Source organism: Mustela putorius, unplaced genomic scaffold, assembly GCF_011764305.1.
Source record: "Mustela putorius furo isolate JIRA1106 unplaced genomic scaffold, ASM1176430v1.1 tig00000743_pilon_pilon_pilon, whole genome shotgun sequence".
In the NCBI taxonomy this organism is placed as follows: Eukaryota; Metazoa; Chordata; class Mammalia; order Carnivora; family Mustelidae; genus Mustela; species Mustela putorius.
The window spans coordinates 4,952,284-5,056,232 of record NW_025421464.1 but is presented as its reverse complement, the minus strand read 5'-3'; the positions used below and the strand labels follow the sequence as shown (position 1 = coordinate 5,056,232).

Sequence of the window (103,949 nt, the reverse complement as noted above, 5' to 3'; positions counted from 1 at the left end):
AATAAATAAGTAAATAAATCTTAAAAAAAATAATAAAATAAAAAAATTAAAAGGTGGCCTAGTTTTCTAGTTTGCTGTTTTTGGTATACTGGGCTAGTACCAGGCAAGTCTGCCACACAAATCTTCCCCAAAAGTTGTTGGAATCGTGGGACCTTAGTCCCAGATTTTTCTTGCTCAGTAGACTCCTCACTTTCTGATTTGGAAGATTAGTTCAGTATTGGTGATAGTCATGCTGTTGAAAACTGGGCTCAGTGCTCCAGAGCTGAAATGTAACACAAAGATAGTGCTTTGGGGTAAAGAGGAAAGACAGTTTTATTACTTCCAGGCAAAAGAGGCTGCAGCAGGCTAATGCCTTCAAAACCGCAGACCCGCTCTGGGTAAAAGGCCGAGTGGTTTTAAGGAAAACAACAGGGTCGGGCGGTTTGGATAGGAATCTGTTAGTACTGCCAGTCCTATTGGTTATGTCTTCAAAGTGGTTTGATGATTAGCCCTGGCAATGGCCATCTGCGTCTCATTCCTAAGTATACTTTGAGGTAAGCAAGATGTCAACATCGACGCAGAGTTCCCGGAACAAAGGATTCGACAGAAAAACAAGTGAAGGGAAAAGAAAAGCTTTAAGAATCAGTAAGAGAGGGGGAAAATTGTTCAGTTTAAAGTCAGTCTTGGGAGTGCCTGGGTGGCTTGGTGGTTTGAGCCTCTGCCTTTGGCTGGGATTGTGATCTCAGGGGCCTGGGATCCAGCCCCGCATCAGGCTCTCTGCTCAGCGGGGGGCCGGCGTCCCCCCCCCCCCACCCCTGCCTCTCTGCCTACTTGTGATCTCTTTCTCTCTGTCAAACAGATAAATAAAATCTTAAAAAAAAAAAAAAGTCTTGCTGAAGCATTAGTGTGTCTATCTTAATTTCTTTTTTTTTTTTTTAAGATTTTATTTATTTATTTATTTGACAGAGATCACAAGTAGGCAGAGAGGCAGGCAGAGAGAGAGGAAGGGAAGCAGGCTCCCCGCCGAGCAGAGAGCCCGATGCGGGACTCGATTCCAGGACCCTGAGATCATGACCCGAGCCGAAGGCAGCAGCTTAACCCACTGAACCACCCAGGCGCCCCTCCATCTTAATTTCTACCCATCTTTATGTTTCTATAGCGGCTTCAATCACGGTAACAATTTAGGCAGGGGCAGTGGAATTTGGGAGGCTAGGACCAACGCAGGATGAGAATGATTTTTTCTATAATAAAATAATACTAAAGGGCAACCGTGGATGGAGTTAACGAGGACTGGCCGGTAAGGCTCCCTGGACTGATATTTTTAAATGGGAAAAAAACAATGGGTTCTTCTGCCAGGGCATCATCAATAGTACCAGGTAATACTTTGTGGTCCATTTCATCCTTAAAGCAATCACGTGAGGAAAGCACTATTCTTCTTCTCAGAGGATCAGAGAAGACAAGTAATTTGCACAAAGTCCCGCAGGGAGGGGCAGAGCCAAGCACTCTTAACCCAACCCACCACAGCGTCACTCCCCTTAGGCGGGGTTAGTGCGCAAATCTTCGCACTCACAGACTCAAAGTTCCTCTCGCCACAAACACCCGCAACTTCCGGGAGATTGCCCAGAACCGTAGCGCGCTTGCGCCGCCCCGCCCCCTGACGTCTCCATTCCGTCCCTCCCCTTTTGGAACGCGGAGCTGCTGAGCGGGCTGGCGGCCATTTTGTGAAGCGGCGAAAGAGGTGGTGGCTGCAGTGGGCTCCGGGAAGCCGTTCGGGCTGGGGCTGTCGGCCGCGGGGCGGAGGCACTCGCGCGGGGGGTAACTCGGGTCTGGGTTCGGGTGCCGCGCAGCTCTCCCCGGTAAGACTCCTGCAGCCCGGAACGGGCGGGGCTGTGCGGGGCTCGAGCCGCCCCTTGGTGGCCCGGGGCGGGGCCTTCGGAGGCCTCCGAGCCCGCAGCAGCGAGCGCCCCACACAAAAGGGTCGCGGCTTGGCTGCCGGGGTGGGGAAGGGCCTGGGGACCCGCTTGCGCCTTTGAAGCCTGAGAGGATGCAGGAAGGACGCAGGAGAGGATGAGCCTGCATACCGAAGTGGGGACGAGGCCATAGGGAGGACGCCCCCGTGGTCTGAGAGGGAGGAGGCCACAGTTGGGTGTCCCAGCGGCCTGCGAATTAACGGGGATTGCAGTAAAAGCACACCTACATCCCGAATGAGCGAGATTTTCTTTGCTTCCCAAAAGGGACAGGGATTCAAACTGCATCTCTGTGCCCAGTAGTGAGGAGATTAAACGTAGTGAGGACACTCCCTCGATCTGAGGTGGAAGGAAGGCTCCCGTGGCCTAACAGGAAAAGGGAACTCGAGTCTAGACACACCTGTGGGGAAGAAGCTGCAGTCGGTACACTCCTCTGAGTCTAGCAAGGAAATCTTAGAGCTGGTCGCCGTCGTGGCCTGGACGGGGTTGCAGGGAAATGCTCCCAGGGCTCAGCGTTGGGCGGGGCTTGCCCTTGAGGGTGTCGGCGATTTAAGAAGCCGGCCTCTGTAGCGAGAAAGTGGGGGTGAGTACGCCTCCCAGACCTCTAAGAATTGTAGTAAGATGCCAGGCCCTTGAACCCCAAGCAGGGAAGGGCCTGCAAAGAGCACCACCTTTAACATAACCCTTGGGAGAGAGCCTCCAGCACTGGAAGAGGAGCAGGCCCAATAGGAGGTGGAGGAGGGTGCTTTCGTTGAGTGAATTGAGTTTCTTTAGTGGAGGCTGGAGGTTTTAGCTGGCAGCCACGTGAAATAGGTGGGTGGGGCTTTGAGAATCTACAGGTTAGTGTCGGGGATGGACACCAGTGCAGGACGCTTAGCTGCCAGGTTGTAAATGCATGGATTTCATGTTTGCCAGTAATGTGTACTCTATAGTGAAACATCTCAACGGCTTCGGTGAAGGTAACTTTGCGTTATTCAGAACAAAACATGCTGGGAGTTTTGTACCCTGACTTGCAGGCTTCGTAGGAGAGGTTTCTGGACTCTGAAACTGTCCTTGACTCCTCAATTTCCAGAGATGATTTAATGTAAATTGTGACAGTTGTCAGGAACTGTTCTGTACTATCCAGCCAGTATAATCTGAGAAGAAAATGTAATTGCAACTGAGAGATTGTTGAAAGAGGAACTTACAGCTGGAGTATTCTTCGAGCTCTTGCTTGAATGGTTTAAAATCGAGTAGTTTTTGTTAAATGCAGTATTAGTAAAATGAATTGCATTGGACTTTGTTACATAGTTTATATTGTTAATGTATTTCAGAGCATTTGCAGTTCAGAAATGTCCTACAAGCGAGGACATACGGGCTGATTTTGTTTGTTTTGTTTTATAGAAATGTAAAGTAAGACTGGTTGTAATCATTTTTGAGCTTTGGTGGTTTTGGCCAGATAGTGGGAAGTAATTGTGTTCAGGCATTTTCCAAGAATATTAAAAAGTTGGGAAGAACTGTTACAGGTGGTTAAAATAATTTTATGGTAATTTTTTAAGGAAATGAAATGTTTGGCGTGTTTATATAAGGGTTGAGGATGTGCTCAGTATTATTCCTGGAAGATTTTTTGACGAAACAGGGAATGCATTTTATATCATCTTTATATGCTCAATTAAATATTTTGTTTATGGGTTGTAATGCATAATTTGTGTTTTTCTTAAGTTCATATCTGTTAGGTGAAAATGTGAAGCTTTAGAAACCATTTTGGTTGTTCCTTGGAACCTATTATGTGCTAATATCAGCTTATTTCTGGCTTCTTTCACTTTCTTGTGACATGCCAAATGTTTTTATGATTGCATATTGAGAGTTTGGGGGTTGTTGGTACAATTTTTAGATGTGAAACTTGATTTTGTGGACCAGTGTGTTACAGGTGCTGGAAATCCAGTGACCATGTTCATAACGTGTTTATTCCATTTTGTAGAGAGCTACTCCATCTTTTGGTTTAGATGAATATTTTCTTATGCAGATATTGTAGAAAGAATTTCTAAGTGTCAGTAATTGCACAAAAGATGCTCTTAGATACCTCTCCCTAAAATCTAGGGACTGTTTTCCATTCTTACATCTCCTGTCCCTGCCACAAATGCTTAATAAATGTTCGTGGTATAAATGAATGTTGTTAAATGTTTAGAATTAAGCGGAAAAATAACCTCATCTGATTTATAGTTTATCAGATTTTACTACCACCACTCATAAACCTTCTGGTTTGCAACGAGTTTATTTCATTAAGTTTCTGGCCACCTTTTAAGTTTTAAGACCCAACAGTGAGGGTAAATGTGCTTGGCTAGGTTAGAAGTGATACTGTTGCTTTTAAGTCAAGACAGTGAACATATTTGTTGGCATTTGTGGGGAGGGTTTGAAAAATAACTTAATATTATAGTCTTTTTGGCAGGAGGAATATATGTATCTTATTCAGCAATGTCTTTCGGCTTGCCACTTTTGAGAACTTTCTGGAGCTTAATGGGGAAGTGGAATAACAAGCTGTCTAAAGGATTCATGTCCCTCTGTGTCAGAAGCATTGTTTCATTAAGAATGATCCCAGAATCTGAAATGTGATTCATTTGGGGATGGGGACAAAACCATGTGGATGAAGTTGTGGTTTTTTTCCATAATGTGATTATGCGGCTTATAGCTTTGTGCCCATTATAATTGGTTCTCTGTTGCTCATCTCTGAGGGTGAACATTTGAGGGGTGCTGGTTTTCTATTTTGAATCTAAAGAACTTAGCTCTGCTGTACCCTGGTTACTTTTGATTAAAGACTGACGACTGAACAGAGTTAAAATTCACTTTTTGATGTTTATCACCAGATGAAGAGTGAAACAGTTAAGTTGAACTGGTTTGTGCTTTGGCTTTCTGATAAAAGAGGATTGTTGTCGGACATTTTACTCTGAAATTCCAAGTGATTGAAATGACTAGTAAATAAGAATATATGTCGTGTCATGATAATATGCAAAATGTTCGTAGCAGATATTTATAATTTGTTCATGTATGTGGTATTTCTAAAGCTGAAGCAAAGCCATTATGTTAGGACTAATTCCTAACGAAGTGGAAAAGTATACTAGAGCAATCTTCTTTTAGATCTTCTGATACGGGGTGGGGAGGGAGACAAGATGGCGGAGAACTAGGAGGAGGCGCCTTTTCAACCTGTACCCTAAAGTGAGCTAGATCTTCTGATATATATCAGCGAATTCAGTGGCAAATCAGGCCCATTTTCTCCTTTGTACCTTTATACTTTATAAATAGGTAAAACGTGTGTTAGATGTTTTGTTGCATACAATTGGTTGTCTTATCCTTCTAACTAAAATTCACCAAGTCTTAGGTGGTTGGAGTGGAATTTTCATTTTGGGATCCTGCATTCTGTTGCTAGCTGACACTTAGAACACAGGAATGAGTAGTTCCTGGAGAACAGTGGTGCCTCTATTAAATATTGTGCTCTTTACAAAGGGGGGGGGGTGAGAACAAAAGTACTTCTTCAGTCTCGGTTTCTATTTACGTTGTCCATATCAAGGAAGAAGCGTAACACCAAGAGTTGTGAAGTTTTAGCTTCAAGCCTGAAGTTTCTGGGTACTTTTCTTTGGTATGGGTTGATGTGGGCCTTCCCCTTTGCTTAAATAGATAAGATTCATGAATTTACTTCTAGATTGATTTTTTTAAAAGATTTTATTTATTTATTTGACAGAGATCACAAGTAGGCAGAGAGAGAGAGAGAGAGAGGAGGAGCAGGCTCCCTGCTGAGTAGAGAGCCCGATGCGGGACTCGATCCCAGAACCCTGAGATCATGACCCGAGCCAAAGGCAGCAGCTTAACCCACTGAGCCACCCAGGCGCCCTAGATTGATTTTTTTTTTAAAGATATTATTTATTTGACAGAGAAAGATCACAAGCAGGCGTGGAAGCGGGGGTAGCAGGCTCACCGTCAAGCAGAGAACCAGATGAGGGGCTCGATCCCAGGATCCTGGGATGACAACCTGAGCCAAAGGCAGAGGCTTAACCCACCCAGGCGCCCATGGATTGATTGTTTTACTTTAAATTGAACAACGTAAAATTTGAATGAGCCATTTGCCGAATTAAGCTGGAACTTAAAACTTTTTCTTGTGACATGAGACTTCCTTCTTGTTACAGTAACTTCTGGGAACCCTTTAGAAATTTTTGATAGTAGGTCTAATATTGTTCCCTTTGGGCATAACTAGCTGACTCTAAACTTGTTGCTATCCAGATGGACATTTGGAGTCTTCTTGGGTGTGGAAGGGAAGAGGCTGAGGAACCTGTTTGTTTCCCTTCAGGGCACTTATCCTGGCCCCATACCAGGCCCTTTGAATTGGAATCTCCAGTGGCTGATCATATGTTAATCTTAAATGCTTAACTCGGAAACTACTGTGGTTCTGTTGGCTATAGAGTCAAACTTGAATGTTTAGAGAATAATATTGCAGAATTCATGCTCTTCCTCACTGAGCATAGCCTTTACCTAAAAGCATGCTTTTTTTTGGTATTTCAAGTTTCCCTTTGTGACCTGTTAGATGAACTTCTAGGTGTGTCTTTTAAGGAGTTTTAAAACTCTTTAGACCTAATTAGAACTGATTTGTACAACATAAAAAAAATTAATACAGTGCTTTGGGCTTTTGAAAGGCTTGTTTATGACATATGTACGTAGCTTTTGTGGCAAAACAATCTTCAGTAATTTGAGTAGCTGTCTAGAAGATGTTTAGCTTGTCCTTTAGAAAAAATTTGGAGTAACACTAGAATTTTTAATACGTTTTACTTTTTGATGATGAATATGAAGCTCACAGGTGATATCTCGAACTTGAAAGATAGTTAAAAAATGAGCATCATTCTAAGTAGTGTTCTGTTGGTATCTTTATACTTAACAGTGACGATTTCTTCTTTCTCTGAATTCAAAAATGATCTTTTGCATATAGTTGTCTAATTATTTGGTCTTATATATTGCTTGTGAATTGTTCACAATTTCACTGATTTGGGAGAAATTCCAGTAAGAGATAAGTGACTCATTTTTACTTTGGGAAGTCTTCTTAAAATGCCATTTTTAGAGATTTTTTTTTTTTACAAGTTTCTTGGAACAGTTTTGGTGTTAGAAGAAAAAGCACTTTTCCTTAAGATTTTGAACCCCAGTGGTTTTAAGTAGGAATTAATCATTATAGCCTGAACTGTCACTTCATTTATGTTTCTTGATGCTTGATGCTATTTTGGTACAAAGGAAAATATTTTGAAAGAGCAACTGCAAGAATTTCCATAAGTACCCTTGAATTGATGATTTTGTCATTTGTCTTGGAACTGTTTATGTGTGAACTTGTGCTTTTTCATCAAGTGTTTGGTGGGACCTGAGGAAATAGGTTGTAGTTGGACTTGTATTAAGGAATTTTCTGGACTGGTTTAATCATCAAATGATAAAAGTAATTACCAGCTGTGAAGCTGAGGTTTATGACTGTTTTAGTTTTTAATTGATTCATTCTTGGACTTATTTATGGCACATTCTTGATATATGTAAATATATATGTTTTGAGAGATACCAAATTTGAAAGCAATACCAAGTAACGCATGTGTGGGATTTTGGTACACGTGTTTCTTTCTTTTCTCTGTCGTTTTTTAAAATATGCATTCTAACGAAGTACTCTGGTGGTTTCAGACTCGCCTTCATAATGTACAGTTCAGTGTGGCCTGTGCGTGTTGTTTTGTGTTTCCTGCATTGATTTTTGCCTCCATTTATTCTCTATTGCAGTCTAAAAGTTGGTTTTAATTGGTTGCCCACAGGATTGACTTGGCCTCTACTTCTTGTTAAGAAAATACATCTCTTGTTTTATCAGGTAAGAGATTTTGAATAGAAGGTTTGTTTTTATTCAAAATAAAATGAGACAGCTTATTTAGTAACATGAAAATATGTGTAGTAACTGAATTGTGGGGGATTTTCTTTCTTTTTTTACAGTCTTTTCTAAGGGATGGGGATGGGGTGGACTGGGTGCCTTGAACAGTTGTTGCTTTCTTCGGGGTTCAGTTTTTTATGGATGCATTTCTTTTGCTGAATTGCTGATTATTAGGCAGTAGGCTGTTTTTTTTTTTTCCCCTCAGTGTAGCATTCCAGGCTAATTGCAAATGTAGGTGCTTGTTATTGGTATGGTTTTTTAATATTCCTTAGAGGTAATGGGTTCTATGTTCTAGAGTACCTATTTTGACTTTAGATGGAATTAAGTGATTGGACTCTAACCCTCTTGTTAAGTAACAAAGGTAGGCTCCAGATAGTTGAAATGACTTACCAGTCAAATAGGCACTTAGAAGAATAGCAGATCTTACTTCATATTTTTTCAGAACCTAAAAACTGATTTTCTCTTTAGATGACTTTATGAATAATTCATGTGTTCTTTGGTTTAATTCTCAGCCCTTTTCTAACTGGTAATCTGGGCAGATTTTTCAATATCATATTTTCAAATGTACCTTGTGCAGACTTCAACTAAAGCCCTTCTCTTAGTAGCAGATGGTTTTTGAAGAATTCTTGTGTATGTCACTTTAGCCCTGTGTTTAATTTTTGTGTTCTTGGGACTGTATCAAATTCCCATTTTAGTGTCCCAGTGCAAACTAACATCTATCTCTCAAGTTGTTTGGGGTGCCTAGATTACTTCCCCAAGATGTGATAAAGTTATTAAACATTTTTTGAAGTTGAACAGGAATGCTGTCTTAATTTTGCATAGTCAATATGCTACAGACAGTAGGGAATGAGAATTTGATTTAATATCTTGAAATTATTTTGATGAGCTTCTCTATAGACTGCTAAATAGTAGTAAATACAAAGAAGAGTTTGTTGGTGTGATTTATGTTTTTAGTATTTATTTTTTTTGTTGACTCTTGCAAACCAAAAATGAAAAGCTTCCCTTCTCCCCCAAATTTCTAGTGTTTTATAATGGTCCCTCAAAGAGCATTTTCTGTTTGCCAGTCCATCTTTCTGGATTAAATTTGAAAGTGGCTTTTATTTTTGTGTATGCGTGTGAGAAAACTGTCGAAGCCAAACAACATATTTCTGTTTTGTGTACAGCAGTCATAATAGTTGAGATAGAATTACAGGTATTGTTGTATCAAATTAATAGCCCACAGTATTTGACATGGAAAAACTGCTTTCATGGAGTTAGAGGATTCTTAGAGCTTTCAGCAGGAAACTTTGCTCTTTTCTTATTCCTGTTTGAGAAGCGATAAAACCAAAGCTCAAATCATATAAATTTTCTGAAGTCACAGAACTAGTTTAATAGGTTTATATTTAAATATTGATTTATAAGATGGCTTGGAAAACACCCTATGTTGTTGATCACATAAATTTCAAATTAATATTTTCCAGTCCCAAGAATTCATTTTATACCGCTTTACAAAGGGCTTCCCTTGAATTTGCTCTTGGAAGCCATAAGAACTGAAATACTGAAATTTTACTTAAATCTGGGAGAAACGTCTCTAAAAGGAAAAGTTCAGAATGGGACATTATTTAAGGACAGCAGTGAGCTCCCAGAAATTCCACAGGAGTTGAGTAGAGACTGTAACAGCCACTGAATAAAAGTTCATACCCTAGTTCTTTTTAAAACAAAAGCAAAACGTGATAATACCCTTTTTTCGTTATCGTCCTTCTTTGGGGAAAACAAGACTTTTGGGGGGGTAGTGTGTGTGTGTGTGTGTGTGTGTGTGTGTATTATTATTTTTATGGTGAGTTTGGAAATGAGTCATTGGATCTGAGTTTAAATTAAAACAGCTGTGGTGAATGGCACTGCAACCAGGTTCTACTTTTTGGAGTGATGCATATAGATAACTAAGATTTTGGCTATTTTATTCAGTATTTACTTTGGATTCTTCGTGTGTGTTAACTTTGTAATAAAGAATTCCATATATAGTTTTCCTTAATAAATGGAGCTGTAATGCAGTTTGAAGAGTTTTAGGTTGAAATATGGGTTTTTTTTTTTTTTTGAGACTTGAGTCTAGTTTATTGTTAAGTATTATTTGTAATTCATTAGTATTGCAGTTTTCTGTTTCTGTTTGCCTTCTGAGACTGAGTGTTATAAAATGACCCTGATAATTCTACAGTTGTCATTTTTATAAGGAAAATGCTAAGCCACTTTTAAATATTAACTTTGATACATCCTTTGCATGTTTTTCCCCTGCAGATTGTTCAACTTTGTGTCCTGATTTGACTTACACATTTCTTTTAAATCTTACTGAATAATTAGTGGTCTGAATGTTATTGGTGATTCTACTTCTTATGGTGGTTTTTTTCCCTGAAACTTTGAGTCATGGCACTGAACTTGTAATTGTTCACAGAATTAATGCCTTTGGAAGTTGAAATTGTCTAGGTTTTACATTGTAAATGGCCTATAATGTTCAGTTTTTAGAATACTCAAATAAAAAAAAAATCTACATTGCTTGTGATAGTTTGAGGGTATATTTGAGGGCCTAGTATGGTAGCTGGTCATTCTTTTAGTTAAAAACTTGGTGTGATAAACAGGAGTCTGACCTGGCCGTTGCCTTTTCTCATCTGCAGGTGTGTGTGGTTTCAGCGCAGCATGGCTGTGGTCATCCGTTTGCAAGGTCTCCCAATTGTGGCGGGGACCATGGACATTCGCCACTTCTTCTCTGGATTGACCATCCCTGATGGGGGCGTGCATATTGTAGGGGGTGAACTGGGTGAGGCTTTCATCGTTTTTGCCACTGATGAAGATGCAAGGCTTGGTATGATGCGCACAGGTGGTACAATTAAAGGGTCAAAAGTAACACTTTTGTTGAGTAGTAAAACGGAAATGCAGAATATGATTGAACTGAGTCGTAGGCGTTTTGAAACTGCCAACTTAGATATACCACCAGCAAATGCTAGTAGATCAGGACCGCCGCCTAGCTCAGGAATGAGTGGCAGGGTAAACTTGCCTACAACAGTACCTAACTTTAATAATCCTTCACCCAGTGTAGTTACTGCCGCCACGTCTGTTCATGAAAGCAACAAAAATATACAGACATTTTCCACAGCCAGCATAGGATCGGCTCCTCCAAATATGGGGGCTTCTTTTGGGAGCCCAACGTTTAGCTCAACCATTCCGAGCACAGCGTCTCCAATGAACACAGTCCCACCACCACCAATTCCTCCAATCCCAGCGATGCCATCTTTGCCACCAATGCCGTCCATTCCCCCAATACCAGTTCCTCCTCCAGTACCTACATTGCCTCCAGTGCCTCCTGTGCCCCCAATTCCCCCAGTCCCTTCTGTGCCACCCATGACCCCACTGCCACCCATGTCTGGCATGCCACCCTTGAACCCGCCACCTGTGGCACCTCTGCCTGCTGGAATGAATGGCTCTGGAGCACCTATGAATCTGAACAATAATCTGAACCCTGTGTTTCTGGGTCCACTGAATCCTGTTAACCCTATCCAGATGAACTCTCAAAGCAGTGTGAAACCACTTCCCATCAACCCCGATGATCTATATGTCAGTGTGCATGGAATGCCCTTTTCTGCAATGGAAAATGATGTCAGAGATTTTTTCCATGGGCTCCGTGTTGATGCAGTGCATTTGTTGAAAGATCATGTAGGTCGAAATAATGGGAATGGATTGGTTAAGTTTCTCTCCCCTCAAGATACATTTGAAGCTTTGAAACGAAACAGAATGCTGATGATTCAACGCTATGTGGAAGTTAGTCCTGCCACAGAGAGACAGTGGGTAGCTGCTGGAGGCCATATCACTTTTAAGCAAAGTATAGGACCTTCTGGACAAACCCATCCCCCTCCTCAGACACTTCCCAGGTCAAAATCGCCCAGTGGGCAGAAAAGGTCAAGGTCAAGATCACCACATGAGGCTGGTTTTTGTGTTTACTTGAAAGGGCTGCCATTTGAAGCGGAAAACAAACATGTCATTGATTTTTTTAAAAAGTTGGATATTGTGGAAGATAGTATTTATATTGCTTATGGACCCAATGGGAAAGCAACTGGTGAAGGCTTCGTAGAATTCAGGAATGAGGCTGACTATAAGGCTGCTCTGTGTCGTCATAAACAATACATGGGCAATCGCTTTATTCAAGTTCATCCAATTACTAAGAAAGGTATGCTAGAAAAGATAGATATGATTCGTAAAAGACTGCAGAACTTCAGCTATGACCAGAGGGAAATGATGTTAAATCCGGAGGGGGATGTCAGCTCTGCCAAAGTCTGTGCTCACATAACAAATATTCCATTCAGCATTACCAAGATGGATGTTCTTCAGTTCCTAGAAGGAATCCCAGTGGATGAAAATGCTGTACATGTTCTTGTTGATAACAATGGGCAAGGTCTAGGACAGGCATTGGTTCAGTTTAAAAATGAAGATGATGCACGTAAGTCTGAACGCTTACACCGTAAAAAACTTAATGGGAGAGAAGCTTTTGTTCATGTAGTTACTCTAGAAGATATGAGAGAGATTGAAAAAAATCCCCCTGCCCAAGGAAAAAAAGGGTTAAAGATGCCTGTGCCAGGTAATCCTACAGTTCCAGGAATGCCCAGTGTGGGAATGCCCAGTACGGGAGTGCCCAGTGCGGGAATGCCCAGTGCAGGAATGCCCGGTGCGGGCATCCCCGGTGCGGGAATGCCTGGTGCGGGAATGCCCGGCGCAGGCGTGCCCGGCGCGGCGTGCCCAGCGCAGGCGTGCCCAGCGCCGGTGTGCCCAGTGCAGGAGTGCCCGGTGCAGGAGTGCCCGGTGCAGGAGTGCCTGGTGCAGGAATGCCTGGTGCAGGAGGTGAAGAGCATGCCTTCCTGACTGTAGGATCTAAGGAGGCCAACAATGGGCCTCCATTTAACTTTCCTGGTAATTTTGGTGGGTCCAATGCCTTTGGGCCACCACTCCCTCCTCCAGGATTAGGAGGAGCCTTTGGTGATGCTAGGCCTGCTATGCCTTCAGTTGGAAATAGTGGTTTGCCTGGTCTAGGACTGGATGTTCCAGGGTTTGGAGGTGGACCAAATAATTTAAGTGGGCCAGGATTTGGAGGAGGCCCTCAGAATTTTGGAAATGGCCCTGGTAGTTTAGGTGGCCCCCCGGGCTTTGGAAGTGGCCCTCCTGGTCTTGGAAGTGCCCCTGGGCATTTGAGTGGGCCACCAGCCTTTGGGCCTGGGCCTGGCCCTGGCCCTGGCCCAATTCACATTGGTGGTCCCCCTGGCTTTGGATCTAGTTCTGGAAAACCAGGACCAACAGTAATTAAAGTTCAGAATATGCCCTTCACTGTGTCTATTGATGAGATTTTAGATTTCTTTTATGGCTATCAAGTGATCCCAGGCTCAGTGTGTTTAAAATACAATGAAAAAGGTATGCCCACAGGCGAAGCCATGGTGGCCTTCGAATCTCGGGATGAAGCCACAGCTGCTGTCATTGACTTAAATGACAGACCTATAGGTTCAAGGAAAGTAAAACTTGTCTTAGGGTAGCTGTTCACATAAATTCTTTATAGGGTAGATCTTCATAGTGCTGTGATTAATGCATCCAGATTGTTTTCCTAGTATTTCCAGGTTAGAACCTGTGGATTGTTTCAATTGCATATAGATTGGTTTCTGTAACATAGAGCATTGGTTGACTGTTTACAGAAGACTCACTACCAGGATAAATATTGCTGTATGTTACAGTAAAGCTGTCTGGAGAGAACACAAAATGATTTTGGCGTACCATTAGAGAAACCATTTGTAAAATACAAATGACCACATAAAGCTTATCAAGGAGTTTAGATTGGTTTTGTTTTATACCATATGGGATGAAGAAAATAGAAATGTCAATAGAGCTCATTAAGGGTGCTCTTGCCAGCTGCTGAAAAATAGAAGTTGGCTACTCTTGGAATTTGGTTTAAAGCTGGACAGATTTGCTTTGTTATAGGGTCAAAGCTTTGTCTAAAGTCCTCATTTTCTTTTAAAATTGAATAAAATCTCTGTATACAGATTCACTGTATGTACCTTTATTGCTTCTTGAGGGTTCTTGCTGTATAGACAGTCCTGCTTCTGAAGTTGCTGCTTTTTTGTTTGCCTAATTGACTCATTTGTAAATGAGCAGAATTGTTTTGTTGTTGTTGTTTTAATATAAAACTCCACACTTGGTTTGTGCTATAACTTTGAACTTTGATTTCTAATGTCACACTTAAAACTGTGTGAAATAAGAACTTCTGCCACAAAAATAAAATACAGAGTCCTCTACCTACCAGAGCCTTTTTGGTTTGACCGCCATGTTTTAGTTTAGTAAGTTTAAAAATTGTTCATGTTTGGATGGCTTTGAAAACCAGAAACCACTTCTAATGATCATTGTTTAAAATGCCAGATTTGAAGTCCTGTCCATGGTGGACTAATGTTCTGGCAGTTTCCTTCTGTCCCAAATTTATGTGAAATTTTGGCCTGTAACTAAACGAAGAGAGTCCATTTATAAGAGCATTATATCTATGTTTTTTTAAAAACTGAAGTTGAAATTGTTAGCTTTGTTAGCAGTAGTGTTATAGAATAAAAGATTCATAAGCTGTTCCATAGATGTGCATTTTAATCCTGTTATTTTGAGGCTTTTTGGTCTAGTTGTTTGATCAGGAGCCTGTTCATAAAAATTCTTCATACCGACTACAAGTGCAGCTGCCAGAGGGGAGAGAATTGAGACTCTTTGCCCTTTAATACTCTTCTTTGGCATTCAGGACACTAAGGCAGGAGGACCAAGTGGGTTCTGGTTGGTAAGTGTCCTTGTCATAAAAACATTTGCCTTACAAGATCCTGCCCACTGCTACAAAAGGCTCTATTTATGGTTACTTTCCTTCTTGTAGTTAAAATGCTCTAAAGAAAGATGTGTCACATTATATTATAAACATACATGAAATAGGAGATTGGTGAGATATCATGAAAAACAAATTTTGTCTTTAACATGGGCCTCTGTCTTGGTTTGAAACATCCCCAACATTTCCTGCAAATCAATGTACTTACAAAGGGGTCAGCCTTTTAAAAGAGTTATTTCCTATTAAAAAAAAAAATAGTGCCTTTTTGGTGTTGCAAGTCAGTGGAACACTGAAATACAGCGTCTCGTGTAACTTAGAGTTAAGAGTGGCAGCAGTTTCATTTGCGTGATAAGATTTGGAAAGCCTTTTTTCATCACTACAATCTTAGAGGTTTGACAGTACAGGATTTTTTTGTCTAGGGAAAGGATTGTTTAGACTTTCAAAGAAGACATGGCTGTGTTGTGGGTCTTTTGACAATTTATGAATACAAATTTGCTTTGACAGATCGCTAGATATTGCCTCCTCAACTAAAAAAAGCAATATGATGTTTATATATGCTGTTCAATTTAGGTTTTCTGTTAAGTAATCATTTCTCATTCCAAAGACCGAGTGCAGAAAACTTCAGCGCTGCTTGGGAGTCTTATTTCAACTGCAGATTATTTTCCCCATTGGAGAGCTGACTGTTTTCATTTTAGAAAAATGGGTTGTTTGAAGATGAAAGCCTTTTATCTTTTTTCACAGTTTATTTTGGTTATATGTTCGTACAATCTTATTAAATATTTCATATACTTTATTGCAACTACTTTGTTATTTCTACATCTTAGATAAATGCTGAAAAGGAAAACTTGATTTCATTGTTCATCAAATTAAATAAATTAAGAAAATAGTGGTTTGTGTAGAATTTGGAGAGAACTATGTTCTATATTTGGTTGAGTCACAACAGTGCTTCTCTTGTTGTGAAATGTAATTAAATGCTTTGCCCTCTGGAACTTGATATTTGTGTATCTGAGACTTATTAATATAGTGCTAACTGCTAAGCGTACTGTTCATCTTGTTCTGGGCACTGGAGTTTGAGTTTTAAAAAAATTCTTGAAAATATGTTCTGTGCAATCACTCATACCTCTCTTCCTGCAAATTTTCTCAGAAGAACTAGGTTTGGGGTGAAAATGAATTTATTTTCTCATTTGCTTTGTATGGTATGAAGGATTTGTAAAGCTTTGCTCAAAGTTGTGTGCATTTGTAAACACTATCATGATATTTTCAATTTTATGTGTAAATCTTGTCTTTGGTGACTGACATGAATGGAAGAGAATCTTTTCCATTAGGTTTAATTCCTCCCACCCCCTTGCCTGGGCGTTTTTGTTTTGGGTTTTTTTTTTTAGTTTAAAGGATTAGAGATACTACAAAATGTATTTTATAAATAAGCAAATTTGTAAACTTTTTCTGAACTTTAGTGAAACATTTAGTCCACAAGCAAAATTTGGAGGTGTATTTTGTGTTTAATACTGTAGTTTGGATGTACAATTTAATTATTAGTGGCTTTAAAAAAATGCAACACTGTTGAGTGAAAGAAACATAGTTCCTAGCTTTGTGCTCCAAGTTGTCAAAGCATCAACCATGAAAATTTCATTAGGGAAATTTTTATTCAGAATTTCAGAGAATAATGTCCAGTGTACTTAGTTAGTCTTAACCCACTGGATGAAAATCTAGGGGTGTGTATGGACATAAACAAGCATACCTTGGATGAAATAAGGATCCATGAAAGCCTTAATCAAACTCAAAGTCCTTTTTATTGGATTCTGTCATTGTGTACAGGTGTGGGTCAAATGTTTAAAAATAAATCCACTCTTCAATTTCAAGAATACTTTAAAAATGAGTAAAGAAGCCGTAAAGTTACTGCTAGTTAAATTTGTAAAGAATTTCTAGCAGTGATCACTTTTAAAACTTCCCACTCTTGCAAAATTAACCACATTTAGTTTTACTGGCAGTTCTGTAGTAGTCCAAGCAGTCCAAACACAATAAAATGATTCATTGCCAATATGGCCACAACATTGCCAGCAAATACTGCCTTGGCATCATTCAGCAGAGGTTTTTGTTTATAAAGATGAAGTCTTGAATACTGTTCAATAAACTTGTCACAAAATAAAAGAGGCTGATGCTTTTAATGCTTTACACAAAAGTACTCCACTGAGCTATGCCATCAGGTTTTTGTTGTTGTCTTTGTTATTTTTTTTTAAATCCTACAAATATTTTGTGCCTTTGGAAAGGTGGATTTGGTGATCTCAGAGGTAACCATTGTTGTTTATCCTTGTCTGCTAATGCTGAAGTGTGGAAAGAAGATAACCTGGAACGGCAGGGAGGAAACTTGATTCTAGGTCAAATCTGTGGTATCCACCTTTTCAGACTTTTATCTTGTATGGTTTGATAGCAAGCCACTTCGTTTTGTGGACTCAGAAAGAAACAGAAACCAGGTGCTCCTTTTTACAGAGGTGTCTTAAAGGGGGCTGTGATGGTCTTCTTAAAAAAACTGATTAAGAAATGGGAAAAGAAATCTTCAGAATACATTGTCAATTGCACATATTTCTAATTAGAGGTTTCTCTTTTTTTGTTTACTTACTCTTGAATTAGTATGTGAGGTATTTTGAGGTGGGGAAGGGGGAGAGGAATCAAAAATATTGGTGCTTTCTGACATTGATGCTCTGGTTTTGTCCCTTCCACATTTGTTCAGCTGCTAAAAGACAAACATTAGCAAATGAGAAGTTTCCATAAACTCTGGAGTCCTTTAAAAAAAATTCTGGATTGGAGTTGCAGAGAAATTAGTGTGCTATTCCTTTTAACCAATGCTCTTGAAAAATATATATAACTTTTTCCTTTACCACAAAAGAGTTTTTAGCCTGTTTTTGAGTTTCAATACCCAGGTTGTTTTAGAGGGGTTTAGACTTAAACATACTTAATTCTAGGTGGTTGCTGAATTGTTCTAAAATTATGAAGGTTTGACTAAGTATTTGAAAAATCACAGAGTGAAATCAGCTGCCTACAGATACCCAGAATGGTCTTTACCATCTTAAAAAGGATGGACTGATGCTAATAATATGTTTTGTTTTCTTGCTCAGGAGAAAACTCACTTTAATTCATTGTTGTCTGCTTTCCAGTGTTTTACAGCAGGAAATGGTTTATCAGTTACGTGCATGGCCACCATTCTCCTTACCCCCTCCCCACATTAGAGCTTTTATGGGATATGGTAGAGTCCAAACTTACGACTATCTTTTTAATTAAAAAAATTGCTTGATTTCAGTTTTGTCTTTTTAGTATAAAATCTGATAGATCACTTAGATTTACTCTGAAATTTCTGGAAAGAGTGTATTCTGGTGGTGGCATAGTTCTCTGATGCTGTAGTGACTTTTCTGGAAAAACACTTCTTAACAGAGCAAGTTCATCTCTTAATGGTGCCTGTTCCTGTAAATGTTAATTCTTTATTGTGCTGTTCCTGGATTTATTCTTGTTGCCTTTAACTACTTTGTGCCAGAGGATCTCTCAAGCATCTTAGAATTTGGCTCCTTTTCTGGATCATAATAATTAACAATGAACAACTAAGGTGGCAGTGCTTTTCTACATATTGCTCTACTACTGAAGAGTCCAGAAGGGGCAAAAAAGCCACTTGATGAAAGAAAACATTCTAGCCCCAGGGGCAGAAGGGCAGCACTCTAAAAATCTGGGGGCAGCAAATAGTGCTGGGGAAAACCTCATTAACCATCATCTTTTAATTCTCAGAGGCCCAGGGACCTTCCCCTGGTGAAAAGGTTGATAGTTAAGTCCTAGAACCTAAGGAAACCCAAGTTGTGGGTTAAATGACACAGCAGACATTGGAATTGGCATCCCAGCTGTACCAGACATCTGGATTCTGATTTTAGTAGCTTAATATTTCAAATCATTTTTCCTAGTCAGCAGGTGGCTTGCTATTTCATGTTGAGAGGAGGAGGAAGTGACTACTGGAGAAAAACAGCCATGACCAGCAAGAGAACACAATTCAATATGGACAGTCAGATGTTGAAGAAGCATAAGACACTCCCAGGAATGTGCTATATTCAAACAGTCTGCCCCTTAGTGTTTCATCCCCTCTCCATTCTGATGCTGCCAGTTTTTCCCTTTTACCTGCTCTCATTAGTAATTCGGCTGGTAACCAGGGCTATGAGTTTCTCACTGCTGTCTATCTCTGTAGCCTAGCTGCCTAACTTTGGGGGGTAGGGGGGGAATGTGAGCTCATTCATAGTTCTCGATTAGTGAATAAGATTTGTCACTTAAGCATTTGTGTTACATGCCAGATGTAACCAACCACGTTGTGATACTACTGTAAGTCACCTGTTAGTCCTTGCAGAGTGAAGAATGTTTAAGGGTAGAGATACTCAGCTGCTTAAGGGATCTTAAATCATACTAATTGGTGCTGTTGCTGATGTCATTTTTTTTTTCCACTTCTGAGTGAATGCCATCCTCCACTGTACTCTCCCACATACTGTGTTGCTATACAGAGATGGTTATATCCTTTATACATAATTCTCTTTTGTGGTGTGGTCCTGTGGGACCAGTAGGGTCCCTCTGCTATAAATCTGGCTATAGTGGAAAGACTAATGCAGCTTTTAACTTTCTGAAGTAGATCCTGCCAATTATCTTTGCTTCTATGACCATTGAATTGACGGGTTAGAATTGGAAATGTCTGTTGCCTCCAAGCTTTTAAGACAGTTTCACATGGATAATACCTTAGCCATAGCAGTAACCCATGTTAACTATATTTTTTGAGCAGTGCTGTGCACCCAACACTTCCACACTGATAGAAAAGGAAGCAAAATAAGATGCTTGTTCTTAAAAACCTAAGGTTTTAAATAATACAAGTAAGTGCTCAGTTGTACTTGTGCATGTATGAGGACCATTCATGTCCTACAGGAACTGGATGGAGAGGGGTTTCCTGGCGAGTTGCTGAACAAGTGTAATGGAAGTATAATGGAAGCCTTGGGTGTAAGCTGAGTATGTTAATTTAGTAAAATGAAATGTTTAGTAGTGTGAGAGAATACTGGCACTCCCTAAAATGGTGTTTGTCCTGGAAGCTCTTAAAGTTGTGTTTAACAGTGTATCCTGAGTGACGTGACTGAGCTGAATGGTGACTAAGGCAGGCAGGTGAGGGCTGTACTAGGGGTGTCCTGACCTACCAGAGGGATAGAACATTTTATCTTTTTAATAACCCTTTGACCAACTGCCATGTACCACTTCTTATAAACAAACGGCCTAATAAGACATTCATAAATGCTGGAGTTAAGTAAATTTTCCCATCAGTTTCACTACTTACACAGTTGACTATATGAAATTGATTCTTTTCCAGTTTTGCATTTGATTTGATAGTTTTAGTTTTTTTGTATAAAATGTTTACCTCTTTGTTCTTTTTCTTCTAGAGCGGTGCTGTTCTAAGAATTTTGTCCAACAGAAATGTTCTCATTAGCATTCATGTTACTTAGCCACTGTAGCTACTTTTTTTTTTTTTTAAGGATTTTATTTGTTCTGTGAGAGAGAGTGCATGTGAGCAGGCAGAGGGGGGATGCAGAGGGCCAGAGAAAGAATCTCAAGTAGACTCCATGCTGAGTATGGAGCCCAAAGCAGGGCTTAGTCTCACAACCTTGAGATCGTGACCTGAGTCAAAACCAGGAGTTGGATGCTTAATTGATTGAGCCATCCAGGGGCCCTGCTACTGTAGCTACTATTAAATTTAAAAAGCAAGCTAGTGGCAACTATTGAACAGCACAATCCTAGATTCACAGAACAGAAAATTTCCTCTTCATATCTGATCTTTGGAGATCACCATGTTAGGTAACACTGACCAATAGAAATAAGAGTCATTTATGTTATCTAAATTTTTCTAGTAGCCATGAAAAAGGTAAAAAGAAACTAGTGAAATTAATAATAAATTTTAGACCAGTATATCTGAAATGTTACTATTTCAGTGTATACTCTATAAAATTATTAAGATTTTGGGGGGATACTGTTTTCAATTTATACTTTACAGCACATTGTCTTTTGAACTATGCATATTTCAAGTGCTCAGTATCTGGTTGTGGGTAGGAGGCCATCCTGGACAGTACAGATTTAGTTTATGAGAAAGGTTATCCTCTGTCATTTCTCTCTAAGCTGTGTTGCCTTTTTCAGCTGTTTCTTTACTTTTCAGTATTTGAGTTTTGTTGCGTTCCTCTTAACCTTTCCCATTCCGGTTATGTTGGCAGTTTTTTTGAAGGGGTTAACATGCCTCAGTTACCCGTTTTCATGGGCTACAATGAACTTTTTCACTGGCTAACTGGGTCTTCTATTGTGAAATTAATCCACCAGAGTTCAGCAACAGAACTAGAATCTTCCCTATCCCCTGCTGACCCCCACCCCCTGCACCCCACCTACAGTGGGAAGTGAGCAAGTCATTGTGTGTGTGTAATGCAGTTTCCTTATTGTTCAGACCCTCTCTTTTCTCAACTTGCCTAACACAAAATTTGAAGAACAACCCATTTTAAGATCTCCTATGTATCCCAAGTGGATTTATTTTTTTCCAGTAAGAGGAACTTGCACTATGAACATTAGGTTGGTTTCTTTTTCCAGGGCTCTGGTCTGCTGCTTTTTACTTGGCTTCTTTATGCCATAGATCACATTGCACACTGGAAATGCACAAGCTCTTGTTGATGTCCTTGCCCTGGAGATGCTTAGGAAGGTGGTCCAGTACTATTGTCTTCTACACTCTGCAGACGATAGGCAGTGGTCTTGTTAAAAGAAGGTAGATCAACTGAGTGTAGGTTCCAGCAGAGCTGACTAGGGGCAGAATTGGGTGCCTAATAGGTAGTCTCTGAAAATTCTGATAAAAATCACATTTTCCTGAACTGAGTTCTACTTTATTTGCAGAATGGGCGCTTGTTATTTAAGGTTTATTCCTTTGAATAAACTTAAATTCTAGTCCTATACATGCAGAATCTAGCAGTTCCTCTTTTCCTGCTTGACGGACAAATAGAGGAAACGTGGTGGATGCACAAGTTCTTTTCCATCTTAGTATAAGTCTAGTTGGTATAGGTCATGGGAAGAGGCCGCGTGAGCCTCAGTCCTCATGTGGAGTGTCCAGATGGATTTCAGATTGGACTGGATTACAAGGTGTGACCCGTTGCTAAAATGGATGGAATAGAAATCATATTCTCAGAGTTGTGGTTCATTTGTTACTATATGTCCCAGGATCAGTCATTTCCTTTCTCTGGCCTAAGTGTTTTAAGCAATATGATTAAATGAGAGAATCTCATTATGCCCAGTTTCAAGCTTCTGTGATTTTACGAACCCAGCCATTCTGTTTCTTTATGGAAGTTTGTAGGTAATTTGAACCTTAAACTACAGAAAAGCCCGTGGAACTCAGTATTTTGGTCTGGTACTGCTTTGATGCATTTCTGAGTTTGACAGCAGTCACACTGCAGCTTCACAATTTCATTAGAAGAGAAAAGTAGGGAGGTTCTTCATTCCCACCAGCTAGGTCATCTGGGGCAGGTGGACTCAGAGGCATTTTTCTTGGTTGTCCATGAACCAGCTAGTTAGATAATAGTACAAAGGATCCATTTATGAGCACTGAGAAGAGGAGCAGTTAACGATTATTCGGCACTTACTCTGTGTCAGGCAGGAGATACTTTGCATGGTTGTCCTCATTTTATCCTCACAAAAACCCTGTAAGGTTGGTATTCTTATTTTCCCTACCTTACAAGTGGGGAAATCAGGGGAAGAGAAGCAAAATAACTTGCTCGAAGTCTAATTAATAGTAAGGGTAAGCAGAGATGATTCAGTCATAGGCTGTCTGCATGACTCCAGAAGCAGAGCCCTCCTTCAACCATTGCCTGTCCCTAACTTTTGGGAGAAGACATGGGAGGCCGCTGGCAGCACTCTTCTGTCAGGGGTCTTGAGCCTGCTGGGAAAGGATTCTGGACCAATGTTTATTTTGAAGTAGGCAGGTAGAGGCTTCATGTAAACACATTCAGAGTTCTAGGGCAGAGAAAAACTCTGGTTCCAGTACTGTTTTATCTTGCTTGAAGGCCATATGTTCTTCCTCAGTTTACCTCTTTACTCATACCCAATTTGCTGCTCAAGCTAGGTTCTCTTTGAAGAGTTGAACACAGGTTGTAGTTCAACTTGGGATAAGTCTTCTTGGGATGTTGTAGTTCGACTTCCAAACTTTTTTGACCTTCACAGAATATAGCAGGATGGGACACCCTGTTACCATTTACTGTACCATATTTTCTGCGCTTCACTTTTTGTGTGACGTTCACATTTTTAAGCTTTATAGTATTGCCAAATACAGTGGCAGCCAGACTACTTAGTATTATAAGGATCTAAACCAAATTATTTTTTAAACTTTTAGTTTTAAATACAATTTTTGTAGCCTGTAGTCATATGTGTGAATAAAGAACATACAGTTTTATGGTAGGGATTTACATAATTGGTTCCGTTTGTGACTGTCTTCAGGGGCTGTTAAATTTGGGGCAGGGGTAAAGAAAAACTTGTCAAACCTTATTCATGTCCCTTGAGGAGGCAGAGAAAGAAAGGAACAATGGTGATGGGCGTAGTTCATCCTTTTAATCTGAAGGGAAAAGAATATATTCCATGGGTGGTGCTCTGCCGTTTGGGAGCCTGTGGAGAATTTCCTGATTGGCTTTCAAGACTTGATTGAGCATCTGAGCTGCTCCAGCATGCCAAGGTAGGCAACAGGAGTGTGAGCATGGCTTTGGTTTGTTGGAGTGATCCTGCCACCCAGACATTTTGGTGCTCTCTTCTTCCTTTTCAAAGCCTGGAAATGGAAATGGAATTGGAAGCTGGTTCCTTTCTTTGTTAGGCTTTTGGGAAGGGAAGATGGTAGCGTAATACCTGAGCATGAAAGGCCAATGAATTTCAGCTTGACTGGCATGAACTGGATCTAAGAGGAGTGATGTGTTCATGGATTTATGAAGAGCAGAGTTAGAATCTCCCAAGACCGCGGAGGGGATGCCCTAGAAAATGGACACATCACTCCCTTTTTGCCAGAGCGGGTTTCCCTATCAACGATGGTAAACCAGCTAGCTGTGGGAAGGGAAGCTCTGGTTTTTAGCATTTGTCCAATTTCTGTGGCTTAAAATATGGATAGACATGCTGTGAAACCATACAAGCCTGCTCCAGCGCATTGCTGTAACCTTTCCTTGAGGTGCTTTGAATTGCTATCATATGGTTAGGTCTGTGCTGTGTGAAATAGGAGATGCATAGCAATGTTCTAAAGATGTTATTTTACAGACAGTTGAGCTAGAAACATTGACACTACAGTTGTGGTGTGGATGAGTATAGTAGCCAGAGTAATAAATTTTTGAGTGATGGGAGATACTGTGAAAAAGAGCATCTGAGAGCTGAGCTTGAAGGAGGATGATAATAGCTAACACTTACTGGTAATAATAGTTCAGACTGTGCTAAGCACTTTGCATACATTATATGAATCTTCCAAAAAAGATCATATCCCCCGCTTTACTCTTCAGGAACCTAAGTTTCATAGGTAGAACAATTGTTCTGGTGGGTGTGTAGTGATATCTCATTGTGGCTAGGGAGAGAAGTAAGGCCAGTATTTGGGGCCTGATCACTTCATCAACAGAACCCACGCTCTTGCCCACTATATCAACACTGCTGTTGGATATAAGAAGGAAAGTTCTTCAGGAGAGGATGGTATGACTGTACTCCAAAGTTCTAGACACGAGGTAGGAGAATATTTGAGTTTTGGTCCTCATTTTGTTTAGCCGTGTATGTGGCTTTAGCTAAATCACATTTTACCTCTCTGTCTTGAATTGAAGGACTTGATTTAAATGATCACTCAATTCCTTCTTATTTCTGACAATGGAGAAAAGCAGAGGAAAACAGCCTACAAGGCAGAAAAGATCGGTCCTATATACTTGGTTGTTTCTGTTTGCAGTTCCTGACTAGCACCAAATAGAAAGGTTGGGAGTGTTGGGAGCACATAGAAATAATAAGCTAGTCTCTTGTGTTAAGTGTTCCTAAAAAGCTCATTTCTCCCTTGATGGTTTTGGCAGCAGGCTAGGTCTATATTTGGGTCATTTCAAGGATCCTTGGATTATCACTCCTTTCCTAGCAGTAATTCAACAAATATTTACAAAGTGCCTGCTATGTGTGAGTCACTAGAATGGGAGCAAGACAGATCTGGTCCCTTCTTTTGTTGCATTTATAGTCTATTAGATGTAACAGATAAACAAGTTGCACATTTTGATAGGTCTATGAGAAGCTGGGCTTTGTTGGGTTGGAGTCAGGGAGGGTCTTCGACTTGGTTGAACTGAGAATGGAAATGAAGAGACTAGTTAGAAGACTGTTAGAGACATCCAGGCAAGATATGTCGGTTCAGAAGAGACTGGACACAAAGACCTGGCAAATATTAGCTAGACCTGTCTTAAAAAATAAATAAAATTTCTGAGATTTTTATTGACTCACTTAAATGTCATATTTAATATGGTTTTATAAAATTTGAGTCCTATAAAGGAGGCTGAAAGTCCCATGAGATTCATTGTAATGGCACTAGATGAAAAGTAAGTCTGGCTTAAGGATGTAGCTGTTCAAAGGATATAGGACGGAAAAGTGACATGAACTAGGAATTTTAATTCTTTAAGATTTCTAAACAGAGGTAGGCTTGGAAATAGATCTTAAAGGAGATTAGGATTTGGGAGAGATTAATAATCCCAAGCATTAGATAATTTAAGGGGAATATGACAAAGGATAGAAGAGTGTACATTGTAAAGATTTGCTTATAAAGGATTGCTAATTCCAATGAGAAGCAAAGCGGGGAGATTGAGGAGAAAACAACTGGTAGCACAGCAAGCTCTGGTCTCTTAGAAATTGATTCCAGTCCCATATGCACATGTGGGCCCACATCATTCTGTTTGGGATTTTAGTTTGATCCCAGAAGAAACTGAAAAAGTATAGAACAGAACCAATTGTAGGGAAAGGGTAAACATGCGAATAGACTACTAAAGAATGCTCTTGTCTACCACAAATTGAGGCCTCACCAGAAGCAGCACCTGACCCACTGCTAATGGGTGTTCCCCAGATGAAAAGCCTCTTTCTGGGATCTTTGAGAAGTCAAGAGTGGTGGAAAAGGCAGCAGTGCCCGTTGTTGCCTGTAACCTCACCACTACAGATAATTCCTGGCAATACTTCTGTACTTAACAACAAAGTGTCAGGAATAAACACCGAGTTCTCCACTTGGAGTCCTCCACTTAAATTTTTCCCCAGCATTTTATTGTGAAAACTTAAAACGTACAGAAAAGTTGTAAAAAAATTATATAGGAAATAACCATATATCTGCCATTTAGATCCTACAATTTAAATGCTCCTATATGTGTTTTACCACATATCCATTCAACATACCATTTTACTTTTTTGGTGCGTTTCAAAGAAATTGTGAACATCACACCTCACCCATAAATATTTCATCATGTCTTGCGTTCATTATTTCATGTAGGTTTGTTGGGTAGGGGGAGGTGGTAACCTTTACATATATAATAACATATATACACCTTAAGTGTACCATTAGATGAAAATGAAAAATGCGTTCATGACTCACATTCCTGTCAAGATAAGGAACTTTTCTGTCTGCCGCTCCCCCTTATCTCCTGCTGCTTCTCAGTTGATACCTGCCCTCAGGGTACATGGGAGGAACAACCAGTATTCTGAATTTTTTTCACTGTAGGTTAGTTTTGTCTGTCTTAAAAACTCCATAAGTGGAATATATGTATTTTACACTTCAGATTCCTCCTTGTTGCAGATATTAATAGTTTGTTTTTTTGTTACCAGAGCAGTTTTCTATTACATGTATAAACATTATGGTTTATTCATTCTCATATTCATGGACACTTGAGCTGTTTCATATTTTTGGCTATTATGAATAAAGCTGCTATGAACATTCCTATACAGATCTTTTTGTGGACATAATGTTTTCTTTTGGATAAAAATCTAGGAGTGAAATTGGTCTTGGACTAGATGTGTGTTTGGTTTTCTAATAAGCTGCCAGACAGTTTCCAAAGTGGTATATTTAATGCTTTCACTAACAATGTATGAGATTTCCATGTCCTTGCCAACATTTGGCATTGTCAGTTTTTCTACTTTTAGCCCTTGTGGTGGGTATGTGATAATATCTTGTGGTTTTAATTTGCATTTTCCTGATGACTAGTGCTTTTGATTACTCTTCCTTTGCATATTTCCAATTCTGTTTTCTTTCATGAAGTAACTGATCAGATTTTTTGCCCATTTTAAATTGTCATTGAGTTGGAGGAGTCCTGCATTTAAATTTTAAAGCTCAGTTGTACAAGATAAGGATAGAGAAGACTTACTGCTGGGACAGTAATTCAAATGAAAAAGACCTCAAAATTTGAGTTGAGCAAAAACACATGTTACCATTTATTCAGCAAATGGTTATGAGTACTAACTATGTTCTAAGCACTGGTATTAGGGATACAGAAGTCATACCCAACCCTAGTTCCAAGGAGGCCATAGATAATGAAAATAGACAAAAGTCAAATTTTTGATATGGCAGTTTCAGTGTTATATCACTAATATTTACTGAGTACCTGCTATAGGATAGGTACTGTTAAAAACCCTGGAGATAGATTAGGCAAACTACACGTGGTTCCTACTCTAATCCAGCTTATTTTCTTGGGTGTTTGTGGATAAAGACACCACAGAAGCCCTGATAAGGAGAATGAGATTGAAGTTGTGTGTATGAGGGTCAGAAATGAAACATGGCTGAAACATACCTATGTGGCTAGGTGATTAGTTAAGTGTCAGGTCTTTGAGGGAAGGCCTTGTAGACCAGGGAAAGAACTTTGGGCTTTGAGTATTTGGGGATGCCATTCCAGAGTTTTAAATGAAGAAATGGTATGGTCTAGTTTCTGTTTGGCTAATCACAGAAATGTGTCTGTGTGTGTTTGCAGGAATGTGATGAGGAGACCATGTAATCATCCAGAGGAGAGATGATAAATTTTACTTGGGGAATTTGGATGAGGCTTCATAAAGGAATAATGTCCTAGCAAAACTTTGGATGACAAGGCATATATTAGACAGGAAAGTCAGAGGTATCAGCATGTGTATGTTCCAGGAGCCAGAAATAGCTTTGGATGACTAGTTGGTTGGGTGGTAGAGTAACAGGAGGTAAAGCAGACTGAGAAGGGCTTTGAAGGTTCACTTAGGGATGCAGGGTCACCATATTACACACCTACTGAATTCTGTATAGATGTACTGTCTGGAGTTATGCCACAAGGTGGCCTTGCTAGGGAGCTTGGCTCTGAACCTAAGGGCCATGGGCATCTATGCAGGACTTCTAGTTAAGGTAGAGAGACTCTGGAAGCTGACACAAGGAAGACTAGCTGAGGCATTGTTAAGGAGCCTTGAGAAGCCAGTGAAGAGGCGAGAGACACTGAGCCCTGAAGTTAGGGATTGTTAAACCAGACGTAGAGGCTTTGGATTTTGAATAGTTAAGAGGACTTGAGTTGTGGATTGGGGGGAAAAAAGCTAATGGTGTCCTTTAAAAATACAAAATAAATTAAAATATTGAAATAATACATAAGTGTTTATAGATTATAAAATCCGCACCTTCATTCCACTTCCCTGAGGTGTACCTAAAAGTTGCAATTTTTGGTGTGCCTTCCATTTTTCTGTATTTATTTTGTGTACCTATTCAAATCTATTGTACATACACATACACTTAAAGTTTAAAATGGAGTCCTAATTACCATTTTTTGTGACTTTATTTTTTCATAGAATACCAATATAATATAGTTCTGCCTTGTATTTTACCTGCTGCTCAACATCTCATTGTTTTAATGTACTGTAATTTACTTGGTGCCCAATAGATAGACCTTTGGCAGTCTTGGGTGTTTTACTCTTCTCAGCAATAGTGAAATGAATGTTCTTCGTTTGTTTCTGTTGTGTGCAAACACTGCTTCAGAAGAACATGTGATGTGAGAAGCCTGGAGTCAGATTGTGACTTTGGGAAGTTGTGGTCCCACTCCTTTGGGAGTATGTGTTCTTCTTTGGATCTGTTCTTAGGGACCTTCCAAAGGGGGAATGATAAGGCTGGTCAAAGTCTAAAAGCCACATATGAGGGGCAACATTCAAAAAGAACAGGGGCTCTTTTTCTAGATTTTTAGCTGGGGATTTCACTGCTTCCAAGTATCAGATGGTTTCTCAGAGGCTTTCCTTGTGAAAGTTTAGACTGGGGAGAAATAGGACAAATACATAGAAATGAGAATTTAACAGACTTGAGTTGGTTTGGTAGGACTTTTTGAAGCAGGACTATCTAATGGATTAGAAGAGTGGTGGATTTTCCATCATTGGATGCTTTCAAGCACAGACTGAGGTGCTATGAACAGGCAATATGTGAAGCAAACCAAAGTGTAAGAGTCATTCTAACGTTGGTAGATAATAGCACTCCAGATGGAGACCGTGAGACACCAAGATGGGAACAGCACAAACTGTGGACTGGGTTGGGGGAAGGATTGATTGAGGATCAGTTTAGGGGAGGCTAAGGCTAGAGGCATCCTGGGGTATAGTGCTGGGAAGTCTGGAGTGCTGAGTGAAGCTGGATGAGAGCTCTGACGTCAAGTGCAGTTTTGGTACAGTCAGCGGGTGTATGAGTCAGCGGGGACACAGGGATAGTAAGGAGTCTGAGGGTAATTATTGATGGGGACTGTAGGAGGAGGGGTTACATGGGAGTCAAGGAGATCCATGCAAGAAGATAGTGTTTCAGCCAAGGAGATGGGTAAATTGGAAAAATTCGTGTTCCTTGATTGCCAGTCAGTTTGGCAGTGACTGAGCTGGGAGCTGAGACTGAAGATGGCCTTTTGGATTTCATTCAGCAAATATTATCTAGGTGCTTGGGATAGAGCAATAAACAAGACAAAATATCCCTTCCCCCACATTTACATTCCCTCAGTTTACATTATAGTGGGCAAGAGAGGTTATATATTAGACAATAATTGATAAATGCGAAAGAGAAAAAGCAGGAAAGGGGTATGTGATGCATCAGTAGTAGTAGGGTTGAAATGTTAAGTACCTAGAAAAGGAGAACCTTTTTTTTTTCACAATAAGATGATTCTGAATAAAGATCTAGAAGGAGTGAAGAAACACTAAGCAATGTGGATAATATGAAGGAAGAATCAAGTTTATTTGAGGAATGGCAGGCAAGCAGACCTGTGTGTTCAGAATGGAGTGAGCAAGAGAGGTGTTAGGAAATCAGGTTAGAGAGATCTAGATCTTTCAAGACCTTGGAGACCATGGTAGAATTTGTATTTTTTCCTAAGTAATGGGCAATAATGATTAGAGGGTTTGGGCAGACGTGTAACATAACCTGACTTACGTTTTAACAGGATCCCCTTGGTTGCTGTATTGAGAGTAGAGTGTTGGTGTGAGGAGGGAGGTGGAGGTGGGGATGGCAGATAAGGGAGACCAGGTAAAGAGGCTAATGCGATAAGCCCAGTGGCTTGGACTGGGTGGTGGCAGTGATACTAGTGAGGAGCTGGCCATGAGCAGCTGATTGCCTGCTCAGAGAATCAATTGGGGGAATCCCAACACCACCTCAAGATGCAGGGCCTGAGAGTTAGTGAGAAATCATTGGAGGAAGAAACTTTTTGGGGAGTTGTATCTGGATCATGGTCATGTTGGGATTAGGGTCTAATCTGGGCTCAGTAAAGGGTCAGAGTGAGATTCATTGGTCTCAGAAGATCAGGGTTGGATTCTGGGTCTTGAGAACATTATAGGGATTTTAGGCTGAGGACCAGTTTGGGCTCAAAGTTGTCAATCAAGGCCAGTGTACTTTTTCCACGTCTTCCATCATACCAGGGTTGGTTGTACTCACTGTGTCTTGTCCCATTGAGCTCACCTGAGGGAAATAGAGGAGTATGGAAGCTCTTAAGATCTTCTCTTGGGTGTCATGGAGCTGGATACAGGCTCAGCCCTGCCTGCAGGGAAGCCTACTGGGCTTCCCAAGCTGGGACATATAGTCAGGGAAGGGTAGAGAAGGGTCCTCAGTGCTTGACTTGGGTCCTTTTTTCCCAGATGGCCCACTGCGTGACTTTGGTTCAGCTCTCCATTTCCTGTGACCACCTCATTGACAAGGACATCGGCTCCAAGTCTGACCCACTCTGCGTCCTTTTACAGGATGTGGGAGGGGGCAGCTGGGCTGAGGTGAGAAGGGTCTTGGGGGTTAATGTTGTGGAGGAAGATTAGAACTCTTTTGGGGGTGGAGGGTGTGTGACTGTAATACTGCTGGCCTCTGCCCACAGCTTGGCCGAACTGAGCGAGTACGGAATTGCTCGAGCCCTGAGTTCTCCAAGACTCTGCAGCTTGAGTACCACTTTGAAACAGTCCAGAAGCTCCGATTTGGCATTTACGACATAGACAACAAGACACCTGCGCTGGGGGATGATGATTTCCTAGGAGGGGCTGAGTGTTCCCTAGGACAGGTATGTGGGGCTAGGGATTAAAATACTTTAGACACATGTTCAGTAAGAGCCCTAACAGCCTAGACTGTCTGGAACGTGAAGGTGGGGGTAAGCAAGACCTAACCCTGCCTGAGATTTTACTCCCCCATCCACTCTACTCTGCCCCAGATTGTGTCCAGCCAGACAGTAACTCTGCCGTTGATGCTGAAGCCTGGAAGACCTGCTGGGCGGGGGACCATCACGGTAAGAAAGAACTCTGAGGAGAGGAGGATTATATCAGTGAGGAATTCATGAAGGATACAGTCTCCTGCCTCCCCTTCCTAGGTATCTGCTCTGGAGATGAAGGATAGTCGTATAGTGACCATGGAGGTGGAGGCCAGAAACCTAGATAAGAAGGTGTGTCTGGAAAGAAGCCCTGGAGGGTTAAGAATTAAGGGGCAGGAATGGTGTTTGGTGGGGGGTTTAAGAATTACGGGGGTGGGACTGGGGTCTGGCAAAATGGTTGTCTCTCCCTGAGTCTTACACTGGGGTCTCTGTGTCATTGACAGGACTTCCTGGGGAAATCGGATCCGTTCTTGGAGTTCTTCCGTCAGGGTGATGGGAAATGGCACCTGGCATACAGATCTGAGGTGTGATACCCCTGGGATTGGGTGAAGAGGGATAGGAGAGACTCTCCTGGGGCTTGTGATTACCAAGGTTTGGAACAGGGAGAAATAGACCGTGTATGGATAGAGAAGAGTGACAGCTCCCCATATTGCCAGCCCAGAGCTCACTAGAGGCCTTACCCTCCATCTTCAGGTAATCAAGAACAACTTGAACCCTACATGGAAGCGCTTTTCTGTTCCCCTTCAGCATTTCTGTGGGGGAGATCCCAACACACCCATCCAGGTGAGTTTGCCTCCTGAATGTACCTGGGGAGGGATTTATTCTCACCTGCCCCCATCCCTGGTCTCTGTATACACATACACCTTCCTCACGCACAGGTGCGATGCTCAGACTATGACAGTGATGGTTCGCATGATCTTATTGGTACCTTCTACACCAGCTTGGCCCAGCTGCAAGCAGTCCCGGTGAGTGCCAGCCCTGCTCAGGAGTGCGGAGGTGGGCTCTAAAGGACTGCAGCCCCAAGGAGAGAGGGAAAGAGGGGGGGAGGGCAGACCAGTTCCAGCTGATGCTCTGGGAGTTTCCTGCCCTAATTTTTTCTTTCCTCACCAGGCTGAGTTTGAATGTATCCACCCTGAGAAACAGCAGAAAAAGAAAAGCTACAAGAACTCTGGGACTGTTTGTGTCAAGATTTGCCAGGTGAGGCAATAGCCCATGGGACCCAGGCTCTGACCCCTGTGCTCCATGGCCCCAACCCCTTCACCCCAGCCATGATCCTGGTTTCATCTGCAGGTAGAAACACAGTATTCATTCCTGGATTATGTGATGGGAGGCTGTCAAATCAACTTCACTGTAAGTTGCTTTATCAGGAATAAGAGAACAGATCTGGGTCTCGGAGTGGCCTTCAGCTCCCCTCCTCTCCTCCTCCTAGGTGGGCATTGATTTCACGGGCTCCAATGGAGATCCTTCCTCCCCGGACTCCCTGCACTACCTGAGTCCAACAGGGATCAACGAGTACCTGACAGCACTGTGGAGTGTGGGCAGCGTGATTCAGGACTATGACTCGTGAGTAACTTTCTTTTGCCCATCCCTCAGCCTCTGGACTCACAGTCCCCTCTCTGTCTCTTCTCAACTCACTGTCTTCCCACAGGGACAAGCTATTCCCAGCGTTTGGATTTGGGGCCCAGGTACCCCCTGATTGGCAGGTGAGTACTCTTTCCTTCCCCAACTCCTATTTTCAGTGTTAGGGTCCTGATTTGGGGGGATGTGGTTGACTTGCTGTGTGGCACCCAGCTTTATGTGGAGATGCAGGGATGTATCCCTACAGACACATGTACAACGAATGTTCAGGACTACATAGCTCCCCCACAATGCTTGCTGTATACCACAGTGTCATTTTTCTTTGCACATTGATGGTCATCGGAAAAGAACCTCCTTTTGATTCTTGCCCTCAGGTCTCCCATGAATTTGCCTTGAACTTCAACCCCAGTAACCCCTACTGCACAGGTAAGTTCCTTCAAACTCCATTGTGAGGCAGATCTGTCTACACCAAGAAGGCCCAGCCCATGCAGACAAGGGATTGTGGGGGTAATGGGGTAGATACCTGATTCTGTTGTCCAGAGAGTAGATTTTATTTTATTTTTTCAAAGATAGATTCATTCATTCATTCATTCATTCATTTGACAGCATAAGTAGGCAAAAGTGCAGGCAGACGCAGTAGAAGGAAGTAGGCTCCCTGCTCAGCAGGGCTTGATCACGGGGCCCCAAGATCATGACCTGAGCTGAAGGCAGCCACTTAACCTACTGAGCCACTCAGGCATCCCCAGAGGAGGGGATTTTGGAGCTAGGTCTTTAGACTCAAATCTACGTCTCAGGTTTTTTATCTTGCCTCTTTATAAAACCATGTGAGTTGGGGCCAATTTACTTTGGCTTCATAAAAGTGATACATATTAAAGGATGTTGAATATTTAAGGAGAGGATATGTATAAGCTCTCTCTAAGCAGTGGTAGCTGTTACCACTTTACCTTTGCCTGGAAGCTCACTGGTACCTGTTCGGCGTTCAGGGCGCCCTTTGCCCACACTCTTGTCTAGAGAGGGCCAAACCTTGTAGCACCCCAGTACCCCCAAGTGGGCAACAAACTAAATGGGAAAATTTGACCTGATCTGATCTGGGTTTTTGACATGAGTTCAGACTTAGATAAAAGTTGTGAGAGTAGTTATAGGGGCTTTAGGTCTTTGGAGCTCAGCACAGGCCCTAGGTCACAGATTCCCCAACCATAAATACATTTGCTTCATGATTCTCTGTGTCAGATTCTCCATCTCCCTTCCTCTCCCTCCCTATCCCCTGTGCTATGTATATAAATAGCTATATATTTACATCTTTAGGTGCATGTACATATGTGTGTGTGTGTGTACACATTTTTTTCCTGAAATGTTTGAGAGTTACAGTGAATAAGCCCTCCGCAAAGTGTGCCTCTATGGCCGTACCAACTTTGCACCCTTCATTGTTTATCAGTGGATGGTTCCTAAAATCAAAGACATTCTCTTATGTAACTACAGTACAATTCTCAAAATCAGGAGATTAACATCAATACCATTATCCAGTCTAGAATTTATTCAAGTTTTGCCAGTTGTCTTTTACAGTTAAAGAAAATCTCAGATTACATAATCCATTTGTCTGTCTTCCAGAGTTCTTATCTTTCATGATGCTGACATATTTTAATATTACAGCCTAGATAAGTAGAATGTCCTGCAGTTTGGGTTTATCTGATATTTATTTATGATTAGATTGAGATTATGTACTTCTGGTGGGCATATTATAGAAGCGATGCTATGTGTTCTCTCAGTATACCATGTCAGGAGGCCCTGATGTTGATTTATCCTATTACTAGTCATGTTAACTTTGATCATTTGGTTAAGGCAGAGTCTGCCAGGTTTGTCCGCTGTTTGTAATTAATAAGTGTCTTTGGGGAAGATGCCTTGAGACTATATCAATATCCAGTTACTCATTAACTAGTACCCTGTAGTTTTAGTATCTTATAGTATTAGCACCCATTGATGATCTTTGCAGTGTTTGTCAGATGATTTTGTAATTTCTCCTCCTGCATTTATTAAGAGTTTCCTCTTGGGGCACGTGGGTGGCTCAGTGGGTTAAAGCCTCTGCCTTCCGCTCAGGTCATGATCCTAGGGTCCTAGGATTGAGCCCCCATCTGGCTCTCTGCTCGGCAGGGAGCCTGCCCCCCCCCCCCGCCTGCCTGCCTCTCTGCCTACTTGTGATCTCTGTCTGTGAAATAAATAAATATCTTTAAATTCTTTTTTTTTTTAAAGATTTTATTTATTAATTTGACAGAGAGAAATCCCAAGTAGACGGAGAGGCAGCCAGAGAGAGAGAGAGAGGGAAGCAGGCTCTCTGCCGAGAGAGCCCGATGCGGGACTCGATCCCAGGACTCTGAGATCATGACCTGAGTCGAAGGCAGTGGCTTAACCCACTGCGCCATCCAGGCACCCCATGAAATAAATAAATATCTTTAAATTCTTTTTTTTTTTTTTTAAAGATTTTATTTATTAATTTGACAGAGAAATCCCAAGTAGACGGAGAGGCAGCCAGAGAGAGAGAGAGAGGGAAGCAGGCTCTCTGCCGAGCAGAGAGCCCGATGCGGGACTCGATCCCAGGACTCTGAGATCATGACCTGAGCCGAAGGCAGTGGCTTAACCCACTGCACCATCCAGGCACCCCATGAAATAAATAAATATCTTTAAAAAAAAAAAGTTTTCTCTTCTTTCCCATTAATTACTTATCTAGGGGTTCTTGTTAAATGGATTATAATTATAATTAATTTTATTATGCAGGTTATAATCTGATGCTTAACCATCTTGGATTTTTCAGGGGACCCCCCCAATCAGGTTTAAGTCAAGTTGTGGTTTAGGGGAAGTGCCCTTCTCTTTGGTCTTAATTCTTTTATCATTAGGATAAAGTATAGTACCTTGGGTTTATAGTGGTGATTGAATGAAATGCACCCTAGTTCCCAGATTTGCTTTGCCAGGATGGTGATGTCAGGATTGGTATTTTACAGTGTTTTTTGCCCTCCTTTTCTAGGCATCCAGGGCATTGTGGATGCTTACCGCCAAGCCCTGCCCCAAGTTCGCCTCTATGGCCCCACCAACTTTGCACCCATCATCAACCATGTGGCTAGGTTGGCAACCCAGGCTGCACATCAAAGGACTGCCTCGGTGAGGATCATTGGAGGTAGTGGTGGTGGGCAGTCTTGGTCAAGGGTTCCCTTCAGGGATATGTAACAATAGTCTTCTTACCAGTCTGGGAATGTGTGGCTGGGGTGTTTAGAAGGTCTGCCTCAGTTTGTGAATGGACTTATCCCCAGCAATACTTCGTGCTGTTGCTGCTGACTGACGGTGCTGTGACAGATGTGGAGGCTACACGTGAGGCTGTGGTGCATGCCTCCCACCTGCCCATGTCAGTGATCATCGTGGGTGTGGGTGGTGCTGACTTCGATGCCATGGAGCAGCTGGATGCTGATGGTGGACCCCTGCGTGCACGCTCTGGGGAGGCAGCTGCCCGTGACATAGTGCAGTTTGTGCCCTACCGCCGCTTCCAGAATGTAAGTGGGGCAAGCCTGGAGGCAGACCGGATCTGGGAGTTTATCTTTCCACCTCTCTGAGTGGGGATTCTCACCTTTCCATTGGGGCAGGGTTGGGTGTTGGGGTTTATATTCTTTGTATCCTTTTTTGGGGTATGAAATGTAGACTTCGGGAAGCTGTCAGGGGTCATCACTGACCTTGCCCTTTTTCTCCTGGCAGGCCCCTCGGGAGACACTGGCACAGACTGTGCTTGCAGAAGTACCCACGCAACTCGTCTCCTACTTCAAGGCCCAAGGTTGGGCCCCATTCAAGCCACTTCCACCCCCAGCCAAGAGCCCTGCACATGCTCCTCAGGCTTAGATTCCCTCAGAGGGTGGGCTATGGCTGGTCCTCAGCCTTGTGTCCCCAAGGTCTCTGTGGGCATGGTTCAGCCCTACACACATTCCCCAGTGCTGCACTTTACATTTTATACTTTTATATTTGCTCCTGCTGTTGCTCTTGATCCCTCCTGCTTGCACCTGGAGTCCTTCATTTAATAAAGATCAATGAAGACCAACTGATTTGCCACCACTCTCTTTTTGAGTGGGACTGAAAAAGTCCCACTTTTGACTTTTAGCCATATTTATTTTTCCTGAGCCTTGGTTTATCCCGTTAGAGTCGTTGAGTGAAGGATACCTCTGATAGGCCTAGGCAAAGAAATTCGGTATTCCAGGCCAAAAGTCTAGAAATGCTTCTGTTTTTAAAATACAAGGATCAAATGTGAGCGAAACAGCCAGCCTGCCCTGCCTTAGGACAGGGCTGAGATGGGAACACAGATAAGGTGGAACATGCTAGGCGAGGGATGAGTTTAAGGACTATGCTAGTCTTCTGGAGGAGGAGAGCAGTGGTGGTTTTTGTTTTTTGTTTTTTTAAGATTTTAATTATTTATTTGACAGAGAGAGATCACAAGTAGGCAGAGAGAGGGGGGAAGCAGGCTCCCTGCTGAGCAGAGAGCCAGATGCGGGGCTCGATCCCAGGACCCTGAGCCCATGACCTGAGCTGAAGGCAGAGGCTTAACCCACTGAGCCATCCAAGCGCCCCTAGAATCCTAAATTTTTTTTTTTTTTAAGATTTTATTTATTTATTTGTCAGAGAGAGAGGGAGAGAGCGAGCACAGGCGGACAGAATGATAGGCAGAGGCAGAGGGAGAAGCAGGCTCCCCGCCGACAAGGAGCCCGATGCGGGACTCGATCCCAGGACGCTGGGATCATGACCCGAGCCGAAGGCAGCTGCTTAACCAACTGAGCCACCCAGGCATCCCGAATCCTGAATCTTTTTAACAGCTAATTTTTTTTTTTTTTTTTTTTTTTTTTTTTAGCTGCTTATTTGAGAGAGAGACAGTGAGAGAGAGCATGAGCGAGGAGAAGGTCACCCCCCAGGCGTCCCGAATCGATGAATCTTCATTCGTCCAACCAACTGAACAGCTAATTTTTTTACTAGAAAATTGATAACGTATTTTTATTATAAAAGAAAGAATACAGAAAAAAATAATATGCAGACTCCCATATGCCAAAAAAATATTTGGGGATATTTTTTAATCTGTCTTGCAAAACTCTAATCTATACATGTTTTTTATTTTACAAAAATGGGGTCATATTATACATACTATTTTAACGTGCTTTAAAATGCATGTTAGTACAAAATTATTTCAAATATAAATATTTTATAAAATAGATAATTGAGCAGGCGAGGGTTCCTATCTTTCCTAGGTCTGACAATTTTTAATTAGGATATTATATTATTTTTAATTTGATTATTAATTTAATTAATTTAATTAGGATATTATATTACTCATACTCTTTGTACCTTGCTTTTATTATATTTTGGGTGCCTTACCTATTAGAACTTATTGGTGACCTTATTCTTTTTAATGCATAAATTACTCTGTGTATGAGTATCTTACAGCTTATTTAGCCAGTCATTTATTTATTTATTTTAAAGATTTTATTTATTTATTTGGCAGAGATCACAAGTAGTCAGCCAGGCAGAGAGAGCGGGGAAAGCAGGTTCCCTGCGAGTAGAGAACCCGATGCGGGGCTCGATCCCAGGACCCTAGGATCATGACTAGAACTGAAGGCAGAGGCTTTAACCCACTGAGCCACCCAAGCGCCCCCAGTCTTTCACTTATTGAGATTTGGATCTCCTCCAATTTTACAATATTACAAAGTGTTGTAATGAATATTTCTGTACATTTATCTGTGCATTTGCCACAATATTTCTGAAGGCAGTTCCTAGAAGTAGAATGCTAGATCAAAGGATGTGAATATTTAAAATTTTAATAGATAACTGTAAATTGCCCTCTATAACAACATTTTTTTGTATCCCTTTTTCTGTTAATCTGACAAGCAGAAAATATTTTCATATTTAGCTTGAATTTAATTTTGAAGGTGTGGTACCATTTCATGTATTTGTGAGTTACATTTCTTCTGAATAGTCTATTTATAGGTTCTTTTGTTGTTTCAGCCTTTATTCTTTTTTTTTTTTTTAAGATTTTATTTATTTATTTGACAGACAGAGATCACAAGTAGGCAGAGAGGCAGGCAGAGAGAGAGAGACAGAGGGAAGCAGGCTCCCTGCTGAGCAGAGAGCCCGACGCGGGGCTCGATCTCAGGACCCTGAGATCATGACCTGAGCCGAAGGCAGCAGCTTAACCCACTGAGCCACCCAGGCGCCCCTCAGCCTTTATTCTTACACGTGGAAAATATTTCCTTCCAAGTTATTGCCTTTTCATTTATAGTATCTTCTAATCCATAGAATTCTTTGGAAGTTTATGTATACTAGTCTAGCTTGCTTTTTAAGAAATTATCCATATATCATGAATTGCTTTCCATGACATTAAACATTCCCTTAAATATTACCATTTCTTTTGGTCACATTATTTTGGTAGCATAATTTACCATCTTATATGGGATTCCTGGGTGGCTCAGTCAGTTAAGCGTCTGTCTTCAGCTCAGGTCATGATCCCAGGGTCCTGGAATCAAGTCCCACGATGGGCTCCCTGCTTGGCAGGGAGTCTGCTTCTCCCTCTCCCTTCAACTCTCCCCCTGCTCTTGTTCTGTCTCTGTCTCTCTCTCTCTCTCAAATAAATTAATTAAAAGTTGGTTTATTATCTACTATTTCCGTATTCTCTTTATAGTGTAATGAATATCCTTTAAAGTATTATCTTTGATTACATTGATAAATCTTTTGTTTCCATTCTTAGAAATGAAATTACTATGATTAGAGAATAATAAAAAGTTTGTTTTTTTTTTTTTAATTAAGATTTTATTTATTTGACAGAGAGAGATCACAAGTAGGCAGAGAGAGAGGAGGAAGCAGTCTCCCTGCCAAGCAGAGAGCCCGATGCAGGGCTTGATCCCAAAACCCCGAGATCATGACCTGGGCTGAAGGCAGAGCCTTAACCCACTGAGCCACCCAGGCGCCCCGTTTGTTTTTTTTTTTTTTAAGATTTTATTTATTTATTTGACAGACAGAGATCACAAGTAGGCAGAGAGAGGGAGAGAAGCAGGCTCCCTGCTGAGCAGAGTGCAGATGCAGGGCTCAATCCCAGGACCTGAGCCAAAGGCAGTGGCTTTAACCCACTGAGCCACCCAGGCGCCCCAGAGAATAATAAAAAGTTTTAAGGCTTTTGGTTCCCATTGTGAAACTGCCCTCCAGAGAACCTATATTAGTTTGTATTTCTAACTTTAGGCTTTGAGAGCATTCGGTACTTATTTATTTTACTTATTTTTAAAAGATTTTATTTATTTATTTCACAGAGAATTTTACAGAGAATTTATTTCACAGAGAAGCAGGGGGAACAAGAGGCAGAGGGAGAGGGAGAAGCAGGAGGGAGATCCCAGGACCCTGAGCTGAAGGCAGCCGCTCAACCAACTGAACCACCCAGGTGCCCCTCAGTAGAGTAATTTAAGTTATGAAAGTAATATCCTGAAAATTTAAACAAATGGATATGTGCTTCACTCTCACATATATGTATGCATTTCCACTTCCTAGAGATCTAAGCACTGTTTATAATCTGTATATATATTCTTCCAGTGCATGAACATACTGGGAGGATCTCAACAGGCAAGATGGTGCATGTTCCTTTGCCCAGGCTGGTCCCCCTTTTCTTTTTGCCTAGGTAGAACTCCTTAATCTTTGATGCCTGATTCTTCCATCTTTTATTCTTTCAATTCTACTTTGACCCTTAGAGTAAAGAATTCTTGGATCAATAAAGGAATTGTTTCCTGGAGCATCCTCCCTCCCCTGTCAGGCTCCCTGAGGGCAGGGACTGATGAACACTAGACCACTTGTACTGGGCCTTGTAGTAAAGACAGCCTGAAATGGGACTACAAGGCCTGTGTCAGTTTTGACTCCGATGCTTCCTAGAGGTTCTCAAGTCTCCTTAGTTTTTGAATGTTTAGTTCAAGAAAAGGGGTAGTTAACTTCTCCAACTGTACCTGTAGGAGTTGGGGAGACTGTCCCAGAGTATAGAGGTAGGAACTGAGGTGCACAAATACAGCTTAAGGCTGACTGGCAGCTCTGAGTTAAAGAGGGTGGCCTCTGGAAGAAGGTGGGTTTGGGTTCCACTGTGGCATTGTTCACTAGCTGTGTGACCTTGAGCAGTTCCTGACCTGAACGGTTCCCCCTCTGAAGTTACAAGGATTAGCTAATGTGTAGAATGTCCAGAGTACCATCTCTTGTGCCTGGTAAGCACTCCATAAACATGAGCTGCTGCTATCTTACTGATCTGAACTTCTCCAAATTAAGAAGGTGGATTGAAGGCTGCCAGTCAGCCCTGTCCCTCCCGCCATATTTATATGCCAAAGGCAACCAGAACCCTCCCTACCCCCATCAGCATGGATCCAGCTGCTTTTAGCACAGACCTGCACTCTACTCCAACAATCAGCATGTTTAATGGGGTTCCCCTGTGGCACTGTCCCCTGCCCCCTCTGAAGTTCGCATGCCATGGGCCCGGACCCGATACAAGCATGTGAAACGGGGATGGCCCCAGTTGCTTAGAATCTGGATCTTCACCTTGGGAAAGGCAGCTGGGGGGTCATTCTGGGGAGACAAATGGTTCATGCCAAAGCCTGCTGTCCCAAGGGCTGCCTTCCTCCCCAGTCTTCCTTTGCTGTCCCGGTCCTTCAGCACCCTTACCCCCAGAGACACACACCTGTAGGTGGAAAGTCTGAATCTCTGATTTCTCCACATCGAAGGTGAATTTCCCCAAGAAAACTTCAGTCTCATCATCAACCTGGAGGCCCTGGTGGGTGAAGAGTGAATAGAAGAACAGTGAAGCACAGGTGGAAGAGGGAGAAAGTAACTTTATTGAGGACCTACTATGGCATAGTTGTATGCACGCTCTCATTTTTTGGTGTTAGGATAGTATAGTGTGGGACGTGGACTCTAAGAAGTTCACAATTTAGTTTGGCCAATTGTTAGCTGTGTGACCTCGGCAAATAACATCCTCTTTCTGAGCATTACTTTCCTCATCAGTGAGGGGGGAGATGAAAATACTTCCTAGGTGGTTGACTGGATGCAAGGAGATGATCCATTTAAAGTGCTTAGCACAGAATAAGAGCTCAATAAAGCCATACCTAATGTTTGGATATGGTTGTAATTATAACCTGTAGGCCTGAGAGATGAGTGGTAATATCTCCATTTTATAGATGAGCAGGCAAAGACTCAGTGACATCAATTTTCATAACTGGTACTTTCTAGGCAAAATCCCCCACCTCCTTAGCCTTAGCCCCACTCACGTAGACTGCGAAGTCTCGGGGGGCGCTGTTGGCTCCCCCAGTGTGTGCCACACTGGGTGGTGGATGCTGCAGGGTGACGTCACTCAGTTGCACACGACCCGGTAGCCGGATCACCACCTGGCCCTGGTCGCCCTCAAAAGCCCAGCAATTCCCAGGGAACACATCTGGCTGCAGGCGAGCAGGAAGACCTTCAGAACCCACCAACAGCAACTACGGCCCTTCCCCAGCCTGGGCATTGGTTCAGGTAGGGCCTACCCTTAGCCCAACCTCTTCATTGGCCCCACCCAGCCCTCCACCTGGAGCCTGGGTGTTTGTGCTGCCAGATCCTGTTCAGTGCCACAGTCCCTAGGACCACTAGACCTGGCCTCCAACCAGGCAATCCTCTGCCTAGCACCATGACCTCAGTTCCACTGGATCCCACCAATAGGGAGCTGTTGGGTCCTTTCCCCAGCATCCCTCCCATGGTCTGGTTCTGGGATCCAGGTTCCAGGCCCACCTCCAGGATAACTGTCGGCGGCCGCGCGTAATTCCAGAAGCTGAAGCGATTCCAGAAGTAGACAGTGTTTGCGTCTTCATAGTCATGTGACGTCTTCTCTAGGTCAATGGAGGCCCCTGGAGCAGGAAGAAGCAATCATTCATACGGGCTCCCAGGCCTGACTGACAGCTGGGGCAGGGTCTCTGAGGTCCGTCTTTTTGGTCGTGTCATATGTGTAGGTCTATCTGTGTCAATGTCTCCCTCTTTTCCTGTGTCTCCGAGTCTCAGTCTTGCAGTGTCTCTGGGTCTTACCCACAGAGCTGAGCGCATAGTCAGGTTTCCTCACAAAGTCTTCATTCAGCCTCTGGAATACAATCTTGGCCACTCTCTGAAAAGAGGGAGGGCAGGTCCTGGAGGGATGGAGCTTGCAGGTGGATTTACAGGGAGGTAGAGTTCTGGGACTAGGTTCTCTGGATTGGATTTTATGGACCCCGAGAGAGAAATCCCAAGTTGGGGCTCTGGGGCGGGGTTTACTGCTCCAGACTCAAGGAACGGGGTCCATAAGGGGCTTCCAAGGTGGACCTTGGACTGAGCAGTGTGTGGAGACATGGGCAGCACTTTGGGCAGACAGGAGGCTGCAGGCCTCACCTCGCTGTTGGCTGCACGAACGCTGGACACCTCCTTGTGTAGTTTATCCAGCTCGGCCTGAAGCTGCTGCAGTTGCTGCCCCTGGGAGCGCACACGCTCATGGTACTCGCTGTAGGTGGGAGGTTGGCACAGCGAGGTTGGCTCCCTGTCCTGGGCACTTCCCCTAAGGTCCTGCACAGAAGTGCCTTTGAGCCCCCTGATTCCCCACCCCAGGTGCCCTTTCACCTTAGAGTCAGCATCTCCTTAGGTTCCTATTGGAGGGAGGGAGGGACAAAATACAATGCTGCTCAGTTCCCACCCACTCTCTTCTCCCACTTCAGCCTGGGAGCAGCCTGACTCAAAGGGCCTACTTTTTGAGGACTGCCTCCCCTTCCCTGACCTGCCAGGACCTCTCAGAGACCCCCAACGGCCTCTGGGCACAATCCTTCAGAGAGATCTGTTTATATCCCTTTGTTAGGATTGGAGCCTCCAGCACTGCCCCCTCCCACCAGCTGAGGGGACTCCACAATTTCCAGGTTCATACCCTGCCACCCACCCACCCTGGGATACAGATGCCCTGACTCACATTCTCCAAAGGAGGAACCAGGTACAGCAGCCCCCACCAGAGTGCTGGAGAAAGAAGGGTGGTCTCAGGGCAAGCCAAAGGAGAGGGTTTCCTTGGCATAAAGGGGTGGTGAAGAGAGAAAAGGCTTGAGGGGTGCTGCTGGATCCAAGGGGGGGCTAGTGGGCTCTGAAAGGGACTGTGAACAGCTGAAGGCCTTGAGTGGGCTGAGGGATACAGGAGAAAATGTGCCGGCTTTGGCTGCAAAGCATCCAGGGCTGGGGCCCCAGGGGATTCGCCATCCCCTTACCTGCCAGAAAGAGGCTCAGCAGTGACACAGCTGTGAGCAGGAACCGGATGGAACAGACCTCCCTGAAGAACCGGAGGGAGACTGAGGCCCAGACCCTAATGTGCCCGCAGCCCCACGCCAGGTCCTAAACCCAGCTTCTGCTGACAGGACCCAACCAGGTCTGATTGAGACAGGCTCAAGCCTCCGCGGGTCCGGCCCTGCTCCCCGCCCCATTCCCTCCCTCTGACCTGTATACAATGACCAGCGCGTCTCCTACCAGGGACAGCAACACGCTCAGCACCTGCAACAGCAGGCCTGGAAAGAAGAGTTGGGGCAGAGATGAAGAAGGGCTCAGACAGGTTCAGGAGGGTCTTGGGAAGAGAAGGGTGGGCTAGGAGAATTAGATGGGGGCAAGGAGAATGAGTTCAGGCTCAGAGAAGGTGGCTCGGACTCAGGGAAGGGGCTGGAGCCTGACATGGGCGCGGGGCTCAAGGAGCAGGTCTCTCAGAAATGAGAACTGGAGTTCGGAGAGGGGAGCCAGAGGGTCAAAGGGGCTCCGGACTGGCGTGGCCCGTACTCAAGAAGTTCTTGGACACGCGCGGTGGAGGCATCTCCTGTCTCAGATCCAGGGTCGAGAGAAGGTCGAGCTGCTCCTCAGAGGCTACGGGAGATCCAGCCGGTTCTGCGGGAGCCCAGGGGCGCCATTGAAGCCTTGCGCAAGGCAGGTCCATTCTTTCCCCGGGACCGGGCCGCAGATTTCCCAGCCCAGAAGCGGGGCAGCCTCCACGGGCACTGGTTCCACCGCATCCCCACCCTAGGTCTCTCTGCACTCGCCCCTCAAGGATGCTCGGTCAAGACGTTGCTACCCGCGTCGAACGGAGGCCCCGCCCCCAGGAGAGTCTTGGTGCCGCCTTATTTATAGGTAGCTACTTATGCGAACACCGAGACCGCGCCTCCTCAGTGGTGTCAAATTACGGGGTATCCCCGCCCCTTCCCAGGACCGTCCATCACACAAAGGTCCCGCCCCCTAGGGTATCGTATTTGACACCTCCCTCTTCGCCCTACAGGCCCCGCCCCTTAGGAGGTAGCCCCCTAGATTTTATCCCGATTCCGTGCAAGCCCCGCCCCCTGGGCCCCGCCCCCTCCCTCAGCTCTCCCGGGTTCGACCCCGCCCGCACCCGAGGCCCCGCCCCTCACGGTTGCCGCGCCACAGGCGGTCTGCCCGTTGTGGCTCCGAGGCGCAGGCTTCTGCAGAGAGCTTCCAGCCCATGTGGTTCCTCCGGGCACTCCTGCGCTCAAGGCGGGCTCACCGCAGCTCGAGCCCCGGGCTCTTCTGCCCTCAGGCTCCCCGGGGCCCGGCCCAGCTGACCGTTGCCCGCTGCTGTCCCTCGAGGTGACGCTCACTGAGCTGTTGCTGTTGTCGCTGTAGAAGTTGGACGTGTGCTTGTGAGGGGACTTGGCCGAGCCCGGGCGGGGGCTCCGCCGCATCCTGACCCCGAGGCGCCCTCTCACGGACGCCAAAGTCGCCGCCGCAGCCGCCAAGGCCCTCGGCTCTCCCTCAACCGATGTGCGCCGCCAGGACCCCACAGACCCTGTGTGCGGCCGACGGGCCCCCCAGCCAGATTCAACCCCTCCCTCGTAGCTGAGCCCGGCTGCTGACGTCACAAAGGAGCCTATGGTCTCTACGGAACTCCCTGAGGGTGCGTCACAGAACTAGTCGTGACAGCCCGGAGACAGAGCAGTCTCTTATTCTTTCCCATGTTAAAGCAAACGATGACATCACATCACTTCCCAGAACGCCCTGTCTTATGCACTTGTCTTAAAAGATTATCTAGCCCGCTTCCTGCTTAGTTTTTCTCCTCAGCTCATATCACTATATGCTGTATATTTTGCTTACATATGTCTTCATTGCCTGTCACACCCACTAGAACGTAAACTTTATGAAGGCAGGGATTTTTGTCCTGTTCACTAGTGTATCCTTCAAGACCTAGATAGGTCTAATGAATGAATATTAAGAAGGGGTAGAGTGGGGAGGCACCTGGGTGGCTCAGTCTGTTAGGCTTTTGCCTTCCCCACAGGTCATGATTCTGGGGTTCTGGGATGGAGCCTAGCATCCGGCTTCTTGCTCAGCAGGGAGCATCCTTCTCTCTCTGCCTCCCTCTGCTGCTCCCCCTGCTTGTGCCCTCCTTCTCTCTCTCTCTGTCTCTCTGTCAAATGAATAAATAAAATCTTGAAGAAGAAGAGGAGGAGGAGGAGGAGGAAGGGAGTCACCCAGAGCAGTTCTAAATAAACACTTAGTTTCTTTTGATCAGCAAACCCTTCAGACCCCTCCTCTCTTCCTAGTCCTCAGGCCAGAGACCTCTGACCTTGGGATCTGTGCTTCCCTCTCCCAGACCCATGTACACCAGGAGTCCATGGGGTGAGAATTCAGCACCATCATACCACACTCTCCGACCATCTTGCAATACCAAAAATGGAATGAGAATCGCAGATGGTCACAGCCAAGAGACCAGAGGTTCCCAGACTCCTGCTATGCACTAGAATAGAAATTCAGGTTCCCAGGTACATTGTGAGATTCTACTTGAGCATTTCTTGAGTGGGTGCAGGAATGTGCATTTTTAACAACCATATGTGTGATCCTGATTAAGTACCACACTTTGAAAAGCAATGCAGCGCATTCTATGCACATTACACAGCTAGGCAAATAGGCCCAGAAAGGGGAAAGGAGTTTCTAGAGTCCACACATTTTATGATAGAGATTAGATTTCCAAAATCCTGCCCTGGAGTCCAGTACTTTCTGCCACATCCCATTTTCTTTGGAATGTTAGGAAGAGAAAGTTCTTAGAGGGGATGAGGGGGAGTGAAAACTTGCCAGGCTGTGTTCCTGCCCAGAAGGGGATGTGCCTGGGATGCCTGGGTGGCTCATTTCGTTGAGCACATCCACCTTTGGCTCTGGTGGCAATCCCAGTGTCCTGGAATTGAGCCCCGAATGGGGCTCCTTGCTCAGCCAAGAGTCTCCTTCCTCCTCCCCCTGCTCTTGTGGTCTTGCTTGCTCTCTCTCTCTCTTCCCCTATCAAATAAATAAAACTAAAAGAAGAAGAAGGATGGGGCAACTGGGTGGCTCAGTGGGTTAAGCCGCTGCCTTCAGCTCAGGTCATGATCTCAGGGTCCTGGGATCGAGTCCCGCATCGGGCTCTCTGCTCAGCAGGGAGCCTGCTTCCCTCTCTCACTCTCTCTCTGCCTGCCTCTCTGTCTACTTGTGATCTCTGTCTGTCAAATAAATAAATAAAATCTTTAAAAAAATAAAAAAATTAAAAAAAAAAGAAGAAGAAGGAAGAGGAGAAGGAGGAGGAGGAGGAGGAGAGGGGGGAAGAGGAGGAGGAAGGGGAAGAGAAAGAGGAGGGGGACAAGGAGGGGGGGGAGGGGGAGGAAAGGAAATGCCCACATTAGTTTCCAGAAGGGTGGCATGAATACCCTGTTTGATTAGATGCCACAGAGATCAGGGGTGAAGGGAGGGAAAGGTCAAGGCACTGCGAGCTAAGAATTCCGGTCCCCTCTCTGACTTCCTTTGGATCCCACTGCCCCTGTCAACTGGGGAGGTGAAGCCTTCCCCCAGTAACTGGGGCTTTAAGGTCTAACCTGGACCTTACTTGAAAACGGGACAACCCATGCCTGATTGTCTTGTGTTCTGTAGACCTCAAAGCTTGTTTGGACAGGTAACACCTGGGAAACAGATCAGGGCTTTCTAACCCCTCTATTAAGTTGGAGAAGCTGAAGCACAAGGAGGGACTGACTATGTCTAGCTCAAGGCCACACAGCAAGACCCAGCTCCTCTGAAGGTCTAATCTTATCTCTGCTGCTGCCTGATACATTCCTTGGCCAGAAGCCAAAATGACAAATCGCCAGTTCCAGAACCCACCCAGCATTCCTTTCCACTGCCTGGATGTCTTTCTCCGCTCAAACCCTGTCCTGAAAGCCCATTTTATTTTACTTATTTATTTTTTAAAGTAGACTCCATGCCCAATGTGGGCCTTAAACTCATGACCTTGAGGTCAAGAATCACATGCTCTACGGACTGAGGCAGGCAGGTGCCCCCTCTAAAGGCCATCTTAAACACTGTCTTCTCAGGGTGAGCGCCTCTGGCCACCTTTCTCTTGAGTTCCTCAGTCCTGACCCTTTCCTGCTCTGATGGGCAATGCAGTTACTTTGTTTGGTGTTGGAATCTGTGATGCTACTAAGCTACTAGAAGACAGAGAATGTGTCTGGGTCCCCTCTGTGGCTACACCCTTCCCCAACGTGGCTGCATAGCACAAGTCTTGCCTATAGCAGGTGTCTTTAAACAGAATGGTGAAATGCATAGCCAGAATAGGCACTCCACATCCAGGTACATTCACACCTGGGTGCAGGCTACCACATACTTTAATTCCTTCATTCAGTAAAAGTACTGCACATCTGTTTAACGGTTACTAACCTAAGTGAGGAGCTCTATGTCCAGAAAATGCACAATTGTTCAATATTTTATAGACAATTTCAAGAACTTTCAGATCCCCTGGAACTTCTCTATGGTCCCATTAGTAAGACCCGAAGTCCCCAAGTTAAAGATCTCTGGCTCCTGGGTAAGAAGTGTTCTGAACACTTGCTACACATAAGCTAGGGACATACGTTCAACCACTCATTAATTCCAATGTGTTGAGCAGCCACAGAACTAATGGTGGGGGCTAGGGGGTTCATTTATTAATCCATCCATTTATTTAGTCAGTTTTTTGAGGGTCTGCCATGTATTAGACCCTCAGTGGGGCACTGAAGACAGAGAGATAAATAAGGAGCATCATGAGACCTGTGCCCTGAGGCCTCATTGGCTAGTGGGGACAGAGTAGGGTCCTGTCTCTCCCGTTGACTCCATCTCCACCTTATCCCAGCTCCCACTTCCCAAGAATGCATGCAGGATGGAGGTAAAGCTGGTGCAGTCAGGGAGGCCTGAGCTGACCACAGGGACCTTACCCCCTATTCTCAGTCCTTCGGCTCCGTCTCCACCCATGACCCCCAGGCCTGCCTGTGTGTTTGACTAAAGGGTAGGGATTGCTGAACCTGCTGGGTGAGTCCAGTTGAGTCAGAGGCAAATGGGGTGAGCGGGCAGGAGGGCAGGCGGGCAGAGGGAGAGCCAGTCGCCCTTAGGACAATGGCTCTGACCGTGTGTGTGCGGCGACTGACAGGGCTGCCGGGCACCCATGACCGACAAGTGAGGCTCAGCTTTCGGGGTGAGGCTTTTGTAGGGGTGTTCTAAGGATTTTGTTACTGGGGGGCTCCCATTTCTCCATTCCCTAGGCCCCCAATCCAGTGCCTAGGCATCTCTCCAGGCTGTCTCCTTCCTCCCCAAGCCCAGTTCTCTGCCTCTTTCCCTGTCCATCTTCTACCTTTCTTTAAGGGTGAACCCAGGGGGGCTGGATCCTGGTCTGGGCGTGTGTGTGTGTGTGTGTGTGTGTGTGTGTGAGATTTCTTTGTGGGGAAGGGCTGATAAATGACTATTTCAATTCTGAGCAGGCTTCACCCAAAAAACAAGGAGAATTCGCTGTGGTCAAGAAGCAGATATCAGTGAGGTGAGTGGGGTTGGGTCCTGGAGGGGGAGAAGCTGATCTGTGTGCCATCTAAGTCCCTCTTTAGATGAGCTGGGGAGCACATTCCTGGGTTTTGGGAGCTGTATTCTCAGGAAGTGGGATCAGTCTCAGACTTGAGAAGCCACACCCAGTCAGAATCAAGATTGGGGGGATTAGTTCTTGACTGCTAGTTACCCTCCGATCAGCCCTAGTTTAGAGTCAACCCTGTGTTGGGAGAGGAGGGTTGGGTTCCAGGTTTAGGATAAATTAGAGAGCTAGCTCCAAGTTTGGAGATTTGGATCCTGTTTTAGGGTTAGGATAGGTTCTGGACTGGTGGTCAAGGTCAGCCCAGCCTCATGTATCACAAGATTCCTCCTATCCTCAGCTGTTCCGTTGGCCACACTATGGGGCTCCGCTGGTTGAGGAGTGCCTGTCTGTGCAGGTGGTTAACTGCAGCCGTGTGTTCAGCCCCAGGTGAGTAGGCCTGGGGGAGCCAAGGATGCAGGTGGGGCTGTATGTGGTGTGGGGCTGGACGTGGTGTGGGGCTATCCCTGTGGGTCATTATTCTGCTCCCTGCCATTACCCACAGGTCTCTAGGGACCCTGGTGATCTCCCTGCAGCAGCTACAGAGTACTGGGCATTTGGTGCTACGGGAGGCTCTAGTCGATGAGAATCTGCGAGTGACCCCCGTGAGTCTGACCAGTCCTCAGCCTGCTATCCCCAAACCTGACAGTCCCTCTAGATAGAGTTCCATTTTTCTTATTTATTTATTTGACAGACAGAGATCACAAGTAGGCAGAGAGGCAGGCAGGCAGAGAGGGAGTGGGGAAGCAGGCTCCTTGCTGAGCAGAGAGCCTGAGGCGGGGCTTGATCCCAGGTCCCTGAGATCATGACCTGAGCCAAAGGCAGAGGCTTACCTACACTGAGCACCCAAGCACCCCAGAAAGTTCCATTTTTCAGAGGGGAAAACCCAGATCCAGACCCCCCAGCCACAGCTCCTTTCACTGTGGCCCCTAAATGGGTTAGCCCTACATGGGCTAAGAGCCATGCTCAGCGCTGAGGACCAGGGGTGTGGCAATGGGGGAAGAAAAGGACCCAGGACCAGATCAGTTCTTCTGGGAGGCAAAGATGAACCTGGCTGGGTTTTCCTGGTGTTTCATGGAGGGTCATATAACCTGGGAGGCATGGACCTGGGTTCAAATCTCAGATCCACCATTTCCCAGCTGAGAACTTGGATAAGTTATTTAGCTTTACTAAGCTGTTTCCTCATTTACATTATGTGGAGTCATAGGAAATGTTGAACTTCTCAGTCAGTCTGTTGTTTGTTGCTCTGATTATAAGCTGTGCCAGGCAATGAGGATTGAGTGGTGAGCACAGCCAGATAAGGATTTGCCCTCTTAGAGTTCCATATCTAAAGAGAGAGGCAAACATTAAACAGATATTCACACAAATAAATGCAAAATTGTCCCTGATGGTTGTTATAAAAGAGCTAGGATAGTGTGTAATTTGGGGGTATAGTGTATTTGGGGGTCAGCTAAGGTTCCCGAGGAAGTAGTGCTTGAACTTGGAATGGAAGGATGATAGGAGTTAACTAAGTGGGAAGGAAGAATGCTCCAGGCAGAAGAAGGGCAGATGCAAAATCCCAGTGCTCTGAGAGAGCATAAGAGGGGGTGCAGGGCAGGAGCAGACCTCCTATGGAACAGGGCTGGAAAGGCTGTCAGGGGCCAGACCGTGCAGAGCTGGGAAGGCCACAGTCATGAATTTCCAAGAACAAAGAGAGAATTCTGGAGTCGTATTTGGCCTCTTCAAGAAAGAGGTAACTTGCACATGCTAAGTTCTTAATAAGTTGTCAATATTATTAATGATCAGAGAGAAACTACAAAGTCATCACAGAAGCAGGCCAGGAGGGTCTCTGGGTACAGGTGGAAAAAAAAAAAAAGGCATTGTCTTTGGACTTCTCTTAGCCCCAGGCAGTTTGAGGGGCACTGGGACACACTGTGTGTCTGGTTTCAGATCCAGGTGGAGCTTGACCTGAAATATCGGCCCCCAGAGGGGGCAACTGGAGCCTGGGCAGAGGAAGATTTTGGGGCATCCATCCGGGACAGGTACCCCTGCCCCTCATCTCCCGCCATCTAAGCAAGACCAGATTGTTCCAGTCCAGCCAGGTCTTGGAAGGGAGAAGTGGGACCTAACTGTTCTCTGGATCTGCTGGACGTGGTGCCCCTTGGACCCGTGCTGCCCAGCCTGTCGCTCTGTAGTCCCTCACTGTCCCTCACTCCTCTCACTTATCCTCCTTCCAGCTCAGAACTGATCATCCCCAATGTGGGCTTCCAGGAGCTGGAGTAAGTATATGGAGCTGATCTGGGATCACCACGTCAGTCTTGGGACTAGGAGTCAGTGACCCAGGGTCAGTCCCAGAGTCTTGGCGGGGTGGGTGTCAGTATTTAATTAATTCTAGAGTGAGAAGTCAGTCCTGAAATCAGGAGTCAATTCTGGAATTAGGGGTCCATGGTTAGGGGTCAGTTCTGGAAATAGTGGGGTCAGTGTCATGGTTAGAGGTCAGTCCTAGGGTCAGGGAAGTCAAGGGGTGCTCAGAGATGGGTGACAGGTCCAGACACATTCCTTGAAGGCCTTTCTTATCAGACCCCGGGAGGCACAGCTGGAGCGGCGGGCCGTGGCATTGGGCCACAGGCTAGCTCGAGGCCTAGGTCAGCAGGATGATGAAGACGAGCTGGAGCTGGAGCTGGAGGATGACCCTGATGTGGAGCTTTCAGGGGTCGTGTTCAGCCACCTCAAGAGGTAACTTGTACCCGCTGCACACCTGCTCCCACACCTACCAGCATATCAGCCTCACATGCTTACACATGTAGGCCCATGCTCCTCCATGCTCACAATCATACAATCCCAAGGTATGGGTGAGGAGTGGATATCCTGGGATCAAGCGTCGCCTGCTCCTAAACATACACCCTGCCCCACTCACGCACACGGTTACATTGGCACACGTGGAGCCCACTTAGGGGATGAAACTTGATGAGGGTAAGGAGTTTTGTCTCTTTTGTTCACTGCAGGGTCCCAGGGCCTAGAATAGGGCTGACACATAGTGGGTATTGAACAAATCTCTGATGAATGAATTAATGAATGGTTTCAGGGCTCCAGGAATGAGTCAAATTCAGGGTATATGGTTGAGATGGATGCCAGACAGACTGGAAGCGCTCAGAATCCAGAAGTTCAGAGGGAGAGGAGAGAGGAGGTCTTACCCCTAGCACTGAGCAAAAGTGTAGGTGGTCCAGGAGAGGAAGTGCAGTGAGAGCTGACCCTGTCTTTCCCGCAGCCGCGCTCGGGGCCTGGCTCCAGGGGATCCCTTCCAGGCATGTGAAGCTCGGGACTTCCAGGTACCGCTCTCCCTCTAGGCCCCAACCCTTGGTGAATACCACCCACTCTGCACACTGGAGGTTTTCCCCCTCCTTTGGCAGGGATGGCTTCCTTTTCTCTTGCTTCTGCCCCCTTCAGGTGGGGGTCACAGTGCTCGAGGCCCAGAAGCTGGTAGGAGTCAACATTAATCCCTATGTGGCCGTGCGTGTTGGGGAGCAGCGCCGAGTGACCGCCACCCAACGCGGGACTAATTGCCCCTTCTACAACGAGGTGCGTGCAACGAAGGAAGAGTGGGGCCTGAGAGGGACCCAGGATTTACCCGGTCAGCGGAGGGGGCGTGGGCTAGGTGGAATCCAACCAGTGCCTTTGGTGAAGAGGGGCTCTGTGAGGGAGGGGGTGCCAAGAGGCGCCAGGACAGGGGGTAGGGCGTTCTCTTTGCAAGAGGCAGGGGCCAGGGGGCATGAGCCCTTCACATATACTTTCTCTCACCTCTCTTGTTACCCCACTTCAACCTAGTACTTCTTGTTCGAATTTCATGAGACCCGGCTTCACCTCCAAGACTTGCTGCTGGAGATCACGGTGAGGCGGCTAGGGATAAGAGGTATCCTCCAGAGAAAGGGGGATGCTGAAGTTCCAGAACTAACCCCAACTTCCCCCAGGCTTTCCATTCGCAGACCCTCCCCTTTATGGCCTCCCGGATAGGCACCTTCAGGATGGATTTGGGCATTATCTTCGACCAGCCAGGTACTGAACTCTCCCCTCCTTTAGACTCATCTGCACCGACAGGGGAAATTGACCCTTTGGGCACTGATCCCTAGGTACTAACTTCGGAGACAGAAGCCTTTTCAGAAGGCTGACCTCCAGGCACTCCCGCTCCTCCTCCCTACCGAGTCGGACACGAACCCCGATCAGCGCAGCCCCACGACCGGTGCAGCCTGCGAGTGGCCCCTGAACTGTGGCTCTCCCCTCTGCCCCCAGATGCCCACTTTTACCAGAAATGGGCTCCGCTGCACGATCCCCGCGACACCCGCGCCGGGACCAAAGGCTTCGTCAAGGTCACTTTGTCCGTGCGGGCGCGCGGGGACCTGCCCCCTCCGCTGCCTGCCCCGGGCCCAGGGCACAGTTCGGACATCGAGAAGTAAGCCGGGGTAAGGGCGGGTGGGGTGGCGAGGTGGAGAGTAGGACGGGGCGTGGCTTCCAGGAGGCCGAGAAGGGGAGGGGCCGAGACGGAGGCATCCTCCGGCCTCAGCGCGTGCCTATCTTAGGAACCTGCTCCTACCGCGCCGGGTGCCGGCCCAGAGGCCGTGGGCACGGCTGCGCGTGCGCGTGTACAGCGCGGAGGGGCTGCCGGCGCTGCGCCCGGGGCTGCTGGGGAGTCTGGCTCGCGCCCTGCAGGAGCAGCGCGTCTTCATGGACCCCTACGTGCGCGTGTCTTTCCTGGGGCAGCAGGTTAGTCCCTCCCGTCCCCACCCGGCCGAGGCTCAGGTCCCGGTCCCGCGCTGACCCCTGTCCGCCGGCCTTCGCCGGGGCCCTTAGGGCGAGACGTCCGTGCGCGGCGAGACGGCGGCGCCCGAGTGGAACGAGCAGCTGAGCTTCGTGGAGCTCTTCCCGCCGCTGACGCGCGGCCTCCGTCTGCAGCTGAGGGACGACGCACCCCTGGTCGATGTGGCTGTTGCCACGCACGTGCTGGACCTGAGGCAGATCTCACACCCCGGCCGCGCGGGTGAGCGCATTGGGCCAGCGCCTGCTGCCTGCGCCCGACCGGCTCTGGGTCTCGCCCCAACGCCAAACGGCATCTCGGAGACCCCGCTCCGCTTAGAGTTTGGCCACTGGGTAACCCGCGCTCCAAGCCGGCCCCTCCCTTCGGAGCCTCACCTGTTGCCCCCAGACTACAAACTCCGCTGTCGCTCTCGGGTTGCCTCTGGTGACGAAATCCTAAGTACAGCTGCTTTTGCCCGGTAAACCCGCCAACTGTGCTCTCCCTACAGCAACACACGTACAGAAATAAGCCCAGCAACGTACATTGTCGATTTACCCCGACCCTCACCGGATCACCCGTGGCTCTTACCCAGCCGTGACTCCAGCCCCACGGCTTTGGCTCCGGCCCCGGCGCCACAGCTCCATTTTCCCTAGCGCCTTTGGGAGCTGCACTGGTTTAGAAGTGGCTCTCGGGTCTTGATCCGTGGCTGTCGGTCCGCAGCTGTTCTCAGACTTCCCTCTGCGAGCTGCCAATGCCCAATCTGACTCCCCGCCCCTGGAGAGAAGGGTGTGCTGCATAGACTGACCTGGTACCCATGGACCCATGCTCCCCTCCAAAACGCTGTTTTTGTCCCCCACAGCGGGGTTTAACCCCACCTTCGGCCCGGCATGGGTTCCTCTCTATGGATCTCCCCCCAGCGCGGGGCTCCGGGATGGTCTTCAAAGTCTCAATGAAGGCCTTGGCCAAGGCATTTGGTTCCGTGGCCGCCTGCTGTTGGCTGTGTCCATGGAAGTGTCCGAAGGAAGAGCTGAACCTGAGCCTCCCCAGGCCCCACAGCGACCCAGATTGTCCCGGCTCATGAGAAAGAAGAAGAAAGCCAGGCGGGGTCAGACCCCAACAGGGATCCCACAGCCCCTGGATGCCAGCTCCAGTGGTGATGGTCCTGAGATTCCCAGTGCCATGGAGGTGGAGGTGGAGGAGTTGCTGCCTCTGCCAGAGGTGGGGCCTGGGGTTTAGCAAAGCGACAGGGTCACTCTCAGCTAGGGGGTGTGTAACTGGCTCCCAGGCATTTAACACAGGGGGTGGAGTCTGAATGTTGGGGTCTGGATAAAGAATGCAGTGTGTGTATACACGTGCTTGCTCTTAAGAATATAGGGCAGGGGGTGACCAGAGTTAGGATGCTTGTAGTGACCTATATAGGCCTCGGTTGCAATATTTTTCGGTAGGCATTGTGGCCAAGCAGTCCCTGTTGCAGCCTGGGTAGGTGGGGACTGACTGCAGCCTGACCCTCCTTCCTCAGAATGCCCTGGCGCCCTTGCAAGATTTCCTGCTCTTTGGTGTGCTTTTCGAGGCCACCATGATTGACCCTGCCTTGGCCTCCCAGCCCATCAGCTTTGAGATCTCCATTGGTGTGTAGCCTAGCTGGACCCCTGAGGGTCATGGTTTGGAGGGTGGTGACTCTTGTTCCAGACTTGGGCCCCTGGAAGGGACAGTTGAGTCTCAGTAAGGGATGGGCTTTGAATATTATTGAGGCAGAGGAGGTCTGAAGGAGGGGTCAGCCCCTCAGCCTGGTGCCTCCTGACCCTTGCTGCTCTGGCAGGTGGCGCAGGCCGCAGGGAGGAGCAACCGGGCCGAGGTGCCAGGGCCGGGGAGGGAGCGGAGGGCGTGGCAGGGGAAGCAGAGCCTCTGCTGGAGTCCGAAGTGGGAGTCCGGCCAGTGGAGGAGGGGGAGGAGCTAGGGACCCCTGCCCAGCGACCTGAGCCCATGGATGGCAACGGGTGAGTGTACCTGATGGCTGGAAGGAGGGCGGTGGGGTCTCCAGCGGCCCAGGACTGCCCCTCGCAGCTTCCGTTCTTCCCTGGCCCGCACAGGCCCTATTTCTGCTTGCCCCTGCGTCACCGCAAGCCCTGCGTCCGCGTGTGGAGCCGCTGGGAGGATCACACGTGGCGCCTGCAGAGCACTAACTGCGTGCGGAAAGTGGCCGAGAGGCTGGTGAGGGCGAGGGGGGCGCCCGCAGGGAGAGGCCGCACGCAGCGGCGTCGGGAAGACTGCGGCCTTTGAAGGGGGCTCTGGGGCGAGGCTAATAGGTAGAGCACGGGGGAGCCAGCACCTTGAAGCCGCAAGGCTGGAGAGCCAAAGAGCACAGCTCCGGGCGAACTGAGAAGACCAGAAATTGTGGGAAGACAGGGCTTCAGAATTGCTACATCCAGGAAAGGAGCCGGTCGTGAGTAGAACAATGGGGGGTGCAGCCCCACAGGTGTAGAGCCAGGAGAGAGAAGGAACCACGAGCTGGGTGGAGCTAAAGAAGCGCTGCGCCCAGAGGTGCGGCCGAGGGTGGACGGGGCTCTGGGCGGGGGGTCGTCTAAAAGAGGTCGGAGTCTGGGACACTCGGGACTCTGTCGCGCAGGACCAGGGGCTGCAAGAGGTTGAGACTCTGCAGCGGAGGCCGGGAGCTGGCGCCTGCACGCGGCTCAAGCAGGCGCTGGAAGAGCTGGTGGCGGGGAGCAGGTGAGCTCGGCGCCTCCGCGTCGCTGCCAGGGGTCCCCGCCCCAAATTCCAGGGGGAGGGAGGCTCGAGGCGGTGTTTGGAGCCGAGGGCGGCTGGAAGCTGCGTTAGGTCAGCCCTTTTACAAAAGAATGAGAAGGTTGATGATTACGTCAATCACGGGAACTTGATGGAAATCACCGGGGTTTAGGCCCCTCCCCTCCAGTAGGCTGCCATTCTCCGTCTCCTAAAGACAAGCTCCCTTACTCACCCTCCCCTCAAATCTCCTTTGCTCTTTCCTCCACTCTTGTTAAAGCTACCGACCTCCCCTCCTACTAATGGAGAAAACAGGAGCCTCGCCGTCCTCTGTCCAATCTACCACCTTGCCAGCTCTGTAATCCATCTGCTCGCCTTCGCTCCTGCTACAGCAGAGGAAGGGTCCCTGCTCCCATAGCCGTGGCTGTAATCTTGATTTCATCTCTCACTGGAGGAATTAGCTCTACAACTGTCCCTTTTCTCTCCTGCAGCATCAGCTGGTCCCTGGTTTGCCAGGTCATTATTGTAACCACATATACTTGTTCTAGTGACTTCCATGTTTGACCTTCACTGCCTTGAATTCTATAACCTGCTCCAGGTACTTCAGTGTTTTTCTGATCCTCTTCTCAAAAGATTTATCAATCCCTTTATTCAATAAATATCTATGGCACTTTACCGTGCCAGACACTGTTTTAGGTGCAAGAATAACAATGAAAAGGCATTCTTGCCCATGAAAAAATCCCGAGATTTATATTCTGGTGGGGGATAGGGCAGGAGTTGGATGGAAACAGATAAGAAACACATAAAGTGCAAGGAAGAAACATAAAACTTATGATAAGGATAGTGTTAGGGAGAAAGCAAAGCTAAGAAATATTAGAGAGAGATGTAGCCATTTTAGAAAGGGTGGTGAGGAGAGGCCATTGTGGAGGTGACATGAAGAAGCTGAAGGAGCAAGCTGTATCTGTAAAGGTGTTCCAAGCAGAGGCATAGCATGTGCAAAGGCACTGTGGTGAAACATGCCTGGTGTGTTTGAGGAGGAGGAAGGGAACCAGTGCGATGGCAGCAGAGTGAGCAGAGTAGATGAGGCTGCAGGGTGTGTGGGGGGGAAGGAAAATAATGGTGAAGAGAGGCATGTAGAAGCCTCATTGGCCATTTTAATGACCTTGGCTTCTTCTGTGATTTAGATCAAGAGCCACTGAAGATTTTGAAAAAAGAAGGGATATGCTCTAACTTATCCTTAAAAAGGTTTGGTGGTGGAGGAATGATATAAGAGAAGAAGCAAAGAGATTACTAAGAGGGCATTGTAATAATAACCCAGGTGACCAATAATGATGAATTCAACCGAGGGTGGTTGCAGTGGACACAGAGTGACATGAATGGATTCAAGAGCAATTTGGAATTTGGAGGGACTTTGGAGGTACTTTGGAGGTGATGCAGGACTTGAGAATGGAAAGTATAGAGGATGAGGAAGATGTGCAGAGAGTCATGAATGACTCTCAAGATCTTGGCTTGCACAACTACATAGATGGTGCTATTTACTGAGTGATGGAAGACAAGAGGGAGAAGGTCTGATGGGAGCAAAGGCGTATCAGAAGCTCATTTTGGAGTATGTTAACTTTGAGATGTCTATTAGACTTATAAGCAGACATGTCTGCTGGGCAGTTAGCTCTCTGAATTGAGTTCTGGGGAGACTTCTAGACTAGAAATGAGAAATAGTGAGCTGTCAACACGTAGATGGAACTGACTAAGATTGTCTAGGAAGGGGAGAAAAAAGAAATCCGAGATCCTGGAGGGCTCCAGCAAGCAGAGGTAAGGTGAGAGGAGGAGTCAGTCAAGGGCCTGGTTGTCAGCGGTCACTTTTCCTCATTTTTCAACCTCTTAGTGTCAGTGGGTACAGTTGACGCACCCTCCTCTTGAAAGAGTCTGCTGTTGGCTTCCATGCCCTTCATTTTCCTTCTGCTACCCTTGCCATTCCTTCTCTTTTGCTGGCTCCCTCTCTCTTCTTGACCTCTACTCACTGCAGATGTTTGTGTGATTATGTCCCAGGGCTTCACTGTATCTTTTCTCTACCTACATTGTCTATATCTCCAAAAGAGTAACCTCCCCTAATCCAATTTAATTCCTTGCTTAATTTTCCATACAGGGCAATTAAACTGCTTCTATTTTCACTTTACTAAAATTATTTTATCTTTCTTTTTTTAAAAAAGATTTTATTTACTTATTCGACAGAGAGAGACACAGCAAGAGAAGGAGCACAGGCAGTGGGAGTGGGAGAGGGAGAAGCAGGCTTCCCATAGAGCAGGAAGCCCAAGGCCGGGCTTGATCCCAGAACCCTGGGATCATGACCTGAGCTGAAGGCAGATGCTTAACGACTGAGCCACCCAGGCACCCCCAAAATTATTTTATTACTGAAATTATTCTTTGGCAGGGAAATTTCAATGAAAGATTTTTCCATATAATATTTCACTATTTATAGTGGTGGCCAGTGTGGTTTTCTTTTTGTGGTTATTATTTCTATCAGATCCAATTTCCCTGAATCCAATCTTGTGGATCTTAATCTTTTTTTTTTTTTAAAGACTTTATCTATTTATTGGACAGACAGAGATCACAAGTAGGCAGAGAGGCAGGCAGAGAGAGAGGAGGAAGCAGGCTCCCTGCAGAGCAGAGAGCCTGATGTGAGGCTGGATCCCAGAACCCAAAGGCAGAGGCTTTAACCCACTGAGCCACCCAGGTGCCCCTGTGGATCTAAATCTTTTTTTTTTTTTTAATATTTTATTTATTTATTTGACACAGAGAGAGATCACAAGTAGGCAGAGAGGCAGGCAGAGAGAGAGGGGGAAGCAGGCTCCCTGTTGAGCAGAGAGCCCTGGAGGGCTCTGATCTCCCAGAACCCTGAGATCATGACCCGAGCTGAAGGCAGAGGCCTAACTCACTGAGCCACCCAGGTGCCCCTGTGGATCTAAATCTTATCAAGAAGATTTGACTCAGTTTTATTTTATTGATTATTTCTACCAATAGAAGTTTTGGGAGCAAGGAACATTAGTATTTTTTTTTTTTTTTTTTTTAGCAAGGAACATTGTTAAGCTAAAAGTGTAAACTCTGGGAGCAATATTAGGTGAAAAATTCTTGGAGTTATTTATTTTATATATTTTTGAAAATTTCCATAATAAAAACTTAAGAAATCATCGTGTGTTGTAAAGGACCCCAAACATGTCTCAAAAATAATCTGGGGGGGCGCCTGGGTGGCTCAGTGGGTTAAAGCCTCTGCCTTCAGCATCGGGCTTTCTGCTCAGCAGGGAGCCTGCTTCCTCCTTCTCTCTCTCTGCCTGCCTCTCAGCCTACTTGTAATCTCTGCCTGTCAAATAAATAAATAAAATCTTTAAAAAAAATTAAAAAAATAATCTGGGGTACCTGGTGGCTCAGTCCGTTAAGTGTCTGTCTTCGGCTCAGGTCATGATCCCGGGGTCCTGGGTTCCAGTCCCATGTTGGACTTCATCCTCCACTGGGGGTCTGCTTCTTTCTCTCCCTCTGTCCTTCCCCTCCATTTGTGCTTTCTCTGGCATGCTCACTTCCTCTCAAATAAATAAAATCTTAAAAAAAAATCATTTTACTTTTCCCAGCAAATACTTTTTCAGCATTGATTAGGTTCCAGGGCCTGAGGGTACAGTGGTAATCAGAATGAGGTCCCCGTCCTAGAGAGTTTCTATTACTTTTTATTTGGAGAGACAGAAAAAGCACAATATGAGGATAGAGAAAGTGGCAGGGGCTGTTTAGAAGGGAGGATCAAGGAAGGCTTGAGAGGAGGTAACATTTGAGGAGAGGCCTGAATGGAGAAGGGACATGAGCCATGCAGAGATCAGGGGCCAAACATTCTAGCAGAGGGAGCAGCTGATACAAAGGCCTGGTGGCTGGGTGTGTTTCTGGAGGAGCAGAACAGCAAGTGCGACAGTGGTTTGGGCATGAAGGGACAGTAATAGTTAATAAGGACAGGGAGATCACGGGAGCCTGATTGTGTAGGACATTTTTTTTAAAAGATTTTATTTATTTATTAGAGAGACATAGCGAGAGAGGGAACACAAGCAGGGGGAGTGGGAGAGGGAGAAGCAGGCTTCCTGCTGAGCAAGGAGCCCTATGTGGGGCTTGATCCCACTCTGAGATCAGGACCTGAGCCAAAGGCAGACGCTTAACTACTGAACCACCCAGGCACCCCTACATAGGGCATTTTAAATAATTCTGTTGTTGGGGTGCCTGCATGGCTCAGTCGTTAATCATCTGCGTTCGGCTCAGGTCCTAATCCCAGGGTCCTGGGATCGAGTCCCTCTCCCACTCCCACTGCTTGTGTTCACTCTCTTGCTGTGTCTCTCTCTGTCAAATATAAAATATAAAATAAAAATCTTAAAAAAAAAAAAAAAAAAAATTCCGTTGTTGACTCTGAGCTGAGAAACCCCTGGAGAGGAGTGAAATAGTCCGGAAAAGTGTTGACAAGATCCCTCTGGATGCTGTATTGAGACTATTCGGGGCGGAGGGAGGGAAAGTATAGATGTAGTGGGAGCAGCTAGGAGGCTGTTGCAGTAGTCCTAGGTGGGAAATGATGGGGGCTTGGACTCGGGCAGTGCTGGGAAAGGAGAAAAGTGGTCAGATGTGGAACGAATCTTGAAGGTAGGGCCTAAATAACTTGCCGACGGACTGATGTGGAATGCGAGTGAAAGAAAGAGCAGTGAAGGGCTTCTCTGAAGTTTTGAAGTAAAGCACGGTTATGGGGGGGGAGGGGTAACTGGATATTGTGCACTTGGTTTGAGCTACCTCTGGTCAGTTTAGGAACTGTCAGGCACAGCGCATCTGAGCCTTTAGTGTGCGTTGGAATCTGCCAGGATATAAGCTCGTGGGTTCTAGCAGCAGCTCTGGGGCTGATGCTGTGTTTCTGACTCGGTGATACTCATGCTGTTGGTCCTGGGCCAGCTTTGAGAAGTCAGGCAGTAGGTGGTTGCATACCAGTGCATTCTGGGGCACCACTCCATTTGGGAGTGGTCCACATACAGAAGCCATGGTTGGCTTAGGAACATGAGAGAGAAGGGCTGCAAGCAAATCTGGGGGTGGGAGGTCTGCTCGGAGCGAGGTGGCTCCTAGGGGTCAGCATTCCCTCCTTTGACTCCCACCTGCCATGCCCGCCCCTGCTCGCTGCAGACAGTTCTGCCACAGTGCTGAGCGCAGGACAATGACCCGGCCCAACACCCTGGATCGCTGCCGAGGGAAACTGCTGGTGTATAGCCTGGTATGGTCCAGGGAAGGGGAACCCGGGCCATCTAGCTGGGGCCTTCCATTCATGTTTTCCTCCTGCCCTTCCAGAACCTGTTGGCAAAGCAAGGACTGCGGCTTCTACAGGGTCTGAGACAGGGCAATGTGCAAGAGAGGGTGGCACTGACCAAGAAGCTCTTGGCGAAACTCCACTTCCTGGCCCAGGAGGTAACCCCAGGCCACCATTTCCCTACTATGAATGATGGTTGCCCAACAGTGATTGCTGCACAACAATGTATTATTGAACTGTACACTTAAAAATGGTTGCAGTGGTAAATTTTATGCTACCCATATTTTATCAACCTCCCCCCCCCCAAAAAAAAGAGGTTGGATGGGAGGTTGCCTGTGGAGCATCTAGGGGAGAGACGGCTAGGAAGCAGGTGGGCACATGGATCTGGGATTTACGGATCTGTGTCAGGGCTAAGATGGGTATTTTGTCCATCTGTCCAGTGGAAGCTGTGGGAACAGGTGGTCCCACCTCTATCCATGACTCAGTTCTCTGTCCGCAGCCCCAGCCACCCCTCCCAGATGTGCTAGTCTGGATGTTCAGTGGGCAGCGCCGTGTGGCCTGGGCCCGGATCCCTGCCCAGGATGTGCTGTTCTCCGTGGTCGAGGAGGAACGGGGCCAGGACTGTGGGAAGATCCAGAGTCTGCTGCTCACAGTGAGGGGGAGTGGGTCGCTGGAGACTGGAGTGGGCTTGAAGCTCCAGGGGCGGGGGTGAGGGGCACAAGAGGGTGGAGGCCTATGGTTCCCAACAAGGGGTTCCCCAAAGTCTTTTTAAATGAAAAAACTTTATTTAAAATATTTTTCGATTAAAAATGTTTTAAGTTAAAAATGTTTTAGTTTTTAAATCTAAATTATTTTAAGAATGATTGTTTTTAAAAGAATACCTGAACTCTTTTCAGTTATCCCCAAAACCGAAAGAGGTTATGCCTTTACCTAGGTCCACTTTGATGTGAGATAAACACCGGGTTTTCAGAGCTCTGGGCCTGCGTTGGCCTTTTTGCTGACTGGGCTCTGGCAGACCAGCAGGTGGTGAAGATGGGAGAGTGACTAGTCAGTTTCTTATAAGTACAGCTGGTTTGGGGGCAAAATGCTTCTAACTGAGGAGTCCCTTGGAACAGACACCCACAGGGTCCCTAGTGCTGAGAAGCTGTGGCCCCTGGGGTAAGGGACAGGGAATCTAAATGCATTGGGGCGGAGGGGACCGAGAAGGTAAGTGTGGGGTGTGGGGGTCCTGGATGGAGGGCAGGAAGTGGGATTTAAGGGTAAGGTACAGAGAGCTCTCCTTGGGTTTGGCATCAGGGAATGATCTAGCGACACAGAGAGAATGGGCATGCCTTGGTAGAACAGGGGCTGGTCTAGCTGGGGTAATAAGAGGCAGATCCTAACATGCTACCTCCCTACAATAGGCACCCGGGGCAGCTCCTGGTGAGGTCTGTGCCAAGCTGGAGCTCTTCCTGTGGCTGGGGCTCGGTAAGCAAGCCAAGGCCTGCACCTCAGAGCTCCCCCGGGACCTGCTGCCTGAGCCCTCCGAGGGACTGCCCCACCACCTGTACCGGGATGGTGAGTATAGGGCCCAGCTGGATATTTGCCCAAGGTATGGGGCTAGATGCTCAGCTGGGGTTTGGGTGGGAGGGGTCTGGGGTCAAGGACTCCAGTGGTCTGCTGAGCAAACATCTTTGTGTTCTCCCCAACCCAGACTTCAGCTACTTCCAGCTCCGAGCTCACTTGTACCAGGCCCGAGGGGTGTTGGCAGCTGATGACAGTGGGCTTTCAGACCCCTTTGCTCGAGTTCTCATTTCTACCCAGTGCCAGACCACAAGAGTGAGGGCTGAACTGGGATGTGGGTTGTGGGGGGACTCCGGGAGACAAAGTGGGGTGAAGGCTGAGCTTTTCCTCTGACCCTAAGCCTCTTCCTGCCCTGGGTTTTCAGGACAGGTTACTGGTTTGGACTGCCCTGATTTTAGAGGGTGGTATAAAACTGGAGGGCCTTCAAGGTGAGGAATGGTTTTCTGGGGTTGACTGTAGGACTAGCCCCAAGGGTGGCAGATTAGTTAGGGGTCCCTGGTTGGGAGGGCAGGCTTCAACCCCAGTGTGAAGGGCATGCTCATCTTTATCACACTCCCTCCTTTTGGGATAGACAACTGCTTAAAGGATTACTTTAGGGCAAGAATGCTCACCTGGGATGTGTTTTGGGAGATCCTTTGGATGCCTGTTTTTGAGTCCCTCTCTGCATGGCCCCCAAGGTCCTGGAGCAGACGCTAAGCCCCCTGTGGGATGAACTCTTGGTGTTTGATCAGCTGATCATAGATGGGAGGAGGGAGCATCTGCAGGAGGAGCCACCATTAGTGCTCATCAATGTCTTCGACCACAATAAGTTTGTGAGTGTGGCCTGGGCCCCACCTGGGTTTCCACCCCTGAGCACGCCCACTCCTCATCTTGATGCCCCCTTCCCCTGGCTCCTGAGCATCTTCTTCTTTTATCTTCCTTGACTTGCTCTCCACAGGGCCCCCCTGTGTTCCTGGGCAGAGCACTGGCTTCCCCAAGGGTAAAGCTGATGGAGGACCCTTACCAACGCCCTGAGCTACAGTTCTTTCCCCTAAGGAAGGGGCCCCGGACAGCTGGGGAACTCATCGCCACCTTTGAACTCATTGAGCTGGACTACAGTGGCCGCCTTGAGGTCAGAACACCCTGGGTTAGCCAGCACAGGCTGTGGACCCCTCTTGTTATTTTTTAAAAATTATTTTTATTCATTTATTTGACAGAGAGAGAGATCACAAGTTGGCAGAGAGGCAGGCAGAGAGAGCGGGGAATCAGTCTCCCCGCTGAGCGGAGAGCCCGACTCAGGCTCGATCCCAGGACCCTGAGATCACAACCTGAGCAGAAAGCAGAGGCTTTAACCCACTGAGCCACCCAGGCGCCCTTCCTCTTGTTAGTCTATCAGGTGGTCCAGCTCCAGAGAATACGGAACATGGACATGTCCTGGGATTACTTCTCCAAGTACTTGGCCCCCAGAGAATACAGGCTGCAGATCTGTCCTGAGGTCACCTCATTGGACCTCCTGAATTCAGGGAACATTAGAAGTAGACACTCTGTAGGTTCACCTTGCCAGGCTTCCAACCCTGGATACGCAAGGCTGCAAGTGGATCCTCACGCCTCAGATGCCCACCCTCCCGCCTAGACGGGATATTTCCTGGGCTGCTCCCTTCCTGCCCATTCAGCCTTGCCCAGTTCCTCTGGATTGATATATCCCTGGGAGCTCTCAGTGTCCCCTCCCTGAGCCCAGATTTCCCTCCTTTGGCCTAATTCCTCCTTGACCTCTGACCTCTTGCCCCCTGCAGCCTTCAGTGCCCAGTGACGTAGAGCCCCAGGACCTGACACCCCTGGTCGAGCACCTCTCTGGACGCCTGTCCCTGCCACCTGACGTGCGTCCAGTGCTCAGGGAGTTCCGTGTTGAGGTATTGCCGGGCACACTTATATCTCCCCTACCCCCACCACACATGCATCTGGGTGCCCTCAGTCCGGTGCAGGCCCCTGAATTTCTCACTTCCTGACCCCAGGTGCTGTTCTGGGGTCTGAGGGGCCTTGGCCGTGTGCATCTGTTCGAAGTGGAGCAGCCCCAGGTGGTGCTGGAGGTGGCTGGGCGACGCGTGGAGTCAGAGGTCCTGGCCAGTTACCGTGAGAACCCCAATTTCACTGAGCTCGTCAGGCATCTGACAGTGGTGAGGACGTGGGCATGGAGCAGGAAATACTGGACTAAGAAGCGAAAGGGTAGAGGGATGATGAATTCCCAGCCAGTTATGTTAGATTAATCAAGGGATCAACAAACTTTCTATAAAAAACCAGATAATAAATATTTTCGGCCATACAGTCTCAGCTGCAATTACTCACTTCTGACTTAATAGCGTGAAAACAGACTTAGACAATAAGTAAATGAATAAACATGACGGTGTTTCAATACAACTTTATTTACAAAAACAGGCAGTGGGCCAGATTTGGTTTGCAGGTTGTAGTTTGCTAATCTCTGGATTAATCCATGAACTGGTGGTGCTCTCTTGGTTCTGTTGAGGCGATGGGTTAGGTAAGTGTCATGAAGTATGGGTCAAAAGGAGTTGGTCTAGTCCCTGAGACACCATGCATTCTTCGTGTATTTTCTAATTCCTGTAGTATGGACTTTGGACTCAAGTTCTGGCAATGCTGCTTAGCAGCTTGTCAGATGGCTTGTCTTAGTTGAGCTTTAGGGTTTTTTGTTTGTTTGTTTAAAGGAGCAACAGGAACAAAAGAAAGAAAGATTGAAGGCAGGAGTACTCTGAGGAGCCCATGAGCGAAAGGATCTGGGTGAAAGTTCAGAGCACTGAACAGTGCTCTGTCCCAGCGAGGGGGAGCTGGGACAAAGTGTAGTGGTTTCAGACTGCAAGGGGGTAAAACCCCACAAGAACAAACAAACAAACAAACAACAAAAGTAACAGAAAACTTTAGCATTTTCTTGACTTTATTTCAGATGCAGGAGTTTTCAGTTTGAAAACTTGATTGTGCTGTAATTTGGTGAAGCTGAAAGCAGTTTGCTCACCGAACTTCTAGCAAGTGTTTCCTTTCATTTCCCATTTTCTATCCCTCTTTTCCATTGTGCCCTTGAAAAGAATGAGCTTTCTTCCGCTGTTGGGTTGAGTGCTCCGTGGGTGTCAGGTAGGTCTAGCTGGGTTGATAAAGTTCTGCAGGCCTTCTTAAGGAAAGCCTTCCTGGTGATTTTCTGACCCAGTAGTTCCATCCATTGTTAAGAATATGCTATTGAGGGCACCTGGGTGGTTCAGTGGGTTAAGCCTCTGCCTTCGGCTCAGGTCATGATCTCAGGGTCCTGGGATCGAGCCCTGCATGGAGCTTTCTGCTCAGCAGGGAGCCTGCTTCCCCCTCTCTCTCTGCCTGCCTCTCCGCCTGCTTGTGACCTCTCTCTCTCTCTGTCAAATAAATAAACAAAATCTTAAAAAAAAAAAAGAATATGCTATTGAAATCTCCAACTTTTTTTTTATTTTTTTATTTTCTTATTTTTTTTCAAGATTTTTATTTATTTATTTGATAGACAAAGATCACAAGTAGACAGAGAGGCAGGCAGAGAGAGAGGGGGAAGCAGGCTCCCCGCTGAGCAGAGAGCCCGATGTGGGGCTCGATCCCAGGACCCTGAGACCATGACCTGAGCCGAAGGCAGAGGCTTAAACCACTGAGCCACCCAGGCGCCCCGAAATCTCCAACTATTATTGTTCAGTTGTTTTTCTTACCTTTAATTTAGTCACAGTTTACTTCTGCTTTGAGAAGTAGGTGCATGTATGTTTACAATTGTTATAGCATCCTGTGAATTGATGTTTATCATTATAAAATGTCATTCTTTGCCTCTAGTAAAATTTTATCTTTTTTTTTTATATATTTTATTAATTTACTTGAGGGAGAATGAGTGAGAGAGAGATGAGAGAGGAGAAGGTCAGAGGGAGAAGAAGACTCCCCAGGGAGCTGGGAGCCCGATGCGGGACTCCATCCTGGAAGTCCGGGATCATGACCTGAGCCAAAGGCAGTTGCCCAACCAACTGAGCTACCCAAGCGCCCGTAAAACTTTGTGTCTTAAAGTCTATTTTGCTTGATAGTATAACCACTCCAGCTCTCTATGGCTACTGTTTGCCTCATATATCTTTCCCCATCCTTTTCAACCTATTTTTGTATCTTTCTAAAGGGTGTCTCTTAGACATCAGAAAGTTACATCTTTTTTTTTTTTTTTTTAAGGTTTATTTAGTTGAGAGAGAGAGAAAGTGTGGTGGGAAGAGGCAGAGGGGGTGAGAGAGAATCTCAAGCAGACTCAGCATTGAGCACAGATTCCCTATGTGGGACTCGATCCCATAACCCTGAGATCATGACCTGAGCTGAAATCAAGGGTCAGACACTTTTTAAAAATTTATTTTAGGGGCGCCTGGGTGGCTCAGTGGGTTAAGCCTCTGCCTTCAGCTCAGGTCATGATCCCAGGGTCCTGGGATCGAGCCCCACATTGGGCTCTCTGCTCAGCAGGGAGCCTGCTTCTTCCTCTCTCTCTGCCTGCCTCTCTGCCTATTTGTGATCTCTGTCAAATAAATAAATAAAATCTTTAAAAAAATGTATTTTACTTATTTATTTATTTACTTACTTACTTAATTTGACAGAGAGAGACACAGTGAGAGAGGGAGCAAAGGAGGGGGAGTGGGAGAGGCTCCCACTAAGCAGGGAGCCCAATGTGGGGCTGGATCCCAGGACTCTGGGATCATGACCTGAGTTGAAGGCAGAGGATTTTTTTTTTTTTAAGATTTTATTTATGTATTTGACAGAGGCAGATCACAAATAGGCAGAGAGGCAGGCAGAGAGAGAGGGGGAAGCAGGCTCCCCACTGAGCAGAGAGCCCGATGCAGGGCTCCATCCCAGGACTCTGGGATCATGACCTGAGCCAAAAGCAGACACTTAACTGACTGAGCCACCCAGGAATTTTTATTTGTTAAAGAAGATTTATAGGATCCTGGAGGTCGGGCTAATGTTCTTTATGCCTCTCACAGAGTTCCCGGAGGAAGGTTACTCTGCCTGTCTTCAGTACTTGTTGATGGGATGCAAGGGAAATTTCATTTTTTTCTTTAGCCTTTGATTTCACATCAAAGCAACATCTGATGTTACTATTCCCATGGTTGGATTTATATCTGCTGTCTTCTGTTTGTTTTCTATGTGTCTCATTTGTTTCATGTCCCTCCTTTACCACTTTCTTTTGTATTAAATATATATGTATTAGCGTACTACTTTAGTTCATTGGTTGATTTTCACTTCGTAGTTGCTCTAGGGATTGCAATTTTCAGACTGATTTTTTCACCATCTACTTCAGATTAATACTGATTTTGTTCCAGTAAAACTTCTCCATTATAGCACCATTCTTTCCTTCCTCCTTTGTGCGATAATTGTCATATATATATAAAATAACCCAACAATACAGTACTTTAAGTATTGTCCCTCCCCCTCAGGATCCACTGATAGATACAGAATTCCTGTATTAAAGGACATACTCATTTTTATGGCTCTAGATCTGTGTTGGCAAACTGAACATTGGGCCATTATATCATAACCACCACCACCACGTTTCTGATAGCGATTTGTAGGCTCCAAAGTAGTCTTATATCTCTTATGTGATTTGATATTTACAACAGTCTTTTGAGTCCAGGACTGTGTCCCTTTTTTGCCGGGAAAGCAGGCTCAGTCGCTTACCAGACAGGACACAGTGAGGCTGTGATGGAGCTGAGCTGAGAAGGCAGATTTGGCTGCGTTGTTTGTCCGTCTCTGCTGCTGCCTCTCCCTCGTGCGTAGGCCTTCAGAGACCCAGTTCCCCTCTCCCCACCCCAGGACCTGCCTGAGCAGCCCTACCTGCAGCCCCCACTCAGCATCCTGGTGATCGAGCGCCGGGCCTTCGGCCGCACTGTGCTTGTGGGTTCGCATGTCGTCTCCCACATGCTGCGATTCATACTCCGAGGGCATGAGGACCTCCCCGAGGAGGAAGGACAAGAGGAAGAGGCAGGGGACCTAATGCTCAAGGGACCCCAAGGTAAGGGGCCACCACACAGAAGCCCCTCTGGTTCCTGGTTGAGAATTATTCCAGGGGATCCTCCTGCGGGGCATGGAGTCTCACTTTTACTCGCCTGACCTCCTCCTGGTGTCATTTCCCCTCTCCCAGGACAGAAGTCCCTGGGTCCCTTCTTGACAGAAGTGGGGATGCCCAGACGGCAACTGAAGGTGATGGGGTATGCGAGATGGGTGGAGAAGGGGCTGGCGGGGCTTAGGGTGGTGTTGGGTTAGGGGCAATGAGTTCTCTCTCCCTCAGGCTCCTCTGAAGAAGTTCCCCCTGGGGAGCCTCCTGAACCAGGGCCCTGAGCTGGAGGAGGAAGTCCCAGATCCTGAGGAGCTCGACTGGTGGTCCAAGTACTACGCATCGCTGCAGGAGCTCCGGGGCCAGGTGGGGGCGGGGGCGGGGCCCAGGTCGCAGCTGGAGGCTGAGGCTGGTCAAGGCCAAGAAGGAGCTCAGGAAATGGGGCTCCACAGTTTTCAGAGCTCTTCATTAGACAAATCTTCTCATCTTTGTAACAGTTCTGGAGGCTGACAATTACTAATTCTATTATCTATAGTGGCGCTGTCAGAAATATGTGAGCCACATATGTCACTGGAACTTTTGAGGTAGCCAAATTAAAAAAAAAAAAGAGGTGAAATTGATCTTTTTTTTTTTTTTTTAAAGATTTTATTTATTTTATTTGACAGAGAGAGAGAGATCACAAGTAGGTAGAGAGGCAGGCAGAGAGAGAGAGGGAAGCAGGCTCCCTGCTGAGCAGACAGCCCAATACGGGGCTCGATCCCAGGACACTGAGTTCATTCATGACCTGAGCCGAAGGCAGTGGCTTAATCCACTGAGCCACCCAGGTGCCCCGAAATTGATCTTAATAATAGATTTTGTTTAATATGTCTAAAATATCATTTCAACAAGGAACTGTTATACAAAATTACTAAGGGGATATTTGACATTCTTATTTTATACTAAAAAGTTTTAAAATCTGGTGTGTGTGTTACACTTACGGCACATCTCAGTTCAGGTGCTCTCCAGGCGCACGCGGCTGGAGGTTACTGTCTGGGCAGCGCAGGACGAGGCAAACCGATTTGAAAATGCAAGTGGTTCACACAGATAGATCTTGAACTGAGATTTCCCAATTCTGTGTCCTGGAAAAGGGGTGGATTAAGGAGGTAAAGGGAAGGGAAGAATCTCCGACTTGCCCTTTGATTTCAGACCAACTTCGAGGAGGATGAGCTGGATGATCCCGGGGAATCAGGTAGGAGATTTGACTTTCTTGCTCCTGCTCTGTCTGTCTCCCTCCCTCCTCTGACACCAGCATTTTAAACTGCGGCATTCGTGCTATTCCCAGATGGGGTCCACCTCATATCTGTGGCTGGGGAGGCCCGAGACCAGGGTCAGGGTGAGGCTGAAGTCCAAGGCTCCGCCGTATCCCAGAAGAAAGCAGTCCCCACCCTGAAGGTGAGTGGGTGTCGGGGAGAGAGAATTGTGCTGGGATTCGGGCCATTGACCTGACACCGAGGCCCTTTCCCTTCAGATCTACAGTGGCACCCTGGAGGAAGAGTTTAACCACTTTGAAGACTGGCTGAATGTGTTTCCCCTGTACCGAGGACAAGGGGGCCAGGATGGAGATGGAGAGCAGGAAGGGTCCGGACATCCTGTGGGCAAGTTCAAGGTATGTTTGGGGAAAGCAGCGGCCAAGGAGTACAGGTGGGATGCGGAGGAAAGACTCTTTTCCCAGGGACTCTTCTGTCTCCCCCCAATCCAGGGGTCCTTCCTTATTTACCCTGAATCAGACGCAGTGTCATTCTCCGAGCCCCAGATCTCCCGAGGAGTCCCACAGAACCGGCCCATCAAGCTCCTGGTCCGAGTGTATGTGGTAAAGGTGAGCATCCTTCACCCAGCATGCCTCCGACTCCAGCAAGGGTAATGTGTGGGAAAGCTCCAGACTGCAGGAGTTGGAGGGAAACTCAAGGGTCAGAGTCCACCTCCTTCAGTTTTGGGGGAATCTTAGGCACACGTGAAGAGACTCCCCAGTGTTAAAGAGCTTGCTTTTGGCACAACCCAGATTTAGAACTTAGGTCTTCTAACTCCTTTTTCGTAGTTCTAGAACCTTAGTTCATAGCACGGCGAGTATAACTCCAAGAAGAATGCAGCTCTGAATCTCAGGTTTCACAGTGGCTTGTCATCCAGTTCCTTTGTACAGGTCCTTGCCTGGCTGTGGTTTTCATACAGCATTCAGTGGGGCCCTGAAGTTTCCTGGAAGGCATCTCAGGGGATGAGAGGAATGAGTGGGTTGCTTTGCCCCCTTCGATCCCAACCCCAGAAGAGATTCTGTGCTTTTATCTGCTTTAAATATAAGGATTCTGAGGAAGATGGAAATTAATGTTCTGTGGTATATCCTAGTGCATAATTCGATAGGAGGAGTTGTTTTAATCTGCTTCTAGCAGTAGCACAGACTAGATGGTCTGAAATAGCTTTCCGATGTAATACATCTAGAACCGCTGGATAGACAATCTTAAATGAATGCTAATCTCATAAGAATGGGCAATTGAACGGAAAAATAAGAATTCCCAATGGGCGTAGGAGGAAGAGGTAGTAGTAATCCTAATTCCTGAAGTACAAGTTGTCTTGAGAGGTTTATCCATGTCTGGACCCCGAGCCTTGGGTTCTAACAGCCTGTCAAAGATGGGAGCCACAACCAAGACCCTTGCGTGAAGCATGACCCTCCCCAGGAAGGGCTCTGCTCTTAGTGAAAGGTGGGCCAGAGGAAATCTACCTGCTAGGAAAGGAGCCTGTTAGGGAAGTGGTCTGTTTCAGTTTCTGCTCCAACTGGGAGAAATAGAAAACAATGTCTTCCCCCAAAAATGTGTGATCTTACACAGTTCTAAAGGGCAGAAATCCTAAATAGGTTCTACTGGACTATATCAAGGTGTTTGCAGGGGTGCATTCCTTCTAGATACTCTTGGGAGAATCGTTCCCTTGCCTTTTCAAGTTCCTGGGGGCTGCCTGTGTATCTTGGCTCATGGCTTCCTCCTCCATCTTCAGAGCCAGCAGCATAGCAATTTCAAATCTTTCTCCCACTGGTCCATCTTCCCCTTCCACTCATAAGGAAGGACATTTGTGGTTACATTGGGTTACCTGGATAAACTAGAATAATATCATGATTTAAAAAAAATTTTTTTTGTATTTTTATTTAACTGTTTAGCAGATAATTTACATATCTCCCCACCCTTTCCTTTAAGTTAGTGTGACAGTTTTCCACAATGAACAACTTAAAGAGAAGCTTTGGTGGAGAATGGAATGTTAATCTCATGATTCTTTTTTTTTTTTAAAGATTTTATTTATTTATTTGAGAGAGAGACAGTGAAAGAGAGCATGAGCGAGGAGAAGTCAGAAAGAGAAGCAGACTCCTCGTGGAGCTGGGAGCCCGATGCAGGACTCGATCCTGGGACTCCAGGATCATGACCTGAGTGGAAGGCAGTTGTCCAGCCGAGCCACCCGGGCGTCCCAAATCTCATGATTCTTAACCACAACTGCGAAGTCCCCATTGCCCTGTCAGTAACATATCCACAGTGGGTCAGGGGATTCAAAGGTGGACATCTTTGGTGGCAGGGGCACTCTGTTCTACCTGCCACAGAATGTAAATTGCTATAATGGCTTTGGAGAACAACTTGGCAATATTTAGGAGAAGGGAAGATTTTCATTGTCAGTGCCTAATAATTATACTTCTAGATATGATCCCAGGCAAATTCTTACATACATGTACAAGGAAAAAGAAGAATTGCTCATTCTAGGGCACCTGGGTGGTTCAGTTGATTAACCGACTACCTTTGGCTCAGGTCATGATCCTGGAGTCCCGGGATTGAGTCCCACATTGGGCTCCTTGCTCGGCAGAGAGTCCGCTTCTCCCTCTGACCCTTCCCCTTCTCATGCTCTCTCTTTTTCTCTCTCTCAAATTAAAAAACAAATAAACAAAAAAAGAATTGCTCATTCTAGAATTATTTGTAACAAAAAAATGTTTTTAAAGATTTTATTTGAGGCACCTGGGTGGCTTAGTGGGTTAAGCCTCTATCTTCGGCTGGGGTCGTGGTCTCAGGGTCCTGGGATTGAGCCCTGCATTGGGCTCTCTGCTTGGCAGTGAGCCTGCTTCCCCCCACTCTCTGTGTGCCTCTCTGCCTACTTGTGGTCGCTCTCTCTCTCTCTCTCTCTGTGTCAAATAAATAAATCTTTGAAAAATAAAAATAACGATTTTATTTATTTATTTGAGAGAGAGAGAGATACACAGAGAGAGAGCACGGGAAGTGGGAGGGGCAGAGGGAGAAGCAGATTCTCCCCTGAGCAGGGAGCCAGATATGGGACTCGATCCCAGGATTCTGGGATCATGACCCTAGCCAAAGGCAGGTGCTTAACCGACTGAGCCACCCAGGCACCCCATAACAAAAATTTTTTTTAGAAATTGCCTCAAGTGGGGCACCTGGGTGACTCAGTGGGTTAAAGCCTCTGCCTTCGGCTCAGGTCATGATCCCAGGGTCCTGGGATCGAGCCCCACTTTGGGCTCTCTGCTCAGCGGGGAGCCTGCTTCCTCCTCTCTCTCTGCCTGCCTCTCTGCCTACTTGTGATCTGTCTCTGTCAAATAAATAAATAAAATCTTTAAAAAAAAAAAAAAGGAGGGCGCCTGGGTGGCTCAGTGGGTTGAGCCGCTGCCTTCGGCTCAGGTCATGATCCCAGGGTCCTGGGATCGAGTCCCGAATCGGGCTCTCTGCTCAGCAGGGAGCCTGCTTCCTCCTCTCTCTCTGTCTGCCTCTCTACTTGTAATCTCTGTCTGTCAAATAAACAAATAAAATCTTAAAAAAAAAAAAAAAGGAAATGACTTCAAGTGTTAATGTTCCTAAATAGGAGAGAGAATGAGGCATACAACAGATACTACAGTTCAGTTGAACAAAGTATAGCAACATGTATCAGCAAGAATAAATCTACCCCCCGCAAAAAGAACAAATCTCCCAACATAAATCTGTGGGTTCTTTTGTTTGTTTGTTTTTATGTTTTTTTTTTTTTTTGTTTTTAAAGATTTTATTTATTTATTTGACAGAGATACAACGAGAGAGGGAACATAAGCAGGGGGAGTGGGAGAGGGCGAAGCAAACTCCCCGCTGAACAAGGAGCCCGACATGGGGCTCCATCCCAGGATCCCGGGGTCATAACCCAAGCCAAAGGTAGACAATGACTGAGCCCCACAGGTGCCCGGTTTTTTTTTTTTTTTAATTTTATTTATTTGACACAGAGAGAGGAGAGTACAAGCAGGGGGAGTGGCAGGCAGAGGGAAGAGGGAGGGTGAGAAGCTGAACAGGGAGCCTGACATGGGGCTGAATTCCAGGAGGGGTCATGACCTGAGCTGAAGGCAGGTGCTTAACCATCTGAGCCACCCAGGCGTCCCCAATTTGTGTGTGTGTGTGTGTGTGTGTGTGTGTGTTTAAGACTTTATTTGTCAGAGAGAGACAGCACAAGGAGGGAGAGCTGCGAACCAAGGGAGAAGCAGGCTCCCCACTGAGCAAGGAGCCTGATGCAGGGCTCGATCCCAGCACCCTGGGATCATGACCTGACCTAAAGATAGATGCTTGGTAGAAGCAACCCACGCGTCCCTCCCAACATAAATTTGGATGAAGTCATGCATGGAGCTAGAGAGTATAATGCTAAGTGAAACCAGTAAGAGAAGGACAAATGCTATGTAATTTCACTCATATGTGGAATTTAAGGAACAAAACAAAGGAGCAAAGGTAAATGAACTCTTAAGTATAGGGGTGGGGGAGGGTGAAACAGGTGAAGGTGATTAAGGAGTGCACTTATCATGATGAGCACCAGGTAATGTAGGGGATTGTTGAATCACTATATTATATACCTGAAACTAATAGAATGTTGTATGTTAACTAGCTGGAATTAAAAACTTACAGGGGTGCCTGGGTGGCTTAGTGGGTTAAGCCTCTGCCTTTGGCTCAGGTCATGATCCCAGGGTCCTGGGATCGAGCCCCATGTCTGCTCAGCAGAGGGCCTGCTTCCCCCTCTCTCTCTCTGCCTACTTGTGATCTCTCTCTCTCTCTGTCAAATAAATAAAATTAAAATAAAAACTTATAAAGATTAAGTTTGGGAGAAGTAACCAAATTGGATGACTCCCAGTTTGTGGAAGTTGACACCAACAGAGCCTTTCCCTTTCTTTTCCTAAAAATCGTCCAAAACCAAAGGGCACACCAAAACCCCAGCTTCTGATTTTGGTGAAATCAGGAGAACACTCTGACTGCAAACGAGCAGGAAGCCTGGAGGAGCTCTCCAGAGCCTCGTGGTTGAAGTTGTATGTTTGAAGAAGGGGGTGAGGACGTCACTCCATGGAGCTTGGGGTCAGCAGTGTCTGTGTCTCAGAGGGGGGGAAGGGCACACCTGAAGGGTTAAAGCTGAAAGCTAATACTGAATAAATCTAAAAAAACCTCTTTAAATGCAGTGCTGAACCTCCCAAGAAAATATGTGGTTTTAGAGGGAAAAAAAAAGGAGGAACTGTTTTAAAATCATGTAGCCAGGATTTTGTTCTTATCCATGGATGGGGAGGTCAACAGATCAGGAGGTGATTGCCTTTGAAAGATAGTTTGTTGTTTTTCTTCTCAAGAGGGGGCAGGCTGGGCTGTGCAGGGCCACTCAAGGAAGTCCAAAGGAAAAAGCAAGGGCTGGGCGCCTGCGCGGCTCAGTGGGTTAAGCCTCTGCCTTCGGCTCTGGTCATGATCTCAGGGTCCTGGGATTGAGCCCCACCCACATAGGGCTCGCTGCTCAGCAGGGTGCCTGCTTCCTCCTCTTTCTCTCTGCCTGCCTCTCTGCCTACTTGTGATCTCTGTCAAATAAATAAATAAAATCTTTAAAAAAAAAAAAAAAGGAAGAAGAAAACGCAAGGGCCAGAGCCTCTGTTGTGGTTTCTGCAGGAAAAGCAAGGCAAGGCAGAGTGAGCAGGCTTAGGATTGGTTAGTGTGAATAATTCCAGCAGGTTCTTGGGTACAGGGGCTGTCTCACGGTCTCTAATGGTCTGGTGCCTGGCTCTGGGTGATTAGGGCAGAGGAACTTACTTCCTGGAGTAGGAGAGCCCGATGGGGGAGACAGTTCAGAGCATGGGCTCTGGACTGGTTGGTTTCCATATGAAAGGTGCCTTGGGCAGTGAGCTGTCATACACAAGGTGAACTAGCACAGGCAAAGGTGCTCAACATGGCTCGTCATCAGAGAAATGCACATTAAAACCACAGTGAGTGGCCACTTTGCATACAGTAGAATGGTTAAAATTAAAAAGACTGACAATACCAAGTATTGCTAAGGATGTGGAGCAACTGGAATGCTCATACACAGCAGACAGCAGTGTAAAAAATACTAAAAATGGGCGCCTGGGTAGCTCAGTCAGTTGGTCATCTGCCAACAGCCTGGGTCATGATCTTGGGGTCTTGGGATAGAGTCCCGCAACGTCCTTGCTTGGTGGGGAGCCTGCTTCTCCCTCTCCCTCTGCCTGTTGCTCCCCTGCTTATGCTTGCTCTCTCTGTCAAATGAATAAATAAAACCTTTAAAAAAAACCCACTAAAAATATATTGCGTATATAATTATACTTCAATAATTTATGTTTTGTATTTATTGAATTATGTAGTTATCAAGACAGAAAAGTAAGTTTAATACGTGAAGTTAAAAAAACATGCAAAATGGTGCCATATATTGCTTAGGGATATGTGCACATGCGGTAGAAGTATTTTCACTTTTGTGTGTGTGTGTGTGAGTCCTAAACCCCAAAGTGTCCTGGCTACTTCAGGGATGAAAAGAGAATTAAATCAGATAAGGAGATTCCATTTGTTGGTAGCATTTTCTTTATTAAGCTGGGTACTCATGTGCTCATTGATTTATTCTTTTATAAAATATCTGTATCATTATAAAAGATAAAAGTGAATAATATAGGAAGTTATGATTTGAATATTAAAGCCCTATACATCTTTCCACATATCTTCTGTTTCATTATATTTTTTATTGTATCCATTTGTATGTCTTAACATTTCATAATGAACTTAAAAGTCACCTTGTCCAGCCTCTCTGTTAATTCTTCATGGTGGGAGATGTCTCCTCGGTAACCCGCTGCTTACACTTAATCTGAGATTTCATTCAGCAAGGGTAACGCTGGGTTATGACAGTGACACTTTTCTCAGCCCCACTCTATTCTGTCCCCCTAGGCTACCAACCTGGCTCCTGCAGACCCCAATGGCAAGGCAGACCCTTACGTGGTGGTGAGTGCTGGACGGGAGCGGCAGGACACCAAGGAACGCTACATCCCCAAGCAGCTGAATCCCATCTTTGGAGAGTGAGGCTGGGCCCTGGGTGTGGGAATGGGAGCACCTTTACCATCTGACCGCGTGGCCCCAGGGCTCCCACTCAGGCAGCTGCCGTGGTGATGGTGAGGGAATGGATAGAGGCTGATGAGACCCCCGGAGCCCCTGCCCCTACAAGACCACCTCCTAGGGCATGGAGGTGTCTTCAGCTGTTCTCCCTCCTGGCCAGGGTCCTGGAGCTCAGCGTTTCTCTCCCTGCTGAGCCAGAGCTGACTGTGGCTGTGTTTGATCATGACCTCGTGGGTTCTGACGACCTCATCGGGGAGACCCACATTGACCTGGAAAACCGATTCTATAGCCACCACAGGGCCAACTGTGGTCTGGCCTCCCAGTATGACGTGTGAGTCCTATAGACCCTCAGGAGCCTTTCTGAGTCTGACCAAAGACATTCAAATTTACATTCCCATTGGTGTCCAGATCCTTTGATTTCATTGAAGGGGACCGCCCCATGACCAAGACCTTATAGTGTAGTGGGTCAAGGCCTGGGGTTAGGATTTGGGACCTTATAACTATTAAGTCACTTGATCTCTCTGAGTCTCTGCTTCCTCAGCTGCAAAATGGAGGTAATATCAGTATCCCCTCCATTGAAGCATGTGGCATACATCTTTGATTTTCATGGCTACCATTAGTGAGGACTAATCTGTCTTGCATTAGAGTTATAAATCTGGATCCCGTGTCTTCAGGGGTCCCCATCCCTGCTCCTGTGCCCAACTGTGTCCATATGCTGACCCCAACGGAGGCATTTTTCCCTCTCTGCCCACAGGGACGGGTACAATGCCTGGCGTGATGCATTCCGGCCTTCGCAGATCCTGGCGGGGCTCTGCCAACGCTGTGGCCTTCCGGGCCCTGAATACCGAGCCGGGGCTGTCAAGGTGGGCAGCAAAGTCTTTCTGACACCGCCTGAGACCCTGCCTCCAGGTACCAGCCCCTCTCTGATGGACAACCCAAGGAAACAAGATTGTTAACAAGGTACAGGGCACCCCTGGGGCCACTCTAATGTGTGCCCAAAAGAGCCTGCCTCCTTCTGCAAGCAGAGGAAGTGAGTTTGGCTGAGTCAGGATGAGGTTCTTGGATGGCAGGGAGCAAATGGTCTTTGTGGGTGAGCATGATCTTCAAAGAGCCCTCAGGAAGCCCTTTCCCCATGACCTTTACCTGGGCACGACCTTTATCTGGGCACGACCACAGCTAATCAAGCTTCCAGAACATTGGGTGGCCCATAGAGGATCCCATATGACAAAACATGGCTGCAGAATTGAGCTCATGCCTCATAACTGGCTGGTGGTCTGTCCCTAAACGAGAGTCTTCTCAAAGCCATGGCCCATCCCATCCCACTGGCCCTCCACTGCTGGTGTTTCACTGGCGGAAGTGGTTGGAGAAGCATCTTCCCACTTTCTGAGCCTTGTGGACTTGCCCTCCCAGCCCATGGGCTTTGTCCCAAATAGCAGCTGCCTCAGCTTTGCACCTCTGCTGAGGACTGGGGGAGGAAGGCAGCAACGTTGGGAGCTGCGCAGAACCCAAGCTTGCGCACCTGCAGCTCCCAAGCTTGCGCACCTGTTGTTGCAGGTAGAGGGGGCCCCAAGGTGACAAGTGAGGTCCCCGAGGAGGCACAGGCATTGCTGGTGCTGCGGCGCTGGCAAGAGATGCCGGAGCTTGGGATCCAGCTGGTGCCTGAGCACGTGGAAACTCGGCCCCTCTACCATCCCCGCAGCCCAGGGCTGCTGCAGGTGAGGGAGGGTTCAGAACCCCAGAACTCCCACCTGCACCTGGACCTTGGGCCTTCCCCAAGACCTTTACCTGGGCACGACCCAGCCACTTCTGATTTGGCTCCTGATCCTTGTCCCCAGCATTCCCACTCCAGTCTTAGACCCCCATCCGGGACTCCATACCTCCACCCCCGACTTTGTTCCTTCAGGATCCCCCACCCCCACCCCGGGCCACCAAGGCTAAGAGCTGGCACTCCTAATCTGACCTCAACCACAGGTCCCTGGGATCTGGACCTTGGGAACACCAGATCTTACTTTTGATCTCAACCTTCCACTCCAAGGCCTGATCCTTAACCCAACCTCTGCACTGGAAGCCCCTCTTTCGGACTCTTCCTTCATCCTTACCTCCACCCCCACCCCACCGCAGCCAGGGATCTACAGGACTGGCCCTCTTGACCCCAGCTCTTCTCTCCTTTGGCTGTTGCTGGAGGAGGGGTCTTCAGTGGAACCCCTCAGCCTGGTCCTGTGTTCCCAGGGATCCCTTCACATGTGGATTGATATCTTTCCCCGGGATGTGCCTGCCCCACCCCCAGTTGACATCAAGCCTCGACAGCCAATCAGGTGAGCGCCCCGACCCCTCCTCCCCTGGGCAGGCGCACGGGGACTGCCCGCTGCCGCAGACTGCCAGTGAAACAGGCAGAGGCTGCTGACCCACGCTTTTCTGTTGGGCGAGTCATTAAATACCCTTCCTTCTCATAAGCCATTGTGAGTAGGGAGCTGTCACTTGAAACCAAAAGAGTTTAAATGCCAATAAACCCTTTTCCGAGATGAGCTCATCAGAGTGGAATTTGGTGTAGGGGGATGTGCTTCAGATGTTGTCCACAATCTGTCACTTTCTACCTCTGGGCTCTGCTTTCGTTGCTGTCACTCTCGAGGAGGCTTCTGCAGTCTGGGGGCGAGGTGGCTGCTAACAGTGCCAGGCTTACATCTTGCCAACTCAACTCCTTGAGCAGAAAAATAAACGTTGTCTTTACCAGGCCAAGCAAAAGTCTCAGGGCTGACTCTCCTCTATCAGCTTGCTTCAAATGCTGGTCCCTTAACCAACCCCTTAACCAACCCGCGTGGTTGGGGGGCTGGCCTCCGCCACCTCTGGAGCCTGGGAGAGGTGGGTCTTCCCCACTAGAATCACACAGACTGACAGTGTGGGGATATCCAGGAAAAACCCTGGCAGCCAAGGACAGGGCTATTTGGGGTAGTACAGGAAAGCTGGAGCCCCTCCTTCTGCCTCTCAGGGGTCGCAAGCCCTCATCCCCGCTGTCTCTCTCCCCCTCCCACTTGTGTCTGCAGACTGGCTCTCCTCTGCACCCTAGAACTGCAGCTTGCATGTCAGCCTGCTGCTGCTGCCTCCAGCTCTGTATCTGAGGTTATAGTCAACCTTGTCATGGCCATGGCCGAGGTCCTTCCTGCTTCCTGCAGCCCCTCTCAGGAACCCCTCAAGAGTCTTAAAACTCTCTTCCAATACATTTCCCAGCTATGAGCTCAGAGTCATCATCTGGAACACGGAAGATGTGGTTTTGGATGATGTGAACCCGCTCACTGGAGAGTTGTCCAGTGACATCTATGTGAAAAGGTGAGTCTGCGGGCACCCAGGCCCATGGCTGCGGACTAAGCGGAGATTGCAGTCAGGGGCTGGGGGCTTGGGCCTTGGGCTCACCCAGAGCCCTGTCCCCTAGGCCCACGAGGGGTGTGGGGAGCTGGGGAAGCGGCTGGCCTGGTGTGGGGTGGGGAGGCCAGCTGGGGGAGAGCGGGTCTCTGGGTTGGGTCTCTGCGCTGGGGTCCAGCCCTCCGCCTGCCCCTCTCCCCTGCCTGTAGCTGGGTGAAGGGGCTGGAGCACGATAAGCAGGAGACAGACGTTCACTTCAACTCCCTGACTGGGGAGGGGAATTTCAACTGGCGCTTTGTATTCCGCTTCGACTACCTGCCCACGGAGCGGGAGGTGAGCGTTCGGCGCCGGCCTGGACCCTTCGCCCTGGAAGAAGCCGAGTTCCGGCAGCCGGCGGTGCTGGTCCTGCAAGTCTGGGACTATGACCGCATCTCCGCCAATGACTTCCTTGGTACGGCTTCGCCTTCCTCCTGCCTCACCCCGAGGCCCCCATTTCTGCGCTTGTTGCCCCTGCTCCCCGTCTCTCGGTTCCCTACTCTAGCCTAGCCCTGGATGCTGGGTTTCAGACCCTAGGTCACTCTTCTTGGCTTTCTGGCCTCCTTACTGAACTTAGCCCAGAGCACAGACCTCTATTCCCACCCTATAATGTCCCCAATCCAAGGTCACTTTGGACTCGGACGCCATGGTCCCTGCTTTGGCAGTCCGGTTCCATCCTTGGCTCTGTTTGGCCGGGCTCTGACAAGCTGCTGCCACGGAAGCCGTGCTGTGTGGCCCGCTGCTGTGGCCTGAGCATCACCCAGGAGCTTCTGAGCCCCAAGGCACAGTCCTGCTGTGTGTGGGGGTTGCTAGACAGACCTTGATCTCTGGCCTAACCCCAGAGCTCCGGACTTACAGGATCCCTGGAGCTGCAGCTGCCAGACATGGTGCGGGGGGCCCGGGGCCCCGAGCTCTGCTCCGTGAGGCTGGCCCGCGACGGGGCCGGGCCGAGGTGCAACCTCTTCCGCTGCCGCCGCCTGCGGGGCTGGTGGCCTGTGGTGAAGCTGCGGGAGCCGGAGGATGAGGAACGGGAGCAGCGGGAGGCTCCAGGCGGCAAGAAGAGGCAGAGGAAGAAGAGGAAGGGCCGGCCGGAGGATTTAGCGTTCACGGACCCCGGAGGCCACGTCCACGTGCTCACGGTGGGTGAGGCAGACTCCTGACTGCGGGCTGCGGCGGCAGACTGCTGACTGTGGCGGGGGGGGGGGGGGGGGGGGCGGGGGCGGGGCAGGAGGGGCGGGCCTAAGCCCACCTCCTGACTGCGGGCTGCGGCGGCAGACTGCTGACTGTGGGGGGGCGGGGGCGGGGCAGGAGGGGCGGGCCTAAGCCCACCTCCGAGCCTGGCCTCTGTTTCCCCTTTCTTTAGGGGAAGGTGGAGGCAGAGTTTGAGCTGCTGACCGTGGAGGAGGCGGAGAAGCGGCCGGTGGGGAAGGGGCGGAAGGAGCCTGAGCCCTTGGACAAGCCCAAGTGAGGGGGAGGCGGAGCTCAAGCGGGGCAGGAGGGGCGGGAGGGGGGCAGGGGCTTTCTGGGCATTCTGACATCCCCTTTTCCCCCGCCCCCACAGCCGCCCGAAAACTTCCTTCAACTGGTTTGTGAACCCACTTAAGACTTTCGTCTTCTTCATCTGGCGTCGGTACTGGCGCATCCTGGTGCTGCTGCTGCTGCTGGCCCTGGTCACCGTCTTCCTCCTCCTGGTCTTCTACACCATGCCCGGCCAGATCAGCCAGGTCATCTTCCGGCCCCTCCACCAGCCCTGACCCCCACTGACCCTGCATACTCTTCCTGAATCTCCAGCCCCTCAAATCCTCCTGGGGAGTTCTCACCGACAGGAGCTGTTGGGAGTCCACTGCTTTCCTTGAATAAACTTGGCTGTGCCTCCCCTCTGATGCCCTGAACTTAGGGTGTACATAATACAAGGGCAGAAAACAAACTGTCCCCGGGTGACAGGTGCTGGGGAGTCACCCAGGGGTGTGAGGCTGCTCAGAGGAAGAATGGGACCTGGCAGGAAGTTCAAGGCCAAGAACCCTGGCCACCGAGCTATCATGCCTTCTGAGCGGCCCACCTGTTGCTCTTGCTCCGACAATGACATCCCTTTCACTTAACCTGCTTATGGCTTCTACCATTCTGTGACAGCTAAGCACTTACCTACTTCTGATATGCTGAGAGTAAGCATATCAGCACACTTCTGGTTGCAAATAATAGAAATCGCAACCCAAACTGGCTGAAGCAAAAAGGCATTTTGGGGAACTGGCACGGTTGTGATTCCCAGGGCTTAGCCGGCAGCCTGTCCCAGGGGTCAGAAGATGTCACTAGGACCGGTTCTCTGCCTGTGGGCTCAGCTGTCCTCTGAGGGCTAGGTCATTTGTAGAGAGCCCCCCCCCCCACCAGAACTGCAGGATGGCGGCACCAACCTCAGGTCTCCCCACATTCACATCCTAGTTTTCCCAGTACCGACGGAGCCCAGAGCTGGCAATGTCGCACTGGGGGTGGGGGACATGTGGATTGAGACCTCCTTGGAGCTTAGGGTGGGAGATCAAACCTCCTCCCAACACAGAAGTTGAGAAGGTAGACAGGGAAGTTTCTAGAGGAAACTGGGGTATTATTAAGAAGTAGAAATGGTTTCCAGCTGACGGAAAATACAAGGCTCGCTACAGCGCACAATCTGATCTGTAACTTGCAAAGAAGACCTGGCCAAGGTCACATAGCTCGTGAGGGATCCCATCAGAGCTAGATCTCAGGTCTTTCTGCCTCTAGACGTTTTGCTCTCATCGTCCTACCCTGCTTCCTGTCCTCTCTACTTCCCTCCCTACGAATGTCTTACCCAGACCCTCCCTGAGAAACGATCAGGTGAATTGCCCAGTGCTAATGTCCCTGCTTCCTGGGGCTGCCGTGCAGTGGGCTCCCGGCCCTGGCTCTGCACACGTACTGTGGGCTGTGATGGGAAGCCCTGGCCAGCTCCAGAGCTGGGGATCTGACGCCAGCCTGCCTCCAGAACGGCCACTGCTAACACGCCTCCGTTTTCCAGTGCTGCCTCCACCTTGGAGACTGCGCACGACCTGCCTGGATCCCGCTCAGGAGAATGAGCCAAGGGTGGCAGGGAGAGGCCCTGGCTTCAGCTATCACGGAAGAGGTGGCAAGCCCCAGCCTGCACCCAAGGCCCTAGTACCACTGGGTCAGCCTGTCATAAGCCTGCGGGCCGTGGTGGCTCCGGGAAGCTCCTACTGGAAAGGTCCATCTTCACCCTGGAGCTGAGCCCCAAAGGCCAAAGACAACCGCACAGGAGGGACGGAGGACAGGGCTGTGGGACAGACATTCATCTGGTGTGACTAAAGCCCCATGAGCCAGGGGATGTCCACGTGGGGCTCCCAGAGGGCACCTGGCCTGATCTGTCAGTCCTGACTGCCTTTGGGAAGTGGCTGTGATGAGGGGTTGTTTCTAGGCTCCAACCAGACAAGAACCACACGGAGACCAGCCAGTACTATCACAACCAACAGATTTATGAACCTGCACTGAGACCGACGCCGAGTGGGGGTGGGGTGGGCAAGAGGCTGCGAATGACCACAGGGCCAAAGGGAAACAGGAGAACAGAACAACAGAGGGGGAAGGAGACAACTATGTTGTCTTCCCGAGGTCAATTTTCTTCTGGATGGCTCGAGCTGAATGGTAGATGAGTGAATCGATGAGTCCAGCCACTGGGGAGAGACACAAGGGCTGGTGCTGGCCCCGCTGGGCCCTTGACTGGATCCCAGAGCCTTGTCACTTGACCAGCTAGGCCAGCATCTCCCCTTGGTTGTTGAGGTAGTCTTCCTTCCCCAAGTAAAACTCCAGCAGGGAACCCAAGCTTCACATCCCCCCCCACGCCCCAGCCCCACACAGACGCCCTTGAGCTTCGAACCTGTGAACATGCCCCCGATGATGGCACACACGCCTGTCAGGAAGTGCGTGAAGGACCTGATGGAGGGACAGGCAGGGGGTCAGCAGGTACCCCTCCACCCCGCAGTCCCAGGCCCCTCCCTCCTGCCACACTCACCTGTGCTTCTCTGTCAGCTTTACCATCATGGGTGACAGCTCATACAGCACAAAGACTCCGGGAAGCCCCTGGTCACCCATCAGCCCGTTGGCGACCTTCTCGTGCCTGGTCACAGAAAACTGATTTGTCCTCAGCACCTGGGACAGGAAGAGAGTCTGGGCCGGGGCCAAGTCTGTGACCTGGCTCTCAAACCCTCTCAGCCCTACACCTGCTCCTGCCCTTGTCCGTGGCACCTGGACTGTGTGGGAGAGAAAACAAGGCCCCACGTTGCTAATGACCACTCAAGACCCAGGGGCCACCCAGACACACTCTCAGCCTCACCACCCCGCCTTTCCCTGGGTCACCAGCTCTCTACAGTTGACCGATCCCAGCTACATGGGGTGGATTCTCTCAGTGGGGGTTCACGGGATGGGAAACAACTTGCCAAGGCCGTACCATGAGTTCCTGGCAAGGCCAGGCCTGACTTCCTGTCTGCCGAGATGCTGCCCCATAGGCCACAGCAGAAAGGGGAGGAGGGCCCCCAGGAAGGGTTAGCCCCCAGCCCAGGGCAGACCACAGGGACGGTGAGCACCAGAGGAATGGATGGAGGCAGTGAGGGCAAGTAGAAAGTTAAAGTGCTTTCAAGTCTGACAGCCTGGGCCCTGCACTCTGGCTGTGAGGGTGTATTACTCCCCCGACCCCAGCCTGCCATCCATCATCTGGGGATAAGAGCAGCACCCCACTTCCCAGGTCAACAGGACTCAAGTGCTTGGCACCATGAGGGACTCTGACAGCTGAGCTCCTGCAGACTCACCTCCCCGTCCACCTTCATGTACACTGTGGGTACCACCTTCACGAAGTACTGGAACATCATGGAGGCTGCAGGGGGAACAGAGCACTGGGCATGGGTGCTGGGCAGGGCTCTGGCAGCCAAGGGCTACCTCCCAGGCTGGTACCTTGGGGTGCGGTGACATTGGTGCGGTCCAGGGGGTTCACAATGCCCGGGTAGTCCTCCCCGAATGACAGATGCCGGATGTAGTGGGTCATGTTGATCTGAAAGCAACAGCAGCACGTGAGCCTTGGCACTCAAGACCCCACCAGGCCTCACCCCATCAACGGTTCCGCAGGACAGCAGCAGACAGGGATGCTGGGTCTGGGGCGGGGACGTGTGCAGACGGTGGAGGGAGGGAGATGTCCTGCCTGGGAGAACGTGACCAACACAGGCACCCCTACACCCCACTGGGGAACTCCTTCCTCACAGAGTCCACGGCCTCTGGGCCTCCAATCTGAGGTTCTGGTGGCATTCCACCACAAAGCCAGTAAAGGCTGGGCACGGACAGGTGTGGCAGGTGCCTGGTCTGCCTGAAGTCTCAAGCCAGGGGAGCCTAGCCTGGGGGTTGAGGGGGCCAGACTTCCCAGCTCCGACACCTGTCCTGCTCTAGTCTGTATCAACCTCAATCATCAGAAGGTCTTTAAAAACATGCAAATCTGATTACATAATCACCCCGCTTCAAGGACCAATAACCTCCACTGCCTGCAGGAGGAAGACCAGACCGCTGCTTGGCCTGAGGCTTGTGCAGTCTGGTCCGAGCCAACCTCTCCAGCTTCCTCCTCCACACCCGCCTCTGCAGGTTCTGAGAAGTTCTCCACTCCCTCCTGACTTTGCCAGAGGATCCCTTTGCCCAGGATGCTCTTGCCCAGCCCTGCCCATCTCTGGCCTGTGCAGACCTCAGTTCTCTGCCCTCAGACTGCCAGGCATGGCAGAATATGGTGTATTTTTCTCTATTCCCCCATCCCAGGACATCCCTGCAGAGACAAGAAGGCAGCAGCCATCCCCCATGCCCATCCACCCCGCATGGCTTCTGGTGGTACGTACGTTGTCGAGGCCGAAGCTCTGCAAGTCATGGACTAGGAGAGAAGGGAGAAGGGGTCACCAGATGGGGTAGCACCAGCCTCCTGGCTCCCTCAGCGCCCTTGCTCAGGCCTCCACACCCCTCTTGGAGTGTGACTGCCTAGCTCCTCTGACCCTCCACCCCCCAGCCCGGCCCTGCTGGAGGGCCGCCCATCAGGCCCCCCTTGGGCCTGTGTGCGAGTCCAGACCCTCCTCGGACCTTAAGAACACAGACCCCATTTCCCCCCGACACATACAGGGAGCCCTCTATGGCCGTCTCCCAGGTTTCCACTCCCACCAAGTCCCTGCTTGCACCTCTGGAGACAAGCCCCGCTGACTCTGGTCTCTCACTAAGTACAGCTGAGGGCCAATTGCTGAGCCCCAAGGTGAGGTGGGCCCTGAGAAGGCTGTCCAAGCACTTTCCCCGACCCCCGGACCCTCACCCTCAGAGCCCCCAAAGGAAACACTATGGGTACCCTGTACTGTCTATTCCAGAACCAGTGCTTCCTGCCCTCTGGCCCTGATCTCTCCTATTTGAAGGAACCCTACCTGAAAAGTAAGACCCCCATCCCAGGCCCCTCCAAACCTCCTCCCGTCCTGAGAGGGTAGGCTGCCCCAGAAGCGGGGGCTTGGCCTCCCTGAGGGGCAGGGCCACTTACTCTCCACAGCATGGACTGCAGCATGGGGGAGGGCAGGAGAGAGACGGGAGGAAGAGAAAAGAGATTGAGAGCTTCACAACGAGAACTACGGAGCAAGACACATGGTAGAAAGGAAGGCTGGAATATTCTGGCTCAGCAGCAGGGTCTGGGCCCTGCTAACAAGGCTCCTCCTGGTCTCATCCCCAGGGGAACTCTTCCCTGGCCAGGGAGGAATGCAAGGGCTCTTGGGGGCAGAAGTACGCTGGCCTAGGAAGAATAAAAGATTTAGAGGCCAATAAGCCACTTTCCTAGCTGTATGACCTTAGGCAAGCAACTTGCCCTTTCTGGGGCTCAGTGATCTCTACAAAGGGCTGTCCTGAGGACCAGGTAGGATCTAAGATGGAAAAGCACAAGGTAAACTTCATAATCATCCCCCCATAAAGCAACAAAGATGTCAGAAACTAGCTCCCAGACCTTCCATTCAGCCAGACCTTTGGCCTCAGGCAACTGTAGCCTAGTGTTCTGAACACCCTCCCGGGAGACAGAGCACCTCTGCTCTGGGCTCCCTGACTCGGGCTGCAGCCCACGTGGAGCAGCAGAGCGGACCTCTCACTGCGTGCCTCCAGAGCCCGGGCCAGCAGCGCGACCCTGACTGTCTCCCAGCGTCGCTGTGAGACTACCCTTCCCCTGACCCCTCCAGAAGAGGGGGCTCTGGACCCACCTCTCGCCCCTACCCAGCATTCAGCCCCATCCCTGCACACCGCCTTCCACACCAGCCACGGCGCTGCCCCCAGGAGGCCCGTTCCTCCTGCTCACCGCAGTCCCTGGGCCCTCAGGACCGCCAGCTCATCTCTCACCCTCGGACGCCCGTCACACTGTAGCTCTGTACATCCCCCAATACAATCCCGACTCCCAACCCTCCCAGGGGGCCCCATTACTCATCAGGGAAACCCCTACTTCTTCAGCCTCTATGCATTCAATTCATTGTCGCGCTCCAACTGCAGCCTGGCTCTCTCTTGACAGTCCTTTCCCTGCAGCCCCCTCAGGGGTGACGATTTCTTCCCCACGCTTAGCCTCCTCCGTAGCCCAAAGTGAGGCCTTGCTTCTTAATGCCATTCCAGATCATGGTCCCTCGAGCTGCCCTAAAAATCCCCAGCTTTGCAGCTGGCAAAGTATACTGACTCTCCCTACTCGTCTTAGTCCCTTCGAGATCCACACAGAAGCGCAGGCTGGCCCTTCGCGCCTCTCAACAGCTCTCGGCTCTCGAGTCTGGCCACCACTCTCTCCTCCACAACCCTGTCACCCTTCCCGATGATCTCCTGATCACCAGCTGTCATCCTACCTGTCCCGAAGTGGTCAGCCTTTCCTCCCGTCGCCATGTTTGGACTTTCTACACTTCTAGGGCACTCGGTTCTGTCTTCTTTTTCCCTCTCGAGAACTGGAGCAGGACTGGCTGGCTCTGTGGCACGGCGGACTGTTCCCACTGCATATCACCCACTGCTGCCTCGCACAGCTTGTCCACCAGCCCCCTCGAGTCTGGCCCTTGCCCTCTAGGTCCAGCCCACCTCTTCCCTTTCAAGCAAACTCCACAGAAGAGTGGTGCTTTCTCACAGGCTCCAACCCCTCTCCCTTTCCTTCCTGAGCCACACAGTGCGTGCTCCCTATCACTCCACGAAAACTGCTACCAACGTCACAGTGACCACTGCCAGGTCATCCAGCCAGTGGGCGACTCTCAGTCAACGTGCAGAAACATCGGGTCTGGGTTTGGAAATGCCTCCTTCTCCAGGCTTTCAGGACACCCCCTCTTCGCTGGCCTTCCCGTCTGACCAGCGCTCCATACCGGTCCAGCGGCTGCTTCCTCCCAATGCCCGTGTCCTCTGACAGGGAAGGCGCCACGCTCTGTCTTTGGAGCTCTCCTCCTCACTGCCTACCCTCACCTCCACGCGACCTCATCCTGTTCCACTGTTTTACATACCCGAGGACTGCCATCTAAGTATCTCGGGGCCGGACCTCTCCCCTGACCTCCAGATCCAGCCAGCTGCTTACCAGCATCCGGACTGTCTAAAAGGACACCCGGAGCCCACCAGCCTGAACACATCAGTCACCGAATTCCTGCTTGATTTGTCCAGCCATCTAAACACGTTCTTCTGAAGCTTCCCCTCTCCCGAAACAACTTCATGCCTCTCACTCCTCAGGCACAAAACTTCGGAGCCATCTTTGACCCCATCCCTTCCCGCATCACCACCGCCACCCATCAGCCACGCCTCTCGGCCTCTCCCTCCAACGTCAGCCAGCCCTGCTTGTCCCTCCCCGGCTCTGGCCCGGCCCCCATCATCCTGTGCCCAGATGGATCACAGCCATGGCCTCCTACCGGCCTCTCTGGTTCTGTCCTGCCCCCAGTCTCGTCCACGGAGCAGAGTGCTGCCTACCTCTGCCAAGTCAAGTCACAGCACGTAGCACCTTCTCAAAGCCCAACGATGGCTGTGTGTCTCACGGAGAGTAAGGGCCCTCGTCCCTGTGGTGCCCTCCCAAACCCTGCAGGCTGTGGCCCCGTTACCAGGCTCACCTTACCCCTAGCCACACTGCCCTGCTCGCTGCGTGCCAATCCCCCGCTTTCTTACTGCGTCTCCAACTCACCAAGCCCGTTCTCAGCTCAGAGATTTGCATTTGCTCTTCTCTCTGCTTCAGACACCTCTGCCCGGACACCCCAGGGCTAGCTCCTTCACCTTCTTCAGGTCTTTACTCAAATGCCTCCCCATCAGTCCTTCCCCGCCCACCCGACACCAATGGCACATATGCACCGTCTCGCCAGAGCCCCTCGCCTCCGTCATCTTGATCCTGCCTTTCTTGGGCTCACAGTACTCAACAGTAACGTTTGTGGTCTGTTTCTTTACTACACGCTGAGGACAAGGACTGTGTTCCGTTTGGAGCTGCGCTGTGAGCACCCAGACTAGAAGGGGCACGCGGTGACTACCGCATACCCAGTGTGTGCACGAAGGAACCCGGGAAGGAACAGAAATCCCACTTATTCATCCGTGTGAACAACCTGTGTGTGTGTGGGGGGGACTAGTATCTGCAGCCCCATTTTAGAGAAGAAATTGAATGGGGCTCCATAGTCCCCAAATCTGACCTAACTTGGGAGGGGCTGACCCTGTGTTCGAGCCCTGCCCTGCTGACCCCCAAGCCTCCCACACGGCACACCTGATCCTGAGAACTACTCTGAGACAAGTGCCCCCCACAGCCGGGCTCTGGGCCGCAGCCTTCACCCGCACAAGCACCCTAGGAGAGAAGGACCAGCCTCTCCATTTTATAAAATAGGAAACGAGCTCAAAAAGGTGAAGGAACTTCCTCCAAGTTTCGCACAGCCAGTAAGGTCTGAAACTGAACTCTGAACCCAGGCAGTCTGGGTCCCCAGCCTGAACTGTGCTCTGAACTGTGTACCAAACTGCTGCCCCGTGATGAGGGTCTCCCCCGGGCCGAGGACACACAGCATCGGGCAGGCGCAGGGGCACTCAAACCCACCAGGGCATCCGGGGTCTAAAACCCCCCAGCGAAGGCAGGTGCACTCACCATGCACATGAGACTGCTGGAAGCTCTTCCCGGGAGCAAAGTGGAAGTTTCCGGCCACCTGTAGGGGATATTCCCACTCATTCTCCAGCCGTCTCCTCCCTTCCTCTGGTCTCCTGAGGGCCTGAGAGGGCCCTCGGTTCACCGAGGAGCGAGGCCAACCCACAGCTCAGCTGGCCCTTTCCCACCTCAGTCCCTCCTGTACCTTGTTGACTTCTAAGAAGCCATACACTTGGCAGCCTTCGTTCTTCTGCTCCTGCATCTTCTGGCTGAAGCCCTCTCGCCGGCACTGCTCGATCGTGTCTGGGTTCTTGAAGGCCCAGCCCCGACGCCGATAGGCCTCTCGCACATCTTCACAGGTGTTGCAGCACCTGCGGGCAGGGGGGAGGGGTGGGGCATGCGGTGAGAGCCGCACAGAGGCACAGGCCGGGAGCCGGGACCTCGGGAGACAGAGCAGTGCTGTCCACGAACGAAGCCTCTGCCAGCCTCGCCCCCGGCCACCAAATGTTCTCAAACCACGTTTGCTCAGAGGCAGCAGGACTGTTAAAAATGCATATTCCCATTCTGTTGGGGATGCCGAAATGTTTTAGGACAGAGAGCAGTGACAGCTGCCCAACACTTGAATGTAGTTAATGCCACTGAATCCAACACGTGAAAATGGTTAAAATGCTAAGTTTTAAAAGTCATACATATTGTACCACAATGGGAAGAAAATATTAAATACACACTCCCAGGCCCTACCCTAGACCTGCTGAATCAGCTTCTTGGGGGCCAGGGCCCGAGGAACAGAAGCAGTGGCCACCTATCACAGGTCTCATTACCTGGACTGGGCCCACAATCCCAGCTCTTTACATACAGTATACCCTAACCCCAATGTGACTGTTCTGGGAGACGTGTTCTCATCAGCCCCCTTCCCCAGAGAGGTTATGTGGCTCTGCCCAAGGACCCAAGGACCCAGGCGGCTGGACTCTGAACTGGAGCAGGGACCACTTCAGCCTCCACCCGTCTCTGGCCCCACGCAGGGCCTGGCCATAGAGCCCCAGGCACGTGCACCAGGAGCAGTGACTGAGGCACACATCCCCACTCAACTCCCGGTCCAAACTCCCCCACCTGCCGTGAAGCCCGCCACAGACGGAGGATGGCTGACACACGGTGCCTCGTGGGAACCCCCCACCCCGGCCCCCAGGGTCCAGCTCACTTGATGTCTTCTGTTTCGGCACCATAGCAGCTCTCACAGCGATCAGGGTCCAGGGAGTCAGGGTCAAACACCTTTACCTCGACTTTCCCGAGCTCTAAGGGGAGGACAGAGGCAGGGGCATCAGCTGGGAGCAGACAGAGCGAAAATGGCACCCCTGACCCCTGCACAGGCCCTTTGGTCTGTGGCCTGGGCATAATAAAAGCTACAATAATAGCTAATACTGGAGCGCCTGGGTGGCTCATTTGGTTAAGCGCCTGCCTTTAGCTCAGGTCGTGATCCCCATCAGGCTCCCTGCTCGGCCGGGAGTCTGCTTGTCCCTTTCCCTCTGCCCCTCCCCCTCTCTTGCAGTCTCTCAAATAAATAAATAAAATCTAAAAAAAAAAAAAAAAGCCAATATTGGGGCGCCTGGGTGGCTCAGTGGGTTAAGCCGCTGCCTTCGGCTCAGGTCATGATTCCAGGGTCCTGGGATCGAGTCCCGTGTCGGGCTCTCTGCTCAGCAGGGAGCCTGCTTCCCTCTCTCTCTCTCTGCCTGCCTCTCTGTCTACTTGTAATCTCTGTCTGTCAAATAAACAAATAAAATCTTTAAAAAAAAAAAAGCCAATATTTATATGGTGCACACATGTGTCCAGCACTAAGCACTTTGGCACATGTATTATTTCTCGAAATAAAAGTACAAGTAATGAAACAGTAACAGCAAATACTAAGTGTTAGCTGACTACAGGTCACTGTGCACAGAATGTCTTTCACCGCACACGGATCTGAGGAAGGTTGGGATGATTATTACCCACATCGTACTTGTAAAGATTGGGAAACTCAGAGATGAGAAGTGGCTCTGCCTAGGGTGACACAGTTAAGTGGCAGATTTCAGCCCTAGTTTCCAGGCGTGTGCCTTTAACCACCTCACCTTGGTGCTACACCTCAGACCTTTCTCTCCGCGCTCAACTCCCTGACTCTTAACTACCTCCTCCTAACCGCAGACTCCAATATTCAGTAACGCAACCTCCTGCCTTCCCAAGTCGTATTTTGTCCTCCCATCTGAGCCTCATTCCCACACGCACACCTAGACCCTGTTATTTCCCATGACCGCAAACCTTCCACAATTCAATTTCAAGTATCCCAATCTCTGACTCCTTATCCTTATGTTCCCAGCTCACTACCTCCGGTACCCAGAAACCACCAATTCTTTGACAACAATGACACCATCACCCCCTCACGCCCTCGCTTCCCTCTTTATTTAAATTCCATGGTCCAAATGGGGAACGGACTGTCTTCAATAAATGCTGCCGGGAAAACTGGATGTTTATATGCAAAAAACGAAACTGGACCCCTATCTTACACAACTCACAAAAATTAACTCGAAATGATTAAAGACTTAAATGTAAGACTGATAGTGTAAAACTTCAGAAAGAAAATAAGGAAAGAGCTCCCTGACATTGGTCTTGGTAATTATTTTTTGGTTAGGACACCAAACGTATACGCAACAAAAGCAAAAATAAACAAGTGGGACAACACCACAATAAAAAGCTTCTGTATTGCAAAAGGAACGATTAACAAAATGACAGGACAACCAATGGAATACAAGAAAACACTCACAAATGATATATCTGATAAGGGGTTACTATCCAAAATACATAAGGAACTCATACAACTCAACAGCAAAACAAATGAACATCAAAGGATCTAATTAAAAATGGACAAAGGAAAGGACCTGAACACACATTTTTCAAAAGAACACATACAAATGGCCAACAGGTAAATGGAAAAGAGCTCCACAGCATTAATCATCAGGGAAATGCAAGTCAAAACCCTAAGAGATCACCTCACACCTGCTAGAATGGCTGTTACCATTCATAAATACAAACAAACATGACACCTGGGTGGCTCAGTTGGTTGGGCGACTGCCTTCGGTTTGGGGTTGTGATCCTGGAGTCCTGGGATCTAGTACCACGGGGCTCCCTGCTCAGCAGGAGTCTGCTTCTCCCTCTGACCCTCCCCTCTCTTGTGCTCTCTTTCATTCTCTCTCAAATAAATAAAATCTTTAAAAAACAAACAAGAAATAACTAGTATTGGGGCACCTGGCTGACTCAGTATAGATGGAACTCTTCGTCCTGGGGTTGTGAATTTGATCTCCACATTAGGAGTGGAGCCTACTTAAAAAAAACAAAAACAAAAACAAAAAAAACGGGGCGCTTGGGTGGCTCAGTGGGTTAAGCCTCTGCCTTCGGCTCAGGTCATGATCCCAGGGTCCTGGGATTGAGCCCCACATTGGGCTCTCTGCTCGGCAGGGAGCCTTCTTCCCCCCATCTCTCTGCCTACTTGTGCTCTTTCTCTCTCTGTCAAATAAATAAATAAAATCTTAAAAAAAAACCCTCTTTAAAAATAAAGCAACAACAAAAAACAAGAAATAAGTAGTATTGACAAAGATGTGGGAAAAAGGGAATGCTCATGCACTGTTGGTGGGAATGTAAATTGGTGCAGCCTCTATGGCAAACAGTACAGAAGTTCCTTCAAAAATTAAAAAGAGAACTACCATATGTTCTAGCAATTCCATGGCTGGGTATATATCCAAAAAACCCCAAAATCGTATCTCTTATCAGTATCTGCAGTTCCATGTTCTTTGCAGCATTATTTACAACAGCCAAGACATGGAAACAATCTAAGTGTTTGTCAACAGATGAACAGATAAAGAAAATGTGGTGCATATATACATAGTGGAGTATCATTCAGCCACTAAAAAGAAGGAACTCCTTTATCTGCAACAGCATGGATAACGGTTGAGGACATTATGCTAAGTAAAATAAGTCAGAGAAAGACAACTTCATGATCTCATTTACATGTAGAATCTAAAAAAGCCTGTTTCATAAAAACAGACACTAGAATGGTGGTTGCCAGGGGTTGGGAGGTGGGGGAAACAGGGAGATGTTGATCAGGGGGCACAGACTCCCAGTTATAAGATGAGTAAGTTGTGGGATCTAATGTATAGGATAGACTGTAGTTAACAACACCGTACTGTATACTTGAAAGTTGCTAAGAGAGTAGATCTTCAATATTGGTTCTTACCAAACACAAAACGTAACCATGTGAAGTGATGGATATGCTAGCTAACCATACTGTGGTAATCATTTCATAACACCTGTGTAACCCAATCATCACACGATACACCTGGAATACAAATGTTTAAGTTTACAAAATGTTATTTTTTTTCTTTTTTTTTTTTTTAAGTGGAGCCTGAACCCATGACCCTGAGATAAAGGCCTGAGCTGGGATCAAGAGTTGGACACTTAATCGATGGAGCCACCCAGATGGCCCCATGATGTTATACATCAATTATATCTTTTTAAAAAAAGATTTTATTTATTTGACAGAGAGAAAGGGAACACAAGCAGAGGGAATGGGAGAGGGAGAAGCAGGCTTCCCGTCAAGCAGGGAGCCTGAGTGGGGCTCGATCCCAGGACCCCGGGATCATGACCTGAGCTGAAGGCAGATGCCTAATGACTGAGCCACCCAGGCGCCCCATGACGTCACTTTCAATTTCCACGATGAACAGAGAAGCAACAGAGCCCACCTGATCTCCCTACCAAATCCACCAGGCCACCTGCATTCTCTGTCAGCCCCTACCCTACCTTCACTGCTCTCTCTCATGGCAAAATACCTGAAAGTGGTTTTTTTTTTTTTTTAAGATCTTATTTATTTATTTGACAGAAAGAGAGAGAGAGAGATCACAAGCAGGCAGAGAGAGAGAGAGAAGCAGGCTCCCTGCTGAGCAGAGAACCAGATGAGGCGCTGGATCCCAGGACCCTGGGATCATGACCTGAGCCGAAGGCAGAGGCTTAACCCACTGAGCCACCCAGGTGCCCCTGAAAGCGTTATTTTTACTCAATGCCTCTCTTTCCTTTTCTGTTCTTTCATCAGATTTTCATCCTCAACAGTATCGAAACTGTTCTTTGTAAAGTCTCCAGGGGCCTCCATGTTGTCAATTGCAATGATCAATTCTTACTGATTTTACAGGACTATCAACAGCTTCTGACAGATGCTCACTCTCTCTTCTTGAAAGTCTCTGCCTCCATTTGGCTTTTGCAACATCTCTTGTTTCTCTTCTACCTTAATGGCTCTCAATCTTCCTTCCTGGATCCTCTTTTCCTGACTTCTAAATATTGGAGGGGCTGAGGGTACAGTCCCTAGACCTCTACTCTACTAACATTTTTACTCCTTAGGTCTTCTCCTTTAGTCCAATGGCTTTAATGCCATCTGCATGCCGATAACTCCTACATTTATTCCCCAGCCCTTCTCTAACGTCTAGACTGGTAGTCTAACTGCCTCCTGAACATCATAAGGTATAAAATGGGCACCCCAAGTTTAACATGCCTCAAACCTGAAATCTACCCCTCAATCCTCATCCTTCCTTGTGAGACCAATCCCCAAGAAGTCCCCAGTGATCACCACTTCCTGGTATTCACATCCTTATGTAGTTCCACCTCCCGTAATGAATAGGGCTGATCTGTGTGACCACTTATATACTGCAGAAATGATGGTGTCCAACTTCTGAGGCTAGGTCATAAAAGAAGCTGCAGTTTCTACCTTGTGGTTTCCCAGATCACATGCACAGGGAGAAGCCAGATGCCATGCCTTGAGGACACTGAAGCAGCTCTATTGAGAGGCCCGTGTGCTTAAAGGCACTGAGGCATCTTGCCAACAGCCATACACCTGAGCTCTTAGGAGCAGACCCTCCAGCCCCAGTCAAGCCTTCAGATGACTAGAGCCTCAGCCAAAAGCTAGACTGCAATCTCATGAGAGACCCTAAGCCAGAACCACCCAACCACACCAGTCTTGAATTCCCAACCCACAGAAACAAAACAATGTTTGTCCTATTAAGCCACTAATTTTGAGGATAATTTGTTACATGGCAGGAGATAGATAATATTCCCTGTCTCTCTCTCTCTCTCTCTCTCTCTCTCACACACACACTCACACACACACACACACACACACACACACACACACATTCTCTTTCTCCTCTCTGGTCATGCCTATTGCATGTCATTCATTTGCTCACGGCAAAACCCTTGGAATCAACCTCCACTCTGCTTTCTTATACCCTATTTACAATGCTATAGCAAATTCCTTGCTCTCTGCTGGACAGGAAAGAAGTTAGGGTGAGCAGCCACACTGTACCAGGTATCACACACATATGACTTCATTTGATTGTATAATTCCATGTGGTTGGTACTAGTGTTTATCATGGCTTTATAGGTGAGATCATAGACTGCAAGAGACAAAATTATACATTTGTCTGAATTACATTCAGGCAATCTAACTCAAGAATGTAAACTCTTAACCTTGAGCCACCCTTGGAAGTGCCTTCCAGAGGGGAAGAACACTAAAGGCTGAATTCAGCTATCGGGATGGGGAAGCGAATGCCCAGAGAAATGTGGGTCCACCTAGAGGAGTTCTGCCAAGGTAACAGCACATAAGACCCATCCTGAAACTTCTGTTACTCACCTGTGATAGGCAGGGATTGGAGACCTCTGAGAATGATAGCCAACTAGACTACTCTACTAAGCCTGGATTTCAGGCCACTCTGATTCTTAATAACAGGGGGACCCTAAGCAAGCCACTTGACTTCTCTGGGTCTTAGCTGCTTCATTTGTCATTTGGCCAGCCACATCCCACTTGCCAGCAGGAAGGGCTTGGGCATGTCCAGCTCTGGGATCTGAGATCTGGCCTCCTCCCCACAGTTACCATGACGCTCGGCCTCTGAGCTCACGGGGATGCCATCCTTATCTAGCCGTTGCTTAAACAGGTTGTGCTCCACATCCAGCTGCTGCTCCCCAGCCACATCCATGGCATCGATGCTCAGATCTGGAAGCAGGAAGTCAGGGTAAGGTACTGGGAACCTAGGGCAAGGGGAGAATCTGGGTTTTGGAGGATAAGAGGATGCTGGGACTGTCTGGGGGCAGCAGTGGATTAGGGGGAAGGGGCTGTCCTGGAATCCCACCCAGAACCTAAGGCTGGAGGTGTGAATCTGGAAGCCCACCTGAGAACTTGCAACTCCCAGCCCTGGTGGGTACTCACAGGCACAAGGCATATGCGGAAAAAACACGTCGATGTTGATCTTCAGTTTATCTCCCCGTGACTTGTCCACATAGAGTTCAGGATGCACCTGGAGCAGCACTACCTCAGTAAGACTTGGCCCTACGCCTCTCCTTCCCCACTCCCATCCCTAGAATGCCGAGCCCCGCCCACGTACTAGGCCCGCCCCTTACCTCAGTGGTGAGGTAATACTGCAGCTCGGACAGAAACAGTAGCAGCATGAGGAGGCCACTGACAATGGTCACTGCGGGGAAGGGAGCGAGGGTCAGAAGGGCCTCTGCTCCATTCTCTCAAGCCCCCCATAGGCCCAGTCGTGTCCAGGCGCCCAGGCCAAGCTCTCGGACCCCCATGTCCCCGCGACCCCGGCCCTGTAGCGGCCTACCCGTGGCGCCCCCGCAGGTCTTAACCCGGAAGTCCTCCAGAGTCTTGGGGTAGGCATCGAACTGCTTGAGCTTCCCCAGCGCCTCCATGGGGACCAGCCGGAAAGGGGACGCCAGCCGGCCCGCCGCGGCGGCCTCCAGCTTCCGGCCAGGAGTTTGAGCCACGCCCCCTCTCCTTGCGCACGCAGGCGCACCAATGCGCACGCTTGGCACCACCCCTCGCTCGAGTTCTCGCTCTGGCCGCCCCGCCCACCGGTGCTGGGGGCTGCAGTCTGAACTGGGTGGTGGGGACTGCTCCCGCGGACTGGGTAGTGTGTCTTGTGGACAGGGCTCCCGGAGGTGACTCTGCGGGGGCAGAAACAGTAATAGCAGCATTCGCTTCCCTTGACCTAGGAACTGAGCCGAGAGTTTCCCATGAGACTCCTGGAACAACATGAACCTCCTAGAACAGTGGCTTTCAAAGTGTCCCCAACTAGCAACCTCATCATCACCTGGGTACCTGGTTAAAAATGCGTATTGGCCCTATCACAGACCTGCTGAATCAGAAACTAGGAGTGGATCCCAGGTGAATCCCTGCAGTTAGTTTGAGAATCACTGCTGTAGAAAGTAGGTGGGACTTTCAACTCTCATTTTCTGAAAGAGGAACTGCCCGGAGAAGCTAAGTAACTTGCCCTGGATCACAGCCAGTTAATGGCGGGGCAACTCAACCACACCAGTCTTGAATTCCTAACCCACAGAAACTGAGAAAGCAAATGTTTGTTTTATTGAGCCACTAATTTTGAGGATAATTCCTCAACACAGTAGCAGATATATAATATTCCCCTGTCTCAGACACACACACATACACACACACATTCTCTTTCTCCTCTCTAGTCATACCTGTTGCAAGCCATTCATTTGCTCAGAGAAAAACCCTTGGAATCAACCTTGACTCTGCTCTCTTATACCCTGGGTCGTGGCTGGGTTGATTCCAGACCATTTCTTCTGGACCTCAAAGTAGGTAAACAAGAAATGTATATACATTCCACTTAAAAATGGTTAAGATGGTGGGGCGCCTGGTGGCTCAGCAGTTTAAAGCCTCTGCCTTCGGCTCAGGTCATGATTCCTGGGATTGAGCCCCACATAGGGCTGTCTGCTCAGCAGGGAGCCTGCTTCCTCCTCTCACACTCTCTCTCTCTCTCTCTCTCTCTCTGCTTGCCTCTCTGCCTACTTGTGATCTCTGTCAAATAAATAAAAATAAAATAAAATCTTTAAAAAAATGGCTAAGATGGTAAATTTTATGTTGTATGTATTTTACCACATACACAATTGGGAAAAGAGTAAATAATAATTAAAAAGCAGGGACGCCTGGGTGGCTCAGTCAGTTAAGCATCAGACTCTTGATCTCAGCTCAGGTCTTGATCTCAGGGTAGTGAGTTCAAATTCTACACTGAGCTCCACACTGGGCATGGAGCTTACTTTAAAAAAAGAAAGAACGAAAGAAAGAAAACTAAAAAGAGGAATGTGTCTTGTACTGTGAAGCAGATAATAAGGAAACTATAACAGTGACAACAGGGGTAGGGACTTTCTGTTTTAGGAATTCCAGGATTAGATGGTCCTTCTCTTTCCAGAATTCTTTTAGGTCGCCATGACAGGAGACCAAAACACTGACTCGTTAGAGACTTCACTCTGCATAATATCAGGCTTTATACTAATGCTTCAAACTTCTCCATCAAGGCAGGCTCCTCCAACCTTTGGAGCAGGTAGGGACTGCACAGGACTGGTTCCCCTGTAGAACAGGTCACTGGTCCCCTGTAGCTGCTGCCTACAAGCCCATCCAGAGAAGAGGAAGGTTTCAGTTCCTTTCATTGGTTCCTTCTGCCATGTCACAGTCTTCTTTCACCTTATTTTCACACCGATAAATAAACTTCTCCTAATTGTTAAATAAATAAATACATTTGCAGATCTTCCATGTTCTCCTTCCCCAGTGTGGCTGGACCATTTTTCTCTTGGGAGAAATATGGAGACCTCAGTGTCTCTGGATTGAAAACAAGAGTCACAGGGTAGAAATCCCATTGCTTCCACTGAGAAGGAAGAATCATAACAGAGCTGGGGCACCTGGGTGGCTCAGTGGGTTAAGCCTCTGCCTTCGGCTCAGGTCATGGTCCCATGGTCCTGGGATCCAGCTCCACATTGGGCTCTCTACTCTGCAGGGATCCTGCTTCCCCCTCCCCCTCTCCCTGCCTCTCTGCCTACTTGTACTCTTTCTCTCTCTGTCAAATAAATAAATAAAATCTTTAAAAAAAAAAAAGAAAGAAAGAATCATAATGGAGCTGTGTCAGTGTGTCTCAGAGTCCAATTAGAAGAGCTTCTTACAAGGGCGCGCGGGGGTGGTGCTCAGTGGGTTAATACTCTGCCTTCAGCTCTGGTCATGATCTCAGGGTCCTGGGATTGAGCATCGCATCGGGCTCTTTGCTCAGTGGGGAGCCTGCCCCCCCACCTGCCTCTCTGCCTGTTTGTGATCTCTCTCTCTCTGTGTCAAATAAATAAATAAAATCTTAAAAAAAAAAAAAAGAGCTTCTTACAGACTTGAGTAATACTGGGGTCAGGGAATGGACCCAAAGATGAGTGACATTTAAAATGACACTTGAAGAGAAGGAAGAAACCAGAGAGGTGAACTACTAAGTGGGAGGGAGTAATGTGTTCCAGGAAGAGGAATTACAAGTGCAAAGGTCCTGGGACAAGACAGAACTTGGAAAGTTCTAGGAAGAAGGAAAAGCCAGAATGTCTGGAAAATGTGAGATGAATGAGGATTTTGGATTTTATTCTGCATGTAATGGGATGCCATTTTAAGGATTTAAGCAAGAAATTAATTTAAGATCATGCCAGTTGCTAGGTGAAGAATGGACAAGGGATGGATAGAACAGAAGTAGATACAACAGTTAGGATGCGATTGCAGGGAAAACATAAGCTTCTCTTTAGAAAACAAAAATATAATTAGAATATAAGCTTCCATTTTATTTATTTATTTTATTTTATTTTTTAAAAATATTTTATTTATTTGACAGAGATCACAAGTAGGCAGGGAGGCAGGCAGAGAGAGGGGAAGGGAAGCAGGCCCCCTGCTGAGCAGAGAGCCCGATGTGGGGCTCGATCCCAGGACCCTGAGATCATGACCTGAGCCGAAGGCAGAGGCTTTAACCCACTGAGCCACCCAGGCGCCCCTAAGCTTCCATTTTAATAGAGAAAAATTTTTTTTTCTGTAAAATACTTCCTGACTAGATCTATTAAGCCAAGACAGTGGTTCTGAAAGTGGGGTCCTCTGGGCCAACTGCATTGTCCTCACCTGAGAATTTGTTAGAAATGCAAATTCTCAGGCACACCCTGGAAAAATTAAATCAGAAGCTCTGGGGACGAGGCTCAGCATTCTGTTTTTATTAAGCTTTCCTGGTGATTCTGAGGCATACCCTTGTTTGAAAAGCACTGGACTCAGAAAGGACTCTCAAGCAAATACTTTCTATGTGCAGTATGGCTCAACCCATATAAAGAAGGATCGTCTTTCAATATTTGTAAAACATTCTTTAAATAATTACACAAATCAAGGGTGCCTGGGTCACTAAGTCGGTTAAGTGTCTGCCTTTGGCTCTGGTCATGATCCCGGAGGTCCTGGGATCCAGTAGGGTCAGGCTGTCTTCTCAGTGGGGAGTCTGCTTCTCCCTCTCCCTCTGCCCCTCCACCCCGACTCACGCTTTTTCTCTCAAATAAATAAATAAATAAACAAAATCTTTTTAAAAAATTTACACAGATCATAAGACAATGACCAATGAGCAAGCTAAGTATAAAGATTCTAGTTCCAATAATATGTAGATTTAATCCTGGAAAACTTCTTGCTGAGAAACATCTTGAAATGCTAAATAAAAATTATCCTTTGGAACATACATCTGACTCATGAAAAAGTAAGAGAAATTCCCAGGGGCTATAAGTGAAAGAGTTGAAAAAAGCAGTAAACTCGTGAGCTGACTTTGCAATTCTGGGGATGGGACAGGGAGAGGTGGCTAAGGGACTTGGAGTGTCAGTGATCTACAAGCTTGGGTTTTCTTTTTCCTTTTCTTCCTTTTTAGCATATAATAATTCATAGTAACATAGACGTTTGGAGCTCACAAAGCACTTT

At 47.8% G+C, this 103,949-nt stretch overlaps 5 protein-coding genes across 16 annotated transcripts; 3 read left to right on the top strand and 2 right to left on the bottom strand.

The window, feature by feature from the left end:
- Positions 1-1,608: 1,608 nt before the first annotated feature.
- Positions 1,609-36,970, top strand: CPNE1 (copine 1). 7 transcript variants are annotated; one of them, XM_004746536.3, is made up of 17 exons: positions 1,707-1,835; positions 7,748-7,800; positions 30,830-30,958; positions 31,057-31,236; positions 31,384-31,458; positions 31,540-31,611; positions 31,764-31,844; positions 32,014-32,103; positions 32,199-32,285; positions 32,431-32,517; positions 32,611-32,670; positions 32,750-32,883; positions 32,969-33,023; positions 33,273-33,324; positions 35,915-36,048; positions 36,198-36,434; positions 36,634-36,970. In XM_004746536.3, the coding sequence occupies exons 3-17, from the start codon at positions 30,830-30,832 to the stop codon at positions 36,772-36,774; spliced, it is 1,614 nt and encodes a 537-aa protein (XP_004746593.2). In that variant the 5' UTR covers positions 1,707-1,835; positions 7,748-7,800; the 3' UTR covers positions 36,775-36,970. The 7 variants fall into 7 exon arrangements, with proteins under 7 accessions (XP_004746595.2, XP_004746596.2, XP_004746591.2 ...); XM_045084130.1 differs by having other exon boundaries at positions 1,798-1,835; positions 7,716-7,800; XM_004746538.3 differs by lacking the exon at positions 7,748-7,800 and having other exon boundaries at positions 1,609-1,717.
- Positions 10,525-16,855, top strand: RBM12 (RNA binding motif protein 12). The gene is given in 2 exon segments (XM_045084129.1): positions 10,525-12,604; positions 12,607-16,855. Coding segments are annotated over 2 exon segments (2,874 nt in total). The 3' UTR covers positions 13,401-16,855.
- A 3,306-nt stretch (positions 36,971-40,276) lies between the features above and the next one.
- SPAG4 (sperm associated antigen 4) lies at positions 40,277-45,798 on the bottom strand. 5 transcript variants are annotated; one of them, XM_004746541.3, is made up of 12 exons: positions 45,326-45,796; positions 44,725-44,829; positions 44,396-44,462; positions 44,169-44,230; positions 43,883-43,926; positions 43,543-43,568; positions 43,318-43,426; positions 42,982-43,057; positions 42,691-42,806; positions 42,195-42,362; positions 41,609-41,698; positions 40,277-41,496 (listed from the first exon to the last, which is right to left on the bottom strand). In XM_004746541.3, the coding sequence occupies exons 1-12, from the start codon at positions 45,633-45,635 to the stop codon at positions 41,347-41,349; spliced, it is 1,323 nt and encodes a 440-aa protein (XP_004746598.2). In that variant the 5' UTR covers positions 45,636-45,796; the 3' UTR covers positions 40,277-41,346. The 5 variants fall into 5 exon arrangements, with proteins under 5 accessions (XP_004746598.2, XP_044940063.1, XP_012908800.2 ...); XM_045084128.1 differs by having other exon boundaries at positions 45,345-45,525; XM_013053346.2 differs by lacking the exon at positions 43,543-43,568 and having other exon boundaries at positions 43,318-43,488; positions 45,458-45,798.
- Positions 45,799-49,281: 3,483 nt separating this feature from the next.
- Positions 49,282-83,907, top strand: LOC101689874 (fer-1-like protein 4). The gene is made up of 45 exons (XM_004746542.3): positions 49,282-49,405; positions 49,689-49,744; positions 50,127-50,215; positions 50,331-50,430; positions 51,755-51,846; positions 52,042-52,083; positions 52,385-52,540; positions 53,073-53,133; positions 53,252-53,383; positions 53,630-53,692; positions 53,773-53,857; positions 54,092-54,251; positions 54,379-54,562; positions 54,650-54,836; positions 55,453-55,811; positions 56,113-56,221; positions 56,413-56,590; positions 56,684-56,804; positions 57,220-57,320; positions 62,517-62,604; positions 62,679-62,795; positions 63,137-63,289; positions 64,041-64,194; positions 64,331-64,455; positions 64,878-65,012; positions 65,138-65,311; positions 65,973-66,089; positions 66,192-66,353; positions 70,024-70,222; positions 70,352-70,410; positions 70,499-70,630; positions 71,450-71,492; positions 71,586-71,695; positions 71,772-71,909; positions 72,003-72,119; positions 78,472-78,599; positions 78,797-78,967; positions 79,391-79,545; positions 80,191-80,351; positions 80,866-80,951; positions 81,862-81,960; positions 82,203-82,444; positions 82,888-83,168; positions 83,393-83,493; positions 83,591-83,907. Exons 1-45 carry the CDS (start codon positions 49,327-49,329, stop codon positions 83,781-83,783), a joined length of 5,994 nt encoding a protein of 1,997 aa, XP_004746599.2. The 5' UTR covers positions 49,282-49,326; the 3' UTR covers positions 83,784-83,907.
- Positions 83,908-85,502: 1,595 nt separating this feature from the next.
- On the bottom strand, positions 85,503-99,974 carry ERGIC3 (ERGIC and golgi 3). Of its 2 annotated transcripts, XM_004746545.3 has the most exons (14): positions 99,802-99,974; positions 99,593-99,663; positions 99,402-99,489; positions 99,069-99,188; positions 93,330-93,423; positions 92,337-92,502; positions 92,135-92,192; positions 88,586-88,600; positions 87,912-87,943; positions 86,992-87,088; positions 86,850-86,914; positions 86,057-86,193; positions 85,922-85,977; positions 85,503-85,718 (listed from the first exon to the last, which is right to left on the bottom strand). In XM_004746545.3, the coding sequence occupies exons 1-14, from the start codon at positions 99,887-99,889 to the stop codon at positions 85,639-85,641; spliced, it is 1,167 nt and encodes a 388-aa protein (XP_004746602.1). In that variant the 5' UTR covers positions 99,890-99,974; the 3' UTR covers positions 85,503-85,638. The 2 variants fall into 2 exon arrangements, with proteins under 2 accessions (XP_004746602.1, XP_004746601.1); XM_004746544.3 differs by lacking the exon at positions 88,586-88,600 and having other exon boundaries at positions 99,802-99,973.
- Between the last annotated feature and the right edge of the window lie 3,975 nt (positions 99,975-103,949).

What these genes read in the sequence shown, in the direction of transcription:
- ERGIC3 (XM_004746545.3), bottom strand. Translation starts at nt 99,889, where the DNA reads ATGGAGGCGCTGGGGAAGCTCAAGCAGTTCGATGCCTACCCCAAGACT. An exon ending in TCCGCATATGCCTTGTGCCT is followed by an intron (nt 99,189 to 99,401) that starts GTGAGTACCCAC and finishes TCCTGCTTCCAG; the next exon opens with ATCTGAGCATCGATGCCATG. An exon ending in CTCAGAGGCCGAGCGTCATG is followed by an intron (nt 93,424 to 99,068) that starts GTAACTGTGGGG and finishes TCCTCCCCTTAG; the next exon opens with AGCTCGGGAAAGTCGAGGTA.
- CPNE1 (XM_004746533.3), top strand. An exon ending in CTGGGCGGGGGACCATCACG is followed by an intron (nt 31,459 to 31,539) that starts GTAAGAAAGAAC and finishes TCCCCTTCCTAG; the next exon opens with GTATCTGCTCTGGAGATGAA. An exon ending in CAGTAACCCCTACTGCACAG is followed by an intron (nt 33,325 to 35,914) that starts GTAAGTTCCTTC and finishes CTCCTTTTCTAG; the next exon opens with GCATCCAGGGCATTGTGGAT.
- LOC101689874 (XM_004746542.3), top strand. Translation starts at nt 49,327, where the DNA reads ATGGCTCTGACCGTGTGTGTGCGGCGACTGACAGGGCTGCCGGGCACC. An exon ending in AGTGAGGCTCAGCTTTCGGG is followed by an intron (nt 49,406 to 49,688) that starts GTGAGGCTTTTG and finishes AATTCTGAGCAG; the next exon opens with GCTTCACCCAAAAAACAAGG. An exon ending in TCCGAGTGTATGTGGTAAAG is followed by an intron (nt 72,120 to 78,471) that starts GTGAGCATCCTT and finishes CTGTCCCCCTAG; the next exon opens with GCTACCAACCTGGCTCCTGC.
- SPAG4 (XM_013053345.2), bottom strand. Translation starts at nt 45,635, where the DNA reads ATGCGGCGGAGCCCCCGCCCGGGCTCGGCCAAGTCCCCTCACAAGCAC. An exon ending in CGTGTCCAAGAACTTCTTGA is followed by an intron (nt 44,463 to 44,724) that starts GTACGGGCCACG and finishes TCTTCTTTCCAG; the next exon opens with GCCTGCTGTTGCAGGTGCTG. An exon ending in GCGCTGGTCATTGTATACAG is followed by an intron (nt 44,231 to 44,395) that starts GTCAGAGGGAGG and finishes CCGGTTCTTCAG; the next exon opens with GGAGGTCTGTTCCATCCGGT.